Source organism: Trichoplusia ni, chromosome 14, assembly GCF_003590095.1.
Source record: "Trichoplusia ni isolate ovarian cell line Hi5 chromosome 14, tn1, whole genome shotgun sequence".
Taxonomy (NCBI): Eukaryota; Metazoa; Arthropoda; class Insecta; order Lepidoptera; family Noctuidae; genus Trichoplusia; species Trichoplusia ni.
The window spans coordinates 10700597-10844775 of NC_039491.1; the positions used below are offsets into that span (position 1 = coordinate 10700597).

Genomic DNA, 144179 nt, shown 5'->3' on the forward strand with positions numbered 1-144179 from the left:
CTACAGCTGCGTCTGATCTTTAGATTAAACGACTCCAAAACCATTACTTTAACTACTCCGCCAACATATAAATAATAATAAAATTTAATTACGAACTACACTCGACAGCGTTGATTATCAGCTTTCAACGCATTTATACTTAAATTTCACAATAATTAATAAATTATCTGAGAAATTCCCCGTTGTTTTGTAAAGAAAATGTCAACACTACGGCCTTGAGATATTATCTGTGTACATAAAGGTTCTACTTGAATTATTGACTGACGCCCAATATTACAGAGTTGGCAATTTTTGATAACGGAATAACTACAGTATTTATCAAGAGGAATTTTCTCACACATTTCTGCTTCAAGCAAACAATTTAAGACTCATTGAAAAAATTGTCTTATACCCACAAAAACTGTTCGTCCTAGCTTAAAAAAACACTCGTCCTTAACTTATTAATCCTGTAACACCTGTAACCTACTCACTCAATTAACACAATAAAGATAATTTGGCTACGATATGTCGAAAATCAATATTTTGGAATATTCTGTAAACGGTGATCTACATTACTGTAACTTGCATAATAGTGTTACTTTAAGACGTCGTAGCAGGCCTTCTGTAGGTACTCATAATAAACTCGATACTTGACAAATATATTATAGCAAACATAAAAAAAGTTGTTAAAACACAATTAAAATCTGTTATTTAAGAACACTTAAGTACTTAACTATTCAATCGTTGTCGGTTATTATCACTTACAACTATAAAATAATTGTATTTAATTATCTTCCTGAAAAATAGCTTCCTTAATAATACATATTGCAGAGATTTCGTGTAAAAAAAACATACCTAAATATAATTAAAATTACAAATAAGACGGATGAAAGCGCCAACATTTTTGGTAGAACTAGAGAGAGAAAACATTCATAGCCTAAAGACTAAAAGAAAAGATACCTACGTAATAAAGTAAAAAAAAAACACTTAAGTTAAAACTGTAATAGCCTCCGTATAAAGTTTAATCGATTCTCGCAATCGATTATAACAGTGCGAAATTATACAAAATGAGATAAATATTTACTTATGCAACATTCAAGACAATTAAGATTGAGATATTTTAATTTTATTGTCCGCAATGTTTTATGAACGCATGGAAACTGGATTTAATTAAGTATTGCAATGTAAGCTTACGTAGTACCTGCTAGCGGCGCTACTGACCTACCAAACCAACCAAGAGAGTAAACATGAATTGTTATTTGTATTGTAGACAATGTTTACAATCAATTTTAAAGTTAAAGCATTTTTTTACTCATGACATTGTCTCAATAGTAGAGATTATCAATTATTTCAGATGGGTACTATTTAATAACCTATAAAATGTGGTAATATCCTTAAGTAAGTAGATACATACTTTATTTAAAAAAAAAAATCATGAGTAACATTGCTTAAATAACAGTTTCTGCCGCGCAATGTGGATGACGAATCGTTTAAATCCTTAAACCGTAATTAGATTTGTGATTTCTCACCTCATTTAACTACGGTGAAATCAACAACGATAACGTAAATTCCAATAACTGAATAAAATACATAGTTTTTAGTTAGAAAGGTCTATCGTTTGAACGCGACTGTAAACCATGACGTTTCTGAGCGATACTGACATTGACGTGAATTGTCAAACAATTTGAAATGTTTTTGGATTTGTTTTCAATAAAAATGTAGCATTTGATTTCAGTTTGTTGCATTATTATAGGTTTATAATAATTGAAACAAAGATTAGTAACGGTTCTGATTTCAATTTAAATCAAGACAAGAATAAACAAGCAGTTATTATAATCTATGGTTGCATATTTCGTCATTCGACCCCTTATCAACGAATTTTAATCAAAGTAAAACTAATTACAATTGCAGATAACAAATGTTACCTAATTTATTAATCACATACAGTGGAGGACTGCGCACGTCGCCATAACGTTAAAATGGCTAGTTTAGTTACGAAAAACGGCGGGTTGTTTGCAAGACTGATTAAAAATGTGAATGACTCCGGTAAAAGGTTGTCTTCGCACTTTACATATTTCCCAGACGATGGGAAACCAGTGGAAGGTAAAAGTTATATTTTACTAGTTTAGGTTAGGTATAGTTCAGAGGTTTTTATGTAAATAATAAGGTCTAAAAAATCATTAAGTAATTTTCTGTACTTATGTCCTTTTCAAGAATAAATATGGGTTGACTTTAGAAACGGGCTGCACGAATTACTGGGTGTTTTTGGTTTTAATAGATCGGCAATGATGCCCCGAGTTTTAATATAAAGTGTTTTTATGCGGAAATGTGTAGTTTTTGAGAAATCTTAATTTAAAGTTTTGAGGTTAATTCTCAAAAATGAAACAGAAAATTTTATAATGTATGGCAAAAACTAGTGTTTTCTCACTCTAACCGTCATATTGAAGTGTCACTCAACTGTCAAAGAGTGTAATTACATTCCAATAGTTCATTTAGTTCATTCGCTTTTCGTTCGCGATTGTTTATGTTCCGTGTTTTCGTATTGTGATTTTTCTAAATTGTTATGATGATTATCATATAAATCGAAATTTATGTAAAATGTTGAAATGTATAAAACTAAATCTAGAACCATCATCATAGTAAAACCCCGACTCGGAGCACCCCGACACGGACAGGTTAGGTTAGAAGTGGTTGGCGGGGTCGTTGAGCGAGCGAAGCGAGCGAATAGACCCCGCCAACCACTTCGTGGTTATTTATTTTTAAACCACCCAGAAGTAGGAGCCCCGCGAAGCGGGGCTCCGTCGACCGAGCCGATAACACCGTTTTGACACTCCTAACCTCAAAACTAAATTTCAAAAAATCTCAAAAAATATACGTTTCCGCATCTTTTCCCTTTAGGGGGTATATCCTGGGCACCACCCCTCCCCCTTCCCCCCATCCCCACACTCCTATGAATGCAGCCGATTACTAAAGAATACCCTTGATAACAGTGATTTAAATCTGTATCAGTGACTTACTGAGCACTTTTATGACCAAATCAAAATGTAATTCAAAGAAATTTAAAAGAATTTGATTTGTTTATTTTAGATATCTATGTGTTTTTACTTCTTAACTGTTTTGATTTTAACCACTCCACCACCACTGAACTAACAAGCAATGTAATACTATGTATGTTTTTAACTCAGACTAGAAATAAATGAATGACAAATTAAGATTTAGAAGTTAATCACTAAAATCATTAGTCAAGTGTCTGTAAAATTTATGTAACTGCTAAATCTGTAGTCTTGTGATAGGTCCAAGCCCTGATGCTGTTCCTGCACTGATGCTAAATGCTTAGGTCTATTAAAAATAAACCACTATCTGCTAAACATCAAATTGTTATAATATATTTTCAGGAGAAACAACCAAAATGAACATGATGCAAGCCATTAACAATGCAATGGATCTGACACTCAAGACTGACCCCACGGCGGTGCTGTTCGGGGAGGATGTGGCCTTTGGTGGTGTGTTCCGGTGTGCACTTGGGTTACAGGTGATTATTACCAACTGCCAGAAGTGGTTTTTAGACTTTGTTGTTGGAAGGGTTCAGTAGATGTATGCTAATTGTATAGGATATTTTGGTTTCCAAGAGAGATAAATGTAATTAGTTATGTATGATAAAGCACATTAACATCTTTTTAATATGTAGCTAGAAAAAGAAAGAGATAAAAGTGCAATCTTGTTATTCAAAAGTTCATTCTGGTTAAATATGAGTTTTTAGCAAATTCTTCAGACTCTAAACATTTGGCATAAGCTGTGCCTTCATATTGTTTAAAAATCTATGTGACAGACTAATTTGATTTTTTTTAATAGAATACCCTATCACTGACCACATTCAGAAAACCTACCATTGTTTTTAACTGCAAGAAAAATTCAAATGCAAAACATCTAAATATAGAAATAAGCTTATAATATATAATCTATCATATATAATAATATTCTTTTAGGAGAAGTACGGCAAAGAACGGGTATTCAACACGCCGCTCTGCGAGCAAGGCATCGCGGGCTTCGGGATAGGCCTGGCCACCGCCGGCGCCACCGCCATCGCCGAGATACAGTTCGCTGATTACATATTTCCAGCCTTCGATCAGGTTTGATACCTCATAACTATTATTCAAGATTATAGTCAGCTACAGTAGTCGGTTTACACAGTACAATTTACTGAGAGTCAGCATATTTCAAATGCCTTACTCCATTTGGTTAGGTACTTACTTAAAAAAAAAAACAATCTTTGTAAGTAAACCACCGAAAACCAATGAAATAAATCCGTCGTTTATTTATTTAATGTGTTTGTGAGTTAAAAGACATCCTATTCATTACCTTGTTTAAAGTACCAAAACTGATTGCTTTACCTAACTTGACCGTACATGTGATAGATAACAATATTGTAATTAACATCAAATCTAATGTAAAAAGAACTCCCCGTAAACACTTATGGGAGATTTGGCATTGATCACCACGCTACCTCACTACAAATTGGTGATTCCAGTTTCCAATACTTAAAATTCAATTGTTACTCATGTTCCTTATAATAATTGTCTATATAACGTCATGACTTCGGTATTCACCTGGGGGTCGACCTGCTTACGAATCGGGTCATTCAACCGCTGCTGCGACATTTGAACATTAGATAATTCCAAACAACATTTACATTTACACTCTTATTATTGTCAATAACATCTTGCGTCAGTGCACTATGAAATGATTGTATCGACTATCGTGAACTACTTTTGGTGACGTCATTGGTTAGAGTAATTCGCAAACAATAATATTTGTATCGCTGAAGAGCATCACTGATATGTTAGTAGGTTCATTGATTTATATCCGCCATGAAAGTAAAGTTTTATTATTAATTAGGTACTACTTGTATTTCGAAAGGCAAGTTAAAATGTGGGTCCTCGTTGTCATTAATCTTTGTCAGTCGTTATGGGTAGTTAGAAGCTAAAAAGTTTGACAATAAGTCTTAGTGATGGGTAGGGGTAGGGGTATCGTGTTGTGGAGGTAACTGGGTTGGGGGTCAAAAAGGCAGTCGCTTCTTGTACACCAACTCTAGGATAGTTGGGAAAAGACCAGGCTGGTGATTGTGATGAATATTTACTGTAAAATTGCATACTGGAAGTAGCAAATTCATCACCAAGGAGGATGCATGAAGGATGAAATAATAGCTTTTGTCAGTTCTCAGATTCGAACCTTAGGTTAGTTTGGAGAAAAGTAAATTAAGTTTACTATTGACATTCAATGATACAAATGTACTTTAATTACAACTCTTGATTCTGCCAAAAACATGATGGGTGGTGTGTGTGTGCAGATAGTGAACGAGGCGGCGAAGGCCCGCTACCGCTCGGGCGCGCAGTTCTCGTGCGGCGCGCTGACGCTGCGCGCGCCCTGCAGCGCGGTGGGCCACGGCGCGCTCTACCACTCGCAGAGCCCCGAGGCCTTCTTCGCGCACGTGCCCGGCCTCAGGGTGAGGCCGCACGGGGGGACCACGCGGCGTGTCGCGGGCTCGCTCCCCGCGTACTACTCATTATTTGTGTGACCCACGAATGTTTGTTCTGAAGTTTTGTGCTTTTTGGGACTTTCTAAAACATTTAGATATGTAATCTAAACTTTTACTCAGAACAAGCCCCGCGACACAATAATTAATCTGGGATCGGTATTAATCCCTAATGCAAGCCAGATACATTAAAAAAAAGAATAAACTCTTATCAGATAAAACTATATTCTTCTTTAAATTCAAGATTCTAGAAGAGTACCAAATCCAAACTATAAAATTTTATAGGTGGTAGTCCCCCGCGGGCCAATCGCAGCCAAAGGACTTCTACTGTCCTGCATAAGGGAGAAGGACCCGTGCGTCTTCTTAGAGCCCAAAATCCTGTACCGCTCCGCCAGTGAAGAGGTCCCCGTCGGCGACTACACGCTGCCGCTGGGGAAGGCGCAGGTCCTAAGAGAAGGTATGTGTTTTTATACCATAATAGGTTTACAGTGACTTTACGGCAGCCCTTAAATATCATCAAACCCTACCCTTCGAAAACGCCTTCTTATTTTGCAGTATTTCCTTAAAAAACAATCTATAAATGTATTATATATGCTATTTTAAAGTTAAAATGGAAGCATACTATGCTGCGAAGTTTGTTGCGCCTTTTATTCTTCATTGTCAGAGCACTTAGGAAGCGGTGTTTTAATAATAACCTATGTACATTTGCATTCTGAAAGGCAGAATCTGGTAATACTATTTACTATTATTATAACATCTTTATGTATACCCATAATTTGCAAATAAAGAATTTGAATTTGGTGAGGGGTGGGCGATACGGGGAACTTTCTTTAAAATTCAAGAAGTGTTACTTGGTAGTTTATCTTGAATAGATGGATTTTGATTATTTTCTTTAATCGTAAGGCGACGCCGCCACACTGGTGGGCTGGGGCACGCAGGTGCACGTCCTGCTGGAGGTGGCGGAACTGGCGCGGGACCAGCTCGGGGTACAGTGTGACGTCATCGACCTGCAGTCCATACTGCCCTGGGACGAGGAGACTGTCTGCAATGTGAGTAGTACCTACTGACGCGGGGTGGTCATGTCTAATGATCGACCACGTTTTATGAACAGCACTGTAGCATTTGCATGATAAAAACAAAATGAAAATGAAAATGAAAACAAAATGTATGCGGAAAGCTGAAAGAACGCTTACGTCTCCAAACAAAATTGTTTATCGAAACACGAATGGAGCTGATAAGTTTGCGTAGTCCCTTATTTCAATCCTGCGTAATTTCTTTATCTTGTATGAAGCAAGTAGAGTAATTTTCTTATATCTTTATGTGTTTACATGCTAATTACATAAATGAAAAACACAAACATTTGTCTTAAAGTAAGATGTGAAGGTGAAGAAGACGGATCATGAAAACTTACCTGTAGACAAATTTTAGCTTTAAAAATTAAGTGTGATATATTTGTTTTAGTCTGTGAAGAAAACTGGTCGTTGTATTATTGCTCATGAAGCTCCCCTCACATCAGGATTTGGTGCTGAAATTGCCGCGACTATACAGGTAAAATACCTTATTTATCAGTATACATCATAAATTGAAGTCGTTCCCGCTGTCTGCATATCTCCATATATGCTTCAATGTTTTAAAATGCGATTTTTTGTATATATATGTATTCAAGAGAAGGTTGTTACGTATAAGCGTATAACAATACAATTAATTCATTTCATGTACATAATTTATATTTTTCAATCTCAGATTAAATTTTAGAATTATATCGTTTGAAAATAAAATAACACCTCATTCAAGGAGGGATTAATTAATTAATTATTCAATTTTTAGATGATCGTATTGATTAATTTTGATACTTGCAAATATAAGTGCAAACTTAATGCTTTTTGCGAATTCACGTCTATGTCATTGAATCTTGCTAAAAAAAAAACCAGCACAGCTAAGAATTTTTAGGCACATGTTAAGCCAAGTAAGTGTAAAGTATTAAGATTTTTTCGTATAACCTAGGTTAGGCTATACGAAAAGATCTTGATACTTTCACAGAACAGTGTGATGTAATAAGTCCTTGCCCCCTCCCCCCAGGAGCAGTGTTTCCTGCACCTGGAGGCCCCGGTGTCGCGCGTGTGCGGCTGGGACTCCCCCTTCCCGCACGTGTTCGAGCCGCTCTACCTGCCGGGGGTCACGCGCTGCTACGACGCGCTCAAGGAAACTCTTAAATACTAAACACACACACACGTGATCCTTCACCACAGCCTCACTCATTTCAATCAATGTGACTTGCCAATGTTTATCAGTTATCTAGTACTCATAATACAAGTTCGCTTAGTTTGAGACTAGATGGCGTTGTGTAAAAATCGTAGAATATTATAAAGCCAACTAAACGATGTGTTCATACTGTACTAGTTTGCGAGTACGTTGCTTTTAATTATGTACATGACTGTTTCTCGCGTGTTACTCACACCACGCTCGCTTAGTGCAAGGCAGGCATACTCGTAAGTAGTATCTATGGAAGCTGTACGCGAAATGCGCATGCGACAGGTCTGAACACGTCTTAAGGACTTTTGTACACTATCTCGTATTGGTAATTTACTATTACAAATTAGAAACGCAAAAATCGGACAAGTGAAGAATTGCCGACTAAAGAAAAGTACCTTATCTTTTGATATCACTTTGTTGCGTTTATCACTAATGAAAAACGAATAAAGATGAAAATTCTTTAGAGGGCGCAAACACCCCTAGTTTTTAAGATGGCCAAATCAAATCTAAAACGTATAAATAAGATACTTTAAAATACTGCACAGGGTTATTTATTATTAAGTCCACTTTGAATCAATTTGCTTTTTATAAATAAAATGTTTGTTAAACTTATTGCATTTCTTGCAGACTAGTGTATATGTCGTTATTATTTCATCAACTGCAACTTTTTTTATTGCATTTCACCTTGTTATAATTATGGCAGTTTTTTTGCAGAGAATAAAAGTGAAGTAATTAACAATTTTAAAGTTCTTTTGGTGATACTATAGGGAGCCATAGTATTTTTAAGTGAAAGTAATGTATTTTTGTAATGTTATAATGGAAAGGTTTGTTATTGGTGTCATGTACATTTTATACAATAAATATTTATTTTGTTTAGTTTCCTATTTATTAAATTTTCTATTACAACTTATGTTACCATATGATACCTTGTACTACCACTAGAGTAAAGTACCATTAGCTGCATGCTGCAGAAGCTTTGTACAAAATACATTTTGTAAATAGCTTCTTAGATGAATAATTCGTAAGAAAAAAAGAACAAAAAATTACTTAATCAATTTATTAAAAAATGAAAATCAATCCATAAAAATAACTAGACATTAAGAACAGTGAAGTTAGTAGAAATACTTAAGAACAAAATGTCAATTTTATACGAAATTAAACACACTTATGTATCTTTACGTTGTGCTGTCGCATCGATAACTTACAAATTATAAGAAAAAATAAATCAAATATATGTATGCGTCGGATATATCCTATGAAACTTACCCTACTTAAGACTACCATTTTAAAACAATTTGTTCCAAAACATCAGTAAATTCAGTAACAAATACAGCCCTTGCAACTTCTTTAACATAAAACAAACATTAGAAATTACATGAATCTTGTGATGTCAAATATTTACAACAATTCAACTGAGCGGGATTTAGAAATAACACTAATAAAAACAAATTCCTTTGAAAATTAAGGCATTATGACAAGACCAGCACCTTACTATAAGGAAAATAATCAGATCAGTGACTTTTACGTCTTAAAAAAATTTAATTGACAAGTACAAGGATTTTAGCTTACTTTACAGGACACAGTCCACATCTAGGATGCACTTTGATGATGATAACATATAACACAGGTACAATATATTATTACAATCCATGACATATCCAGGCAAGACTCAGTACAAAACAAGTTACTCATGACTAAATTTTAAAAATACCAATGTGTTACCAATTTATGATGATAATGAAAAAATACAAATGAACAAAATATATTATGCGGTACTTTATTTATTATGAGATGATAAGAAAGAAAATAAACTGTTATTAAGCATCGTTCCAATTAAATCCTACCTATACATTTGTCAATCTATCCATCAGTTTCTATACCCATAAGAAATGCAACAAAATCGACTCGAGCTGCAGACAACAATCCTTGAAGGTTACTACTCCCAATAAATAAACGAAGCTCACAGGTGTGGCACCCGACCTCCCGTAAGAGTGGCGTGCTACTGGTCGGGCCAGGCGCGGCGGGCGGGCCGCGAGGGCGTGAGGTAGGGCCCCGCGGCCGGCGACTGCGGGAAGCGCTGCATGTAGCGCTCCAGACGCAGGTACTTGACGGTGATGAGGCGGCCCTCGTACCACCAGCCGTGCAGGCTGCGGTACACCACGCCCGCGTCCGCCGGCGACGCGCACTTCACGTACACGCAGCACGTCGTGCGGTCCACGTCGATGTGCAGGATGTTGCAGTTCGAGTCGCATTTCTCCAAGATAGCATCCTGGATCTTCATTCTCAAAATGGTTGTGTCATCGTTTTTGTCGAACATGTGTCGGATCTTGAGGCAAGGTGTGGGAGAGACGACTAGATTGTTCACAGATCCTTCTTGAGTTTCGAAAGCCTGTCCTTGCCAAGAGGCGCTGCGCTTCGGACTGCTGTGGGCAGATATCCACCGCCACACGCGGCAGTCCTCACCATCAACGGATTGCACTTCCATGCGGACTCGGCTCTCATTCCTCTGTATGAACTTCACGGCAGCATCCCAAACTGACGCCATTTTTTCTCTGTTCTGTGGCGAGATAAGCGTGTCTCTTACATGGTCAACAGATATGTATGGTTCGCCACTATCTTCAGTTTCTTGAGATATTACATCAATAATTTGTTCAACCATAGAATAGATCTCTTCACTTTTCCTTTTCTGATAAGACATGTAGTATTTGTATGATCTCTGGATACCTAAGGCTAGCAATGTGAGAAGAGCAATAACAGCTAGAGTAGACCCAGCAGAATACAAGGTGTTGACAAATAAACATGAAAGGGGAGTGGAGGGGTCGGCTAGTGTGATAGCAACACTGTTTTTGGTCCTATGTTGAACTATTAAGTCTGTGGAAGATATAGTTGAGTATTCTGCATCTTTAGTGTAAAGATTTTTCAGTTGGACCACATTGAGTCCCCAGCGGGGATTGTTTATAAGAAGAACCTGCAAGTTATTTAGATCCGTACGACACTGGCTAATGTCTGTAGTTTCTGGTTTTGTACTAGCAATATCAATAATTTCTCTTTCGGTCAGATAAGGCAAGGCGCCCGGCTGACCACATTTGTATGCAGCTATCCTACTTGTTAATTCCGGGTGTATCAATTTTAATAAACTCTTAGCATAGCTGACTTGCTCTTTAGGTACGCAGTTGATCCCCGGTCTATTACCAGGTATGTTCAACTGGCAGATAGGTATGGCGCTGTTCTGATCATCCACTACTGATGTGATGTCGTTTTTCTTAACTATATACATGAAAAATAAGCAAAAAAAAAAAAGAGCAACTAACACAACCAGAGCAAGGGAAACAAGATTATTCTTCAAGAATTTCATGTCTGTTGCAGTTTTATAATCAACGACATCAGACCTGTTGACTCCCGTAATATAAGATCTGCGCGGTAACACTGTACTGCCATTGTTTGTGTCTCGGTCAAGATAAGATGGGGGTTTAGTGGGGTCTGATTTTAAGGCAGACAGTCGTCTAGTAAAGTTACTTAAGTATGGAGATTCTACTTCGTTTATGGTGGATGTGGAAGGCTGGTAAGTACTTGTTGAGTAGTTTGAAGAAAAGCCAGATGATGGTATAATAGATGGACGGTCAGCTAAATTGGATGTCAAACCTAAGCGGGATCGAATTGAGTTGAGATTATCTGATGATGTCATTGATGGAGAATATGTTGACGAGTAATTTGTAGGGATGATAGATGCTCGTGAGAATACCGAGCTCTTTGGGGGACTCGTGCTGACGTCAACAGACGGTAACGTGCTCGATATATAGTCACTAGATCTCGAATTGCTTCTAAAAGGACTAGATGTTTTCTTGTCAACGTCTACATCACTGTCAGAGCCAGTTTCGTAGTCGTCGGCGTCATTCGCGGCGTACGTACGTTTGATAGTACGTGTGGTCACCGTCTCCACTTCTTCACGTGTTCTCAAACCGGACTTTTCTTCTTCAGACTCTGATCCTTTATCAGAATCTCGTTTAGCGGGCGAACCCTTTTTCGAAGGCGGGCGACGTGTTTTGTTGACCGCCGGCGGTAGCATCGCCCCGCCGGTGGTCGCCCGCCGGCCACGTTTCTCCTTAGCATTCGTAGTTGTGTCCAAATCGGACTCCTCGCCGCTAGAGTATCGTGCGAGTGACCGCCTTGTGTCGGCTTTGTTATCGACGCTACTTCTAGGTTTACTCTTGTTATCTAGTACTAATTTTAACTTTTTCACCAACAACTTTCTTGTAGACGCCGTTATAGGCATAATTGGAAACCCATGCTCGGCTAGTTTGGTTCGCAGCTCCGCATCTGACATTGAGTCGACTTGATCGGCCATTGTGAAGTCTGCAAGCACAATATTACAGGTTATTCTCACATGCACTCACTAGAACACTGTTTATATAACGCTATTTATAATGCTTCACCTTATTTTCGAGATATGCACTGAAGAATTACGTCAAATTTATAATAAAATTCACCGGCGCGTCATGTCGCACGCACCGCGAAAGAACGTCGTTATTTAGTGTTGCCAGTAAATAATTACAATATTCCACTCTATTATGGTTGCAACGACAATTTTTCAAAATATTGTGCAACAAAAACACGTCATTCTCATTATGATGATACTTCTAAGTCCTTGATAATAAAAGGCTGATTATAAGCTGATCATAAGTGTCCGCTAAATAGCGCTATATTTTATAATTTTCTTCTTTTAAGTAGTTATGACATCTAGCAAAGATCGCGGTCTCACAGCTGCAGTTTGTTCAAAAATTTACCCAGAAGCAAACGGGACTATGAAAATCTTGTTGACTTTTAAAATAATTTTATTACAAATTATTCAGACATGAAAAATCGGTAAAGTAAGAGTAGGACTGGCGACACTAAAGGTGCGGCCTCATGCAGCCGTGAGCCGCTCGACACTCGTTTGTAATGACAAATCTGGTCACGTACCCAATTTTAAATTTTCCTTGACCTAAGAAGTTGTTTTTGTTGTTTGCAGCGATAGATCCGGTCTCGACACGACCCTGTGTTGCTGATTCTCTAACATCATTTGCACCCCGTCACAGTGATATAAGTGGAAGAAATAGGAGCTTTGCCTTGTTTGATTCCATTATATACAAAAATTAATTTATAAACCGTTGCAGCACCACACTTACGTCGACTTATTTCACCGCTCAATCTCGATCTTTTACCAGCGACAACGCTCAACATTTTCACTTTGTCACTAAATATCACGTGAAACATTTGTCGCTAGAAACGAGCGACGAGCGGCTGCCTGAGGCCGCTCCTTAGGGTTTCCTTGCGAATAGGCTAAATTTTCAGGTACTCACTTTTGGAAAGTTCAGACAGGCGAATAGCGGGGCTACAGTAATAAGGTCCCGATTTTTCGCTTTGAGCGCAGAAGCCCTAAGAATTTAAGTTCATCGTTCACTATCTAGGTTTTATAGAGATAAAGTTTGAGTAAAAAGATCTTCCGTGGATTTAATAATTATTGGAGAATTGTGGCTTTGTTGATCGAGATAAGGAAATTAATGTTTTAAACCGTCAGGGTTTGAAACATTTTCAACAAGTTCCCCATCAATTTGGATACTCTCCCAGTCGAAAACAACTTAAGGTATGTCAGGTTCAAAACTTATTTTAACGTGGAGAGCACACTTTTGACCCAACGATCAAAGATTGTGTGACCATTTCTAGGGAAAAAACATAAATAAACAATGGAATGTGTTGCACCACTTCATTTATTTGTCTCACTATATTAGCCAATTATGTTATAAACAGTGCATAAATTAGATGGACAACTTAAATCTACAAGAATTATGTTCCTAATATTTAGTTTGAAACTAAATATTACATTCACAGCACTTAAAAAGGAATCAAAAACTTAAAAAAGAAATAATTATTTTTATGGAAATATACGGAATTATGTAAAGCACCCATCACAAAAAAAAATGATATAAATCCATAACCTCGTTTATCATTGGTATAATGTAGACTTAACATCTATATTTAATTAAGCATACAATGCTTTAATTATCATGTAGGTAATAACATTACGTCACTAGATAATTTGAAGATATAACAATAGCTTGAAAAAGTGTTACATATAAATATTATAAAATAAAAGTGTACAGACATCTATTTCAGACATAAAAAATAACAAAATACACGTAAGGCAACATTTATTTTTCCAAAAATAATCATCAATGATTCCTAAAGCAATTGGGTGCTCGGCTATTTTTTATTAAGTAAATTCCCCGAAGTGTAAAAAATATTACATCGAAAATTTGAAAAGACCATATCCTTAATCTTATTATACACATATAGTCAAGATCCTATCGATTAGGAAAAGTACTTGTTGTTTTTAATCTGTGGCGATAAAGCCGCGCTCGCAATCAAACGTCACGCAGCAGTTTTTAATTTGACAGTTACAGTATTGCCAGCTCAATTTTTTCTTTTGTAAAATTGTCCTGCAGTTTTGTCGACTAAACAAGCATCAATTGTTGATTACTTAAGTATTTTTTACTGTTAAATAAATAGTGGCGTAGCTTAAATGTCATTAATCATCTTTTAAGTGTGCTGTATTAGTATTTATCGTACAAAACTGATATTTTGACGTCAGAATTTAGTTTAGCTACGTGTTTTCTGTATTGCGGACGCGACTTTACAATTCTTATATTTTTATGTATACATCGAAATACACACAACAATTTAAAAATAGTCAAGTACCCGATTGTTGATAATACGAGTAATTTACATCTATGACATACATACGTACAAAATAGAATAAAGTAATATGAAATTACGTTCCTATATTAAATTTGTGTAAAAAAGATAAACCACGCCATACATGTGGTTTGTTTAAGTTATTAGCGTATTTGGTATGTTTTCACTTAGGTTTATAGTTTATTGGGGCGGCTTCCATCCCCCGAAGCCGATCTCGAGCTGCTTGGCTACGGCTAAACACAGTCTGTCTTGATTTGGTGCAGCTATCACCTGTGAATCACAAGATTATCGGAAATAATTTATATTATGAAAAAAAATATAGGAACGAAGAGTGTTTAACGGTTTTTTTATCGTTCTAAAATTGAAGTTCAAGGGTTATCTTAACGGCATGTTTATGTGAGATAATTATTAGAATAGGTGTTATAAAAGGCAGTTACAGTTTAGAAGCGATATAAAACAAAACTATCGGATTCAAGTTAGTAGGTTAGGTACAAGCTAGATGTAAGGGCGGCGAGTGGGAGCACCTGCAGGGCGACGGGCAGGCCGTGGTGCGCGGGCAGCGGCACGGCGGTGGCGGGCGCGCCCACGATGTTGAACAGCATGGAGTACAGCGCGCCCGCCGCGCGCGTGAACACCGCGTGGTGCGCGTGCGCCGCGCCGCTGCACACCGGGTACAGCAGCACGCCCGAGCGCCCCAGCACGCGCTGCCGGCCAAGCTTACTTACACACCGCGGGACATTCACTTCATCTTTTCATTAAGTATAAGTCGACAACATTTTATGAACTAACTGAAACGGTATATAGCATCCTATACAGTTTTGAATATAAAAATGATATTTATTCACCTGCATCTGTTCACGTAATGCGTTAGCTTTCTCATTATAATAGCTTATCCGTGAATCGGGAATGAACAAGCGACTTCTGTTGATGAGAGAGAAACTCAGTCCTTGTAGTGACCGCGATCCGCCACCGAAGAAATATTTTATAAACTCCACAAATAGGCTTTTATCACGCTGTAAACAAATTAAAAACTATCGTAAATAATAAATATATTTTCCTCGAATTTTGGGATAATATTTAAATACTAGCAACATTAAAAAAAAACAAACGGACCAGGTCCGTGCCGTTTCGCGGCACTCACCTTCGGGTTGGCGGGATCTTGCAACAGATTCGGAATATCTTTCATCGAAAAAAATGCGGAGACTGATATTTCGACTGAGTCTTCTAAATCTTTGAATTTTTCCTGGAAATGAAAAGATTTCTTAGTTTAAATAAAGAACTGAAAGTTAAAGATTTAGGAAATAATACCCTAATTATTTTTTAAATATACAAACCTATCAGTTTTGCATAGATATTAAAATTTCTTCTTTATAAGTAAGTAGTACATACAAAATTGATTATGATTTAAAATTATTGGAGGGAAAAGATTTCTCATCGTTCTATTTAAATGTGTGAAAAGGATTTATGACGATTGACGCAGCAAATGAAATAGGTATATCGGTTTATGCATAAGCAACTGATAAGTACAAGTGTTTGGATGAAGTGTTTTATCACAAGTGCCCTCTTACCTCGCTGACTGTGCTTCCACATTCCGTCTCTAAGTATTTCACCGCTTTACGTATGGCCTCGGTTATACAGTTCTCGACTTTCAGAAGCGCAATAGAGTCCGCTGCTTTATACATGTAATGGACCTAAACAAAAGTTTTATGTTAATGTTATAAAGGTGAGAGTAATGTTGATTTTATTTACAAGTTTTGGTTCGAAATACCTATCTAGCATTTCAAAAACCAGTATTTTTTTTGGTACTTGATGAACTTTCGTTAATTATGTTAAAGAATTTCATTATATTAGCCCAGTTAGACGATGCGAAAAATATTGTGCGAGAATATAATATATTGAACAGACCTATATACACTATACCCCTAGACCTATATGCACATAGGTTTTTCGACTAAAAAAATCTAATTAGTCCATCCGACTGGTTTCCCAAAAATATGAATATGTATTTCTCATTTAATCACATCATTTAAAAAGTAAGAAAGATTTAAAGCACTGAACTGTATGGTATTAAGTAGTGCAGGGGCTTGTCACATGACTTTCTAGTAAAAGCGTACCTACTGGTAAGTTTCGTCATTCATTCATTTTTTGTTTAAGAGATGTAAAAAATTACCTACGTATCTATACACTAGCTGTTGCCCGCGACTTCGTCCGCGTGGTTAGAAGATATAAGTTATAATTTATACCTGCCTTCAATCTATCAATCTGCCTTCTATCTATCTTGTAGGATTCAGTCAGCGTTTGCAATGTAAGCGCAAAAAATGTGTTTTTTTACGACCTCACATTAGAAACCTCAAAAATTGTAGCCTATGTGTTATTCTGATGTATAAGCTATATTGTGGTAAAGTTTCATTCAAATCCATTCAGTAGTTTTTACGTGAAAGAGTAACAAACATCTATACTTACAAACTTTCGCCTTTATAATAGTAGTAGGACTGTAGGATATGTTTTTGAAAATCTGTCTGACGAATTACAATTTTTTTGTCAAATATTCTGATATCAAAAGCGATGAGTGATAGCCGGCAATGTATTGTAACTTGGACGATACTCTCTCTCTCTCCGCCTATCATAGCATTATTATCTACCTAATTCTCTCACCTTAATTTTCTTCAGATCAACGGGTTCATCAAGGTTCAGCAAGCCCTTATTGTCCCCGGCCATAATATTCATGAGCAGCGGCAAGTCTTCCGCCTTGCGCGTCATCGGGCCTACTGTGAGGAACTTGGGGAAATTCTCATCGCTCAGAGTCGGGATGTGACCTTCTATCGATATGATACCTGGATGAAATATATAATGTTAGTTAGAGGAAGAATTGTGATTAAGAATAATGTGTGTGTGAGTTCTTTATATGTTTGACATGGTCTTGTGGTAGGAGTAGGTATTTTAAAAGTGTATTTTCATTTTGGGTAGTTGATTTTTAGACATTGCTTGTGTGTGTAGACTTAGAAACGCGTTTGTAACGTGTTGTAAAATGGAAATAAAAAAAAATATGAATTACGACATACGTTATGATAGTATTTAAGGTTTAGCTATTCGGTAATCTAAATTAAGTCAATTGAGGATTGAGTTAACAGCCTTCTAGCAATTATGTAGTAAGAGCACCTGCGTGAAAATAAATAGTACTTGAATTTTGAACGAAAAAGGCGGAATACTTATTCATTACCCGACCGTCTTGCGTAGATTAGACATATAATTTAAATATAGAAAAAGCACACCTTGCTCGGTTTTTATATGTACTAAGGTTCGAGCAGAATGGGTTGAATAGAATATGTGTGTGTGAGTGTGTGTGTGTGTGTGTGTGTGTGTCAGTTGTCAAACGCAAGAGTGTGTTATGTGGTGTAAGCATGTGTGTCGGTATGGTATGTACCGGGCGTGGGCTTGTGTCCGAACACCCCGCAGAAGGCGGCGGGCAGGCGGATGGAGCCCGCGATGTCGGACGCCACGCTCAGCGCGGACGCCCCGCTCGCCAGCAGCGCCGCCTGTCACAACACACGAGAAGCATTCGCTATTACTGGCTACACATCAGAGCCTTCTATTTGAAGGCTTATACACATTTTGAAGCGGCAGGAGATTGAACATTTCTTAAAGCTTAAAAAATACCCATTGCAAAAATTGATTCAAAACATAAATACAACTGAAAAATAGAAAGAAACCCCGTACTATTGTATGGATTTCCATAAGTTTAGGAATGTTACTCTACACTAGGTTTAACAATAATTATGGAAGCTTAAATCGAAAAAAAAATGAAAGTTGGGTCATCTTTTCTAAAGTATTAAAGTCCTCATAATTTTGGTTAAATTTTGACTAAACCCAGTTTATGTATCATGTAATTATGATGTTATACCAACAAGTATGAACTGTTGTAATGTTGACTGTTGACAATCATAAGACACATACTTTTGTTACATCACTACTTAGCGAGGAAGTGTCAATATCCGTGACGTTACAAAGGGCGCGAATTATAGAATAAGGTTTTTTTTATGGATATAAATTATAAATATAAATATTTTTATATGGATGGTTTTGTGTTGAACCTTCAGTTTTTATTAAGGTTTTGTTGATTATAGCGTAGAAAATGGATTAGGTACATTTTTAGCTTTTGTGTTTAAAAGTATTGTGCATTTTCATCTTTACTTAATTCTGGCCATTTCGTGTCTATCCTTCCATATTCGAGACATCCGAAAGGCTTTTCTGTTAAACATAAACTGTCGATTTCCATTCTCCATTTGAAAAACGAAATCTTCCTTTCCAATTATTGCACAATTATTAACGTTTCTGTTTTAATTGTACTACTGTTTAGAAACAAAATGTTATTTTATAATGATACACGATAATCTAGCCGTCCGTTTTATGATTTGTGAGCGAACATATTTAAATACGAATCCGAGAAACAAGAATTGAGATTAAATCAAATAAGTCGCAGGTATTATAAACAAGTTTAAAAATAAGGCAAAGCTACAATTAAAAGTGTGAAGTCATCTATTTAAACATTGCCCAGTATTCAATCATTATAATCTTTTAAATAAAGAAGATGACAAGCCTTAATCTGTTCGGCAAATTATTCAATTTTGTTTGCACAATTCTCTTCATTAATATCGATGGTGTTTTTTTTAGGACAATAATAGATTATGCAAATTTTATTAAAATTATGTTATTTTTACTCCGTCATCGTCTTCAAATACGTCCATCAAATAAATATAGTTAGACACGACACGAGAAACTATTTATGCAGATGAAGTTTTCAAAAAAATTAGATATATATGATATACTAAACCGTCGCTATACATTATAATTGTGGAAATATTTGTTTAATACAATATAAGATTTAAGGGAGAATAAGTAAAAGAAATAAAAAGAGTACAATTTCTTTTAAAGAAACCGACCATCCCATTTTTCAATCATTATCAGTAGATAGGTCTGGAAGTGAATGGGGGAGGCCATTGCTCAGCAGTGTGATGTAAAACAGGCGATATGAAAAAAAACATCAACAGCCTTGTCGATCATTGCTGTGTTTTAACACAGGCTGCAATTCGCTTAAGATCTTTGCCAGATTACCAAAACTTACACCTACATAAAAACATTTATTGTGTATTTGAAATTGGTACAAGATTTTTTCCCACCACCACCTGAGAAGGAAATCATTTCGAAAGAAAACTCAGGGGCCATTATCTCAGATAGGATAGGTTTGTAGGAACCCTTTCCGCAACTTCACAAGGTACATACAATTTTTGCCCAGCAGTCATTGATTCCAGTAGAATATAATGATCACAACCTACCTCTCCTCCAGACGAGCCCCCGGGCGTCCTGCTCAAGCAGTAAGGGTTGTTGGTGCGCCCCCGCAGCATGTTGGTGGTCTCCCAGCCGAGGCACAGCTCCGGCGTGTTGGACACCAGCAGCGGGATGGCTCCTGCCTTCTTCACGAGGCTCACCACTTTGCCGTCCGCGGTGGCTCGCCGTCCAGCGTTTTCTAGACATCCCACTGAGTTCGATAGGCCTGGAATTAAAATTATTTTGGGTTTGTTGATCAGAAAGATATAGATTGTTAGACACCTTTGTCCTATAAGGCAAATTGGGAGTTTTTATCCAAGTAAACGCGAACAGAGAGACCCCTCAAAGAGAACCCGAAAATCAATCAGAAATAGGTCAAATAATTGGAAACTTCAGAGCATATATGTACGTTAAATTGTAAACAACACAGCAAAACGATATGCAATTCCATTCGTGAACACTTTCAAGAACAATGTATAGCTTTTAACAAACCGCAGGTGAAATGGAGCCCGTCAATCAATTGGTAGCCTAGACCTGTCGGGGTGCGGAGCGTGCGATCGAACCGAGTATTGTGTACTAACCCAACACACAGACCTATTTACATTGAGGCAGTGAGCAAATGTTCATGGAATCACGTGCCTTTAGATTTCCCAAAGAGGTTACATTTAAAGGTAATCATGAGATATTAACATTGTGCAAACGAGGGAATTCAAAAGGCAGAACGAAAACTATAACTCATTAAACTAGCCGTTAAGATACTCAACCGTTCTCGAGTATACTACAAGAGTTGATGCTATTCAATTAAGAAACCAATATACAATGTGAGATGTTCAGAGGCTGTATGAGGACTATTACCTAAGAATAACAGGATTTAGACCGCTATTCTAAAAGCTTCTTTAGTCGGTATCAGGATAGAGTGCAAAATGCCACAACGCTGAACGCATTAAACAATCCGATAACACCACCGCTGGCTGCCAAGAACATTATCTGTTTCACTTGAAATGAAGGCGTGAATAATGGACATTTCACTTTGCAACTGAGGTTTATATTCCTGCAGGCTAGGCGGTTACTATGACGCAGTCAATAGACCGTAGACGAGACTTGGTTTATTTGGAAAAAGCATCATTATTCAATGTGCGTGCCGGCCATTCAGTTGCGGCTTCGACTAATGCAGCAATACCAGTCAACCTTCAATCTATTTTTATCCAAGTTATTTTTATTTGATTCATCAAATTCCAAATTGATTAACTTCTTCGGTTTTGACTTCCTGAGAAAACCATTTTAGTGGGCTTTACAAAATTTCTATGCTTCTACAGGAATCGCCAATAAAATATAAACTCCGAGGTGAAACCAAGTAAACAAAGTTACCAAGTTCATAACTTTTTCGTCATATACCTTCTCGAAAGTGTTGGACGTTAGAAAGTATCGTTAAGTATGTCTATAGAAACTACATGGTCTGGCAATATGTATCTAATTCAAAAAGTTGCCTTTTGCTCTGGTAGCTTAATAGTTGAAGTCAACACGGCATATGTGTTCGTAACACACGTAGGACAAGCGTTGTGAATGCGACTTGAAAGTTTGTGAAACCCTCGCCACACAAGGAAGAAAATCCTTATTTATGGAAAGGCAAGAAGAAGTGCAGAAGTGCCTTGGAAGCACCTTTTTCAAAGTATTGAATACTTGGTCCAGATAATTTTCAGCAATTATGTGTTTACAACTAATAAACTGACTAGCTTGGTAATTACGAAACTTGCTCGTTATAAGGGCAAAGTTCCAACTAAGCATTATGCTTACTTTTAAAGTCAAGCTATACTTTCTACGGTGTTCATGTGGTTTAGTTTACCCTTGCTTCACTCGAATGGTACGCTTGCATATTCAATGTAAATATTAGATCATAAAACTTGCCGACGTCGAACAAACTGAGATATCTGTGAGCTTATAACAAGGTTGTTAAGAATGGATGGCATCGTAAAGGGATAGGAATAAAATATAAAGACTTAAAAGTTTTGTAGGTATCAGGTTCGATCGTGTAAAATATTGTACTATTTATTATTGAAAGAAGTTGTTAGAGAAGAGATGTTACCGAGATAGTATGCAAGAAAAACGGAAACCTTGCGAATCTAACGTTTGTTTAACACACATTAAGGAAATGAATCCTTATGTCGCGGGGAGTTTCACAAACATTCAAGTCTCAAGCACAAATACACCTCAGAACAGTATTCGTGGGTCACACAAATTAAAAAAAAGTAATCACATTCCATTTCATGTTTTCTTTTTCAAACATTGTAATAATTTGTGTTACTATTATCCCATTTTTCCGAACATCTACGAGTATACAACAGTTTAAGGACATTCGACTCTAAAACTTACCAATTAGTGAACAGCTCTCCTTGACGGTGAAGGGCACACCGAGCAGAGGCTTATCCTTGACCAGTTGGTCGAAGGTGTTATTCTTTTTAGCTTCCTCTATCTCCCTGTCAACCGCCCTGGCGTCGTCGAGGGCAGCCCTGTACCGTTCGTCCACCACAGCATTTAGATAAGGGTTAACTTCTTTGACGCGGTTGATGTATACCGTCACGAGCTCCTCACTTGTTATCTGAGGAAGGAGAAGATATCCATTGATTAATGATTTGATTATTGGTTGTGGGAGTTATATATAACATAACGGGTATATATTTGAAAAAAGTTTCTAGTGGGTGGCTTTTGAAAGCCAATTTCTTGAGTGCTACAACAGAAATTGAGATCTTGATGTCTTTGTTGCCATAACGATTGTTATAGGTATTTATATAAAAAGGAAACGGTTTTTTGCAGGAGTGATGTTTCCAACGCTAAATGCTTTTAAATGCGAACTAAATTAAACGTTAAATAAACAACTATGCGCTCAAAACGTAGAGCGATTGCAAGGTTCCGACCCAATGGGCTTCGACGAGATATCCATTATTCAATGAGTGACGTCATTTAATTCACAATTCAGGCTGTACACAAAAGATTAAATACAAAATAGGTAAACCATTGCAAGAGTGTCCCATATGATATTGTACAGAAATTGAAACCAGACAAAATGTTATAGGTGGCAAACACGAAGTAAATGAGACAAGGGTGACCTGAATAAGTCGCGATGAAAATGGAAATAATGGTTAACAGACATGCTCAACCACCTGAAAAGCATATTATGGACTATTGCGAATTACAAAATAGTTTACATTATCACACTAGTGTACACTAGCCTTAAACCTTTTTTTATAGGGGCCACAAGCACATTTTAATCAAGTCGGTGTTAAGTAATGAAATCATTATTCAGGGATGTTAACTAAAAAGCAATCGGCGCAAAATCTAAAAGTACCACGTAAGCACGAAAAATATTTTGAAGTGATAATAATCCTACATATTTGCATGGAGTAGTTGATATTTTATCATTTCCTAATCATATTAATACACATAAAGTGCCTACTATATTGCTGAATGTTAAACACATTCGAGAGAAAGATAAAAATGGGTATTGGGACACCGTAGTGCGTAATTTATATTGTCTTAACCAAGAAGTATTTAATGTGGGAAATAACGGCAAGGGACTATCGGACTATTCCTAACTTACTATTATAATAAACGGTATGGAATACCAATAGTATAAGGACAAAGTCTTAACACATATCTTTATGATCCACAGCAGCTTTGCTATTGAATGAAAGCATAAGAATCTGATATTACCGTAGTAAAGCATTCTCTTGTTTTTAATAAAGAGACCTCATATAACAGAAATGAGCCACCTTCCGTTGTTCTGCCTTATATTCGTCCATTACTTACATAGACCGTAAAAGATGGTATGAAGTGTGACGTCAAAAATTATTCTCGTGGAAGTGGAAACTTTTAGAGTAGGATAAATTGTTTGGTATTGGAAATACCATTCGAAATATCAATTAACTGTGCACTATCTATTTTCAGGACAATTCCAATCCGAGGTATCATATTCCCTGGATGTAAAACGCAGATATAATTGAACCCCAGCCTGATAGCAGTTATGGCAGCTTAACCCAAATCCGAATATGTGACCCGTTTGCATTTACTTTTTTTTTTCAATTTAAAAGCTCGCACGTCCAATTAGCGATTGAATATTTTTCCATACTAATTGGATTCGGACGTATTTAAAAAATAAAAGATAGTACATGTAGCTATTACTCACGAATCTCACGATCAGACAAAGTAGAATATTTCAAACTTTTCATTAGAATTTTCTCATGTATCTGTAAATTTTTTCATTAGTTTGTTTACAGTTAAACTTAAGGGGTTGTAAGCAAATGCCATATGCCTTGGTTTCTTAATGGTAATGCTAATGCTAGCTCTAAACGAGCGCTTGCAGAAACATGCATGGATCTCCGAATACACAATTGCATTTCCTTAAATGCATACTAACGTAACATCCCGTATTAAGTGACAACACGGTTCGTTGACTGCGCATATAACACAACTGATATCCCCAACTGCGACGGCAATTAATCAAAATTGCTGTAATAAGTTGCAATGTTGTCGCATCGGGCAGGATGTCGCTTGTGTGCTGTGCGATGTGTGTCAATTCGCATATTGCAATCGAGGGTTGGGAATTGACTGGTGACTGTGAACGGTTTAATGGGTGACATCATGCGTGCATAATTAAATATTGCCGGTACCTATAATGGATATAAGTATCGTACCTACTGGACCTAACTAATCTATAGTTTAATATGCGCAATGAGTCTGAAGTTCAAAAGTCGATTACGTATCCATTGAAGTCATATAATTTTAAAGGAAACATCCATCAAAACCACTTCATGAATTTGTCGTTGTGACAAGTTAGTTTATTTTGTACGAAACATAAACTTGTAACTAGTAATTTCCAAAAGTTGAAGGTCATTTTATTCTTTCTAAAATACATTTACCAATGCACAAGGCTTTGAAGAAACACACTCCACCATTGTAAACAGACACTGCTAACCTAAAAACCAATCTGATTCTCATCCTTTTGCGAATCGTGTTCTGCAAAGGAAGGTCCACCATGAATACATATTTGTACCGTCAAAGTACTCCCTATTTCCTTACCCAAAGCTTCACAGCCGTTCGATATACAAGGGACGCGTCATCGTGTATACCATGCAAACATACATAGTATACTTATATGTTGCCATGTACTATGTAGGTATACACAGTACTAAAGATCACGATTCTTAGAAAACCTAATGCCTTCTTTACTCGAATTGCTGTTATCAAATGCGACGTCTTTGCTAGTAATAGACGACGGTTTAATGTTTCATATTTTGAATTTCCATGAATTCACGCTACAGCGTCTACTTTCAAGGGAAAATCTGAGCTAAGTATTGTCAGAAGACGAGTCTTTCTTTACGCAAGATAAAGTAGCACTAAATTGGTGAATTACCGTCGTCTCTTTTTCACTTTTCTTTTTCTTCTTTCTCTGTCTTACTTTAAGAGGTAATATTGTAAGCCCATATTATATGTACTTCAATATCAGCCAGCAAGCAAATTGCTTCATGATATGTTAGCAGAAGATGTCTCAAACATTTGATTCGTATTCTTTAAATAATACCTTCTAGAATAAAACTTACTTCTCCATTCCTGACAGCGGCAGCTAGCTCACACGCGCTCTTCAGCAGTATGGGGTTGGTGACCGGCGGTACTCGTCGATTGCTGCGCCCGTAGAACCAGAATATGGGCCCCAGAAGGAAGTTGAGCAGACGAAGTATTATGCCCACCAGCTGGACTCCTACCTCCATCCTGGGAAAGAGGATATTATTGTTGTCACTTGAATATTAGAAGTCAAGACCGCCAATTTTTAATATAATATTGTAGAGGGGGAGGAATAGGGACAGTCTTATACACGGCGTAGAGTGGCGTCCAACTTCTATAAAATGAACTCCTTTTAATGTCGCTTTTTGGGCGTAAGCTCTTGTTGAGGAAGCGGTATCGTCCGTGGCACTAGCACACGAAGGGCAAAGGAAGGAACATAGGTAAATTTTATTCATTAGAAGTCTGACACTCCCTTCCGCTTAACCCAAAGCGGAAGGTGTCATTTGATGATCGGGAATAAAAGTGCATTTCTTTACTGACCTGAAAAAAATTACGAAAGCTCAACTCACACTGTCAGCCCTGTACTTATACGGTCAAGTTAAAACATTTCCTGAGATTGAACTCGTACATATGAAAATCTCGCGTCGAATGATCTTTAGTGACTGTAATAAACGCGTTTTGAATGTGGTTATATATTAATACGGGAGGGTGGAAGACAGATTGATATTATGAACAGGTGGCATTCAAATTTTCCATAAAAACTAGTGATCTTTGACAGCTTTAGCATTATACATTTGCATAATCATAAAAGCGTTGATATCTTCTTTTTGGGTTGAGATGACTATTCTCAAATACATATTTTTATTATATTAATTTTTTATTTCCTGGTTGTGAGATAATCCTAAATGCCTAACTACGAATTAGTTTTACATCAAATCAAATAAGTAAATTATTTTCAGAAAACTTCTTGTACCCACGTAATCCGAGGAAAAGGTAAATAAGGACATTATAAAATATAGTATATCAGGTAAATGGGAGACTAGCTGGATGCAGCGAACCGTATTTTAAAAGGTAGAGATCTCTCTGAAGGCGTTATCGTTAGTTATTTTCCCGTTTATACCAGGAGAAATTGTAGAAGATTTTCTAGCAGTAAATTAGAAATGTTTATGTAGAAATAAATATGGAAAACGACCTGATATTACGAATAATATGTAAGTTTTTGATAAAGGTTATACAGATAGAGCAAGTATCAAACTCTAATAACATCTAGAAAAAATATAATCGGAAACAGTTTTGTACCATCATTAATCGGTGTAAACCAGGGACCGGCCGGATACTCATTGAAAGGGTTTTTGAAGGGGTTTTTTTAAGCGCTTCAAGAAAAAACCCTGTGACATATGTTACACCTTCGAACGGATTACTGGAACCCTGTTCTGAACAGGTTACCCTTTACTACCCTGTAACACTGTAACAGGGTAACCCACTCCAACCTAAGACAATGCAATATGCACTCTTTATCATAGACATTAGTTTGAAAATAGTATAACCACGAGCGCACGTGACATCTTACCGCCCAGCGGCGCCATTGTTGCATTTACCGAGCGACTTGTAAACATGGAATAAAAATCATTGTGGATATGATCTTACAGTTTAATTTTGCTTGTCGCACTTTTCAAACGTTGTGATATATATTTTTCGTGTCTATACTTGTAGACCAGGGTCGATAATTTTTAAAACCAAATTAAAAAATAGTAGGATGAAACCCATTAGAAAAGGAAATAATTTAATATTATAAAAATGAAAGGAAAAATAATTTACGGGTGATCTGAGGTCGGGAAGGGGGTGGGAGTGACGTTTGAAGAGTAAAAAACGGTTTTTATCAATTTCCGGCAAAACTAAAATTCGTATCGAAAAAAGTCAAATGGCAAAGTTCTAAAAGAAAAAGATCTAAAACTTTTGTGTTTACATTTTTTTCACATAACCTCAAAAATTATTTGAAAAATCTTAAAAACCAAGATTGTGGTTTTTTATTTTTATCTTTTACAAAAATTTATTTTTGTAACGAAATTTGGTGAAAACTTACTTTTTTGTGTCCCAAATACGCTGTAATTTATTTGATTAAAAATATTTATTTTTTCACCTTATTTTGAATTAATATAAAAAAACACTCTAACTTTCAATCGAAAATTCACCCGTCAAATCTTCTCAGAAAATGCAAAAAGTGAAAAAAAACTTGTATTCGATTTTTTTTTAAATTATTATAAATAATATCATCTAAAAAATTTGATCTCATTTTGTGTTCAATAGACCAATAATCGAGGAAGGTTTTAGGCTAGGTATATAAAATTACGCTGCAACTAATAGAAGCGAAGATTTAATGGAAAATGTGGCAAATACGGGGAAAAATATTAATCTTCGAGGGCTTTCGTTCAAAAATTCCTAACTTATATCTTCTAACCACGCGGACGAAGTCGCGGGCAACAGCTAGTTACCTATATGACGTTTCGCGCGTAGGTAGTTTGTCCGAGAGGCACGACGCGTCGGCGATAGAAGAAAATCAGCTGTAGTCTTAGTAAAGCAATGAGGGGCCGCTAGGGTGCAAGTATGCAGCTCAAGTTTAGTGGGTAATTCAGGGTAACACGAATAAAAGCCTTTCGTGAAGGTAACCACTTCAAAGGGTTAAGTTATTGAAGGGGTTAACCCCTTCACGTGGTTACCATAATGAAGGTGTTAACCATTTCGCTGGGTTTCGAGGATGTAACTCGAACAAAAGGTAACACTGCGATATGAGTTACCCCGTGTACGGGTTACCCTGTCAAACGGCTTAACTCTAAAGTGGGGTTGTCCGGTCCCTGGTGTAAACCTTCAAAACAACAATTATTTTAGGGAAAACGCTTAAAATGGTATTTCCTTTTTGTTTTTTTAGTAGTTAGGTGTTTATTCTTCAGTTAATTGCAAACCAATGCAGGTATTAATTAAATAAACTTGTTAGGGAGCTATAAAATCAAGTTATTAGCACATAGCATTAAATGCAGGATAAATGTCAGTCAAATGTTGATAGACCAGTAGATATATGCATAAACGAATATAAAAAGGATTAGTCCAATCTATTTTAAAACGTCTTTTATATTAACCAATTATAATATTATTGTTAGTCGACCATAAACGAGAAGGTCGCCTTAGAATTAAATATTTATTCAATCAAAATATGAATTTGTTAAATTTTAGCGGTTATTTTTAGCAGATAGGTCAGGTTTCAAACGTACGACTTATTATCAACTTTATTGTGGTGCCCCAAACAAGCGTACCTATACATATTATACGGATATCGTGTACCTTCAGAAGGTCTTCTCCATGATTTCGAAAATAAATCCTTTCACTGTTTCATTTTGAGCCAAGAACGGCAATACCAAAAGAAAAATCCACAATTTAATAACACATCTAAATTTATAAAGCATAAAATGCAGCAATCCGATCTCGTTCAATTCATCTGTGATTGTGATTCAGGCAATGTTTACTAAAAGGCTGTTCTTGTACATTTTGCTTCGGTTGCTCTCATTGTTGTTGTGTTATGACATTCTGCAGTCCTGTCACGATTACAAATGACTTATTTGAGACCATGGAGTATTGTTGCGCTCGATTCGGTGCACCAATAAGGCGTGGAGAGTGGATGTCGATTTCAACTAGTTCGGTAGTGCATATTAATAGCTTTGAGTGTGTTTTGAAATTTAGACTACTTTACTTTTACAGTACTTTTGTCCTGTATCTTCAATACTTCTTTTACTGAAAAGCTAAGCTGACGAAGAATAGGAAGATTAGAAAATATGAATCGTTCATTATGAAAAAGTGCGATTAGTACTCTGTCTGTCGCGGAGGAATATCCACAAGTGGTTTTCTTTTTTTCTAGCACAATGTTACTTAGGTAAGTTTACAAAATAACTCAACAGGTTTTACATCGGGAACTAGCCTTAATGCGCCCATGTATAATTGTAATTGGATAAGTAACATCGGGAAAAGAACGTGTTGACCACGAAAATCTTTGATGACGAATTAATCCCTGCTAATATTATAAATTCGAAAGTAACTCTGTCTGTCTGTTACGCTTTCACGTCTAAACCACTGAACCGATTTTAATGAAATTTGGTACAGACATAGAGTTGACCTTGAGAAAGAACATAGGATAGTTTTTATACCGGACTTTTGTGGAGTTCTCTTGGAAACGCGATATAACCGACATCGATGCGGGCGAAGCCGCGGGTGAAAAGCTAGTCTAACATAATTTTTTGCATAAGGATAACAATTACGTTTCTTATAAATCACAGAAGTAAAGGAAAGATTTTTACCCGTTTATCTGTGTACACACTTAATCTATAATGTTGTGGATAGTAAAAGCCTTGCTCTTGAAAAGGCATAGTTAAAAAGGAGGTTAAAAGGTAAAGGTTTTAAGTAGGAGGATGACCATTAACCGAGACCCTACTCTAGTTGGGTCGTTAATGTACAACAAGGATTCGGAAACCTTACTGATAAAGTTGTTGCCAAGAATTCCAACCATTACCTCATACCCGCAAACTCACCAAGAGATCTTAAATTGAACCTTGTTGCCACTGTATAAGCGAGATGGCATTACGCGTGGACTAGATCTCTGTCTCGCATCCATAATCACAAGTCTTGGTTTAGAAGATCACAATACGAGCACAGAATCTTCTTTTTCATATAAAATTGTTGGATATAATGCACTACAACCTTGGGATTAGTAAATAGTCTAGAACAAGACGTCTATTTAGCTATTACGTCACAAGTAACGTTTATGAGCACAAGGCTTATTTATCTTACTTACAATAAGTATCGGCCATGCATCCTAAAACAGCAAACATTACTAATGGATATTAAGTATTGGTTCCGGTTTAAGTACCACTTGGCTTTTTGAAGAGACTTTGTTAATTATATAACAATAAAACTTGTAAGTGCGGCGAATCAATTATTAGGACAAATTTCTATAAATGATAAACAATCATGTTGCACAAAACATTATAAATAAAATAAAATAAAATAATCTTTATTTCGGATAAGCAGCATCCATATGGGTTAGTAAACAATAGAAAAAACTTATACCTATATTAGTACACTTACAAAGCTATCTATTTGGAAACCAAGTGGTTGTTCAAAAAGTATCTTTGAGCAACAACACCTAACAAGGGAGAATCATATCTCTCCGCTATGATCTTCAGGATGAAGTTGGAGCTATTCCGCACGCATTATAAGCTTGCGACGTATCTAATATTACATTTCAACGAATATTTTTAAAAGAAGCTAAACAAAAGCCCTTTAAAAAGCTATTAACGTTGTGCAAGCGAGATGCTGCTACGCAATGTGTAGTGCGCTATCTTGCTCCCACAATGGCATTAAATGGTCCTGCTTTATAAACGTATAGTGCGATCACTGTTCTATGGTACCCTTATAAGATTGATAAAGTCACCTAGCTACTTACTTGTTGTATTTTAAAAACAGTTAGGTACCTTATACCAGAGCTTTTCTTATAATACAGAGCAAAATTTATACCATACTAGCTGTCCCGGCCAAATACGTATCTCCTAACTTTAAACCTTCCCTGCACTCTCAAGAATATTTCAAGACTGAAATAAGCCAAATCGGTTCAGCCGTTCTCGAGTTTTAGCTTAGCGAGACTAACGAACAGCAATTCATTTTTATAAATAAAAAAAGACGATAAATGTATAGATTATTCTTTCTCGTAAAATACCTCGCTGGTCGATTTTGTTAGGTCTAGAGACCCTAACCACCACGTCTTCAAGTAATATGTATTATCATGGCTGTGGAAGCGTGACAGCGCCTTACACATTGTAGAGCGGCATCTCTCTTCCTCATCCGCCATAGTATTACTATGTACTACTGCGTGGCTGTTGGCACTCGGAGGTTTGGTTTTTTGAGTCAAAAGCATTGAAGCGTTGATTTGGATCTATCGTTTGTATTTGATGGTATTAAACGCAAATGATTGAATAACACAGTCAAGGACAGCTACTACACTTGTATAGTCGTACGTGACAACTATACCAAATGACGGTATTACCCCAGATTGAACAGAATTCAGATATTAGTAATTTAATGATCCGTCTATATTTACTTATGCATATGGATGAAAAAGTGATAGAAAAACTTTGAAAAATGCTGACGAATAATATAATAGCTACGCGCACGTACAGAGACATACAAGAAACAGCTTAACAATTAGTGTAAATGTCAAGTTCAATAGTTAGGTCGCAAATAAATATTTATAGCACAAGTATCGTTATTGTTAATTCTTTTACAAATAAGTTTTCATGAAAATGTGTGATTTAACGTATTGCAAAGAACTCATCATTTTAGTCTAGGTTGTTTAGTAAACGTTGTACCTATAAGAAACATTATAGCAAAAACTAGTTAAATCATAATGATCCCATTAATTTGGCAATTGCTGCAATTTCCGAGAGGAGATTGCTAGAAAAAAGCTAATTTTGCTAAGGTGACCTGGATGTTGTAAAGTCACATAGAACAAATATTTTTCAACTAATTAAGTCGTCTGTAACCCTACACCCAAAAAACTTCAAAACATAAAAAGGATAAACCAAACAAAGTGCCACAAACGGTTTCGTATTTTAAAAACAACCGCCACAAAACCCGCGCGTTTATTATCAAACATTGTCTCTGCCTAGACAGTGGCACAGATTAAAGCAACAAGTGTGATCGATACGATGTCGTCAACCTCCCATAGAGCAGACAGCCATGTTTACTTTGTAGGGCGTTCGCCTCGCTTTCAAAGCACTGGTGGAGGAACAGAATGTATAAGTGCCAAAGGCTAGGGTTTCTAGCAAGTTTGACAGCGATAAAAGGAGGTGAGACAAAAAAAAACATGGACGAAAAACTTTGTTACTGCGCATAAATTAGTTATAAAATCTAGTAACCAGGCAGCTTTCCGGATTAAAACTAAAACTCTATTCTATACTGAAGCAACAACTAAAGCCGCGGGATGCAGCTAGTCTTTACACTTTACGACATCTTCTTTAAAATCTTCGGAATGCTATAATTATACTAAAATATTACCATGACGTGACTCGTGAAACGATCTAGCTTTTAACTAGTTCAGTGGAAACTGGGCTTGGCTCGAATGTGAAATCTACAGGTCATTACATGAAGCGTGCTATCAGCAAAATAACTGCATTGGGAAACAGTACATCGACTGTTAGGTCCACCACGCGATTTTCACGTTTAAAGCAACGTCTGTAAGGTCTAGATTTTCGTAAAACATATATAGGAAAGGTAATTACGGGATAGGTGCTCTCAGTAGCGTTATCTTAAAAACCATAATGAGGTGTACGTTTTAAGCAGGGTTTTTATACACAAGCTGGATAGAAATTAAGAGGAAATCAGGAAACTATCTTGTCTATGTTTGGGACGATAACTGTGTTACTATCCGCAAAAATACAAAAATACTATTCTGATATTGCTCGCATCTTGAAAAAGGCCAATGGCCAGAAAATATCGACAGAACTCGCATAGGCCTTCGGATTTATTGATTGGAAAAAAGTATTACACATTGTTTTCCCCTTTTCGGATAATATATTTATAATCTTGTTTGAAATCTGAATCGGTTTCGGTTTCTTAAAGGGTAAAACTGGATCCCTATTACTAAGGTTCCGCTGCGAATCTATCTGTCCCTCTGTCATTAAGCTATATCTCATGAATTGTGATAGCAAGACCGTTGAAATTTACACAGATGATGTACTATCGCTGTTGCGGCTATAATTTATCTGTATTATAAGGTCATAAGTTCAATGGGTAATCTTTTTTTACAGCCGTTTTTACGTGAGACACTGATGGCTGTAAGTAATAATAACGTTAACAAGCTTCAATATTTTTTTTAAACTAGATACTTGTAATTTTAAGTCGACTCGCCCTTACCAGCTTAACTTCCGCAAAAAAGTACCTTTGAAGGTGTTCAGAAATTAGCACCTTTAACGTATGCCATGCCTAAACCTATGATTTTGTTTGTACAATCATTTTAGCAGAAGGACTTTGGACTTTGGACAACAGCATTTTTCAATGTATAATTTATTTGTGTAAAACTATACGCTCACGACTATTTTGCCCACCATGAAATAACTAGAATCTGAGTAACAATTCAGACATACTTATTCCAAATGGGTGAATAATGTGAATTGAAAAAGAATTGAATAGTTCTCGGCGCAGTACTTTATTTCAGTTTAAAAAATAATAATTTTAAAACACTACACTATTTCTAAAGACTTAACCGTGGTCGGAGAGTGTATTTATTCGTTTTCTTTTAATAAACGTGGTACAACGTTTCTTTCTCTCTTGTCGCTTTAATTTTTTCTTTTAAATTTTTTTCTAGGTAGGTACATATACTAATGTATTTAAAAAAGTAACATTTGAAAACTATTTTTGCATTTTTTTGCGAATGGCGATACAGTTATCGCCACAACCATTAACGAGAGACAGCTTCCTGATTTCTTCTTAATGTTTAGGTATCCAGCTTGTGCAAAGGCCCTAGTTAAAACGTTCTCCTCATTTATGATATTTAAGAAATATTCATGAGTTTTTGTTTATATCGCTTAAGTGAGGTTAACTTAGTTTACAAGCCACAATCACATGAAAGAGTAGAATATAGGTACCTATATATTTAATGGCAATACAGGAAGCTTCTTCGGACAATTTTACCTTAAGGGTAAAATCTCTACTAATGAGGCTCTGCTGTCCGTCCCTTTGTCTGTCCGTCCGTCCGTCTCCAGTCTCGTATGAATAATATAATCCTATGTAGAATAAATGGAACTTTCAAAAACAAGTGGTTAGCACGTTGGTACTTAAACTTATCCTAAGTAAACACAAAGATTAAGGTAAACATGCAAAGGCATCCCAACATTGTTTTGTACTTAGTTCAAAACAAATGTGCACCGATGGTCCAGGCGAAGGGGAAGTTTGTAAGCATCCGTCATAATCAATAATTCTCACGGCTGTTGTGTGACAGACTACGATACACAATTTTTAATGGCTATTGGTAACCTAAGTTTTTGAACTGTTTTAACACGGAAATATATGTTAGTAATATAATAGCAATGTGTAATAGCAATGTAGTTCATGCTCTAAACACTGAACAATATGAGGATATTGTTCAGTGTTTAGAGCATGAACTACACTTAATTAAAATAAGCATTGCCTTAATTAATTACCTACTTCTACAAGATAAACTATAGATAAAGTTTTGAAATAGTAAAAAAAATATGAACGATTATGTACTTTTTTGAAGTATCTAACTATCTGCTTGAATTACTTTGTGAATATTTAAGGAGATGGGATTTATTTAGGTAAGTAACAAAAAATTCGGTTTATATCTTTTAATGACAAGAAAATCGTGACGCAGTTGGTAATCGATTTCAGTGTCAGTTAGCTAATGAAGAAATCAGAAGTAAAAACAATTTTTCAAAAGTTAATCAGAATGACCAAAAAACGTAAAGTACATATATAAGTCATTTTACTGACAAGATGACAAAAACAAAAGAGGATCACCAAAGAATGAAATTTTGCCGAGCATCAACTGCAATATGGCTGAAGACTTTAAATCGCAAATACGAAGTAAATTCAATAATATACGAAGTAAGTAATATAAAATAGAGTAATTCCATCATTAAACTATCATCATTATATTCAATAGGACGTTATGTGCGTCTGACATTGAAGTCTGGACCACGTAGGCTTGCGTAGGTACCTACAGATCACATTAAGATTCGCATCTCAGTTAACGCTTATGTTAAATGTATTTCCAACCAGGTCATTGCTGCTCGTCTACCTGATATATTTATTTAATTACTTGTTTCGCCTTTTAACTGTTGGAACTTGTGAATTAATAACCAAAAAATAATTAATGGCCCAAAAATAATTTCGCTTAGTGATATTTAGCCAGACTCTGATAGTGCAAAAAGTTTTTTCTTGCAGATATGATTTAAATTTGGGCAAGTCCCACGGTTTACTCGCTCCCGTTCCACCTATAACCATGGGCCTGTGTATTTTTCCGGCAGCGATCGGCAATGTAATTGCCACCAATAACAAACACCCTTGGGGATACCGTCTATAATATTTAAAATACACCAGAAATATCCGCAATACAAATATTAACAGCTTTGATTAAGCAAACAGCAGGGGTCAAAACTGCTTCGACATAAGCTAATAAACGTTTGGGTAATTACCGCTTCTGAATGGTACGAGAACATTATGTAATGGTAAGTCGCATTGTTTTAGGAAGATATTCATTTTTATCGACGTTTTTATTACCTGGTTAGGGTTAAAAAGGTAACTGATGGATAACTTTACCTCAAGATATTACCCGAATGAAGATCAACCAATTTATAATAATGGAGGGAGATTATACGGAATATCTTTTCAGCTAGGTATATATTATATTAACCTTATTAAGTGGTAAAACTGCAATTTAAATTATATAGGTATTTTGAATACCGTTATTGATTTCAGAACTGCTTGATTCACAAATTATAACGAAACAGCAGCAGACATCTATCATCATTTGGGGAGTGGTCTGTTGTTGCATTCAAGTTACTGAATAGTAAAAGTACAGAGTCGGGTCTTTGCCCTGCAATGAGACACGGTTGCCTCTTAATAATTAATGTTCGTGCACGTGAAAATCGATATTAGTTATCTAGGACATGACTTACTTTGCTAGTGCTGTTTGTGTTTATTTTCATCTATATTAAGTAAGGAGGTGCACTAATGAGAATTTAATATGCAACGTTAGAAGCTATGGCACTCTTGAACACTAAGTATGTTTGCTGTATACCAAAGGAGTTTTAGTTTTGACTACTGTCGTCATATTGTTACTAGATTTTGCAATAAACAAGTGAATTATGAGTCTATTCATCCAAAAAAGGTAAGGTCATAACTAGAAGCGTTTGGACATACCCTACGTGCCCGAGCTTAGTTTAAAGTCCTGTTATCCAGGAAACAGTACACCTAACGTACAGTGCACCTAACGAAAAACGAATCGCGAATATAAACCGTATGCCTTGGAAATAAAGGCACTGTTAATGTGAGCATTGCTTCCACAGTTTCGTTTACTGTTAACGATCGTTTTTAACGATCGCCCTTTCTCCGGATTAGCATCTACGATACATTCAACCTTCGCTTCAGTTTAAATCCGAAAAAAAGGATTTAATAACTGGTACTTATATTAAGCCAGCTCAGATTAAATTGCTTTTATATAATAAAAAAAGTTAGGGTTTTCATTTTTCAACCCTTATTTGGTCAACTTCATCGGAATCTATATCCATAATAGATGTTTTAGATAAATTTTGAATACTTAAATTTGTATGAGGTATGTCTGTTCTAGATCTTTATGTCAAACTGTCGCTACTTTACCTATTACCTAGTCTATCTACTGGGCTAGCCTAACGAACTTATTTTAACTAAAACAGTTTATTTATTACAAAACTCCTGACCTAGCTTGTATCCTACTGTGCAGGTCTGTGCACATAAGTGAGCCAGAGATTTCCAACAGAAGGTAAACGCGTTCTGGAGCAATACATGGTACCTCGCGACAAGACTAATAGAATATTAATTCAACTATGTTCAAAATAAACATGCAATTAACTTACCGTTTACGTACCACAAACATAATTACATAGCTTAAGTACCAATAAAAATTACAAAAATTTCCCTTAAAATAGCAGCACGCCTCGGGATGGAATTCATACAGCATACCAAAATATGTGCTTGCTTGAATTTTAATTATAACAATTAAATATTGTTTGCATTCTGCGCATGAATTAAATTCGGTTTTGTTTTAGCGGCAGGGGACAGTAACTGGCTTATTTCTTTTAGGTAGGAAATAGAAAAAGAAATGAAATATATTTTTCATCGAGCCCCTTTTCATAATTTTTTATTTGTACTGAAAGCTTCAATTTGAATTTTCAACCACATATAAAGAAAAACAGGTCAATTTTGCGTCCCAAAGTTCGTTGCGACACCAAGGGACTAGTAATTATGAGAAGGGACCGACTCGTTCAAAACGGGCCACATTCGGTATAGTGCGTCTAATTTTATTATCAATTTAATAAAAAAGGCGAATCAAATCATGCTTTTGCTTCGCGTTTTTCAGACAGTGATTAGGTTAATTTTTTCATTCCAACATTCCATTCAATCACTGGTTTATCAAGAAGCTGACGCTGACCACTTTGGAACAGATTTTAACAATATATCGAAATTTATCCAGCCTTCTTCCCATCGTACATGTGGTTGCTGTACAACCTGGTGTTAGAATTCAGTAACCCGTTGATACGTATGCCCATACCCAGTTGTTATTTTGTACTTTACAATCGCAACATCCGGTTAATAAATACTCTTTATCGGACCGTTTCTGATCCGGAAGCATAGGTCATCATCACCAGTAATCACTACAAAACTTGAGGACGTGATTAAGTAATCAACTAATATAAGAAATTATGTAAAGTTTTAAGACATGATGATATGATAGGACATGATGTCGGTTACATTATGTCCGATTAAAAACAAAGAAAGGCCTTTGGTTTATCATATAGAGATAACATGTCAAGTCCAACTATTTCTTTAAAAACATACAGAAATATTTGTATATGCTGTTTGTGTATCGACATCATTGATTGTATCGAACCTTGTTAAACTTAATTAATGTAGTATTAAATGCTATTTCTAAAGCATTCAAATTGGAGGGCAGCATAGAAATGGAAATAATTAGGTAATTAGATTTCTATGGAGGGCAGCATAAGAATATTTCGTTATGACTATAAGCTTTTTTACTTACACAGATCTTTCCGATCTGCACTGAGTCTGAGTGTAGACTTGACAGCATTACCGGGTTCATGGGATGGATAATCAGCAGCAATCAGAATTAAAAATGTTTTTAATAGTACGTGGAGAGGTAGTCGAAAAATCCCTATGGCCACATGAGTAGACGCCAGACACAAAACATGGCTACGTACAAATGTCATTGTGAACAAAATGTTGGTTCGTTTATCCAATAAAAATAACAATGAATAATTAAATATGATTGATCATGATTCACACGCAGACCTGTTTGATATATGGCTGTGGGGACATGTTTCATTTTACGTATACCTAGATGTTGAATTAAGGTCGTATTTAATAAATTCCTGCCTAAAGCTGTGAAAATAAATAAGGTAATTATAAAAAGACCAAATTAGAGAAAGCCTGGATTCCTAAATATTGGAACCCGGAATCGCCATATTGCTGTAGGCAATGTGATTATCAATGAGCAATCATTTTATACATATATTATGGAAAGAGACTTTGCTCCACAATAGGACCTTCACAAGCTGATGTTATTATTAATGTTGCATGCATGTTTTTGATAAGGTCTGCGACCACGAGACACTACAGTTAGTTATCAACAGACTTTCTTATCAATGCCAGCTTTCAATGTGAACTTAATACGGCGACAGCTACAAAGCACGTTAATGTCAAGCTCCCAATTCAAGTGGCAGACAAAGTAAGCCACACGACACAAGTTCCATTTCCAAATGACAATGAACTGAAAACTCGGAAAAAGGTTGGAATAATAAAACTGTCTAGCTGCAGTCAAGCGTCAAAACTCTTATATCGCTTCGTTAATCATGTCGTGGCGAACGCTAGCAAAACTAGGTTAGCAATGTTAGCATCGCAGAAACAAACAAATAAGCTTAATGAGTAAGTTATCGTAGCCGGGGAAGATGTCTTGTGACTCTTGTGCAGTTGTCGTTTACTCTACCGCCGAACAAAAAGACATCATCGCCATTCTTGTAGCAGCAACAGCATTAATTTTCCTGTGCACAAATCGCTTTTTTTCAGAGTATTGCTTAAAAGTTATTGATAAGCGACAGTATAATTTGCTATTATTGAATAAAAACAAGAAAACGATTGAGTAATTGCTAAAATTATTACACTGTTCCCTTAAAGAAAAATCTCATCTAATTAATACTATCATTTATCGAAATTTATTAGCGTAAAAACCTAAATAATTACAACATGCAAATACTTACGTGTAAAATTAAAACAATAAATCAATACACCACGCACGAAAATGAACAAATTCTATCAACTTTCAATATTACAGAAGAGAAAATCCAATAAATAATTTTACGCGGTTATTTATGACGGAAAGCGCGGGAATGCGCGCGCAAGCGAACACGGGTCACCTACACGGTAGCTCGGTCAAGACTAACATGGACTAAAGCAACGTCCATTCAGCCTCTAAGCGGCGCAGGTAACAAATTGAAAGCGATTGGAAAACTCCGGGGAAATGCTCAATTGCTCACAACAACGTTGGAAACTATTTATTTTTCTTATTACACTTAAACAATTTTTATTTGTTGTTTGATTAGGTTTTGAAGTTTTTTTTTTCTTGTGATGCTTTTGATTTCGCTTTTACTTTCGCGATATTGAGGCGGATAGTTACATAAAAATATTTCTATTAGAACAGACGCCCGAATAACTTTTTACTGGAACAAGCCGTACCTGAACCATTTTATTGGAATTCACGTTTTACGAAAAATTGTGTGGTATTCGCAATAAGCTTGCTCCTTCAACAAAGAGTTGTTATCCTTTTGGCAGTTTGCCTAAACGTGAAGACACATAAAGACAACTCAAAGAAGTACAAATGCATTATACAAATCTACTAGTAGGTGCAGAACAATACGGGTTTGTTGTTCCCCGGATGAGTAGGCAAAGGCATTAAGTTTCAAACCTAAGGGCTAGATAAAGGCAGTGCAGGAAAGAGGAAGAATTTTTTCGGTATTTTAAATTTGTAGGAGATCCTACGTCACATTTTCGAGAAGAATGAGACTATTTATAAAAAGTCTACTCGTACTTTCCGATGGAAAAATGAGCAAAAACGTGATAAAGCTTTCGAAGAACAAAATTCTTAAATACTTTTTCAGAAAAAGGTGTGGAGCAGTGATATTTTCGTTATTTCCTAGAGCCGAAATATAAGAACTTCAATATACATCTAGCTATTAATAACATATTTTGTCTTCATTAAAGCGATTTATTTAAGCGTTTCTTATAAACTCACGAGTTGAACATTATGATTGACCTTGAGCAATCAACAAAGCTTCTTGAAATTCTTGTTTTATGTTTATTTGAACTTGAACGTATATTATGACATAGTAACTAATGGTTAAGTTGTATTTGTATTTGCTTTGTTGATATAGGCTTACAAGTTCAACATACCTGTAGGTAATATTCGTAGAAGACTTTAATCTTTAAAAAAATTGCTAAAATAAGACAAAAAATATACTGAGCGCAGCAGAAAAGTTTGTGTTGGAATTTTGAAGATTTGCTTTTACCAGAACGTTTTTTAACGAAGTTTCAAAAGGAAAGTTGTGCATCGGATAATCTAAAAACATAAAACTAAAAAGGTTTTCGCTTAACTATTTTACTACGGAACTCTAATGGCTGGGTAATGCTTCGAAAGGAGGATGTTTGTAAATCTATCACGTTTAGGTACGTCACTACGTTTTTTAGGTCATTGGAAGTTCATGCATCAGCGTTATATTGTAAGTTATAGATTTACTACAAACAAAAGAAGAATTCAGACTGTCCTTTTAATTTAATCATTTTACTTGCAAAATTCGTGCTCTAAGAGCGCATTGGTACTGTACAGCCGTTTAAAGATGGTACAGGTCTAAAAACCTCTAAAAGGGGACCTAACCATTACTGTAAACACCGAAGAGTGTGGTTGTATATACAGCGTTTAATTTATTCAACGCCAAAGTGTTGTTGAGACATCTATTGAAGATATTTAAGATATCTGTTGAAAACCTTGGGCGATTCTCAGGCAAACTGACTTTGCAGGGTGCCTAGGATTAGGTGTGCAATGAATTCATCATCATTCTAGCTTCTAACCGGGTGCAGCTTAGTGCTAGTGTTTTATAAGGAGCGAATGCCTATCTGACCTCCGCAACTTAGATACCTAGGTAACACGATGCCTGCTGGTGAGACTGGCTGTATGACTTTCTCGCTTCTAACTACCCGACTGTCAAAGATGAATAACAGCCGGGACCCACAATTTAGCGTTCCTTCCGAAACACTGAGGAAGTCATTGTGATATAGTTCTACATATATACTGAACGACCGTATAAAGCGTAACTTAACCTGTGATCGACCAATTTGTGCAGCTGTAACGTAGCCAAGAGTTCTCTTGTCATTAGACTAATAATGTTATTTGCTCAATTGTGTAACAGAGTGGAGTCTATGAGGCAACTGTGGGACGGTTTCCAAAGAAAATAATATATATAAACATTGTGTTTATAATAATTATAATCCACTTAAAATACACAAGAAAATGTAGAATTTATTGCGGTATTTAACTCGGTAAATATTCACATCCGACAATGAGCAATAAATTAATTCGAATTGTAAATTGACTATTTATTATTATTTATGAACATAGGTATGCTCTATTTAAATGATATAAGTTCAAGACTGATCAAAATGTTTCAGGAAAGTTATGACTTTGCATCGTAATTTATTATGACTGTCGCAATAAACAATTGTTATACCTACATTGATTTTAACGTGAGAAACTGAGAACGAGTGTGATCGGCATTATGACGGAAAGTTTCAAGATAACGCGTAAAGGACGTAAAACTATGACGTCAATCTGAGGATACTTACTTTTATTTTTGGACAAAAATCGCTTTATTTAATTATTCCTGCTATTTATAGAATACGGTAGTGATTGTAAGTACATAAAAATAGTTCTTAGGAATTTTCCTAAAGTAATATCGGTGACTTACTATGAACTTTCTGGATGTGTTACTGGCAATCGAAACGGAAGAAAACTCAAAAATGATTTTCAGGGGTTATAGAAAGAGGGAGTAAAGAAAACCATTGATAAAAACTCCTTTTTTGTTCGGATGGGAAACCATCAAGTGATTCTTTCCGTTTTGAGTTGAGTGGGAGTGTCAGACTTCTTCTGACTAGAACCCGCCCACATCCTTTGCTCTTCGCGTTTCGGGACGGTATCCCTTTCGAAAGATCCCGTTGCCCCGGCAGGAATACAACTACCTACCTAAGAAGTAAGAATTTCTTTCTGTATTGCAAAAAGTAAAAAAAGACATAGGGTAAAGTACCTTTAGTCGTACTAGCGCTTAAGTCGTACCACGTCGATATCTGCGCACCCGTCATGAAAAGATGGCATCTAACAGTGCAATATGGTTCTACTAAGTACCACGGGTAAACAGCAACACGCGGCGGCTTGCCGGAATTCGCGATCAAAAAATAATGAAAAAGTAAGTTTTTTGCACAGTTTTCACTAATTTTTTTACGTCATTCATAAGCAATTTCACAAAAGATTGTGTTGAAACGAATATTTTTTTGATTCATGTCTGTTTTTATAGTGTTTTCTGGTTGATATGGGCTAGGTTAAATGGTAAACGGTTTCTAGGTTATGTTTTTAATTTTGGTTTTTAACTTTGTACACCCCGCTGCCTAACTCGTACCTGCATAAACTTCCTAATTCGTACCGGTACGACTTAGGTGTTACAGAGATATTTTTTGCTATTTTTTTTTTCCTTTAGGTGATCAATATGGCAAAGAAAATTTTTAACTCTTGGAAGCAAGATGACATAGATGAACACAAAAAGGAACACAATTCACAAATAAAAAAAGAAAGATAGACAGAAAATCTAACAAAGATAAGAAACTAGATGCTAAAGAAAATTGGTTGTGCAAACTAACAACACTAAACAAGATCGCAAAGAAAATATGACCCTATGTATTAAATGCAAAGGATGGGTACATGATTTATGTGCAGATCTCGAAATTAAAACTAAAAATTACATTTGTGATATATGCATTTTAAAAATGATAGTTTTATTTCCCAAAGGTACTCATTATTACGAAACTACTACTAACGTTTTTTTATTGTTATATTTATAAGTAAGACTGAAACTGGTCTCGTAGCATATAAGTCTACGCAGTTTTTTAATTGTCCTTAGAATTCTAGTTGGAAAGATATATGTTTACTCTAAGTACGACTTAGGCTATGGGTGGTACGATTAAGGCAACCGGTTGCCTAAGTCGTACCGAAGGAAGGTTTTTGTAAAACCTATAAAAATCATTTTATTAAAAGATTTTTATATGTCTTATTAGTCTTTGTTGATTCGTTAATAAATGAAGTATTTATATATGCAAAGATTTTTCTTTTATTTATATTACAATAGAAATTATAGCTATTTTCCTTGAACTGGTACGACTAAGGCGACCTTACCCTAACAAATAAAAAAGAAATGTCTTTAAATATAAATAAACAGATGTCCTTAATATCCTCCCCTTCACCCATACAGTAATAAGATTTAGCACGTTACAGTCTAGTCTAGACTCAGGCATAAGGACAGTAACATCAAGAGTGCAATGTACAACGTCTAGTGGGGTGGCTTTCATTTTGCACCTGAGGGGCCTACCATCGCGTCTGAATGTAAGTCTGGGCTAGAATGCCGCTATTTACAATGACCGATGAATGAAAAATGTTTAAATTTTGCGTAGTCTTCGTATTCTCCTCATTTTGGCAAAAAAATAATTCGAAATTCATTGTATTGACAGTGAGTGTTTCGCCCCGTACTGAAATCTTAATTTTTTGTGTTGGTAAATTGCTTAGAAAAATACGAATGGTGCCTTTTTAATCCTATTTCCATTCATTCCATCTATTGGGTTCCTGTTGCCGTTGTGGAAGCGAAATGGTGCTCTACACAGCGTAGTGGCATCTCTCTTCCACAACTATTATAGCTTTCCTTTAAAATATCGTGGTAGTAATCCAGGTTGGTAGACAAAATATGAGTCACAATGGTTTGGTAGATAATATTTGGAAAGTGGTTTTTAAGAAACCGTTTTTCAGATTCACGTTCCTAAGTAAAACTTAAGTCTTGAATATTATTTCTTACGTTTTCTTTGTTAGGAAATGGGACGTCGTCAGTCTAGCTTTCTCTATGCTATGTTGGGATTAACTTCCAGGATACCGGATTTAGCTTGAAGATCCACAAAACATTTCGTATTTTCTATAAGTTCAAAATAGAAAATTTACCAGAAAGAACATGCAAAGAAGAAAAAAAAATTGTTGAAGAGCGTACTTTTACTAACTTAATGTTAATAATCTTTTGCAATCACTAAGGTTGAAAATCCCAAATCATTGCATGCCGTTCATACTGTACAGTAAGAGTTTTAGTACTGGTATTTCGAATCGAAGTCTAGCGAGAATTCCTATTCAGCATTTTGCCCTCGATTCAGTTCATACCTGGTGTATATGGACGCCAAAGTTTATAGTTTATATTGGAAATGACGTCAGGCGCAAAGCTGGGATGATGGATTTTGTTTTGTATACTTGTTTCAAAGGTATGATAGATCTGAAGTTTCGTAAACTGTTACATAAAGATTACGGTGAAGTTATTTTTTATATAGTTAGTATTACGCGCTAAAGTAGGAACTTAGTGACTTAAGAATGTGTGTTAAAGTTGCAGATCGAATTTACGACCGAGGTCGTGGTTTCGATTCCAGTCCAGAACAAATATATGAGATGAACATGGTCATTTTGTTCAGTGTCTGGGTGTTTCTATAAAACGTATGTATTCAGAAATGTATAAATATGGTTTTCAGTTGTCTACTACTCATAATATAAGCTCTGCTTAGTTTAAGACTTGATGGCGATGTGTGATAGTTGTGGAATTCACGCAACCCTTGTGAATATTGCTCTCTTTATCTCTTTTGCTTCGCTCCAAAGAGAATGCAACATAATATACCAAAAAAAAATTTCAACCCATTCCAACTCATATAGACTATTTCAGTTTTTTTTCAGATCATAAAGTATTCTAGGCCACCAACTAAATGCACTGTTTGCGAGACGAGGCTAAAATTAATAATTAACGTCATGTTACTGCGCGTGATGCACTCTCCATTACATAAATGCATTAGCTCCTAATCTATGTACCCCAGACCTAGAACTTCACTCACACACTGTTGTACCAATCTCAACTTTAATGCCTTGTGTTAAGAGTGATATTAGCTCATGTGAAGTACTTTATGTTAGAGTAAAATACTAATTTAACTTGCTTTTACCTGGAAAATGTGCTAAACATGTTTTGTATAACAGATTTTTGTCGTTGGATGAGTTTGTTCAGCATTGTAAATTATCTAAATAAATACAAAAAAAAAATCATGAAAGAAATTGTTAATTAAAACAATATTTATTTGCTTTCCACAATATTTCTCATGGTTGGTAGATACTGGTAGGCAACTTAAATACTGTGACAATTATTGACCTTAACAGAGTCAACCCACACCAAACATGCATTTACTAATTGAGTGGAAATTTACCATAAAATTACTAGTTTAAAAACACAGGCATGTAAAATTCTAACAAAACGGAATAGATATAAAGTTAGAAACTAAAAACTGCTCAACAATTCAACTTCAATGGAAAACTTTTAGTTTGTTGTGTTGGCAGCAACCATACCATGCAGGTTACATGACAAACTTTAACTTGGACCAGGTAGAGGCTAGAGAAAGATTTGAATATAGAACAGAAAAAAAAAACAAATAAAACATAAGAGAATCTTTATTATTTATCCAATATTTATCTCGGAGTTTGAAATCAAATTTTCTCTTTAAAAGTAGCAATCACTAGTTTCATTCCTTTTTTTGTGTAAGCTTCCATTGTATCTACAATTTATATAAACTCAGGTCTCTTTTTTTCTGTAAGTGTAAGTGTGTGAATCATTGAATGCGGTACTTCCTGGACTGGCCTCTCGAAGAGATTGTTTCATGATCCACTAGGTAATTATTTTTATATAATCTAATATTTGAATTATTAAATAGACACTCATGTTACAAGCTACTTACAAATTCTAATAATACTATTATTGAATAGAATGAATAGTTATGTTGTTTTATGTTTCCTATGAGCCTCTTATTCAATGTCAAATTTGTGTAACTATGTAAAACTTCTTCAAATGATGGTCACATACAAATATGGTGACTGCAAATGATATGTTGAATGTTATTTTTATTTATTTTTTAATAATTTAATTATACCTTGAATTATGTAAGAGGGGTGATCCATAGTAATCAATGCAATTTGTTAATTCGAATAATTAATAAATACTCGTACCATAATACCAAAGCTTGTTGGTATATTGGTAGTCAAAGTTAATCAATTGTATTAGTACATCCATTTGAGTACCTATATTACGAAAGAATTCCGGAAAACATCAAACAAAATCAAATTAAAAGAACTTACTAAAAACAAGCAATCTCTGTTTGCCATTATTGCTACGTCCAGGCTAATTCCTGTAGAAGAAAAAAAAGAAAAATAAACAAACATTGGAGGCAACTAAAAATAACAACAAATGTTATCAAACAATAACAACCAATACATAATAGGTATTCAAGTACTACTTACGTATCCAATTTATCCTGGACTATGCCTGATTATTGCACTTTTGATATCTGTAAATATCAAAATACGAACAATGAAAACACAACATAACACCCGATACGATTTCTGTTATTGCGCGTTTTGCTTACTCTCTCCGAAAACATTATTCTTTAGGAAGGCTACCGGACCACGCGAACTACGTTTTGCAACATTTTTAACACATATTTCAAACTTAAAATCATCTTTTTAGATACGCAATATTCCCGTAGATTTTATTGAGAACATCAATCAATCCTCGAACAATGTTCCGTTCTCAGTTTATTATCATCCTGTGACACGACAGTATTGACTTTTAGCGAAATTTGAAATGATGCTTGCGTAAATTGAAACGTATATGACAAGTGTTTGTACGTTCGGAAATAATGACAGGAACTAACGGTGTAAAGGAAAAAGTTATTTCGAGTATTCAACTGTTCACTCTTCATTAGACTTATAATTGAAATTCAGCATGGAGTAACATTGTGAGTCTCAATAATTCAAGTTATTCATGCAGTATGCAGTTTGGCCTTTTTTCGACTTTATACCGCACATTAAATATTTTCAGGACTTATAGGAAGTTCCTACTTACTATAATGCACGTATAAATTTCATGTGTTTGTGTTGTGTATGCAGGTCAAACGTATGTATCTATAAAGAAAGTCGCCAAAAGGGAAAGTCAAAGTGAAATAAAATTCAAACATTTTCGAAATATTTTATTTTCCACTTGTAAAAACTGTACAAGTCCTAACAAACTTATAAATTAACATTACATATGGACATTGCATGGCACTGACGATAAAGCCACAACTTTCAACATGTCGGGTTGTACTCCTACACAACATCGCAACATTTCAACACTTGTCTACAAAAACTTCAGTCGTTCGTAAAATTGATATTAAAATCTGATAAGGTCAATAGGTCTTTCAAAAATTGTATAAAATTTGATTGTTCTATGATCGACAAAAAGGCGGAGCTACATTATTTAAGCAGCTGTAAATGCTGGCAATACGTAAAGTGGCCCGTCACAATAACAACATTGCAAGTAAACTAATTTACAATAATAAATTTCACACAGAAGGGGCACGACTTATCAGAGGTTCCTTTCTCACAAAAGTTAAAATGATAAACGTTTTAATCGTCAGTGTTGCCTAACTATTTTTTTATAATGTTGGCAACAGGAAACATTCTGGGAAGTTGATTTTCAAAATGGAACACAATTCAAACCATCTTATTCTAAAAATATGGGATTAAAATGTAAAATACATAAATTATAAATTATGTACACTTTCAAAGCACCTCATTTGACACAGGCGTTAATATCAATGTTTGTTCTGGGTACAAATAGTCCGGTATCATTTCATTTCAACCTGAAGACATTTAGAAGAAATAAATAACAGCATCAAGTTGTAATTTTGACACACACTTTTATTACTTTTTACAAATTTGAGCGAATTAATAATAGTAATATAATGGCAGCATTCAAATTTGTTTTAATAAACATCTTCAGTTCGAAAACAATGTTTTGTTGTAACTCACAAGCTTACTGTTACATAGTTAGTATCTGCTTCTAATACAGTTAAATTTAACAAAAAATATAAATCTACTTAAACAAAAAGTAGTTTATTCAAAATCTATAATATTCGATTGATTTAGTCCCTATGTTATATTAACAATAAGATAATATGGGATCAACAAAAAAGGTAAAATCAATTTTATATACATTAAAACTTAACTTTTTAAAATGATTAAATGTTAAGACTTTGATTTGAAAATGCAATAACGAAATTAGAATGAAATGCGCATCGGAAATGTAATAATAATGACAGATTAATGAACAGTGAATGAAATAAAAGCTGCTTGAAAATGCTACAAATACTTAATAATATAATCTCAAATAATTTAATAGAAATTGTAATAATAATTTAATGCTTTTGAATAATTCGAAGTAGCATTAATTTAAAATTCAAAACAATTCAATATTTTTAATAATTAAATTTCAATGATCAAGAAGACATAATTATGCCAAATAAATATAAAGATAAATAATAAAATAATACTGAATACATATTTGATAATTGAAATACTAATCCGAATTGTTCGTCAATCATTTATAATTTATATACTCAATTTTAAGGTCACTTTAAATATAAAATATTTATTATATGAGCAATTTTGATTTTTATTTATTATTATACAATTTAATAATCATTTAGATTATTGTCATAAATATTGTTACAGAATTGTTGGTAAGGAAACACTTGAGGGTCGAGCCTCACATGCAATATTAATCTGATATTAATATATTATTATAATATCAAGACCATAACAACGTAACATATAACTTTATTGACGTTCTCAGTGTTTCCTTGCGACATGGAATATAAGACAAAGAAATGTTAACCCTATACCGAACAGTGACTAAATGATGATACGAAATTACTCATAAATTGTATATACAAACGCTGTTAAAGGGTTACGATTTATCAAAATTCGTTGTAATACAACACAAAATAATAAATAATATATAATCTATTAACATTCAACAACTATACTAAGTTATAAACATAGTTTTTGTATCGTTATCTAGATAAAACGAAATGTTGATTAATGATTATAATAAAATCAAAATCGTACTGTAGAAGAAAGTTCGTGGAGCCCGGTATATACCTACATTGATATGAGTTAGCACGTCATGACGTCACACTCTCGGCTGCCTCGGGTCGCCGGCGAGGGCTTCATATTGGCCGCGTGAAGTTCGCGGGGAACATTCCCTTCTCATTGGTCGATTCTTTTATGCCCATCAGCCAGCCTTCCTCCTGCACAAACAACCATATTTAGTAAAGAAACAGTAATTACACTCATTATTTTATTATTCATAAAGAAGAATTGGGTTGGATGTGTGGTTGTTGTGTCATCATACAAATTCAGAAAGAGCAAGATAATGTTGGCAATGCTGGTTATGAAGGTTACCATGGTAATTGCTTCATCTAAAACATGGATGTAAGTTCAGATTAAAAAATCGTTTACCTGCTCGTCGGGGTCGTCGTACTCGACGACGCGGATGAGCTCGCCCACGTCGAAGCTGAGCTCGTCCTCGTCCTCGCGCGTGTAGCGGTACGTGGCGCGCACGCGGTACAGCGCGCCCGCCGGCAGGTTGCTCAGCGTGGCCCCTGCGGGCGCGGACTGTTAGCGGGAGCAGCTCGGCAGGGACAACATTAGCAATAGGGTACTTGACAACGAACTGAACATCGGGATTTGGTATAACCAATAATAAGATGACGATTGCAAGTCAGTCTATCACAGATTTCATGATTGAGTAAACAAATATAATATACTTGATGTGTTAATATTTTCCACGTCGTAAATTAGGTGTAATATTTATGAGATAAACTTACAATTCCTTTAAATAATAAAAGCAAATGTCAATGGTAAAATTGTTAACACAAACAACTAACATCAAAACCATACACACTAACTAAAATGCAATACATACAATAAATGTAAAATACATACATACGTACACAGATGAGGCCATCCTACACTGACATAAATATATAACAAAAGATAGACATAATACGTGACAAGAGAAACAATTTATATCATAAAAAGTCGAAAAATAAATTACACATTTTAATTAAATAACAAAATAAAAAAAACAATGAAAGTAGGGAACAAAATATTTTTATTTTAATTATTTATTTCTCAACTTTTTATTTCCTTTCTACGTGTTACGCCATTACTTACAATATACAAGCGATGAGCTGTTATGACCCCCACCAATGAGCAATAATAAATAAGTTCACAAACATATTCTCACTTCAAAATTAAAATCCATTTTAAATAACAATAAAAATGAAATCAATAAATGTCAAAGAATAATATAAATATGTATACAAAAATATATAATGAATGACTATTCATATCTATATGATGTACTTAAAGAGTTCAATTCATCAAAGAAATCAAATCTGACTCAAATGATCTTTTTGGATTTTGGAGTGTGAACATGCTTTTTTAAATTGGTCTGATGATTTATATCTTGTGAACTATAAACGAAATATTTTTATTCTATAATAACGAATTTTTCATTAATTTTATTGTTGGCAACCCCAAACATTAGATACTTTGCAACTTTTGCATACCATAGATAAAAAATGTACTGAAAATATATACTTTCAAGAGTGCCACTTATTTTTAATCACACATATTAGCATTGATTTTTTATATCATGGATTAAAATTATTATGTTAATCAAAGCAAGTTCTTGATTTATTCGTTCATAGTTCTCAGACCGTGACTTACCGACGGGTATGTCGTACACTTCTTCGCTCTTGTTGTTCTCATTTCCTTTCTCGTCTTTCGCTCCATCAACTACATCTACTTGTCTCTTTTCCTCCGAGTTATTATTTGACTTCTCCGGCGGTACAGGCGATCCTGGGAGAATTTTTGGACTTTCTATTTTGCTACTAGTTATAGCCGAATAAAGTTTTACAAGAAGTGATGTCGAGGAATAAATTAAAGATGTATTTAGATATTCTCTGATAATTTGCGATTACTTTAATTTAATATGCAGTAGCGTTAAAGGTAAGTTATAGAAAAATATTAGTCGTCAGTAAATTAATTTATTACTTGAAAGTTTTTACAATATTTTACTTTTAGCTATACAATTTAATGCCATGCCTCTAACTACTACGACATAAAATGTAATTATGCTATTTGAAACTGAAACTGTCTCTTCATGAAATTTCCTTTAGCTATACTCACCATTATTAGGTTGAACGAGGGCGACACGAGTTTAAACAGGCAGTTTAGATTTTGTAATGTCTGTAAAATTGATTGTTCTTAAACTAGCCAGCGGCCGATCTTATTGTTTTTACAATATCCCTAGAATTGGGTTCGTGAGGTGGTGGGGGTAGTTACTAACTAGTGACTGTAGCGACCTACTACTACTACCATACTCACGTGTGCTGGTTCTAGCCGACAGTCGCAGTAAGTACTGGGGCGGCAGACTTACCGACGGGTATGTCGTAGAGCTCCTCGACCTTCTTGTCGGGCAGGTCCTTGTCGTCGGCGATGTTGTTGTTGTTGTTGGGTCTGGGCGCGGCGGGCTTGTCCTCGCGCTTGGCGGGCGCGGGCGGGGCGGGGTCGGGGGGCGGGGCCGAGTCGCGCTCGGGCGAGTCGCGCTCCTCGCCGAAGGGAGAGGGCGTGGCCGCGGGCGAGGGCGGGGCGCCGGGCGAGGGCGGGGAGGCGGCGCCGTTGACGGCGGGCAGGCCGGGCGGCGGCCCGCGCGCCGCGACCGGCGCTACACACACATGCTGGTTACACACGCTGGGAGATCACTCACTGACCACAAGTGCATTCAAACAAACTGACCAGGCTTTAGTCCTTGAAGGACATACCTTATGCATCAAAATTACATGCCAGCTTGTCCAAGTTCGTGATCTCTCATTTAGGAAGTTAATCTAACATCACATAAGTAAAGTTATGGGAAGCAATCACTTAAAATATTTCAATCAAATTATTAATTCGACACACAACACGAAAGCTGCTCAATGCGAAGTATAAAGCTGCTATTAATTTTCAACATTTATTGCAATTTTATTTTACTGTTCCTCATACTTCTACTTCACTTCATAGATTTTATTTATTATCTGTGGCACAGAGTACATCAAACAACAAAATGACAGTTGAACCACCGAAGACGCTTGTCATGTTAAACTACTGTAACCCTCACAAATAACAAAACCCATCATCACTAAAAAATGAGGACAAGCAGCAGAATAAAATTGCCAAGAGTATCGAATGCCGCAGCATGTGTGACTAACTCTGCACGGTGTCGCAGTGGTCCGCCTTCCCGTTGTGCGTGTTGGCGGCGGGCGCGGCGGCCGCCGCGATGTTGTTGCTGACGGGCTTCTTGCTGTACGAGCCGCGCTGGCACTCGTTGGCCAACTTGTCTGTGATCGCTTCCAGCTCGCCGTATACCTGCAATGGAAGAATATCAACACATTTTAGACTTTGTTGATCATTTATTAATTGTTACTTTCTAGAGAATGATTCATTATTAAATTGTAAAAAATATCGGTTATAATGTCTTTCAAAAGCGTTCGAGTTTCTCAATCACTGACCTTCGAAAGGGCTTACGCCTTCTTCATGCAATAAAGGCAGACAAAGAGTTTTACTATTAAAGAAGTATTAAGTCAGATATTTTATTCTTAAATTATATACGCAAGTAACGTAAAGCTCCCTTACATCTTCGAACTTCAATTGTTTTAGTATATTGGTGTACCCCAAGGTGCTTTGCTTGGTGCATTAAATTTTAGCACGGAAATATCGTCCTTACCTTGTGACTCTCAGAATGAAACAGTTGCTCAGCCGAAAACAGTGTTTGTAGATTATTGACGTAGAATAGCACTCGGGAGTCGTACAAAGCCGGTAGTTCGTCGTGGAGCTCAGAGTTTAGCACTTCGTATGTGCGTTTGGCTTCCTCTAGCTGTTCCCTGCCTTTAGTAACCTGAAAATAAAAATTGAATATTAATAAATTGATATACATATAGGATATGAAAAAGATTTTTTTGCCGTTGATTCGTTTTAGTGTTTTGGTGCGTGGCTTATTTCACTTTAATAGTCAGTGGTCACACGCTTTTTGTAAAAATAATATTCTTTGGAAGATCATCATTCGATTAATTAAAACATTTAAGTAATATAAATAATTTATCCTCAGCCTATTAATTCCCCAATGCTGTGCAAAGTTCTCAACTAGAGAAGGATTTATCACTTTATCACATCAAGCTTGTTCAATGCGAGTGGCCATGCCAGATATTTGGAATCATTACTGGTTTGTTTTTATTGAAACCAGGTCGGTATATTAAAAACGTTGTTTTACCTTAACGTCGTCCCTTCTCTTCGCCGCGTTCGATTGCAAATTTTGGAAGCTGTGCCTTTGACTGTCGTAGTCCACCAACTTGCGACCACGTTTCTCGATCTTTTTCTGTAAAAATAATCGAATAATGAGTATGTTGCTAAATCTATAAAATCTTAAGTTATTTGCGTTCGTTTTACTACTGTTATGTATTGAATAAACTTCAGCGGCTTAATTACATTAGCGCTTTGACTTCAGCCGTAATTGTGCCCAAAAAAGTGTGTCTAATTGAGCTTAATCAGCACCAATCAAAAGTTCACTAATTATATAAAATGATTTGATTCTGCCGAAACAATTAACTTGCGTTTTCATTAATGCGTCAAAACAACAGCTGTGTTTGATAATTCTGTTGATCGCTACATTGGCAACATCTGTAAAAAATACCTAGATTAGAATCATTAACTTATTTTCGTTGATAAGACAAAGTTACCATCCTACCGACAAGAAAGATTTAATTTCAATTAAATATTTTTTTGCTTTATTGGTGTAACAGAGAAAATTATCACATGCGCATAAAGGCGGATATACAGCCCAATTGATAACCTGATAAACACGATCTCTTAAAGTGAAAATAATGAGGTTGCGTAACAGGGTAACTGTACTTTATACGAAGTCAATGAAATATATGCAGCCTTACCCTGACTTCAGGGAACTGGTTGGTGTAGGTGTTGAGCGGTATGAGCACTTGATCGCCGAGCTTGTGCGAGAAGTCCTGCCACAGCATCTCCAAGTTCTGCGCCTGCACGTACAGCAGGTCGTGGCCGGACCACCCGCTCTCGTACACCTCCGTGATGGCTTCCATCAAGGTCTTGGAGGCTGTTTGCACCGCTGGAAATGGATATAATTTCATTTATAATTTTGGTACACTTTACAAACTTCTTGATATTCTCATAATAAATGAAGTTCCTGTAAAATTGGTCTATTTAAAAGGTATTGTCAAAAGCATAAAGATTTTTTTTAGTTCTGTACAAAGAAAAGAATCTGTTATAAGGAAGGTATTGTGCATCCAGATATCATAGAAAGTATCCTCAAAGAGATTTGGGTCGACACAACAAAGGTCTATGAACAGGGAAATAGCCAGACTATTTTGAGATCCAAATGCTTTTTGTGTTCACACAATGCTCAAAAGGAAGTTCAGATGAAATGATCATCTACGTCCTGCCTTGCAGGCACTGTTAACCACTATTAGGTCTAACTGACTCTTTTGTGCTGTTAAGCGAAATAACTGGGTTTTCGCATGAAAAAACACGCGTTCATTACGGCCGATCAACGCTATATTTTTTTTAAATTGAATTTGGCAAGTTTTTTTTTGTCAATCAATAAGTTGTGTTCAAGTTCAGTTTTAATATTCGCTAGTTTCTTAAAAATTTGGTTAGTTATTGCGATGAATTTACGTGACTATTTTCCTCAGATACTGGATCCTACTGGATGTCTATAGCCAATACTTTTGAAACCATGGTAATAGCAGTAGAATCTCACCTCGTATACATCTTATGTAGTTGTTGAACTCCTTTTGAAGCCTGGTGGCCTGCTGGTGCTGCCTGTTGAAGTTCTGGAGATGTTCTTCGAATATGTCGTCGAGGGTCCGATCTACCTTGCCCAGGTTTTGAAGGAGCTGGGGACAAAAGCAAAATACCGTTAGATTTGTTGGATCAAAAATAAAATTAAATGACAAGTAATTTGGACAAGAGTCAAACTATTAGAATTCGAGTAGAGGAGAAAGATTACAAATCACAAAAAACACGTGCTCCAAAGTAAGCCCATAATATTATGCCAGAAGAGATTCAAGTCATTAAAATCCACATCAAAATGAGTATGGGTATTTCGCTAGATTCGAATTCTGTTACCACACTCGCTGCGTTACAGGGACGTATGGTTTTACAACCCAGGAATGAGTGCAACAATTATTATTTAATCTATTGCCATTCCATCTTTATTGCTTTGTTCCTGTGCTGTTGTGCACTGTACGCTGTTCGGTACCGTTCATATGTGACGGTTATTTTCTGTAACTACACTTATAGGTACTTCCATTTCGCAGTGACCGAAAAATTTCAACTTCAAAATCCCTAATCTGAACAAAGAAGCATGATTCTAAAAGATTAAAAGATTAAATCTTAACATGGATGTTTATCCTTTCCTTTATAAGTAATAATCTTTATTGGTATTGAGCAAATGAGCATATCTTGGCTTCCGCGTCAAGGTAAATTTGCTTAGCCTACTTGAAATTTCTGAGATCAAGTGTTTGGAGATGTGAGAAGTGTAATTATTAACTGCATCCACGGTAATGGACCGACCTTACTAAGAGGGTAAAAAGCAGTTAGGCAAATAAAATGTAAACTTTTAGTAAATAGTCGAGGAAATTGAATATGTTGCCGTCATTTTGCTTGCTTTCTTCACTAACTTATTGCAATCCTATACTATGTACGTAGTACATAAAGTAACTATGGCAAACATTGCGACAAGCAACAGATTTAATTTAGTGTCTAAGGATATCTAACCGCAAACTTGGTCGCAGGCTCAGCGGGAATGAAATACGAGCCCATAGAATTGCTTAGTAAAATAAGTCTCATTGTAGAATATGCACCTAAAATATTGTCTGCGGTTTACAAATTCTATTAGGTCAAAGTGAATGGGTTTCTGCTCGTCGTAAATGTGCGAACAATATTCAAGAAGCATCGGTTGGTACAGTGCAAAGCCTATCTACTTTGAGTAAGAGATGGATTATGTTTATCTTGGGACGAAGATCTTTAAGGTTTTTTGGTCAGGATTTTCGTGAATTTCGCTTTGCTATCGATTTGGCACTGACGACTTTATTACCCGAAACAGAGCGTGAAGTATTCCAACTACTGGTCCCTAAGTAATTTGACAGGTGACATCATCATAATAAGATAAACTCAGCAATAACTATAAAACATAAAATTATTAACTCGGACAAATCTCAATAGTATAATAAAGATGACGAAATAGCATCGTTAACTGTAGCTCATAAATATCTAGTTATCGATAACTATTGTATTGCTAAGAGTATGACGAAAGCCTTCTCAACTAATTTAAGTATTACACTAACATGCAAATCAGGTGTGACATGCTGAGTTTGAGTGATACTCTATACACCCACCTTCACCTTCCTACCTATCTACATGTACTAATTATATACTTCAATTGCATCAACCAGTATTTGTAGCAACTACTGGTTTGGGCTACTCTTGGATCAAATTAGAATTGATTTTCAAAATACAGAGTTCGGATTAATTCAGCTAGATATCTTAAATCTACTAGGTTCCTATAAAGTCGATCTCGAGTCGAGTCGAAACAATCACTGTGATTGGACTTCGTAGTTAACAAGCGAATATAGTCTTTAATGAATGACTGTACAAGAACATAGATTACACGAATGAACATGGTTTTGTTTTACAATCATAAAAGGGTGAAGCTCTGACGTCGCGGCACGGAGCAAGTTGCAAACAATCGTCAGTTGTTGGCTTTTATTATATTTGCTAACGTGATGTCACGCGTGTGTCAATTGCGGGGAATTAGGTAACAATGCTTGGCTAGCGTGTGTTTACAGGTATAAATAATTGCCTCTCGTCGAACAGAATGTAAATTGGTCCCAAGGGACGTTTTGATGGTTGGATAGCATCCCTCGATGACGTTGCCTTTATTATTTTCATATTTCAAGCGTTTATTAATTAAACATGTACTATTACCGAAGTTATGTAAAAAAAAACCAAGAGCCAACCCCGGTTCTTCGTGCGCGTGATTTGAAAGTTTGAGAAACCCCCCACGAGTAACGATAAAATTTTGAAACGCGGGAGTCCTTTTCGACCGAACCAGTAGTTTGCTTACCAACAATCAGCATTTCGACGAAATTATAAATACTTTCATTAACGTGCTTTCATTTAGTACGAGTAACTCTTAGATTTTGAGACCACAGCCAAATAAGTTTACCGTTTGAGACAAATGAGTTCGTGTAATGTATGTAGTGTAGAGTCATCTTCATAGCCTCATATACTTGTTACATAAGCGCTCACATCCTATCAGTCACTCTGACCTTGTAGACAATATTCATTGTTTGCAAAACATGCAAACTTAGCACCTGTGAACATTGTGATTTGATCAGGGATGTTGCATATTGATGCAAGGTGAATATTGAAATGATTCTGCCGTTCATTTATGCAAAACAAAAAGTGATTCATTTACATGAAACAACAAATATGATTTTATGTTTAGGTATGTATAAAATACGTTGGTCGTCATGATCTGTGTTTATAAAAATAATAAAACAAGCTATCCAATTGTAGAACAGATATGCTGATTATTTTTCTACTCGAAAGAAGGAGTAAGGGAAGTAGGTTCAATAAAATTACGGAATCCAAGTAACAATATCAACCAACATCTAAACCACGACCAACCTCATAAAGCATTAATAGTGTAATACTACGTACGCACAGGAAAGTATAAACAGACTTATATCTACAGCAACACATAACTGATAATCCATTTGACATACCAACTAAGACCGCAGTGTCATCGACCGGCAGCCATTGTTCATCGTAATGCTGTGCAATACCATGGAAAGAGTGAATTAAATCTATACTTATATTATAAAGCAGAAGTTTGTTTGTTTTAACGCACTAATCACATAAACTACTGGTTCGATTAGAAACAATTTAGTTAGCTTATTTATTGAGGAAGGCTGTAGGCTATTATACCATCATGCTATGATTAAGAGGAGCAGAGCAATAATGAAATCTCTTACAAAAGCGGGGAAAAGATGAGTGGAATCTAAAACTACCATCAGATTAAAAAAATATATCTTAAGTATATCTTCATAACCACGCAGAAGAAAACGCACACAACAGCTTTTTTTTCGGGGTTTTATAAAAGTAACCTTATAAAAAAACATAAATGTCGATGGTCAAAGGCTTATGTTTCGATTTCACTTGTTTATGTCGGTCAAAAGCTTACGACAGGTCTAAATGTTCGGAATCGAAGCTGCTGGGATATTTTCGAAAGTTTTATGGTATATTATAAATAGGACATATTGTGATAAGATAGCATTTTTTATGTCCTTGTTGCGAATGTTAGCTACTATTTTGAACAAGATTACAGTTAAGTTTTAAGTGGACACCAAAAGAAACTCATAAGCGACTGCCTCTAGAAACAAGCTAATTTCGTACTCAAGTAACATTTTCGGAAGTAACAATCAGGTGTTAGTTACCTCGGTTACGTCCGTCGTTCATCGTTACGTCACATCCTTTGGCGGCTTCCTTTCGATTTCGATTGTCTTTGACCGCGGCCTCTAATTGCGAACGTTATGATGTGCATGCAGGCATTGTATTTTTTCCATCCTTATTAACGACCTTACTAGTATCACTATAAGAACGAATTTCTGTCACATTATGGGTTATTTCCGTGTTTGTATGAGCTCTCGTAAATGTGTAATAGTTACCAATTGATTTGCACTTTTTATTGCACCATTATCAGGACACGCCTATTGGAATGGTTTATGACTATTAATAGCGTTATCGTTTAATTGAAATTGATTACTTAATTCAATTATTATATCAGTGACATCTTTATTGATTCTATTAAGACCCAGGATGCCATCAGCTTCAGTTTTAGTTAAGATGTTATCGTCTTCATCGTATTTATTACTGACTCAGAAAAAATACATAACATTATAGAAGTAACGTTAGTAGTTTACCCGTTAGCCGACAATAAACCACGACACAGATCCATAATATATTTCCCTGAACTAAATGAGTAAAATCCAATAAGAAAAGCTACCTAAGGAAATTTTCCCGCATATTGAGACAATGTTATTAATAGTTCTCAATGTTCTCTATAAATTAATAAAGGTATTATTAAAAATAATAAATACACACATGACTAAGCATGTTTTTATATTGGAAGAATACGAAGAGACTAGGATACTATCACAGAAGTAAGTGGTAAGTCATCGACTAATTAAAGCTATTGTATTACTGAAACCGTTATTGAAGGGCGAAGTTATTTTTGTTAGGGATATAATGAGTTGCAGCTTTTTGGATGCGATACAGGTTTGTAAGAATCGAACGTTGGAAGATGTTTAAATGTTCCATTTATTGATAGAAAAAAATGACGGATGGAGTAGTTTCTAAAATGTATTTTCTAATTAAGGATTGGCAAGTAAGTTTCATAATGTATGCTCAATTATCGTAAAATATATATTACTATATTTTTTGTTTAATGTACTGCTATTATATTATTGCGTATGTAAGATTTAACAGCTTCCAGGAAACATACAATTTCAAGCTACGCATCATTAGACTTGAATTTTTTTATCATCCTTTCCATAATGTACCTAGTATTGTGTAAATGTTCTAACTGGTTCATTGGTTAAATGACGGCTAGTTAGTATGATTTACGACTTCTATTTTAAATCATTTACTCAAATCCACAGGTTGTTTTTAGTCATGCTGAATATTTTTACAATAATTGAGGTTTTTAATGACATTCTACTTCTGCTAATTCAAGTGTTTAGCATAAAAATACATCTATTTTGAAAAGTAGGACAGTCATATTTTCTTTGACACATAATACAGGTTAGACATGTTTAATAATGAGACCGTGACCAATATCTGTAGGTATACGATTCGAGTTCCGAGCTGACTAGTTTCGGATATAAACGGAGCTTTTATTTTGAGCTCATCACGCGGCGAGCTCGGGAACGGGATCCGAGTCGTTTCCGATCGTATCTCGACCTACTCGAACCGGGTACACTGCTGGCTTTACGTACAATCACACTATTAAAAAATACTTATAAACAATATGGGTAGGTAAAATTCCACCTTATGTATTATTATTAGTAAGCTGGTAATGAACGTTAGTCGATTTCACAAGTTTAACTAAAGTCTGGCGAATATCTACAGTTGCTTGTATATAATTATTTGCATGCATAATGCGTGAGCCAAATGCTTCGCTATTCATTACGTAATTACCATTCTTGAAATGCTTTATGAATTACAAGAATTTAGTAATACGATTACTTCAAAGATGACCGTTAAACGTGAATAAGAATTATGTTCTTTGATCGTTCGAAAAACATTAATGAAGTTAATAACGTAAACCGTGACTGCTTAGCAGTCTAGAGATCCCGTTACAACTAGTAGCATAAAACAGTTAATTTCGTGTCATGAAAATCGTATTTACAAGGCCTATAAACTCAGTTGAGATAACGATAATATTGCAACTATACAGCTTCTCAAATAATTTTCTATACAAGTTCTCATCTTATGCACATTGGTTGTTTCTTACGCAAAACAAGCGCTAAATAACGGTCTGCCGTCAAACTTGCTTTTCGACGGTAAATCAAATGTTAATTCGGATTTACTGAGAAATGTAACTTTTAAATCTGAATGATCTAAGGCAGCATATATTATGCTACTTTTAAATTATAGTTTGCTTTCGTTCGTAAATCATGTATTTCTCTCCGTGTAATCTTATCAGCTGATTTACATGTATTATGTTTGTAATGTTACGTTCCACATGTTAAAATTAGCTCGTGCGTTCGAAAATTATTTTCATTCAATATCTTACGATTTATTGCTTAAAATATGGAAAACAGTACAGTGCCATTACAATCACTTGTTATTTTTATAACGGCCAATTTATAATCAACGTCTCTCTCATTTCCGTTGCATTAATTTTGCCTCAGATTTTTACGGAATATTATTTTCATCGTCTCCTCATGGGAAAAGTTACGAACTTAAAGGTGAGTACAGAAAACCTAGCCCCAAAAGCAAGAATCCTATCACATTATTCCAAAATAGAGAATTTGTCACAAAACCCGGAGACTTACAGTATCAAGAAAAGGGGTCGCTACATTCAGCTGAATCATGTATCATTTCAGTTTTGAGAATAATGAGTTTAATAAACCTGTGAGTAATAATCTAAATGGGAGTGTGCTAGACGGGCGGACGACAGTATGAATATGTACGGTGCACTCGGGCGGCTACATGTGTTGCCTAAAAATAGACGTCGATAAGTCCGCTTTGTTTGTTTGCATAACTTATTTGTTTTAGCGTTTTTCACTGGAAACTATTTTGTTGATGTAGTAAACACACTAAACACCATTTCTTGTTTCGTAATGTTTTCCAATATTACTTTTATATGTGTATACTGAGGTTACTATGTGATTTTAGTTGGTTAGGAAATCCGGTGCCATTTGGGTGTTTGTTTTGGTTGAAATTGTTTCAAATTCTTTTAGATATTAGGTATAATTTTACTGGTTCTCGGGATCAAATATAAAGTTTGATACTACTGCTCTATGTAGTCTGCGTTTCTTCGAATTACATTATCAAGTTTATTTATCTAAGCTTGCTACAGAAGCATTGGAATGTTTTGTATTTTCAATGTACTATTATTATATCTTATCATTTGTGGTTTCTGCTTTCTCTCCTACGTTTTGTTGGACTTTAGACAAGCTCGTACTAGTTTCCATTTTAGCATCTAGTATCTAATCTCCATATTAAGTATTTGCTGTGTACCTATAGTAACAGGTATGTGTGGATTTCTGTATTTCTTTTAACATCTTTCACTCATACGAGACTTACAGAGCGAGGGGAAGAGAATAATATTTTTAAAAATGTTAAATCAGGTTAAAACTTTAGATTAAAACTATGACAGTAGATTAAAAAATTAACCAGAAATTTTGAATACATTTCTCCTAATATGCAAAAAAAAATATGGAAGCCCGTTTTACTAGTTCATCGACAAGTACAATAATGTTTTAGTAATGAATAATCAGGGGCTTCCTTTCAGCAATTTATCGGTTTTACGTGTGAAATCGAAAGATAACATAATTATGTAATCACACATAATCGGTGTTTCCTAGCAAATCGCTTCACACTTTCTATAAGTGGGTTTTGGGACCGAATAATTGATTCTATGTGGCATTTACGTGTTTGGAACCTATTCGTGAAGTAAAGTTCCATTCATGTTAAGGCCTAAAAACGCAATTAAAAAAGAAATTCTAAAATAACTCTCAGTTATGAAGTTATACAACTTCCAACTTCATCTTTAGGACAAAAGAATTTCATAAACATAAATCTATTGTACTCCTGAAATCAGGACCGATCAACTTTATTACCGCCTTTAGTAAAATCAAGCCATAAATCTTTCAGCTATCTAGGTGCATCCTGCATTCCTCGGATTACCTTGCAGAAATATTTGCAATAACGAGGATTAGTCGAGCAAAGGTTAACTGAATACGTCACGGTCGAAGCATCAGTGTAATTGGTGTTCCCAAGATGACAACCGGCAACAGTCGACAATCATGCAATAAAAACCTGAGATCAACCGAGCGGCCTACGAAGTACTCGCCTCGACGATCGACGTGAATGAAACTGTTTTACATTCTGAGTGATTTAGATACTTCGGAGAAATGAGAAATCATTCTTTGTCTTTGAAAGAACTTCAATACTTTCCAATTTAAAGTCTAAATATTTTAATATAATAGCAGTCTTTCTAACGCGTGCCTGTTTGGATGGACGGTATTTTTCGGGTTTATATACATATAGCCACGGACGCTTATAAATAACGTGGCTTTCTATTGGCGATCGAGTTTTGTAGATCCTGATACGACCCCTCACAATATCCAAACTGCTTATAATGGAGCAAATTATTAGTAAAATTCCGAGTGTTCAATATGGAACTCGCATAAAACAGATGTTGCTCACATGGCTTAAACCCTGAAGTAAGTGAAATATACATATTATGAATGGACGTCTAAGAATTACTGCTAAGTTAAAAAAACTACGCTGACACCATATTTATTTGGTTTTGAGTTCATTTCCGAATCGTTATTTTTGATATTTATGAATGCTCATGAATATTCTAAAATTATAACTGTCTATCGAAATCTGTTCAATGTTGCCTGGGCTTTAAAACAATATAAGGGACAAGATAAATCAACGCAGCTCGACTGGGCGTGCCATTTAAAAATTTCGCTATAAGTTCACACCATTCGATAATGTATACTTTTATAGTGTCGAATGATACAATCGTTAGGATCAAGTGCGGTCATCCTAACGACTCTTTAAGTGAGGCTAATTCACTGCCATCTCCAGCCTTTCTAGTGTTTCAAAGCGAGGAATCTATATCACCTAATGATTTCGTTACAATCGGTACAACGGTCAAACTATCACAAAGATCCTTCAAGTCTTGACTGATGGCTGTATTGTCAGGCTAACAATGGACAGGTCGTTCGTTCCACTGGCCGAGACATACGAAACATCATTGCTTTGTTCAATTCGCAAGCATGTTGTTGAAATAGTACTGCGAAACATGGGGAACCTTTTAGATGAATTTCTTTTTGTTTCAACTTTCACCAGGTTTTTAGTGTCATGCTCAAGCTAAAATTATCTCAGGATTAGACGAAATTAAATAATACAAATTCCAAAAACGTTTAAGCCTGGGGATTATTATATTAGTAATTACGTTCACTTACAAAATGACTGAAGGTATAAATTCTAGAATCTAAAGTAATTAGAACGTAAACTAATTTCATTAAAAGACTTTAATCGGTCTCTGAGTCAGACTTTCGCTACCAAAGAGGTTAGTGAATTTAAAATGAACAGCGTTCAATTATGCAAAGCTGTGTTTACTTCATTATAATATCTCTTAATATTCGAGTGTATTCAAACATTCCAATACTTTTAGAAATTGTGGGAAATCAGGTTTAGAGAACGCGATTCCCACCATTTGGCAGTCAATATTACTATGGATTGATTACAGTTTATCAATAATTACATTAATAAAAAACTATGATTCAGAAATGGTCAATGGCTAATAGCTTCATTACTTTATTAGAATATGGGCCTATCCCCAAACGGCAGTACATTAACTAGTTTCTATACAAGTTTTTAGAGGTATCTTCAATGTGCTTTCAACATCAAGGTTGCAATGTGGAACTGTTTGCGGTTTACCGTTTGCATACACTTGTATCCTATGATCTAGAAATATCTAACCCTTGTTATGAAACCTAGCCGGCCGTTGGTCACGTTTGCTGCAAGCTATTTATTTTAGACCGTTGTTTGTGTAACGGGTTTGCATACGACTCGGTGAAGTCATTACATCGGAAATCTTTGTACACACGTGTAACTTACAATTTTGCTGTCGTACATTAATAATGCAGTTTCTGTATGAATGGTTTTTCTCGTCATTGTGTATGTGTATTCATAAATATCCTGTATATCAATGATGTGATACCTGGTGTCGGTGTAACGTAAGACGGACTTGATAATTTCGTGTCGGCAGGTTGTAAATAGTTTCGAGAGAGAAAGTTGTTGCGTGTCGATTGGATTTAGATCAATAAGTTTAGATCAATCCTAGACGTGACTGACCGCTGACGAAATGCAGATACGTTAGAGACTTTAGTTTTATGTAAATAACGATGAAAACGATTATTTACTTCTTCGAGAGGGATTAGAGGTTTGGAACTGTATAAAAGCATTAGCAGCAAATTATATAATATCTAAACCTACGTATACTTATATAAATCTTATTAATAAAATATTTTCACGAATCTCATTTGATCAGGATTTTTTTCCGGAAAAAATGTTTCACGAATAATTAAATACCACAGTTATCCTCTAAGAATGACAAATGAATGTAAATTAGGGGAAACTCAAATGTACTGATTTAAAACAGTACTTACCGTTGTTTAACACTTGATTCAAAAGGTTCACTAGATCAAAGATTCAATTACCTACTACAAGTTTAATAATAGATCGTAACATTGTGTTGTGAATAGGCGAAAGTTTTGCTTCGTCGCCAAATTGTCAACAACACATTTATAGCGTAGTATAAATAAAGTAGTAAATAACAACGTGTCAATAGGAGAACAAACAATTCTAACTAACGCGTTTACCGAGAGATAAATACCGACCTAAGCTATGATGTATGACCACATGATCGGGACAAAGTCAATTAGAATCCAACAAATTTTAAGTATCTTTGGAATTTAACAGTTGAAAATGATAACATTCATAATGATTTGCAAATATCTCTAAAGGTAGAAGCAAATGAGTTACTCATTCTTATAACAGATGAACTAAAGAAATCGAAGACATCACAAAAAATGTAACGTTGGCAATGTTCCGAGTTTGTGGCACACGTAACGCTAGATTGGCTGTCAAGTGTTCCCGTTTGATGGATTAAACATTTTATAGGCGCACAGAGGCCGAGATTTAAGAGTTTGGGTGAAACGGAATATCTGTGAACGATTTCGTTTTCGTATTAAATTCGATTGAGTTAAAGATTCGTTCTCATAAATCATTTTCAGGATGGCTACATAAATCTACACCAAAAAACACGGCTCTATGTATCCCGTAGATATTTGATAATAAGGGCCTGATAAAAATCGGAACCGACTTGAAGATTGACTTTTGCATCTATAGGAACAGGTCAACCGAAATCGGCTTTAGCTGGCTGGATGGCATTCAACGAAAGGTCAGACCAGGCGTTGTTCTACATCCGAGTCTCATTTAGTTGGTGTTGAAATCGAATAGTGTTTTGATATCGTCTCTGCCTGTTTCTTAGGTGCAGCTGTTTCACATGTTTCATGAAGCGAATTTAAAGGAACTTCATCGACATCTTTACTCTATATAAATTTATTTTTATAGATTCATCAATAAGTTTAGTCTCTAACCCAGTTTTCAGAAGTTAGATCAGCACTGTAACGAATCTGATATTCCCAAAATATTCGCAACTAGTAGTGGTACATTAATGCATCTAACACACTAACACATAAACACGTAACGATGTCATTGGCTAACACGCACGGGGAGATATAACATTACGTTGCGTAGCAACAAACAATTGGGTCGGTGGTGCACACACTGATGCAAGATTGTTATGTATGAGTTAATGTAGTAAGTGCAGCTGATTTGCTTGTTTGATCTCTGCAATGTTAAGCTGAGATGAATTGCAAATGAATCAGCAGATATTATTGTGTGAGGCTTACATTGCGTAAGTTTGACTCACAAACTCTATCTCAGGTGTGAAAGATAACTTAATCTTATCTTTTCCTTTTGAAGGTTACTTAAGGCAAATCGACATTACATTCATTTTCCTCAGTTTTAGTCAATCACTGAACTTCTCACTCTTTATATTCATCAGACTCTTGAAATATACTTTAATATTTAGCTTAAAGACTTTGCCATCTTTGACTAACTGCATTCGATTTATAAAGGATTCCCTTTGAATTTGCAACTATCTCACACATTCATACATATATGTTAGCCATCTTAATTTGATGTACAACGATTCTCAGAGATTTAGTATAAGCGGCGTCACGTGCACTCATATCTAACCGTGTGATGCATGGACCGGTCGACCTTGCGAGCTGGCTGTGTTAATAGTATGTCATTTAGTATACTTTGTATACAATACTGGGCCAGCCCAAATGACCTTTTAATAGTGCCTTATCACTTAAATATCAAGTTGCATTTTATTGTTTTGTTTATCACGTCAAAGTGACATCGGGAATACGAATAAAGCAAAGACTGAACGTTTACATAATAATATGTACATAGCAAATTCGTAAGCATTTGGAATAATTCTTAGTTGACATAATCGCTGAGATGAGTTCAAAGTATCTTATACTTCATTAACACTCAGTATTTTGGTATATTGGACATTTACTTATGTGCAACGAGCCTTATCGTGTCAAGAATACTCACAAACGTCCGTCTCCTTGACGTTTTATGGGTAATAACGTTCTACAACAGGATGCATATACTTTGTTACTTCATGTACAGTGAAATTCAATTCATTCATATGGATATTATCAGGTTCAGAATCTCTAACGGGTCAGGATACTCAGGAACATGTTTCGAATGATTAAACAGGTAAATGCAATTACATTTTCAGATCCTAATAATGCTGACCTTCAAAGAGATCTGGTCCCTTTGTCCCCAAAACAATCACTAGATCAATAGATAGTTTAATCTTTATTAACCCGTCTAAACAGATGTTATTCCCTAACAAGTTACTTTCAAATAACAGTCTACCGAAGACTAAATAAATCGTCAAACTTTGTAACAGGATTAAGACAACAACATGGTCCTGTTGAGAGCCGGCCATTCACCTGCAGTAGGATGCCGTAAGCTCGGCTGGCGACCTTCATTCCGATGTAATTTCATTCAAATTCTTATTGAATCTTGTACTCAAGACGCATATTGAGCCGGCTTCGCTAAAGTGAACAGGATTATAAAACCATTTTTAGTTTATAGTTACTGCTAAATATTTATCTTGTAAATTGAAATCGATTAGTAACTTAACAAATTAATTTGATTATGATTAAAGCCATAAGCTGCAGAATCCTTAAAGATGAAAATCTACGAACCATTTACTACTATTACAGAAATTCTGAACCAGATTTTAATTTTGAATTACATCAGAGTCATTACTAGAAATGTTCAAACTGACAGCTTTCAATCTCATCGCCTGGATGGTACAGACAAACACACATTAGTTAAAGCTATATTTTCAATTTCTGAAACGTGTAATCACTATTTGTGTACACTATAATTGTGATTGTAAACGCCAGTGTGAAATAACAAAAGCAAATCAGTTTCTAGAGGCTGTCTCAAGGACACGACACACGGTTACTCTGTTCAATATTGTATAAGTAGAGGAAACAGATGCAATAAAACAAACAAAACAGTAAGTAGTAGATGCAATTCTTGGAACAACGAAACAAATTATTTCAGTTTTAAGCATAATCAGAAACTAAATTGCATCATCATAAAAACCGTCACGTGCTCCCAAACTTAACATATTATTTGCTAAAATTTTAATCAAGGAAGTCAATGATATTCGTAAGTAGTTTTATAAAATAAAATAATCAGCTAAGTAAAATACAAATAATAGTTAAATAAAGATATGAAACTAACGGGTGTTAACATATATGGCTTTAAGATAGGGAATGATAAAATATCCTTAGTCATTGCATCAAAAATGAAGGTGCCATAGTCCATTGAAATAAGAAACAAATTAGGTTCAATATCGGAGCTGTTTAACTTACTACAACTATTTAATATCACAGTGAACAGAGGCAAACAATCAAAGCAATTACTGAAGCAGCCAGCGATGACAATATGACATTAAACTAAACGGCCTATTAGATAACAGAATACGAACCTTGCATAGCCTACGTAACGTCATGCAGTGTTTCCACATGAAACACTGATTTAAAAGCATAGGTGGAAGTTAATACAAAACAAACCCAATTCGATGATGAAGCTACAGATTTTACAGGTGTTGTAAAGCTTAGGTTTCCAAACGTTTAATTGAATTAGGTGACATGACCGTGACACATTTAATGATGCATGTCCGCCGAAAATTTTAATTTATAATATAAAGTCCCCAGATTTAAGAATAAATGCCACACTTTTGGTAAGCTTTACCTATGCATCTAAAAGGTTCGAGTAGTATGATTAACTAGATGTATTAAATTATTGACTATCATTAGATCGCTACCTACATCACCACGTTCGCAGACCCAATTGAATTAACGGTAACATTATTAGTTTAGCGATTATATCTGCCGTACTTCATAGCACTTAAAAGGGTTATTTTGGATCCTCTTCTACTTGAGCTTTCAAGGCACTTACGTACCCAATCATTCTCTTTTAAGAACTGAGCTGAAATCAATGGTTTCCTTTTTGATTCAGATTGTATTAATCATAAAGACTTCGCATCCTATAATTAACGACAAATTGTTAATTGTTCCTTGTAGTTAACTTTTAGATCCGTATGGTCTCAACTATTTATTTCATAACAGCATTAACGATGAGCCATAGGAAGAGGAATGCATAAGTATACATAACGTTGTATTGCAGCAGAAACAAGGTGCAATGAGCCTAGTACTAGACGGCTCATGTTTGCATCAGGTTAAAGCATCCCTACAAATGCAATATCCACTACACGATATAACAAAGAACAAGCTGACTTGGTTACTACTCTAAACTCAACAATGGGGATAAACGTATAAAAAAATACTTTTTTATTCAAGATACGAGTACGATAAGAAATCGTAATTAATTTCAACATAGCCCAAAAAACACGAACAGTTTCCTCATTGATAAGCCATTTTGGAAAATAAGCTAATTGGAGTATTTTTAATGTTCATATTCCTTGTTCTCTTTTTTTTTTGAGAGAAATCATGCACAACCTAGTAACATTTACCTACTCATTTTCATATCGTAACCATATCACGAGAATGCTCTAGTTGGGCCGCAGCGAGTTGTGAATTTCGTAATTTTAGTGAAACCATCCACATGCCACAGAAGAAGGCCACTTTCAACAACGGACGTTAAAGGGCTAATATTAAACTACTGTATCGGCCATTATTTCACGAAACACGAAAGCATTTTGCCGATACACGACCTAAAAACCGAACACTTAGAAAGGATAAGTGGCACTTACATTTACATGTTACTTTGTGAAATACGCCGAAGCCTCAATACAATATCGCAGGGAACTTAGGTGATGCAAAATCACGTGACCCTGATTCGAATGCTGATCAGCCGATGCACTTATTGCGATCTTGACTTTCACAGTCAAGTTCAACCCGTTCATTAAAAATCGTTGACCAGAAAACCTGTCAGTAAGTTATGCAATATTTTATGATTGGAATTTTTTTATAAATATTCAGCGATTTCTCTGCTTTGTGAGCATGATGCAGATCGACACACTTGCAATAGATATAACTCTACATAGTTTCTTCGTTTTATTTATTAAAATAAATATTAAAGAAAACCAATAAGTTCACATCGTAAATTTTTAGAACGCTGCCTTTGTCATGTCTATCTCTGTTTTGTAAGTTTTCATAACGTCTTAGTTTAAGTTTCAATACCGAAGACGTGAATGATTACAAAAAGGAATATGTTTTAAATGCTCGTGTTTCAACTAAACAAGCTGAAAACTTCGTATTCCTTGTCATACGCCGCAAACTAGATCGAGATGTACACGACACTCGTCTATTTACAGCTCATTGTTTAAGCACAAGCATTCAGGACTGACGGATCACGACTCGTGAGTTTACAAATGTTTGGAATATATTTTCTAATTGTCGTCGTTATGGCAAAATATGGGCTAAATGCTTCCTGGTGACCGATATTCCATCCAAAGTAATGTTTGTGAGTTCTTAATTATGTTGAAATTTGGGGCACATGGCGCAATACATGCAGTTTGGAGTAGATTCATGAATTTAATTTACATTAATATTAAAGCTTCCTGGAAAGAGAAAATATGTATCTACCAATTAATAAATTACATGAAAACATAATCATAAAGTAGAAAATTATAACAACTAAATATGTGAGTGGGGTAATCGAGCAATGTCGGTGTAAATAAAAAAGATTATTCAGTAGTTTAATTTAGCGACAGCAAATGAATACTTTATGGTTTCTTCAGAAATAGAGCTACACCGGGTTTAATTACAACGCGAAGGGCATCTGGGGAATACAGAGAACAGTTTCATGAATGGAATGCGGCACCAGTAAGCAGATTTTATTCTATTCAGAATTTCAGTGCAGACATTTCAAGCAAATAAAATAGGACTGACTTTTAACTTGCGGTAGATGTTTTAAATGATGATTAAAAGGGTATTAGAAAATGTAATAATGAAAGCAGTAATAGAATAAATTGCCAAGACGAAAGTAGAAGCGGTGATGACTGATCCAATTTTGTTTTTCTGCAGTGTGACAGTTACAGGCCGGTTAAATTATCGTATTATAGTTTTAACCTGTAAATGATACTGGGGAGTTATCAAGGAAACCGTTACATTTATAAGGAACAGTTATAGCAAACCGTTGCCATAATCACAAATTCATGGTAAAACATTGCTGATATCGTTAAGAGGTTATTAGCTAACTTAGATGTCATAGAAGATTAACAAGACGTACTGACCTACAAAAAGATATAAATAAAGCCTTGAGTATACCAATATATTTAGAGGATATAATGCTGTAGAATAATGATGCGACATCTATTGGCTGATAGCACAATATTCTAAAACATTATGTCTGTATATGAATGTCTCTTTAAAATGAACAAACTCCAGACATTCTAAGACTACATCAATAAGCATTAACTATAATTTCTTCGATTATAGTTTTAGATGAACAGCCGTTTACTAATCGATTTCTTTCCATTACTTTTACGACATCGTTGCTCTAATAGACTACTAACACATCCTGTCTTTCACCTAATCAGCTTAGATACGAACCTACTACCTATTAGTACCAGTTACTTTACCAATCAATAAACGAGATAGAAAAAACGCAATTCTTCAGGAACCTAAAGCCTAATTTTTTCAAACTTTATTTATGTTGCTACGTAAGACGAAACAGGAATATAAATATAACTGTTCTGTCATACCTAGCTAACATAGGAATTACAGAGCGTAATATACTTACACTGCGCTGAACGTAGCCACCGCTCAGGCTTTATTTGAAAAGGGCAGAATGATTTATACGCATTACTTCACAAACTAAAATACTACAATTTCAAGGAAATATGAATATTAATGTACTACCCGCAACGAGTTCCAGGAAATGGAGAAATCTCGTGCATTTCCCAACACAATGCAACTGAGTTGTACGAAACACTATAAAACATATGTTATTGTGGCACTTACCTATTGCATACTATAAACAAATACGTAGTAACTTTAAATTACTTATAGTTCTCGTAAATACAATCAGGAATAATAGTTTAAAATAATGAAGATTCTTGAAATACGGAAGCTTCAAGTACAATAACATAACCTCTAGTCAAAGCAATAAAATAGTTAACAGTAGTAACAGTAAAGTACAGAGGTAACAGCATTACAAATAAAAACAGAAATGACGAAACTGACTTGACTCTGTCAAAATACGAGGAACCCATTAGAATACTAAAAGTAAACAAACATCTAACTGAATCGGACATTCACATGGACTGCGGTCTAATAAGCATTTCGCAAGAGACCCTTCGAATGGACGGCCCACATGACTATTCACCTGTAAAGTACACACAAAGTTTGTCAATATGTGCCCGGTATGACAATGCTCTCAAATTAATTCAGAAGCAAGTTCCATTGCTGCAGGCCGATGAATGAAAAGCGAGACCATCCATTGTTGGCACGGACAAATTGTAATATCGAAAGTGATATAAAAGGTTATTGTGGTCGTACCTGTTATGCAGGTAAGTCTGTTGGGTCGCAAAATATCTCTAAATTTGTTTCTTTAGAGAATTAAGTTATCTTGGCTGTAGTTCGCTTGATGGCATGGTTCATGGATGAGTAACGAATACTGACTGTGTGCCCATATCTCAAATACTTTCGCGATAGTCAATCTCCGATTAGCATCAACAAAACATTCGTGATAACAACTGCAACCTCGATAAGCTACTTAGCCATGCTATAAACAAGATTAATATTGATATCTTTATTATAATAACAAAACCAATTCATTAATCGCGGGATAAACCTTACAACAGATACTACCATAACGTAACTCATTCAAATTAAAAAAGAGCACAACAACGCACGTTAACAAAGTTCTAGCAATTAAAAATAATCTCATAGGTATAAGATTCACATACACTAAAAACAAATTGAGTGCGACAGGCGAAAATAGAAAGCAATGGACGGAAGATGTGTGTCGCGACTCCGGCGCAGGTGGACGCGAGGGTGGGGGCACGCTAGACAGAGAGCGCGTTATACACGGAACTAATTTTACGCAAAAAGAAAAGGGACAGGGCGGACCGGCCAGTTTAACAACATCCACACATAGCAACATCTGGCTTTCGAAGCAACTAGAGAAATGTAATATTGATGGTCCAAGCAATTAGGAACACGATCACTTTAGACTAAGACTTGAAAGAAATTCTTAGAAACAATGTGAAAATGAAATAGAAAAACAATTGTAGACAGTTTAAATATCACGAAGCATACGGGCCATGTGTGATAGCAGCTAAATACATAAAACAAGGACGCGACATTGATTATAAAATAAAGCTAATAGCTTACACGCTTCAAATATTATCTCAGCTGACGTTCATTTAAATTAAACAATTGAAATGTACGCACGATGTGTGAAAACTGTATTAGTAACGCAGTTTCGTTATCTTCGGAGGCGGGGATCACGCTTTTGCCTCCATGACATTTGGCGCATAGCTGAGCGAGGCACAGGCAACCTCCGGGGATGCCTCGGGCCTGGCTCGTTGGACGTTCACTCGCCGCATTCCAACAAAACAGACATCGCGTTGCGAAAATTTGAAACGCTCTTGAGTAAACAAAGTTGTTTTCATATATTAGAATGAAAGTAGAAATGGAATAATGGCCTATCAAAACGCAAGATAACAGCATAAAAATTGTACGAATAAAGACTATTGACATTAAAGAGTTCGATAATAATGAAGGACTGATACATAATGCAAAACAAAACGATGCAGATCAAAGTCAGTGACACGACTGATGAAGTGAAATGTGCGAGGAATTCATCATAACCTAGAAAAAGTAACCCAGTAATGCACAGTATACTTGAGACCATTAAAAACAGCACAGTATAATCTTGACCTCATTTTTCTTTTAAAACTACGAGCGAATACGTCAACCGAAATGTTCTATAAAAAAATCTGTTAGGAACCCGCATTGAGTTTTACGAGTGTGGATATAGAGCGTGCTAGCGAATGGATTTTGATTCAACCGATGCATTTGATAGTCTCAAAAAAAACCTTGACAAAAAAAGGAAACCAAAGAGGCAGAAGAGAGAACATTATTAAAGTGGTTTTGATAAATCGGTTTAGCTACGCTAATGCTGTCGTGTGATCTGTTCGAGACCACACAGTAACTAACGCTATTCCTAATCGAAAAGGGAAACGAACGTCAAGAAACACACGTTCAGACGTCGCTTTAAATAATTTTATGTGTCTAGCCCGTAGTTGAGAAACAACACAGATTAATTTCTCTAGACAACTCTCACAAGTTGCGCATATAAATAAAGCTGATACGTTATATCAGAAAATGTATGAGATTTACAATTCGGGGACAAATGTTGTTAGTTTAAATAAAGTGAAGATAGCCCAAATAAGCAGTGTCTGTGACGACCTTGTTTTCATTTTCATTTACCATTGAACTAAATCGTCATGCTTATTGGACGATACTGGTATAAATGACATAAGAACTACTTAAAATACGCACGCGAACGGAAAATATTTTACGGGTCATCGGATTCTGAAGTGGTATCGACAGAGTGTATGAACCAAATACGTAAGTATGGTATTCAAAATATTAATGTTATTAACATCGGCACGATATTCATAATTTCCAACTCTACTCTTGGTTAACGAAATAACGTGATGAAAGTAGAACGCGGTTTTAAATGTTATATTGCAATGCAGACGCTGTTTCAATCTTACTGTGCATCAGATAAGTCGTAAAACCCTGGGGATTAGACATTTAGACTACCGAGTGAAAGATTTTGAAGATTAAACAACGAAATATCTAAATAAATTTAATTGAGCGTGTAATTCATAAGGCGTGTAGCTATCGAGACCGGATTCCACCGATCGGATCGTATAGAATGCATTGGAAAACGCATTATGTATGTAAGTGTACACAAATGGTACAAAACTTGTTCGGGTAGAGCAAGCGCCGTGTTGACTTTAACATAGACAGGTTCCTCGACGCTTTTTGTTCAACAGGCTAAAGCAATATCAATAAACTCGTTTATCTTGTGAAAGATAGCTCTCCTTTAATGGTTTGAGAACCATTAGAAAGGTATAATGAATAGATTTGAGTGCGTATACCATTAAGTCACAGCAAGGACGAAGGCACTTGACGTAAGACAAAAAATATAAGTAATATGATGTCATCGGTCATCAGTATTTGTAAGACATAATATATTAGTCGACGAATACAGAACCCGTCGCCAAATATGCGCGTACCCAACTCCATACAAATCGCGACTACATATTAATGGGCCGCGCTTTAGCGCCAAAACACAATTCAATTAATGACGCATAACGATCGTGTTACACTTGTTGCGCCGTCTAAACATTACAATGAGTTACTAATTACTGCACTGCATGACAGTCAAGGCACGTGCAAACCACGTCGACACGGTGAGCTAACCTGAACAAATAAATATTGTAAAAAGGTTTACGATGACTTTTAAAGGTCCAGCGACATCGGCAGACAATAAAACGGCGCCAGAATTGAATGACACGTGCCAAAACGAAGTTCGCATGCCATCAGACACAGAATCCAGCTTACTAGACGGGAATAGTCACACCACGGCCTGGCCTGGCGGCCGTCCATACGCGACCCCGTTCTGAAATGTCCTAACTCAATCGTCGCCTTATCGCAATTCTCAATCTTACACGTTTGTATTTAGGTGTCTTTTACTCTGAACCGTTCGTGGATATAGGTCGGGATGCCGATCATGGGACGGATATAAGTTGCGTCTGCGCCGGTCCTTACGTAATTTTTAGTTGACGATGAACTCAATACGTCACCGCGGTGCTTCCGGAAGACGGATGGACGATATTGTAAGTCCCTATTGTAAATCGAATGTACAAAAGGTGCGGCTGCAACGACCTTGCGAGAACGAATCGTGGTGTTTATATTTAGACAAAGCCATTAGATGGACTCCATTAGGGTGATGTATCGCTGTTTCGACGGCACTTGAACTTCACGTGAAGCGTTTGATTAAAGAAGCCGGGCGGTGGTTTTGAATCAGTCCAGAAAATGTTAAAGATAAACATTGTGCAGAAATGAAATTATAAAAACATATAAAAGACTATCTTTGAAATAGGCTGGCGGATATTTTATTTTCTTTGTAAACACAGCTAGTTTTTATATTGCCTGCCAACGATATTATAGTATAGTCATATTTTCATAGTGATCGCTAGGCGCGGTTCGGTTGGTTGGTAACTAAAATAAAACTCAGTCAATAGTAACATGTTACGTATCTTTTATACTAATGAGTACAGACAACTTACGATACTTTGTAATAAATTGGTTCATAAGTTTGTTCTATAACGACGCAAACCAATTAGAAAAAGACTTATAGAGGAAGACACAAACAAAGAAGTCTATAACGTGAAGGACAGATATAGATAGTTGCATACTTTAAAATGTACAGTAAATTTAACTTGTAAGAGACAAGGTTTCGTAACAAATTAGCACATGCTAGCTAAGAGTTACTTGATGCTGTGGCCTTTTTCGTCAGTGGAACTATCGTGAAGGCTCTATTAGGAAGTGGAGACATACGTACAACTAACAGTCACGAGTAAATGGCAGCTTTTTTAAATAAATAACTCTATTTAAATATTCACTTAGGGATTATAAATAACGTCCTATTTTATATGGCCACTACTTAAATGATAATAATACTAATCTTTCGTAATATATTCAACCCTTTCCATAATTATATGCAATAAAAATTTATTCTTTAGCAAAATTTTACAAGTATAATTGCTGTATGAGTTTCTAGTTTTAAAGTAAATATTATTCTGTGAACTTCTCATGATTCTTGGAGCAGACAAATGTGGCTGTCATTTTCTTAATGTTATACACATTACATTACAAAATTAAGTCGTAAACTTACACATATAATCATAAATCAAAATAAACAGCCTCCTGACGTCATAACATTATGTTCATACAACGACAAAAAAAAAAGATTCAAGCCAATAAAGCACTAAACAAAAAGAGACGGAACATGCTAGAATATGCTACACATGTCGCGATAATATTATTTACATGAAGCGTTTACACATTGATGGGAGTACGACATAAAAAGTAGAAAATGTTGATGCGGACTCAGAACCAAGTCACGTAGGTATATCGACACGCGAGGACCTTGATCCTGGACGAGTATTAGTAATAATGCCCATAAATGAAAAGGACGGGGGAAGGGATCACAGACGCCATTTAAGTTGGTGTTTAGTGCCGTTTTGGCAGCGCGTGGGAATTGAGGCCGTTCACCTGCGGACCCTGACTAACAACAAGCGTTTTTGGACCTTCTCCAAAAACAGTAACTTGGTCATACGCGGTACGAGGATATATCAACATTATGACAGAAGTATTAATTATGAATTCGTTAATTTTAAAATATCTCGAATTTTTGCGGCTGAATTCCATGCAAATTTTGATATTGAAGGCTCAGATAATCCCAATTTGAAGGAAATGTTGAAAATGAAAACGTACAGAAAACCGACCTTGTGTAAGAGAATAAAATAAAGTAACAGGAATACAGATACATAACAATATAGAAAAAAGTAAAACAGACGCAGATCAACAAATAGTTTGATAAGAACAGATAGTGGTATCGGCAATGAACGGCAATGTGCAAATACATGATGTTTGTAAATATTTAACAGAACCCACACGTAAATCCCAGACATTTTTTATGTGAGCTACTTCTAACCACTCGTGTAATTCACTATTGAAAGATGAAATGAAAAGTACAAACGAAACGGTCGTATTGTTCTTACAGTGCGCAGCGTTGACAAATTTCAGCCAAGACAAATTTATTTATAGCGATACGTATTTTGCCTTATCTACAAATTTATCTGCGCTTATTACGTAGGTATTTAGGATTAGATGACGACTTGAATTCTTTAGTGTACGTAATGACTTCTTCAGTTTTTCGTCTTAGTTCTTATACGTTATGTAGCTAAGTTTAAACTGTAATCTAGGTTATCGTAATTTAGCTTGACGCGGAGCATATTATTTAATCAAGATAAATGTAATGGACAATTAGGATTATAAATTTCTAACAGTGAAAGTATAAAACTAGCTCCTCGAATTTTGGTTTGGATAAAAGACGACAAAAACGATAAAAAACTCACAAAATTTTCACTTTTATTATAATCAATGACGATTTAGTCTACGTCTGATCATTTTACAACAAACCGGTTATCAAGGATTAGACCTACACGTGACTTAAAACAGTAAATACGACTATCTATATCATGAATATTTATTTCCACTCCATAAATGCCACACAAGACGAATTCATGACTAGTATTTTACTACTTTACAAACACTTTGTATAAGAGAAATAATGCAGTAACTAAGTAAAAAACTAATCCCCTCTTCCTGTTGGATACCATTACAACGTTTTGATTATTTTAATACGACCAGTATTAGTTATAAGTGTTCGAAGTGTACAAATGTAATAATTTTCCTTTTATCCAACTAGCATGATCTTGGTCTAGTCAAGCAATTTGTCCGCAAGTCGGTTCAGATTCGAGATTGGTCGGTTACCGCTAATCTTCCGTCTTGGGCTAGAGGTCACATTATTATGAGCTGTCATGTTTAGTAATCTAACTCGCAGACGTGCAATGTCTAGATGCATTAGATAGTTTTACTATTTGATTTGAAATAAATATTATGCTAGAAGTGGCATAATACTTCAGGCGTAGAAAATTTGAGAAAAAACATGAATGAAAATGGTAGTCACATAGAGCATTACTACTGCGGTAAACAGTAAATTAAATGAAAAACATGTTTGTCCGGAAGAGATCATAAGTACAATATTTTTTTTGATTATCAAAAATCAAATGAATCATCTTTGGATCCATTTTGAAGGGAACATGTAAACAATACTGATAAAACAGTACTTGAATAGTAATCTATACTAATATATAAAGCTGAAGAGTTTGTTTGTTTGTTTGAACGCGCTAATCTCAGGAACTACTGGACCGAATTGAAAAATTCTTTTTTTGTTGAATAGACCATTCATCGAGAAAGGTTTTAGGCTATAAATCATCACGCTGCGACTAATAGAAGCGAAGATACAATGGAAAATGTAAATCATAACTTATATCTTCTACCCACGGGTACGAAGTCGCGAGCAACAGCTAGTAAAGTTATAATATATTGCAATGAAGAAGAAAAAAAGAAATGGTTACATAAGAGACATTAATCGTGTAACTCTTATGTAAGATCAAAAAATAAGCGTGTTAATTGTTGTCTGCACGAAGATTAGCGTCGAAAATAAATGTAATATTATGCCTCATAGTCACACAATTCAATTTCCAGTATAATATATGGCCATTATAACATCGACGTAGGTGTTAGCAATATTGCAAAACGCGTAGGAATCGCTAAAACCCACCTCACATTTTTAGCCATAATTATATGTATTACAGATGTTGATTCAATAATTGTCTTGTTTGTATCGACAAGGAAATCTAGTCACGAAAGGGGGAAACATAATTAAAAGTGATTGCCGTCTTAATTGGTGACTTACGTACAACCTTGCAATGGAAAAGAACGTCTCATTGAGATGTCACTGTTATCTGATAAAATCGTAAGGAAAATGTATGTGCGAGAAGATACGACACGTCACGAGTCAGTAGGTAAACATCTAGTTAGATATTGAAACTTGAATTTCGTTAGTATTCTCGTAGTTTTAGACGGTCATGTGTCTATTAGAAGATCATGACTAACAGATGCTTGAAGAATCACATTGTAAATACTGCAGCTATTCGATGATGCTGGTCATATAAAAACAGAATTGTCTACGATTCTAGAAAACCAATCAGAATCGTCTAACGTCGATGAGGATTCTTTTAGAAATTGGGTTCAAGAGGTCAGACGGAAATCCAATGCCATTTACCGGAATTTAGGAATCTCACTTTCATTCTACGCCCAGGTCAAAACAGAACATTTTAGAAATGATTTTATGAGACCAAACCTTCCGAAAACACTATTTGCTGAATTTTGAGACTTTACTCACGCTTATCTACGAAGATTATTTTGAAGACGTACCTGATAACAAAAAGATTAAGGTTAGAACAAAAGGTACATAAAATAGTTGTTAAATGTGAATGGTTCAAGTTAACAATCTTTTAGATTTAAATAATATTACAGTTGCGAACAGTCTTGCCATTCACCAATTATTTATTCATAGCAGACCAACCAGAAGATCATAAATTATTATCATTACTGAATAATACTATAAGTATATTTTAAGATCGCATTGACGAACAAAAATGTATTAACTGAGAGAACCGTGAACAGTTTATGCTGTGATTATTGAATTATTTAAATTCCCGTAAAGAGCAGGCAAATGTCAAAGTCATCAACAAGAATGCTAAGAGGTCAATAACATCAATCATCTAAGTTCTCATATTAGTGAAACAATCAACAACACACCCGGTGAACCTGAGTAGGTCGTCGCAAGTCGCAACAGTTGTAAACGTTTGCATAGACACCGCGATGCGGATTCAGTGCTGCCACAAACACGCACCTGAGGCTACGTGCCGGCACGAGAAAGTACAAGTAAGAGAAGAAAGTGCGTAAAGGCAAAAACAAGCGGCCGACGGGTGGATCGGAATTCAGCACAGACCGCTGAGAACAAAATATTGGCTTTTGTGAGAATTAAATGGGGGAAACATGAGATTATATTGTATTGTACGTTAATATGTGCTTTTACTTTGACATGGCCCATTGAAAATCCCACACGTTGTAAATGTAGGTCAGACAAATAGTTATGTAAACTTATTATAATATTTTTATAAACGTCAAGGTTTATCAACTTAGGCCCAAAATCCTCAACATTAAAAATTCAGTTTAGCGTAAGGTCCAAAATTAATTTTTTTATTGACCATTTTAGGATGTAACATCTATGGTAATAAATTGCGAATGGACACACAAATGCAACATGGCTGACAAGAATCAGAACAAAAAATGTATGTCATTGTCTCGTAAATACCTTTGAAATAGTAATCAATCAGTTGAACATAAACAATATTGTCCACTTGTTTATCATCACCAACATTCTCCAGTATAATCAAATAAAAATGTAAGAAAACATAATGAGGGCAAATTGAACTGAAATTCTTGAAGACAATAGTAAAAAGTTATAAAATCTAACGATAGTACGCCAAGTAGCGGCAAGAATGAATGTGGAAAGAATGCAGTTTGCTAAACAGCAAGGTGTCACGATCAATTGAAAGGAATGTGCCACTGAAGGTAAGCCAGATGTCTCCTAGAGAGGCATGCATGCGTGCAGCACATTGAGGAAATATTAAACATTTGACAGACGATCACGCACGGAAGCTGCCAAACTCATTATAACGTAAAGATAGTAATGAGAAAAGAGAGAATCACAACTACAGTCCCAAAGCATCATGCAATGTTCCTAAAGCAGTTTCAATATTCGATGCTGGTAGCGGTACAAAAAATGAGGATACATAAAACTAAGAAGAAATCGAAAATTATTTCCGAATGCAATAAAACATTTTCTACTTCAATGTCGTATTTTATTAATGGAATAAATGTGTATAATCTAAAATAGTTTAATGGCGTATCATAAAATGTTCTGACATGGGCTATGGTATCTGTAGGAGCGATAATTCCATCATCTCTTTGACCTCTTTATCCCAAATATTCTTCGAACTACTTTAGTAGCAAAATGAGGTGACAATTCCGAAATACTTTCTGTTGCAGCATATCCAGGAAGATATAACTAACACGCATTTGACAATTACTTTTCAAGGTTCATATTTTTTATTTTTCTTTTACTAGATTAGAGTATACCACTTGAACAGTGATCCAACATAGTGTCTCCACTGCCTACAACAAACCTTTTAGAGCGCCATAGCCTTGAGCCGTTGAGCATTAATTTGATTATGCAAACTGATCTTCTAGTGCCCCAGTTTCAGTATAAACTAGAGTTCAGCTGTTAGAAGTAACACTTTCAACTTCAGCTATAATTCTTATATAACAAACGTTTGTTTCACTTCAGCATTGTTTTGGTTCTGTCTTTGTTCTATTATGGAGTTAGGCTGCTGAGTCACTGGTACAAATGGAATTACTACAAAAATATTCATTAAAACACATGTTCTTGGTAACAAGGTATCTGGCGTCAAAACTACTTTACGGTAACGGTTTAAAATATGTGGTAAAATCACGAAAGAATCTCTAACTCCATATAATTTAATAATAGCTCAAACCACGTTCATTTCTATATCGATACAAGTGTAACAATTGGCAACAGCCATAGGAAGTGGGCGACCGTGGTGAAATATGTGCCATAGCTTTTTAACACGATATTTTGTGCTCAATAAAAGCCGATTGCGGCATTTTAATGTTTCGTAATATTGGGAACATCGAGTTTGATTACATTATTTTATTAGAGATCGTAATGAGACACAATAAAACCTAATTTTGTTTTAAGAAAAATAATTTTAGTGACTTGAAATGAGTACTTTGGCATGAAGTGGACGAATAAGTGGTAGAGAACCTAGTTTTGGTCAGGCCAAAAAATTGTTTATAAGCACTTTATGTTAATTGAGCTACTGCAGAAAATACTCTAAAGAGGTTGACGCAGACGAATAAACGGTTTGGGTTTTTAATTGATTAGTTATTTGGACGTTATATTCTTGGCAGAGATTACTAAGTTAATCCTTCTCATATGTCTCCATAACAATTAACAAACTCAATTTTTCGATGGACGCCAAACTATAAAAAGTGGTGACTCATAGACGATTAGTCAGGCACGGAGTACATTTAAATGTGAGAGATAGAGAAGTTAAGGGCTATCGTAAACACTAGACAGAACACGCGATGTTTTCTCTCAAGCAACTGGACTATACCTACTTATACTGAAGAAGATTTGAAACTAGTATGTTACGTAGTACAAGATTTAATTAAATCGTTAAGTTAACGTCCGAGGTATAGATATAATATCGGAGTGAGCAATGTACTGAGATCATGGAAAAGGAAAATTTATAAATGTCTTCTTCAGTACTACGTTTAGAGTTTCGAAAAATGCATTATGAACTTTGAGAAGTTACCCGTTTTCCCAATATCAATAGAAATGTTAAGCAATATGATTAAACGAAAGTGGTTGCTGGTGGTAGGCGTAGCGTGGGACAGGCGCAGTTTCGTGGGTGCAGTGATATCAAGGAGAACACCTACAGTTTGGTGGCGAACTATTATGCTAATGTTAAAACAGCGAAATCGGATTTATAGTGATGTCACCGCGGGCACTTGGAATGCCGTCTGCAAAGATACTCTCCGGATTGGATTTTGAATAATGAATACCAGTAGTACTGCACCACGTTTAATAAGACAAGGCCGATTATATAATCAAATCACGCTTTTAGAACAAAAGTTGTAAAGAGTGAATAGACGTGACTCACAATTAAGACTTAAAATAACTAATACTAATACCTCGTCATGTATTTATGTTGAGTATGAAGGTCGACCTGATATCCAAAATAGCTTCGAAACTCAAAAGTAACTGCATCTATTTCATTCTTCAAAGTAGAATATAGATCTTCTCTAAAGTGGGTCATCTAAATATACTCATTTACTTATTGTTTTCCAAACATCGGTACATAACGTAACGGCATGGTAATATAACATTGTTTGGCCTTGATTTACTGCTCACAATCCGAGCATAATGAGTGTCGACAAGTTTGTTGATCAAACAAGAGATTCGACCAATGGCACTAATGAATTGCAAAATGCAAGACAAAAGACACAACATAGATTAGAAAATTGTTTCCTTCTTATGAATTGCAAGCTGAAGCGTAGAATTAACATATGTGAAGTATTTGTTAAACGATTGACAGTCGCGTCTCGTCTACATCGGGGCCATAGAAAGTTCTTCATCTTCACAAAGCTAAAATTGTCCATACTCACAGTTTAGGTGTGGATTTGCATTACAAATATTAGAATACCGCCATTAGAATAGTCACTTTCGACAATATTACTTGGTAGACGTCCAAACGTATCAAAAGTTATTTGGCTGCGGTTGAAAACGAAATCGAATGTTTGAAATGTTTGTGACAAGATACCTGTGGTTTGGAGGATAATTTTAACTGTATTACGAAAATAATTGCTGTAGGAAAATTGTTTGCTGTTTTACACACAATGGCTATGGTAAAATTAAATATTGAATTAACTACATTTAATATTATACCTCAATAAGTAATGAGGGAAGAAGCTAAAGAGAAAATTAGTAATAAAACTATCTTTTTACTTGGGACATAAAAGATTTTATCTCTAAACTCTCACTCATTTAAATTCCAACAAACATAGAGAAATGTCTCTAGCAGATAATAAACGATGAGTTGTGGGCGTCGGCCGGCGTTCCCATGACGACTGCACAGTTCACAGTTAACCCAACTGTTAGCATTAAGCATTGTCACGTATCGACCTTTGCACAACGTGGATGTGGCGACGCACTCTCGAATTTGGGCTTTATATCATACAGGATAGAGAATATGATTCCAGGAAAGTTTCACATTGCTTGATACGTTCCAAGTTATTGGAATAGTAAAGGGCTTGCGACTTCCTCATGATGTTTGCAAGCGGAATGTATGAATAGATGATGATTCTAGAAACTTTCTCATGACTTGATTGGCTTTGTATTAGATGTCTGTGGGGACTCAACGCTGGCTCCCGTACTTAAGTTCACACATCGAGTAATAAAATTAAGTATTATAAATCCCTGACCTAGTATAATAACAAACGGTTCAGAGATGCTTCTTTACTCTTAGTTTCTCCGTTGTATATTTATGGTACATAAATCCGAATATTTGAAATTCACCGATGCTTTCTGAATAGCTAGATTTACAGCCTTGGATTCTGTGCCAGCTATCATAACTACATCCTGTCAATTTATTATCAGATTCCAAACAATCTTGGTTTTAATAGATGCAGAATAATGGAAATGAGATTTAGTCTAAAAAATATCAAGTAGTTTCTGAAGCATTTATTTTAAGTACGTTACTTTTCAATGATGACCACATATTATAGGTGTATTTACCTTAAATCAATCTTATGCTAGCTAGCACACCGACAAACAATAACTAAGATGGAATTTCAAGTCAGCTCGGCCCACACTGGGGTCAAGGATGTGAAGTTCATGTTATCAATTTATTATTTCAAGCGGCATATCGGAATTTCCGGAATGGGGACGGAACATGTTAGCCAATTTCTCTTATATCTAACTAAAAATATTTTATTACTGCCGTAGAGATTGGCAATTTCGCGGCCATTGTGTGTCCATGACAATGTCTAGTTTCCTTTTTGCTTCCTCCGTTGCCAGACGACAAAAAAGCTTATAGACTGTCGTGTATGGGTGGATAATAGACTGCGTGGTCAGCTCAATATACCTACATCTAGTTTTTTCAGGTATCGGACCATGACACATTTTCCAATTTTAAGTTCTGAATGAAGGTCGCTAATGTTTATTATAACTTCAATTTGTTTCGATTGTTTTTAGGTCTTTTTATCCACATTTTACTAAATCTTCAAGTATAATCAAATGTAATCGGGATCGATTTAATTTGACATTTACTGTCTTCTCATTGTCAATCCAATGGAATCGACTTGAATTGCTATTGAAATTATATAATTACAGCATGACAGCGGGCAGTGGTTATTTAGCTGACATTTAATACCACAATGGGCCCTGCCTACACCGCATATAGACTGAACATCGCTATTCACGAGTGATCAACTAAGAGCTGCTAAAGTAAGCCTAAAATCTGCCAAGTACCGGAAAATCCCGTCAGATTACATAAATCTGACATAACAGAGCAGTTATCTCAGTAGCGTAGCGTGATAGATAGGTTTTAATTACTCTAGATTACATGTGCTGAAGTGGGAAGACAAATAGCTTTTTATCATGAACGGTTTGCCTCACGACTGATAAATGTACGATTTTTGGAAACGAATCCGGTCAGATTTTTGGCCGAAAAGAGAAAGCTGGGGAAATCAATGTCAGGTCTGATTACTGGTTGATGAAATTAAAGGGGTTTTGAAGCATTTGGCGATCTGTGCTTAAAGTAGGTCATATTAAAATAAATATTATGTTATGTTTATGAATATTAATAACAAGTAGTACATAATATTAGCATCTGATAGGGTAAACTATTAATATTTTTTCGTTATTCATATCTTTAATTATGATTAGCTGATACTATTATTAATTGATTGTTTTGAAGCGGGTAATATAAGAAAACCGATAGCAGATAAAAAAGAAAAACAATAAATGCACAATGTTCTCTCGTGTTTGATCTTATGTTATTTAGTTTTACGAATGTCGAAGATTCACCAAATTTGCTTACACTTATTTTTTTTTTAATCACTTTTCTAAGTTTTACTGTAGGTAAACACTAAATTTTGACACAAATCGGTTCGTATTACGAAATTTAATAAGAAAATTACTTCTTTTCCTAATATTTTTATTTCGGCGTTCAATATAAACTGGCGCAAAATTTCATCGGTCCTAATACAGTTCTTTGTAAAATCGTAACGAATATGCATTTATAATATTAGTATGGAAACTAACGTGGGTTGTTCGGTTCTCTCATAACATGCGTTGCTGTGTAAACTAAAGGGCAGAACAAAAACCGGTTCATAGTAAAATGTATAAAATGTCCAGATTGCCGAATACCTTCGGGCACGTTTTACGCGTTTTATGACGCGGTCGGCGTTTCGTCGTTAATTTGGAAATTACAGGTTATTTAACAGGATCATTATGCTGGATTAGCTCGTAACGCGGATAAAAGGGTAAGGGCATGCAAGCGAGGTTTTAGTATTTTCTTCTAAATGTATTTTGGAATAAAACTTGATAGTTTAATTTGGAGCCGAGAGAAAAATACTTGTAAAACACACGTACATCCTTTTTATATTACTAAACCTGTGCTATTGCTGGATTAAGGTGTCACCCATTTCACCTGGCAAGATTATGATGGCTGATTGTTTTGACTTTTTACGAATTGCTAAAGAAGACATAGACATCAACCGGCCATCTCCTCGGCCTACCTCGTTTGTGAATTCTTTAGAAGTTCAAAAAGCGATTGTACTCTATTTGCTTTTACAAAAAATGCTATCAAATAAAGCGATAACATGAACAAGTGTTTTACGTTTATAATTATATCCTCGTTATATTCAGAATGTTCGCGGTACTTCCCAATAATACTCTTGCATGATTTTCCACCGTTTTTCGTAGAACATCGGATGATCGGCACTAAATGCACTAATGCGTTAATTAAGCAATGATCCTACTGATAAATTATAACGTAAAGAAAGTGTGAAACATTTCGTGTCCAAGTATTTTCTTTATTGCAACACGATCAACGCCATCTACTCGATCTATTAAGCGCTGAAATACAATTCTCGGAATAGTTTTTATTAAAAAAAATATACGGTCTTCTTGTTTAAGGTACTATTATTCTATTCCATTTATGACTGATTTTTGCCATGAAGAAGACGACAAAAATGAATAAATAAAACTAAATATCAAGTACCTGTACTTTATACATTGACCCCGTAAATGTTTTGTTTACCTATAAAAGTAATGTACACTGACGTCACCAGGTTAATTCGTTTATTGATGAGCACCTCCAAATACGAAGTGATTTGTTTATCGATCGGCGACCTAGACGTTCGGAAGTACGAGTGTAATGAACTTACAACATTCCATGACTAATTACTGTACCTAACCGGCCTAACTCTTGATAAGAGGTTGTTTATGGTCAATTGTAATTAATATTACATTAATAAAATAGTTATCTATTATGACTGGCTGTTAGCAGAGTCCCTGGCCCATATATTATGTTATATTATATCAGTCTGAATTATGTGATATAATAATGTTACATTAGGTGGTTATATGATACAATGTAGGTACCTGGTTTTTTTAACAACAAAAATATGTATGTAACTTCAAATAAATACCAAAGGTCCTAATAACAGCTTTTTCACCTAAATAAAAAAAGCCTACAAAATCAGTTCCTCCTAGTCCAAAGTTATGAGGTAACAAACATAAAAAGAAATACAGACATATTGAAAAGCTCCTTCTTTTTAAAGAATGTAATGAGAAAATAGCATTAAGTATGTAGAATAATGCTGCCACTGCAGCAAAATTAAACATTTGTGATACAATAAAATGCTATCAAAATAATGCTTAGTTAACAAGTATTTTATTTCTCACTAATGTAATACAACACTTGATTACTCACCCCTTGGTTCAGGTCAATGTATTCAATTATACCTACCTACCTGTTGTACATCATTACTGAATTTTTGATTACATAAAAACTTTTTTAAAAGAAGTGTTTAATCAATTAAACTTTTTTTAAAAGGTTAAAGCTAATGTCGTTTTTTCTAACCTATGTAGTTTTGTAAGATTTATTAAAAAACTTTTTGAGTAATGAGTTAAATATGTTTTAAAATCACACTTATATTAGTTAAAGAGTGAGGCAAGTGAATGTCTAATTGTTGGCAATTATATATTAGTAGTGGTGACGCTGGTGGGCCCATTGCCAGAGTGGGTCAATAGCCGACTGGCTGTACTATCTATGTATAAAATAATATCTGCATATTTGAGGTAATTAGGTTATGTTAATGGAATGGGAAGAATATAGATATAAATAAAAATCTCGAAAAATACATTTAATAGATATTATTTACTTTCTACTAAGATATTAAAACTATTTTTTTAGTAAATAAAATTCATTACTACAGCAATTCATAAACTCATATTAGAAAGAAATCACAGCTCTTTCTACAATAAATATAATTCATAGAACTAGAGGCACAGAGCGACAGTCCACATAAAAATAGATGAGTTGAAATATCCACATCGTTTTTGCGAAACCAGCCGGACAGATCGGCTGTCTCCGTTCGTTCCCAAGCCAGAGTGTTATTTTTATAACAGTCCCAATTCCCCAGAACTGTCTTGTGTAATGAATGGGTTTATTAAATTAATGTGACAACCTAACAGTTAGTGGTATAGAGAACCGAACCTCTTGTATTGTATTCTACTTACAGGTCAATCCAAATTTATCACATCTGCTCAGAACTAAAAATAGAATATTAAATACCCTGGAAATGATAAAGCTGCAGCTTTGCGACGACACTGCCTCTTACATTACGGTACTCAGGTGTACGTACGTAAACAATATTAAGGAAAAACACAGGTGTTTCACGTAGCATTATCTACGACGAGCAACAGGTGAAATTCGATGCACAAGGAAACCGGCTAACAGCCTAGCCACAAGAAACCTGCCCCGAGTGCCACCGATCGACTCAAAAACATACTTTCACAATACATCAGTAGTTAAATACATAAAAAATCACCATCACCTACTAACATCACTCTCAATGTGTAAAATGAATAAAACAATAAATACCTTTTCCTTTGCCCGTCCGGCATGTTTTTGCACTGTTTTCGCGATCAACGCACCTTTACTTTCAGCCATTTCAATCACTGTTTCATTACAAAACGTCTATATTTCAATACACTATCAATCTGCAACCGAATTTGGCCGCAGCTGTTTGCTGTCACACGTCAAAATCCAAATGCGTGCTATCGCCGTATTGTACTGCCGCGAATGAGAGAAAATTGTCACCCTAGCGCCTCGGTGTCGAAGATTTGCATTGCAAATAGTTACTTGTAGTAGAGATAGATGGCGTTAAAACAGGAAAGATTCAAATCATCTGAAAGTTAATTTTTGCTGTTTAGGTCGTTTTTATTTATAAACTATTAGCAAAATGAGATTTTTGTCGTTTATATTATAGTAAGGACGATAAGTTTATGTATTTTCATTTCAGTTACAAAGTTATTGTAACCGAAATGTGTGGAGGTTTCTGCCATCTAGCGATCATGCTGTGAAGTATTTATTTGTGCAGACTAACCGGGTTGAAGTAATATAACCTGTAGTAATAGATGGATTTTAAAGTTATTTTTTACAACATTTTCGTAGCATATTATTACAAGCTATTTTTACGTTTGATTTTGTCATCACAGATAACGCTTTTATGAAACGAAAATAACTGACTGAAACTGCAGCTCTGACAGTTTCATGACAGATGTTATTGTTTCGAAATTTGAAATCTGTCTTTGTTTTGAGATCGTTGATGTTAGCAGATTTTGTTGCTTCATAATTTATTTAATATTTTTATCGGTATTATTTATACGAAATCATGGTATGTTGTATTTCAAACGACACGATATAGTTTTATCGCGATAAAGATACAGCATACAGCAACTTAAACTTTATTTCAGGAGCCGAAAACTGAATTACAGAAGAATGCTACTATTGCAGCTCGTCGTCAAGAGTTGGATGTATATCAGCGTGCCTTAGACATACAATGGCTAAACAGTCGTATGGAGGATGGCAGAATGGGCCGCTGCCTTGCCCTCATCCAGCGAGAGGCAGAAATGGAAAAAGATTTTCAAGAGGTAATGTTCACTAGCGTCTGCGACTATCGACGCAAACAGTACCCCATAGGCTTCGGTTAGGGTGTCAGCTACTCTCCTAATACATTTGATGGAGATGTGATTTTCGTCATTTGTGAACAAAGAAGTATCATACATTATAGACTCTTTCTTAAATTGTAATATTTACGTGCTTTCTATGTTAAAACCAAGTAGTTGTAAAACTCATTGAAAAATATACCATAAGAACTAATATTAGTTCAATAAACAGAAACTTTATGTAAATAAATTGTTATGTTATAGAGAACAGATCATGCAGCTATAGTGAATGCAAGAGCCAACAGGGAGACTGCCCTTGGTATAGAAATAGCTAAAGTGAGGCGTGAAGAGGTCTGTCAACTGCTCCGCAGGCATTACCTGAGAGAGCGAGACCCAAGTCTGAGGGAACTAGCTCGGAAGCTGCAAGCTGGCTATGTCTGCAGAGACTTGCAGCAACAAATCCTGCATAATGAATACAAGAGGTGGGAGGAAAGGGTAAGAAATAAAAAGACATTGTGGTAAAAAATTTAATATCTTATATTAAAATCAATTTACACCTCTTTGCTGAAATAACAAACTGACTGAATAGCTAGTATATCAGCTCATCTTGTATGTATTAAATCCTGGATCAGTAAATTTCTTGGCTAATAGTTGCTTTAACTTTAAAAATATGTATCAGTATCACTTGGCATTATGGTTTTGATGACACAATATTATTCTTTAGTCCATATAACCTGCCTTTACCTATTACCAAATGTTACAAATTAGTTGTGGATCAAAGTAGTTATACTCTCAGTACTTTGCTATTTTCTAAGTAATTTCATGACTATTGTATTTTATTTTATTTCAGGCAGAAGAAAAACGCGCCAATGATATACTCCTGAATGCTCTATATGGTGACAAAGATGCTAAAATACGAGAAGAGAGGGAGAAGATGGAACGCAACAGTCAGTACTGCAAGGAGTTGCAGCAACAGCTGGTGAACCGGCAGCTACAGAAGCAGTGCGAGTATGAAGACACCCTCATTGAGAAGAAAATGCTTGAAGAAATTATTAAGACCATGTCTGATGAGGATATGAGGTAAATGTCATTATGTATTCATGTTTAGTACTGCTTAAAGTAATAGTTTAATTATATGCAATTGCCGATGTCTTCACTTAAAAAAGGGGAAAAGTGCGAGTTGAACTCGCATGAAGAGGGTTCCATACGATGTTACCTATCATGTTTTTGGAGTTAAAAAATATGTTCTCCCACACATTCTACCTGCAAATGTAAGTTGGTACGCACAATATTGAGTGATTTACCATGTTATTTTAATATCATGGACTTCTTATAGGTTTTCCTATAATCTATTAGGAGAAAACTAATTTCTGTATTTTTTTCAAAATTTTAGGTTCAGTAGTTTCGGAGATAAGGGGGGGAATGGTCAATTTTCGTCTATTTTCTTGAATAAATTACAAAAAAATACATTTAAGATCTTCTCAACAAGACCTTTCATTTGATATGCCACACGATGCAGTATTCAGATTTTTTTTTTAAATTTTCCCCTTCCCCCCCAAAAATGACCCCCATAAACAGATTTCATCTGCTCACGTCACACCACTGTGTTTGGGTCACAGGAATTGATATGTGTACCAAAGGTCTAATAGATTCGGAGATAATTGACTGTAAGCGACGGACGGACCGACACACGAGTGATCCTATAAGGGTTCCGTTTTTGTATTCAGACGTACGGAACCCTAAAAAGAACCTGTTTTAAAGTTCCTGGGTTACAAACAATAGACTTCAGAATTTGCTGAAGTCTGAAGTCTTTATTTAATTCCTATTAATCCATTGCATAAATTTCTGTTGTCCTACTATATGACCACTATTACTAATATCTCATCCCTTATTGTGAATGTCAACATCTTAATCAAAGCCTTACAAATCACATGTATCTTTTCAGAGAACTCCAACAAAAGCGCGAACAGACTGAGAAGATGCGTAACGAGATGAAAACGTTCCAACAAGCGCGAGACTCCTGGCGGGAGAAACAGAAGGAACTGGTCATCATCGAGGAGCGGAAGATTGAGGAGCAGAACAAGATGGTGGCTGACAGGAGCTTGGCTATGTTAGTCAATTATTATTTATTTAAACAGCATTTTTATGCACAGACTATTTGCCTGTTAGATCAAATATTAATAATAATAACATTGACATGTGGTGAGGAAGGTGTTGAGTATGGATGAGGATGGATTTTGTAATAGACCAGCAAAGAGTGTTTCTTGTGAGGTGACGCCAGATAGAAAGGAATGTAAGAAGAAGACGTGTTTTGTTGACCTCAAATAATAATAAGGGCAGGGGAATGATGGAACATTGACTAAATATTACTTCACTATACTATAGTATTATTTCATTTCAGCATTGCAGAGAGAGAGCGTCGAATCAAGGTTAAAGAGGAGTTCAACAAAAGAATTGCAGCTCAAATTTTAGCTGATGAGGTATTCAATTTTCTCATTTTATACAATTAAAACTTGTAGAATCTAGCGCGTTATTTCAATAAATTACTCATATTTCAGGCCGCTCGTCAAGAACGAACCAACATCATCAAGTTGTTGCAAGAGCAAGAGTACTTGGAGAAGAACGTGCAGGACGACATCGCAGAGAGAGAGAAGCTGGAGCGGGTGCGTCGCGACACCAAGGAGGCCCTCACCGCGCAGATGAGGGAGAGGAGGGACGCGCAGCGGGAGAGGACCGAAAAGGAGGCCGCCTTCCGGAGAGAGGTGGGCCGCTAACCATACGTTCCATAGGTTTCAAACAACGCCATCTAGTGTCAAACTGAGCAAAGCTTGTATCATGACTAGACAACTGATAAAATACCTGTTTCTAAATACGTACATATAGATAAATGACACCCAGACATATCCTGCTCGGCTCAGAGCGCGGTGTCGCTAATAGGGAGGACGACACGAACGCTCCTCAAATACGCAGTCGTCTGAGGAGGCGGCGCAGGGCATGGGTTAGGCAGGGGTCCTCTTCCCCGGGACCGGAGCTCGGTGTAGCGGTTGGAAAGGTCCGCTAACACATGTGTCCAGACAGAACCGCCCGATTTTTGGCCGTCAGTGCTTCAGACCAAATGGGTATGCCGTATAGCGCCATCGATCGAATGACCGAGGCGTATAGGCCACGACACCCGATATCAGGCCCGGCAGCTGCGCCGAAATCAAATTTGACTGCACGGATAGCGGAGTGGTTGAGGTCATCACACCCAAACCCACTGTGTGCGACGTGTCGCGCGATCGATCGCCGCGTAGGACAAGTATTTGTGTGATTCACGAATGCTTGTTCTAAGTCTGGGTATCTTTGTGCATGTGAATTGTATTTATATATATTGTGAAACACCTCGCGACACGAGGATTAAATTCCTTAGTGCGGGAACCGTTTTTTTTATAGCCTTTACGGCTTTAAGATTAAAAAAAAATACATTTGATACAGAATTAACGAAAGCAATCATGAATTTCGTAACAGACTGAAGCAAAAATGGCGGATGATGAAGCCAAGGCTCGTGAGAAGCTGCGTCAGAAGCGGGAGCAAGGCAAGCTGTACTCGCAGGAGCTGCTGCGGCAGATACAGGAGAACGCGCGCCGGAAGGCAGAGGAACAGAAGATGGAGGAGCAGCGGGCCGTGTACGTGTGGGAGTGCGACAAGAAGTGGTGAGTTTAGACATTAAGTTAATGGCAATGTAATTGTAGCAAGTTATTTGGAGTATGTTACGTATTCAATCCTAAATGAGTAGCGCTTGATTATATGGGAATGTAGGACAAGGAGAGATAATTAAAATCATTTTTTTTATCACTAAATTCATCTGCAATCATAATGCATTTCTCAGATTTAAAATGTTGAGTCTCTGTTAAAAAATACGCAATTACTTTTTCGTCACTTGTATTTTTTTTTCCTACAAAATATCTCCACCAATAACTTCCATCCACTCTATTCCGCGGACTTAGAAAAAACGCACTCTCTTAGTTGCAACGCAGATGACAGCCTATCTGTGACGCACATTTTGGTCTGTGAAAATAGAACCCATGCAATTATATGGAGTAATGCACACAACGCGTAAAAAGTCCGGCGCACATAAAAATCCGTGCAAGGCCGCGGCCCCATGTGCGCGGCGTACCGTGTGCGGCGTCGCATCGGTGCATCGCTCAGTTTGTATTTTGCTGTTGCAATATGCGTACGCGATCTTCAAAAATGACTGATACAGATATCGACTGTTTAATATCTTTGGTGGAAGCAAACCTTTCTTACCTTATAGTTAAACATAGATTTTCCATTGGGTCAACAGGTTTTCTGAACACATACTGCTTCTGTATACGAGTGGCTATCTTCGACAGCAGTTCTTCAAAACTTGATATGGACATTCTAAATAATTTGTAAAATTTGTCATCACCACATATTTTCAATGCTTCATATTTCGTCTTAAAATGTCCTCCGTCATGGTTCATTATGGAAAGATATGGATTTATCCAATATTTTCTTCTATTTTGTTTCTTCTTCATTATTCGTTTCAACAATAACAGGAGCAGAATACGTTCGCGGTCCATATTAAGATTAAACTGTTTTGAAACGATGGTTGCTACCGTATGCCGATTTTTAAAGATCGCGTGCGCATGCAGCGATGCACCGATGCGACGCCGCACACGGTACGCCGCTGAAGGAACACTTGGCCACGGCCTTACATCGACAGAGTGATTTAACATGTGCGTCGTGTGCGTTGAGTTTGTGAAAAATGCAGTCAATGCGTGGCGCATGCCATGGAGACTCTTTAGCGATGCAGACCCGATCGCACAAAAACTGTGCAGTCTGCGTTGCACCTTTTACTTCTCGTAAAATTAGCGCAATAATTATTGCGTTAATATTTTGATGTACCGCCACTTGATCGATCTATCGCCTCTGTAAACGGTAATTTTATCGCGTTAAGTTGTGGCTGCACCTACGGATAACGTTCATTATTAATGGTATTTTTTGTTATTGTGGCCCCGGCATTCTTCATCATTCCCATGTCCTTATCCCAATTATGTTTTTTTGGGGTCGGCGCAACATGTCATCTTCTTCCATACCTTTCTATCGGCCGTCGTCTCACAAGAAACACTCTTTACAGCCATATCGTTTTTCACACAATCCATGCTTAACACCTTCCTCACATGATTTTCATTCCTCCGCATAACATGGCCATATCATGACATGTGGCACCAGCATTAAAGCAATAAACTGCGATGCAGGCAAGAGGAGGTGTCGAAGGAGCGCGAGAAGATGATAGAGGAGCACGTGCCGCCGCTGCTGGGCTACCTGCAGGCGGGCGTGGTGCAGCGCGCGGACCTGGCGGCCGTGGCGGCGGGAGCCCGCGCGCGCTCCGGCCAGCCCGCGCTGCCCGCGCCCGCGCTGGCCGCCGCGCCCGCCGCGCGCCGCCCCAAGTGCAACGCGCAGTGCCGCGCGCTCCGGGACTACTAGCGACCACAGGTGACAGACCCAATGTCTATCATGGCCAAAGCAACGGACCAGTTACGAACAAAATCAATCGCAAAAAGATTTCTCTTACCGTATGAGCAACCTCTTACGTGACTACAAATCCTTGATAATTCCTTAAAATATTTTTCTGTACCGTTTCAAGTACATATAACAGACAAAACACTTTTTACTCGTGGTCCTTTAAGCATCTCAGATCTCGTTTTACTTGCGTTGAACTACAATGCTTTTGCCTTCTACAATCCACTAGTTTACATAATGATAGACATGAGACGTTTGACTATGACTTTAAGAAGAAAAGACAGTGACATGATAATATTATGTTCACCCCTGAGGGCCTCCCATCACATTGCAAAATAATGTTACTCGTATTGCATATACAATACAAGTATGAAAATAGCTACACTCTTCGTCGTATAGCATTCAATCAGACATCACAGATAATTTCAAAGTTTCTCTGACAGATTTCTACGCTTTTAAGGTTAAACCACTTCAACTGTTTTGATAAAATATGCAACAAGGGTAACTTATAGTAAAAAGAAATAGTTTTCCACCGATAACCGACATAAACGCGGATGACACCGCTGGCGAAAGCTACCGTTATGTACAATCTGTTAAATAATATACCTTAAGTATATTATAAGCTCTCATACCATTTACAAATAAATGGTACATACAACTTAGTTAAGTATTTAAAAAGGATATTTAAATTTAACTTCTCTACTGAAGTTTAATGAAATTCCGTATAATATTACATGACTTTTTAGACAAAAATGCAAACTTGCTATTATACCTCTGCACTCAAACATAACTGTGACAAATAAATATAAACTTTGTCGCGTAATATATAAGTGCTGATATAAAATGCAAGTAAAATATTTGTTTCATATTAAAGTGGTGCAATGTTATATTTTGAAAAGTTTTGTAGAGTAAGTTTTCGTAAGAAAAAATAGATTGATATCATATTAAAAATAATAGCTTTAACAGTTTTTCCACTTAGTGGCTTCCGCGTGGAGGTTGATTATCAGGGCAAAACGAGGCTTATGATATTGTCTTAGAATTCAAGTTATCCTTATAACGAATGTTATTGTACTAGTGTTTTTAAAAATGACACTCAGTAAAGTTCCCCTTATCCTTGTCATTGTCTACTGGAATGTAGACACCGAGAGATACTGGAGACCAGTCGTTTATCCGGAGATCAAAGATTTAATAATGAAACTGGATCTAAATGAAAAACGTATTAATATAATATATTTTTGACGGGTCCTCTTAAAAAATTTCGGAATTATCACAGTTTATGGATTAAATTTTTAGTTAATACATTGTAGTAAATTTATTTATTAAATTCTTCAATTCAATGTTTTTTCAAATTAATTTAACGTCAGTTTTAAGGGATGATAGGAAGAATTAAAAACGGTTGCACTGCTCAATCATTTAATATTGAATATTCAATTCATTTAATTTCTCAATCATTGAATAATCATTGAATAACTATTTGCATTTACCGGGTTTTTTTTCTAACAAAAACATGTTAGATTTAGGTTGCCTTCGATAATAATAACCCCTTGCGACCAGTTATTATCTCTCCATGGGAATAACGCAAGACTAGAGGGCACATTAGTTTGTTTTTTAAACCTTGAGATATAAATAAAAAAAAATGTATCTGAAGGGCTACGTAGGAGCACACATCCGCAGGGCAGCTTGTGGCGACCTGTTTGTGAGTAGCGACACAACGGAACCTGAATGCCCCAGGGGGGTCACTCTTTACGGGGATTCCCAGCTCTTTCTTGCTTTAACTGGCTGGCTAGAGAGGGGTCGCTAGAGCTATATGCTCGGGGATGGAAGTGTCTAATGGCGTAATAACGAGGAAACCCGCTCCGGGTCTGTGCGGCGATGGTGAAATCGGTGTCGCACCTCTCTACACCCTTAGCCTATCTCACTGATGTTGCCCCTCGCTGCCTATCGTGGCGGTATAATGAGGGGCCCATTTTTGAGCCGGCGAGTCACCACTTGCCAATTTCATTGCATTTCCATGTTTTGATCGGCAGGTGCCTTAGTTTTTTATAGTATACAAAAGGAACTATAATACCAATTACCCTTCTTACTTAATCACACTACAATTTAACTACACGCGTCTCTTCCCATGAAGTTATCCTGTTAATGAAAAGAGATAGAGTAATGTATTACTAATAATTATTGTTAAAACTAATTAATAATGAAATAATGTATTTACAATTAAAATAAAAATCAAAACTATTTAGTAGATAAACCTGTTAAGTGCAGATAGTCAACAATACCTGCTCACATTTGTCCACCCAGTAGCGTATGTTTTAAAACCATTTTTATTAGCATTTCTCCTATCATGTTCTTTAAAGTGCCGTTTTTTAGCATTTTTGGAAATGTAATTAATTTACCATAATTACAGTTAAGTGTTGTAGCCACCGGAAAATAATGTATCAATCATTCATTTGTATTCAGTTTCATTAAATGAAGATGATGAGGGCAAATCCCTTAAATTTTTTTTAGGGATTTGCCCTCATTATCAGGCCCATTATAGTGTCTACATAGTTCTTGATTACATCTGGAAATTGCTATATACCTGAAAGCTTAACAGTAAGCTGACAGTTTCATTCGAATTAAAAATATTAGCAACAATTATAGTTGTACCTAATTAACTGTTTTTTTTCACGACTAAACGTGTAAGGTCCAGATTATCCAAGCTTCTTGCATTAATATTGTTACAATTTTGCATGCTTGATAGTGCACTACACGACGCAGAGCAGCGTCTCTTCTCCAATACCACAAAAGTATTTACATTAAGGGGTGTTCGTGGGCCCTCAGACGGGTGGACGATAATTCTAAAATAACTGACAGAAAGACTAATAGAGGTGTATATGTCTCAAATAATGCGCTTAAATAAGAAGACTGATCAATAAATATATTGTTAACGTGCGACCAATAACGAAGACTGATAAATTTGCTTTGTAATGACTTTCTTTTCTTAGTAATTTGAATAAATTTTGTAATTGATAATATTTGTTTTGATTTATCAACCTTCCTAATATCCTATTGTTAAACTTTATTAAAAGAAAGTAGTAATTCTCCTAGCACGATAAGCACTATCTAGGTATAGTCATCATTGGCCTAGCCTTTTCCCAACTGTGTTGGGGTCGGCTACCAGTCTAACCGGTTTCAGGTAAGTACCAGTGTTTTACAAACACTATCTAGGTACAGTATGTGTAGGAATCTAGTGATATCCCCGTAAATGGGTGATGTCTCCACTTGAAGAGACAGGTACATGGCAATTCCACGCATTTCTTTAAGTGTAAGTATTATCTACTATTCGTAAATAGAAGCCAATTGATGAATTGTAGGAATGTTGATCTATCGTGTTTTAAGTTAGTTGCATAGCCTGCGATAGGTGGAAATCATACGAAATGCTAAAGGAAATATTGTATTCACAATCTATAAACAATTGTGTACCCAAGCACACCTCCAATTTGCATTGAAACGATTTTTACACCCGATTTGACCCAAAATATATTTTTACCACATTGATCGCATCATGTATTTTTAGAGGAGAGTTAATTAATATAAAAAAACCTATTATCAAATATAAAAAAGTTTGCAAAAATCCAAATGTAAACATCAGCTAACTAGAAGTGATATTCAAACAATAATTACGGGCACTGCGGTCGCCCCAGAAAATATTTAAACGACTGAAATTAATTCCAAATACACCGCTTGAATATTAAAAGGGTAGATGTAGGGTGACTGTGATATTTTTGGGACTTGCACTTGAAGTTTTTTTAAACCATTACAGTATACTTTAAGAAATTATTCGAGTTTAAACAACGGGAAGTAAAGATACTTAAAAAAATATTAGGCCTATTCAGTATGACCGTGGAACGATCTTATTATTTAATTTAGCTGAGGCCACTGAGGGTCATATGAACCAAAAATCCCTTGGTGCGATACTCCAAAAGCTACACCAACGACAGACTTTGAAAACATTAACAGGGAGAAATAAAGCGGGGAAAGTTTTGGTCAGGTTGGCTAGTTTGACATTATCATAAACTTATAAAGGAGGAGGTTGGCGTAATGCAAGCATAAAAAAAAGGCTTTTCATTATTTCTAGCTACATAATCCCACAAAAAATATCTTATGCTACTTGCATCACAAGAGATAAAGGGGGGGAGGTCTTTGCCCAACAGTGGGATCTGAAACATGCTATATAAAAAACGTCTGCACGTTATTCATAAATCCAAAGCCCAAAAAATATACCCCAGAAAAAGCCTACACCGTATCCACCCCACTCTTACAGTGAAAGTTAGCATTTTTGTGCAATAAAGAAATAAAATCCGCCGCATCAGCGTTCGCCCGGACACGTTATGTTCAGATAAACATCGGGACCGTTATATCGACACCGCGACCCTTTATTTGCCCTTTCGTCCTTATCTTTGCAACGCAGAATAAAAATCGTGTTTATTTTACGCCAAATTGCCAGCTTACTGATGTTTTTAATTTAGCGTTATGAATGTTATGTGTTGGTTTTTCTATTTTATGTTGATTTGAAAACATATTTGGTTGTGCGGAATGGGAATTTAGATTATTACGTAGCTGTGATGTGGTGTTATTTTAGACAGATTTCATTTCCAAAACTATCCATAGGTTTATTTTTATCTACATATCGCTTTCAGAAAGTGATACAGATGTACTTACTTAATCTTGTTTAGTTTTTTGTTCATGAAAATCAGATGTGACTTACCTATCAACCTTGGAGGTTTAAATAAAAGGCATAAGAACATTTTCCCTGTTTACTATAACCCTGTATGACTGGGAGTGGCACTGCTTGCCCCAGACTTTGGTTTCTTCTTCTTCGAATACTTCTCGACAGCCGCCATGAAATCTTTCTGATCTTGCATGTGCTGAGCTTCTTTTATACCCCAAGGTGTCTTTTCTGTATACCAGTTAAGGAACTTCTCGTATTCCTGCAAAAATATTGATTATCCAAATTGTACTGTAATGCGTTGCGATTAGCTTGAAAATTGATGGATGCTAAAAATACTTACTGCTTTTGTTTCATTGGTGTTTTCTAATATAAAGTTATACACATCCATTGGAGATACTCCGAATGCTGCTATCCTAAGGTAAATTAAAAGATTATTTTCAAATACCTAAACTAGAGACTGATAATAGCCCGATGGATGTCGCTCTTGTGTTAGCAAGGTAACGAAATCACTTTCACAACGAAATAGTCTTCAAGACACTATCATCAGTCCTCAGGACTTGTCAAAATAAGGTTTAATTATCGAGATTGAAGAAAGAAGAATCAATAGAGTAAGACCTACTTGGCAATCCTTTCTGCTGACATAAAGTCCTCTAAAGCTTGGTTTAGATAGCCATACGAGTATCCTTGCACAACGTAAGCCAGGTTACTCACGTTAAAGTCGGATGGCAGGACCTTATGTCTGTACGAAAATAAGTTTCATGTAGATAAAGTTAAACTTTTCTTCTTTTCTTCTTAAAAACGACGCCCGCCGTAAGGAATTTAATCCTTGTGTCGCGGGGGGTTTTACTAACATTCAAATCACATGCATAAGACACCCAGACTCAGAACAAACATTCGTGGATCACACAAATGCTTGTCCTACACGGGTATCGAAACCGCGACACGTCGCGCACAGAGGGCTTGGTGACCTCAACCACTCGACTATCCGTGCATTGATGATGCTGAAATAGGTAGTATAGTAGATAGGTTCTTAGAAGTTATCATTAAAAATGATGTCTCAAATGAATCTTACCTGATGATCCAATCCTTGACAATCTGGACAACCAGGGAGTAATTACTGTTAGGTAATAGAAGGACTATGGGAAACTGTTTTAGAAGTGCGCTACTTTTTGCTAACCATGGGTCTGTGCAGGTACCTATGGGAACATAATAACTCTTGATCTTAAAATCTCAGGAAGAAAATATCTAAATATCTGATTTTAATTGATTTACCACTTACCAATTATAGTTATTTTGTCAGTTTTTTTAATCTTCTTCATTAATTTAATTATAAAATACGTCTTTAATAGTCCGAGATTCATTTCGGCTTCCTCTGGTGGTGTCTGTTTAAAATATAAATTTTTTAGCTTCACTGCTTAGGTAAGCGAAAAATGTAGGGTAGAAAAACCATTACTCTTATTTACTTTAGTATAAAATAGTTTCTCAACATGTTTGATATGTATGACAGAAGGCTGCAACGCTTTCGCACACGCTACTACGTCATCTATTAGATGTTTTAGGAAGGATGCTGTAGCCATTTCTCCTTGTACTTTCCGCGGGTTTAATTCGAATAGTACTGCATCTAAAAACAAGTTGTAATAGTAATAATAGTTGAAGATTCTAGTACTTAGTAGAAATATTTTTTTGGGCATAGGCCCGACGCAATACGTGTTCTTGAAAAGGTGACTTAAATCGTGGATCTTAATGTAATCATGTGAACAAACATTTAAACCTGAAACCATTTCCAATTGCCAAAAGAATCACCGATTTCCAAATTCCTTTTGCGAAATTATCAAATGTTTTCTCAACAAATTTTACCCGTAAAATAAAGAGGTCTTACCATTCAAAGATGCCAGAGCCCTCACCAATACAGATCTCCCACTGTATTTAGGTCCTACTAGCAGAATTCTTCGGTAGCCGAAAGTGACTTCACGACAACGTTCCCACCAAAATGATTTTATTTCGAAATTGAATGGTAATGCTGGTCTGTAAAGAGAAACACGATTTCTGTATGCCCTACAGCTAATCAAAACAATAGAATTTTTAGAACATTATATATGCGTAAAGTACCTACTTCGGTAAACCGGGAACTTTCTACGAATCCGCGAAACATAGCTGCGCGGGCGCAGCAGCCTGGAACTTTTTATATTTTTCTTTTCGACCTTTCTACTGGAAAAAAAGCGCCACAAATAAAATATTTAATTATACTGACCTAATTTGGCTACGCAGATCTTCTCCACCAAAATTGGGATCACCAATAAAATCTTCGAACTTTACCTTTGGACATTCAATTATAAAATCTTGCAGCACCAATTTCTGTTGGGTTAAGTATGTTATGTGGTTATAATCTTCACTTTTTACGTACGACCATTGGCCAGCTATATCTCAGAAAAAGTAAGATTAACAAATTGCTTAAAATTCTCAGTGACCTCTACGATAATGAGTTTCAAATAAATTACATGTTTAGTCATTTTCTTCCCTAAAATTTATTTCTTAAACCAAGTTTGTTGTTGTATTTTACAGCACGTATGCTTACCTTTAGAATCAGAATACGCAGGAATGCAAATCACGAAAACAGACAAACGCGTCCTATACACGTATAGTTGTTACAGTGGTATGTGTAGTGTACCTCTATTATTTCGACGACCTTCTTTGTTAACACTTGCTTAATTGGCTTCGGTTTCTTTTCACCTTTGATGGGCTTTGTAACGTTAACTGGCATTTCTTCTTCATTGGCTATGTAGTCCTCTTTCAACGCTTTCTTTAGTATATCTAGTTCTTTCCTATAAGTTATTATTAGACTCCAATTGTTTAAGGAACTTATTGATCATTATCTCTAAAAACTCTGTTTAAAATTAAATGCCGATAAAAACCAATGTATAGTAACAACACAAATTACCAAATCAAATATAGCAATAAAATATATCAGACCTTTATTGATTGAATATGTGTTTATATAAAAAGACACAGCAAGATTATTTACCATTTTACATAAGCCAATGGAATATGTTTTTAATTGTTTGTAGCAGAATTTCTTAAGCTTTGTATCATCATAAATCGAATTGTATTACCTCATGTATTCATCTACCTCAGGCAAAACTTCAATCTTTGCATCCTTGATTGCGTCTTCCACGTCAATTCTATGCACATACTTTTCTTTCACATCTAAAGTCTCTTTCTCATCATAATAATCCCATGATTTGTGATAAGTATCCAATGCCTGTTACATTTAAGTCATTTGAGGTTGTCTCTTTAAATTAATATGAATGGTGGCAGTAGGCTCCGTCTTATAACTTTGCTACTATCTGCTATTTTTTACCTCTAATAGTAAACTAATTTTTTTAGACTTCGAATAATAGTATCCAGGGTGCATTGTGGGGTTTTTCATCATCTTTTTCATAAGCAAAGCTTCTGCTTTTATCCTCATCTGTTCCTCTTTTTTCAGCGCTTGCTGTTGCCTTTTTGCTTCCATCTTTTGGAATTTCAGCTGTAAATAAAGGCACTTTACTTTTTGAAGTTCCTTTTACCTAAGCAAGACATATAAATAGAATAAAAATTGATTTGTTTTTATAGTGATTTATATTGAACTGTTATATTAGTTAGTAATTTACTTACATCTTGAGGACTTTTCTTTTTGTCAGCTTCAATTCGTAATAACTGCGTTTTATTTTCTTCCACCCATTCATGAGGGCTCAAAACGTAACCTTTAAATATTGCATCAGCACCATCTTTTGGTATGTCGTAGAAAAACTGAACTTCTGTAAACCTACCAGGCAACAATTCAATTGTTTGCATGTATTAAGATTGACCTTCGGGGACAGTTGTCATCATGTTTTCGAAGATCCCCATCAAAACTTATATTAATTCAGTTACGATATAATTTCAGCATAAACTTATCTGCCTCTTACCACTTAAGAAACCATTCTCTAATTTGATCACGGGTTTCGTCTATCAGTTGATCTTTTTTCCTTGAAAGGTATTCGACTTTCAGTCTCTCGCGTCGAGCAATCCATTCCTTTTCATAGGTAGTAAGTATTTTGGAGCGATTGTAAAGCATCTGATTAAAAATTACAAAGCTTATCATCAAATTACATACAAAATCGTTGAAAAGTATGGAAATCATATTTTTGAATTGAATTTTAAGGTAATTTATCCTGAGACAATGTATATTCTCCATAGTTACTGGTAAATAAGTAATGTGATAATCTAACGAATGAAATGAGTTAGAACCAACCTCTTCGGCAGCTCTTCTCTGTATATCCGTATTGGGCGTATCACAAACATTTATCCCTAACAGTTCATTACGTTTGCAATCTTTAATGCGTTCCCTTTTTAGTTTGAAGTATACTCTAAAACAGTATTCTATGTGAAGATGTGTTTTCATGTAAAAAAACCTCAATTTTTTATATAAGGTGTAATGTTATGTACAGTTCCTTTTGCAATACCGCGTTTGCCGATAGCTTTTAACACAAAAAAATATGTAGGATGCCTCATAATTTTAATGAGATGATAACAATGGTTTTATACTATTCAGCCAAATTAATTTATTTGGACTTAGTATGATTTCCCCAAAGCAAATTATCAGTGTCCATGAATAGAAGCGCTACGCTACGTAAAGCTTGGCTACGAGAATGGTATTGTCTGTAGCGGTGATGATATCATATTATTTAGCATAGATGTAAGAGTATTTTTGCTACATTCTGTAGATAGTTCTGATGTATAGAAATAGGTTAATCTTAAGCTACATGTAATAGTTACCTAAATACTTTCTGTATGAGTTCGGCACTGTAATCCCTGAGTTGCAAGCTGGGTGGAGGTTTCAAAGTACCCGTCAGTTCCTTAAACCACATTTCATGTCTAAGTTTCCCAACTTTTATTAATCTTGTGACTTGTCTGAAACATTATGTTTTAAAGTCAATTTTCTCGACCATAAGAATATTTATTACTGCTAAATTTATACTACTTATAATTTCTGCAAGCGTGAGAGTATGAAACAATGTTGCTAATAAAATTTTACTTTTCTTACAACAATATAAATAATAACTTAGAATTGTTACATAGTGTGCATACATAAATCTTACTTTAATCCAGTGCGGGTATGAATAATCTATAGATGTAATTAGAAATATATTTGAATAGGGTAGACCGAGGCGAATCGGATCAAGGGGTGAATCGGATCAAAATAAGAAATTCGTTAATATTTTGAACATCGCGTGGCACGGAACAACAAACGACTAGCGTCTCGCGAGCTCCTCTTACCCCGCGCCCCCCGCCATCGCCAGTTTTTTGTTGCGAGTAGGCAGTGAGCGCCAGCGCGTCGGGAGAGCGAGCCGGGTGTATGTGTACGTTACAATTTTGGCGCTGATCTAAGGTAGGTACTTACGATTTATTTGATTTATTCTAAGGATTTATGTTGCAATATTTAATTATATAGCTTATTCTAATGGGGTAGGGGTCTAGTTTACTAAACGCTTTAATTTTTGAAGTAAATATTATTGGTTACTGACTAAAATATTTATTTCGTAAGTCTTTAATATGGGGCTATTCGGATCACGTTATCGGGGGCGAATCGGATCGCCTTTTTAACTATTTATTTTGGTCTTTAATTGTAGTTGGTGTTAATAAAGCATTTATATTTCTTTGTAGATGGTTCGCACGTATATAAAAAAAACACAAGCGGGAGAGTGGCCGGAAGAAAAAATGGTAGAAGCCGCGAATAAAGTTCTGTGTAAAGAATTAACTTTACGTCGGGCTGCTGAAATATATAAATTACCATACACAACTTTACAAAGAAGAGTCTCCTTTTCTAGAGGTGTCATTAAGACACGTGGTGGTCAGCCAGCTTTTGATGAAAATGCTGAAAAAGTTCTAGTAAACCGTTTATTAGACTTAGCGAGTCGTGGCTTCGGAATCACGCCTAAGGCAGTTCGAAAATATGCTTTTGAATTTGCAGAACGTCAAAATATTGAACACAAATTCAACAAAAATCTAGGAATGGCTGGTCAGGACTGGTTTCATCGGTTTATGAAAAGAAATAAGGAATTAACTATTCGAAAACCAGAAGGATTATCAAGAGCCAGGATTGATGGCATGAAAAGGGAAAAAGTGACAGAATTCTACAAGATTTTGGAGACAGTAATAGATAAAAATAATTTAAGAGGAAGACCTGAATGCGTGTACAATGTGGACGAAACAGGGATTCCACTTAATAATCGACCACCAAACATTATAGCTCAAAAAGGTGCAAAAGATGTTGTCAGTGTCACAAATGTTGAACGTGGCGAAAATGTAACCGTCTTAGCTTGTATGAATGCAACAGGTCAGTACATACCGCCATTTGTTCTGTTTAAGGGTGTGCGCAAACGCGATGATTTTCTTGTGGGTATGCCGCCCGGTACTGAAATTGTTATGACAGAAAAGGGATGGATAAATGAAGAAGCTTTTCGTGTATGGTTGCAACATTTTAATCGCTACCGTACCCAAGGAAAAGTTATACTCATCTTGGATGGACATGCGTCTCACACGACCTACTCAGTGGTAGACTTATGTGAAACTTTAGATATTGAGCTTGTTCTCCTCCCACCACACACATCGCATGCTCTCCAACCTCTCGATGTATCATTTTTCAAACCGCTCAAATCATACTACCATCAACAAGCTACATCATGGCAACATGCACATCCAAATCAAGGGATCACAAAGGTTGTTTTTGGAGGGATTTTTAAACAGGCTTGGAACCAGGCTGCCACCGTTGGAAATGCTGTAAAGGGGTTTGAAAAGACTGGAATATTTCCACTAAATGCTAATGCAATCCCTGACCACAAGTTTATTGGTGAGCAAGTGTTAGATATTGTGGAGAACCAATTAAAATCTCCTAGTATACAAGAAGTGCAATCTAGTACCGAACCAGTACAGCCAGAACTAGCTACAAATATAGAACCGTTGCCATCTACCAGTTCTCAACAGCCTACTACAGCACAATCACCCGGCACTTCTGAAATTATTAAAGAAATTCTTCCCTCACCCTTTAAGACACCACCAGCCCCAGTTAAGAAACGTAAAACTACAAAACCAATTTTGCATTTGACATCATTGCAAAGTAAGATCAATCTTCAGCAAAAAGAAAGACTGAAAAGACTTAAGACTGACAAAGAAGCTGTGGAAGATAAGGAAAATACTTCGGATTATAGAGAAAATATTAAGAAAAAGAAAAATAAAAGTACACCGAAGACCAAAGTTAAGGGTTCATCTGCAAGACAGAGAAATTGGCATTGCATTTACTGCTCAGAAGTATTCATTCATCCACCGTCAGAGGATTGGATTCAGTGCCATGCATGCGAAGAATGGTGCCATGAGAAATGTGCTGATACGGGAGGGAAAAAAGGCCCGTACATATGTGATTTATGTGTTCAAAATTAATATTGATCTCATTATTGATTATTTAATTATTTTTTCGTATTTTCAATGCATATAGTCTTTAGAATGTTTTTTTTTGTTATATTTTATTCATGATCCCATTCGCCCCGAGAATTGGGGCGAATCGGATATTTCTCTCTTTGAAGTTTTTATTAAATATTTAAAAGAATTTATCATAAATTTAAGTTTTAAAATGTTTATTTAGTAGCTGAATTGTTACTTATGACTATTTTCTTAATAAAAGTTGCATATATTTAATTTTAGTATGATTTTCATATTCCCATATATTTATTGATCCGATTCGCCTCGGTCTACCCTAATGTTTTCTTTTGCATTCACGTACCTAGTTTTTTCTTGAGCTGCTATCATGCATATATTCTTTATTTTCAGACGTGTCTCTATTGGTATTGCTTCAATCTCTTTCTTCTTTCGTTCTTCTTCCTCTCGTTTTTGTATTTCTTTTTCTGTTTCCCATCCCGAGAGTTCTACTTGTTCTGGTTCTTCAGGTAAATTAGCTAATGATGCAAAAATGAAAGATTATTATTTATTGTAATAAACTACTATGGTATACCACTTTATTTTGGTACTATAATAGGGTTTCGTAATGTTATTATCTTGTATTGATATTAAATGTATATCTATGGGATAAAAAGCTACTGAGTAAAGTTAGATGTGGAAGTCACTCGTAGGTAAACAGTTGCATTACCTATTGACAAAATGTTATTCAGAAATATCTGTTTAGATTTGAACCTGACTCTGACACAACTTGGAAAAAGGTAAGACAGTAAAACACATAGTATTATAACCAAGTCTCTCTAACTCCGCTTTTTTTTCTCTTGCTCTAGCTATTGTTTCTTCCATCACAATTTGTATCTGCTCCGGTCTTTTGGATTCCATTGGGATCCTTTTCATTTCAACATCAAATATAGTATGATGTACTTCTGGAGTTCCATGACCCAAGAACACTATGTTACTACCTTCAAGTTTCTCTAATTCACGTTTCAGTTCCAATATTCTGGAATTAAAAAGAAAACATTTATTCTGCAAGTAGCATCACTTTTACATGTGTTTACAAGTTTTTATGGAAATATATTTTTCAGAAATACCAACAAATGTAAAGGAAAACCCAAAGAAATCCATATACGGTGTGGAGGGGGGGGGGGGAACTGCTATAACCTCTGAAAGAAAATCTGTTGTCGTAAATAAGAGGTCCGCGACGAAGGTGGTGTGACGATCTAGTCAAATACGCGGGGCGCACGTGGCCGGAACTTGCACAAAATAGAGAAGTGTGGAAGAGTAAGGGGGAGGCCTTTGCCCAGCAGTGGGATCTAAAGCAGGCTAAATAAAAAAAAAATAAGAGGTTTATTGTTGGTTAGAGGTCAGTTGCAAGACATGAACGGCTATAATCTTATTCCATCTGGAATATTCTAGAAGAAAATGACAGTACCTTGAAACAATAGCTTTGATAATACTATCCATGTATACAGTCTTTTGAACTTGCAGGTTCTGGTACAAGCATTCAGAGGCTGAATTATACAGTAGAATGTACTGATCTGCTATCATAGTTAGTCGATGCCTTGCATCCTTCAGGCTGCGGTCGTGTGTCTTCAATACCTGTAATATGCGCAACAGGGGAAGTTTTGTTTTCAAATGCTAAAATTACTTTATATTGCAGAAATTATTTATAACGGAAATTGAAAATGTAAGTTAAAAATTGGTAGTCTACAATGTAAAGTTTGGTCGAAAAGAAGTTTAGTTTACCTGAAATTCCAGATCAAGATCCGTTAATTTATCTAGACTTAGGAGAGTTTCTCTCCATTTATTAAAATAGAAGTCCCGCGACATAATGAATTTAGGCGAAAAATATAAAATAAATATTTCAATCAGCTTAAATCGAATTACAACTATCGTAAATATAACCTATCATTTACCATTAAAACTTTCCAGTTGGTCATGATAACACTTTGATGGGGCTGTGACTGTGATTCAAATTCTGTTATGGACCTAGTTCTGTTTAAAATCTGCTATTCAGACAGAGTTCATCATTTGTCCAGTAAAATTCATCTAGAAGTTTTTGCCATGTGAATTGCATTTCAAACACATTTTATTTGAATGGATGCACATTCTTCGATTAAAATAAAATGATTTCGAGAAATGAATGTTCACACTTTCCGCGTCCAAATAATCTAACATAACGTTTACATAACACCATTTTGTTTGAACAGTAACCACGTCACAATGCCTACAGCCCTATGAAAGGGCGGACGATACCATTACACCTTATCGCCACTCCGGAAAACTTACATCATATTCAATGCGGGAAATAAGCGATCGCACTTGCCGGCAACGTGCTTACTTATTGCTTTCCTTTTGTGTACCTGAAGAACATAACTGGAATACTTCGTCAATGAAAATTGGGCTTAGTTCTAGCAGTATTTGGGTTGGGTTTCCAGAGTCGGTTGCATGGAGGTTTGGTCGTTTTGCTGTGACAGTTTTATCGTGTTTTTGGGCTCTCTCGCCGCAGTTTCCGGCTGCTCTGAACGCTCGGCCATCTTGTCACCGGAAGTAGTAAAGTCTTCCGCAGTGCCGTCTGTCGGCGGGTGGAAACGTTTTTTTTTGTTGGAACACTTTTTTTTGTTGTGCAAAGGTATTGTGCTTGTATTCACCCTTTAATGTTGTTAATGATCGTTTGGGATTTTACGGGGAGCTGTAGGTTGTGGAGACGGTGAGGGGAGTGTGAAGCTATAAAAGTGTTTATTTGAAAACGTCTGTACGATTCATTATAGCAATTCTCTTTTAGTTTTTGTCTTATCTCTTTTCATCTTAGCTGTTTTTTTACCATTCTACAAGTTTTACTTCTCCGGCTTTTCAATCCAATGGTCCAACAGTTAAAAACAAGCTTAGCTTTACTCCTCTAACAAAACTGCTTCAAATTATTTGCCCAAACTAAAGACAAATACTTTCGCCATGTAACTCGTAAACTGCACTGAAGTACGGGACTCTAAAGTTATTTAAACACAAAAACTTGAACCTACACTCATCTCACCAGTCACAAAATATTCCCAGTACGGTTTGCGCGTTCGATGCTGTCATCATATTTTTCGGCAATATCGCGTTATTAGCACTCTAGGGACGGCACCGGCATTCGATACTTCGACGCTCGGCTCTTAACGTGTCATGCTCCGCCTATAAAAACTTATATGGCTTATTATGTTCATGTAAAAAGGTTTTCTTCAAAAACATGCAAGAATAGGTAAGGCAGAAAGATGTCTCCTTGTATAATGTAGGAAACATGGTATAAACTCATTTGGGTTTGTGTGATCATGTGGGAATGGATTTCTGGAAATTGCAGAAACGCAAGTTAACAATACCAACGGCAAAAAAAAAACGACCAAAGAGTCAGGAAGCCAAGTCAAAGAACTTTTCCATATTTTTATTTTTTAATCACAATTCCATTTCATTTCTATTTCTACCTAAATATAAGCCTCAAACTATTCCACGTAACCGATACATCGACGTCGCCTCTCCAGTTTGCGTCTGACACATTTGTCAATTTAACTCTTCAATAAATATGTAACAGTATTCCGTTATCGGCGACATCAAAGCCAATCCACTTTCAGGCATCGTACCCTATCCATAGGATGAACCGTGACACACTGAATATTACTGCAAACGTGTCAAAGGAGGTAATGTATTCAAATCAAATTCAATCATAAATCATCTCCAATATTCTTTTTGACACGAAAATATCACTTACATTTTCTGTTGCACCTTATTACTTACGTTCATAAATCAATGGCACTAGAGTTCATATTCGTTTAATATTTGATCTGAAAATGACGTTCGGAAGTCTGTTTTTGTTGTGCAAACATCTCATTCATCACGTGTCAATTCTTTTAGAATGTTTGATGTATAAAATAGTTCATTTTTTAGAACAGCCCCTTTGAGAGGTATCACATTTTATATGAAGTTGTAAGGGGCGGGTCGAGGGTGCCATTACAGTGTCAGTTACTGGAGTCTAGCGGGAATACTACATGAGGTTAGTATTTTTCAAGAATTCTTAAGTGTTTGGATAGAAAATTGTTAGATAACTCATGTTTTTCGTGTCATAGTTTTGCCATTCTATTAATACTGGCAGCTAACATATACCAACGACATTATGCGTCATACGTTAACCTCCAAAAACACTAAAACAAAAGAGAGAAATAATCATATCACCGTAATGATAATATACGCACACTTTTAGGTGTAATATGTCACGGAATAACAACGTAATTTAGGAAATGTAGGCGACAATTTATCGGGGACGCAAACAAGTTGCAAATTGGTCCGCTGGAACGACGTTTTCGCTAAATACCTATAAAAATGTCCGTTTGCCGTGAAATATTGTAACTAGCTGAGTGGTGCGAGGTGTGAGAGACGGCGGTCCAGGAATTCATGCTTCATTTGATATGAGGACAATATTTTGGTACTGTTTGACTTAAATGTTCGTTGGCTTTTTGTTAAGAGTGGGAGTTGTTTTGTCTGAGTCTGTATAAACACCTTTGTGTCTCTGTGATTCGTTACAGACATCTTTATATGTAGGGAAAATTTTAACAAGATGGAAATAAATAAGTGCACGCACCAATATAATTTTCCGTACTTTTACTTAGGCTTTTAGATTCTTAGTTATTTCCTATTTAACGTAACTCGTTTGTATAGAGCATAATATACTGATCAACTTAATAAACTCTGCCAAATATTCTGGTCAAGATATTCTAAGATAGTATTAGGAAAGAAGATTTCCAACTACCTAATGACCTATAAAGGTTTCACATGTAGCTCTTTGCTTATTCCAGCAATTCTTTCACAGTACTATGAATCCAAAGGTATGCTAAGTAAAAGCTCCAGGAAACTCAGTCACTCATGCATTGGACCACTCAAAAAGAACTCTAAATTGTACTACTCACAGCGTTGGGATGTCTCATTTCGGCTGGTTGTACGGCAAAGATACTTTATCGCTGAAATGTAAATTATCTGGCTGTTATCTATTTTATTAGCTGCGAACGACTGCTGCGTTTTGCCTTCTGGAAGTTATATTTGTTTATCGCGGGATCAGAGGAACTGGTGAGAAGGAGCGTGGGTTAAGCTCTTGGTATTACTTTGTGGATTTGGATGCAGAAAACTTAATTTTGGATGTTATTAAAACTTTGAATGAGTTCATTTCAAAGGTTGATGGAGAACTGCCAAAGGTATAGTTATATCCTAAGAGTGGGATGGCACCCGATAACCATGAGGATATTTCAGGCGTTGGATGCAGGGAAAGACATTCGTTAGATAAATTTTGTGCCGGGTTTAGAGAGAGGGAGGAGAGAGAGGAGACCACACATCACCACGACAACCTCCCTTCAAAATAAAACCCGCGAATGATCAACTTAATACGCCACCCACCAGACCTCGGAAACCGTATCAATCATCGTACATCACTTGCAGAGTCCACAAACGGTCGCCTAATCTCCTCTCCTGCTCAGCAGCCATATATCAGAGCAGGACGACGTTTTTACGATCTCTTAATCAAGAAATATACGATTGCGCGCGATTAAGAGCGTTGGCTTAGCGTTGGTAATGCAGTATGCGATGATGTATTGGCGAGGACTATGATTAGGGTCAGTAGGCGCGGATTTTTTTTATAGTTATTTTTAAAAGCAATGTTATATCTGTACTATAACTTCGTAAATTATTAATTTGTTTAAATGATAATGAAAAATAATAGACACTAGTTTTAGCTATATTTCGAAAGGGAAGCCGGTAGGAATCGAGTTGTATGGAGCCTTCGCCACTGTTAGGGTGCTTTCGGTTGATATTTGCAGGTTTTAAGTGCTTTTGATAATGAATACAGTAGTGAACGTTAAGAACAAAGGCTGATGGAGGTGTATTACTGGTTATGAAACTTGTGGGGCATAAACTAAAGAATATAGATATATTGAATAGAAATATATTGAATATTGAGAAGAAATAGTTAGGAAAAATCCTGGCTATTGTAACGCTCATGTAAAATATTTCATCTATTTAAAGGCATAGAGCATGAATAAAAGTATGTAATGAATATGAAGCGAAATCAAACTACCTTGACAAATGACTAGATTGTGTACTAAACAAGTATCTAGGTACACATTATCCCGATCATATTACCGATTGGCGTTGATGTAGTAATGTAAGTAATTAAATTAGCTAAGGTAATAAAAATAAGTGCTTAAAGCACTGACATCAAAAACGAAGCACGTCTCCGACTAACACGTATTTGTCGTGAAGGTGATTCCGTAGTGACGGATCGGTCGGCCCGCCCAACATATTTCAACCCCGCGCCGCGCCGGCCCAACCTTTCCACCGCTGTCTACAAGATTTACGACTCCCGTGACGAAAAAAATGTGGACTCTCTAAAGATTTCACTGGTTTTTATTCGTACCATATATTTTGTGAGAAATGACGCGTTGTGAACTCGATGACTCCCAATTTATCCGGTTGATTTCCTGATAGTTTTTGTTAAAGTGTTCGCTTCGAATTTTTAAGATGGTTTTCTGGATTTGAAATGTGGACTACCGGATTTGATGCAGCAGCTTTGGCATGACCCTTGACCGTGTCCAGTTACTCACCGGGTTCGGTAAACTTTGTTAGTTATTTTTCTCACTTTAAACTAAAAGCAGTCTTCATGCTGTGGAATTTGTTTTGTCGTTTCTTGTTCCACCTAGAAGCACTCAGGAAGGCGGTGAAGGGTGGGCGAAACAGAATGTCTCATCTTCGAAAACAGCTAGTAAAAAGTCTTTACCTAGATAGACCCACAGCTACTTGACCATAACCGTTTGTCTTACAAACCACAAGATAGGTAAATAAGAAAAAGTAATTAACGTACTTTTTATTGCGTTTAACTTTGCTGTTACCTTTTTATTATGATAAATGACTACATTTCGTGCTTAACTTTAGTAAAATATTATGTAGATAATATGAATGATGCGTTTTGACTTTTAAATATAAGAAGTAAGAATTACGAAGGCTATGACTAGAATTAAAATTATTTTCCACATGTATAAAGTTAATAAAGGATCTAGTGCGAGCTAAACTACACCTAAGGGCATTGGAAATAATGAAAAACCCTTTGTTTGAAAATAAAATAGATTCTGTAAGAGAAAAACCTAGTATTATATACGATACGAGATACAAATACATAAGACGACAAAACTGTTGACATCCCGTGTATTACCACTAGAAGGGATGTCAACCAAAATTGCGTGTATAAATAAAAATAAGTTTTCCAGTATAAAAACAGGGATGTGCGCGAAGTGTCAACGGGCTGGCCGTATTTTATGAAGGAAGTTGTTCATCGCACTATAAATCAGGCGGACGCCTTCGTGCAGGCTGGTACACGAATTGGGGAGACCAGGAGAACTGTTGGACGTCAATTGTGGGATGCTGACTAAGGAGGTAAGTTAATAGTTTGAGTTTTTTGTTTGAAGATTTTGTCAAATAGATTGTTAAGTATAAAAATTTGATAAACTTCTTGATGAAAACTTAAAATTCGACCCATGGCTGATTGTAAAATAAACTTGTTATTAGCTGATTAGCTGTTTAGCTGTTTGTTATTATTGAACACACTTATGTATCTCGCTTTAAGATTTCAATTTTCAATATTCTATTGCACCTGTCAGAAAAAAATCTCACAATAAAGGTTGTGTATATAAAAAGCTGTAGCTTACATCCTAACTCCGTTCCAATATATCAATTGGCCACTAAACCTTGGCATCCAAAACCCTCTAGAATATTCCACAAACCACATATCAAAACGCGCAATACAAAAAAAATCTTCCTAAATATGCACGTCATACATTATTAAGGGTGCTCGCACATTGTGCCGGATTGTTCACCCGAGTGATGTATAGCCGGGAGGGTCTCTAGGAATCACACGCTGACAAATTCATTCTCTACTTGACACCTTACACTGTATATTTCCACCCCCACAAGTGGGGGGATCGCGCTAATCTTTGTGACAGCATGAATTTTTCATGCGTAATGCGTCTCGCCTTGTGACGTATTGCGCTGCTTTTGTTTTATAACTGGATTAATTTCTTTTGTAATATTTCTTTTTTGATACGCAATATGTAGTACATAGCAGTCTTGATCATATTCATAGAAATCGTTATTGTTAACGCTGTTTGTTTACTCTTTTTTAACTTGATTGGAAATTAAACATTTGTTGTTCCACTGAAACCGTTAGAAATAAACCTTTCCAGTTTTTCAAGTTAAGCAATTATGAAAAGTAAGTAACAGCATATGCTATATATTATTTGCCTTATTTCTTGAGTGAATTTGCTGCGAAAAACATTAGTCGTGTAGGTAGGAGTATATTAGGTTCAGTAGGTAGGCATGTACCAACTACAATCAATTTTTTTTTCAGTAAATATATAAAACGATCTTTCTAGACAAAAAAAACTTAGAAACAATATCAGTCTCTGAAGGGTTTAAATAAAAAAGCAGGCCAGTATTTCAGCAAAACAACATTCTTTATCAAAGAGTCTCGGCTTTTATGATCGCATAAATTCACTTTTATCTTTCTGAATATTCAGTCCGGGCTGTTAACTATGGGACCATTCTTTCTTGTATTCCTTTTGTTAAGTTATCTGTAGAATATGCTCGTTTTGGGGTGAGCAGGTTATGAGGTTCTCGTCTTTGAATATTTTTTTTTCATGTTTCAGTTTTCATGAAGAATTGATTTGTGGCAAGCTTTTGTTTTTGGGACGTCGCTTGATTTTGCTCAGCAAAAGAAAATCTTAAATTTTTTGATTAAAAAAAAATCTACACTTACCACTCAGCAGAATTCGTGTCTAAAAGCTACTTCAATCAACTAATTCAAGTACTAAAAACCCAAAGCAAATCTCAAAGAGCAGTCCTCTAAAAATCACGCAAAGAAAAACTTAGCGGGCATTAACAAGCCAAAGTCTATGTAAGAGTAATCCTTGTTCCTCGGCTTGATGTATGGCCGACCCTCGCCTCTGCCCGCCGACCTAACCCCATAACTCACCCGGAAAAGTAACCTCCAACAGTGTTTTATTACCTGATGAAATGGCCCGTCTTTGAGAACTCTTTGCTTGTTCTTACTGCAGCCTGTGGACTGGACTGGACTTTGGTTAAATAAGAGAAGGAAAAAAGTTCTAAATCTTGAATTGATAGCCTAAAGTATTGATAAAGTAGGCAACCAATTTTCTTCTCTGATTACGATGGTCTGTTCTTGTCTTGTCCGTGGTTCGTGCTGTATTTCGGGATAGAACCAGTCTAGGTCGAGAACATTTTTATTATTATCACGATGATCACACTTGTAATGTGTATGAACGTATATCTTACTCCGCTAATCGCTATACAGCAGAGTAACTAGCGCCTGTAGTAAGTAACGCCTGATACAATTTGTTTAGCAATTTGAAACGCCTACTTAAATACGTGTAGCAATGTATTAACGTTTAGCTAACAAAAATGGCTATTGTAATGATCACGTTACTTTCAACCGTAATTTTAATAAATTTTAACAAGGTAGCTGAAAATATTGTAAGTTTTATTTTTTATCTTCTCTCATTATTATGTTATTAATATGGTCTATAAAAGTACTAACAAAGGATAGATGATTGCTACTAATTCTATGCCTTTCAATATCACAAGGCATAATTAAGGTCTACACAGTGTGAATTAAAACATGAATAAATAATAAGGCGTTCATAGTGACCTATCCTTACCAGTGATTAAAGTTAATTAAGACATAATGGCAAGAATATTATCGTTAACTATTGACGTGGTGAAATTGTACATTTCAGACGGCGGCGGCCATATTGGCTCGTATTATCTGTGCATTATGTATGATACTTGGAATTACTCACTTTGTATAAATGACTGCATTATAGGGGTTGGAATAGCTGGTTGATCTTAAGTTTTAAGATTTATCTTAGGATGACCCTCGCCATGGCATCGTCAAGTCTCACTAATTTTAAATTCATCATTATTTTCTAATCTCATTTTTATCTGTAAATCACATCTTGAAAATAGTCATTTTGAATACATTTGCTTTATTATTTAAATCTATTTTTTGTGCAGTTCATGCTACAGATCAGAAAGATCAAAATTAATACAGATTTTAGTCAAATAATCATCGGTCATAAACTAAAGCACATTTTACTTTATGAAATAACAATAAAATTCCATCAAATTATTAATCTAATTATAAATTATCGTCAGAAATATCTCCGTCACTTCATCTCCTGTATAGCCGTTTAAAAATCGATTCTAATTGAAAGTGATAATTCGTTGATAGTTAGTGACAAAAGGAATAGCTACTTGAGTAATTACGGTTGTATCAAGTATTGACGGCTGTGTCACGTACGTAATTGGCCTCAAATAGGTGGCCTGGCGCGTGTAATTATGGTTTCAGTTCAATACACGTAAATACGTTAGTAGGCAGCTCTAATTTCTTTGATAGATTTCACTAGTACTAAGAAACTGGTTTGATTGAATGTTTACATTGCGTGTAAGTGTTGTATTTTTTTAATGCTAGGCAAAAGTGTACGATTGTTTGATGGAGCTAGTTAACGAATAATAAAGACACACGTTGTCGTGTATGATAATTTCAACAAGTAATTTCATAATTCATTTTTGTGCACAAGTCACCCCTCAAACGCATAAAAAAACATTCGAATTGGTCCAGCCGTTTAGGAAGAGTCAAGAACACAAGTAGACCAATACACTAGTAAGATTTTTTTAGTACCAGAATAACATTACCCTTACCTAATGAAAATGAGAATGCCATTTAAAAGAAAGTTGTTTTCAAATACTAACAGCCGTTAGCGTTTTATTGTAACAAATATACCATTGTTAAAAAATAAAAAATCTTATTTTATTATTCTCGTTAGAACGGTTAAATCTATTATTATATCGAACAAACGAAGCCCGCATAACAACGTCAAACAATGTTAATTATACATTATTTATAGCTAATATATACCATCAGTCTGCGCGTCTGTCTGCCCGAGATTGATGTGGTCTTCCAACTTCTATTACCATGTATTTGCAGTACTTTGCATGCAGGACTGTCTCTAATTGGTTGTTGATGGTATTTTCGCAAGGTTTTTGTGGCACACATAGAATCACGCTCGTCTCATGGCTCAGAGCTTCGATGAATGCCGAAGCACCAATTATAGTCATGTTGTATTGGGCAATACTTTATGCTTAATTTATTCTTTGAGATACATTGTTTATGCCTGGCTTGCATGTTTAAATGTTGATTGTTTTCAATTTATCTGTGTTGGTACAGGATTTTGAAAAAGTTTTCGGCTTGAGATATTTGTAAATGAACTGTACCGCGATTTAATCTTTTTAAATCATAGATAGAGATAGATTCGAAAAAAAAAGGTATTATAAAATGGCATACTAAGTAGTCACAAAATAAATAATAGTATTATTTTGCATAACTTTTTTAAATATGAGCGATACACATTATAGTCCCTTGATACTTTGTCAAAAAATAATTTCACGCTTCGCCTGTCAGATTTGAACAATTGATAACAAATTAGATTATCACATTAAATTCAGAGTAACGACACAATAGTGTACGCGGGTTCAAGTGTCGTGTGGGGCTCGAATAGCAGCGGGGATAATAGCGGAGCGATTAGCGTTTTGTATAACGTGCAATAATGTTTGTTATTAATTATAGAAGAGCAAACATATATTTTTGTTGTCATCTAATTTTAGTGTATTCTGATAACTTCAGCTAATTTTTGTTTGCTCTAATAACTCTACAATACGTCAAAGAAATATTGATAATATTGCCAAGAACTAAACTGAAAAACATCTTAAAACCATAGAGATAGAAATCTTCTAAAGAAAAGTTTTTCTTTTCTCTAGCCCACTGTGTCCCACTGCTGGGCAACCGGCAAAGGTCTCCTCCAAATCCATCAACAAAGTTGTCTTTACAAAATCTGAGCCAAGACTAAATACGATCATAAAAACACTTACCAAAGCTCAAAAGACATCGACCGAAACTCGCAACTAGCATGTAATCACCAATGGTAATCAGATTACTAGTAGGTCTACAGTTCCCGCTAATCCTATGGCCTCCTAATCTCTGCATTGTCCGCTGTCAGTAAGTGGAAACCTTGTGGCATTGTAGATAACATCTCGGTACAAACACGTTACAATGAAAGGGCAGGAAACGCCGTATTACTGATTGTTTGCTCTTGTCGTTCTGGGTTTTGGCGTACTCACTCATGATGCTCAAAATGTGTGCGAATTGGTATTGTAGAGCGTTGGGCTTAATGTTGTATAGGCTTTATGTGAAATAGTTGACTGCAAGTAGGTACTTGATATACGGTGAGGTAATCCAGTCTTCTCTTGTCAAGCCTGTGGTAAAATATGTCGCTCTCGTGTCGGTCTGTTACGTCATGAAAGGCGTTGTATCACAGACACCACCACCTAAATCGTCTGCAAAAGACGAAAAGGCCGTTGAATCCAGTCAATTAAAAGTACACTGAATTGGGATGATACCTTAAATCAATAGAGAACTAAATCCTATCTAAAAAAAATGTTGGTGTCGTTTCATCATTGACTGACTGCCAACCATTTCTTATTGAATATGGTATAGATCCTATTCTGGACCTGGATTCCTTCCCTTTAAGAACACTGACATTTTCCTTCCTTATTCTCATCTATCATATATCAAAAATTACTAATACAGGTATTGTAATCAACTAATACATAAGGTAGAGAGAGAGACGGTGGTATATTTGAAAAACCTACGCTTTCTAGTATATTGAGTTCGCAAAGAGGCCAACCATTTAGAGGGTTACTAGGTAAAAGGGTTCGACATGCACTCCTCACACTTCAGGTTACATTTAGCACTTTACTCTAGTTTTGTAATGGTCCCTGCCCTTACCATCCTCAGCTTATGAGTTTCTTTGTTTTTTCCTATAGGTAAAGGGTTTCTTCAGGCCATTTGACTTGAGAGATACCTGACCTAGTATGACTCAGTGCTTGCGGTTCTCGATTGATACACCTTTAAGTGCAATATTTGAACAGATGGCCAAGGCAGAAGGTATTGAGTGTCAATCAGGTCGCAAGATTTTCATATGGAATTCTCTTATTGAGCCTAAATCAAAGAGGAAAAATGTGCATGTTTTTTTCAAGGTGCACATACTCTTAAATACACATGAACAGCTGCTGAATTCTCCGAGTTCAGTTTAATAGGCCTTATAACTACTTAAAAAGCAGTTACTTCCAACCCAGTTAACACAATCAGAAACTACGTGATAACATCAAAAACGCAATTAAATACAATATTGTACAACAAAATTCTTCTGTACTCGAAAATCAAAATGGAGAACCGCTGTATCAACACAACACCCCTTCAAAACCCAGATTAGGGTTGTCTCACAATGACATGTATTGTCAAAGAAATCTTTTCGCAGTTGACGAGTGATAATTACGCGGCTGAATGCCGCTTGACAAGCCGGTGACGTGAACGAGACTTTGTTATTGTTACGCAGTTGCCAACCTTGATTTTGCTACCCGAAAATAATTTAGCAGCCTTGGGGAAATGGCATAAGGTTCATAATGGCTTGGAGTGCTTAATAGAATATCAAATTAGGGTTGTACGGAGTAAAATACGCTTGTTTAGTTATCGGTTCCGATCTGCCCGCAACTGATTTAATCGCACTAATTTATAAACGTGATATATTTTTTTCTTCACGCATTTTTGTTTTTCTTTTCATATTAATATTTGATGACTTAGGTAAGTGATGTGAAGCTATAAGCTGACATCCTTAGAACTTTCAAAGAAATAGATTAAAATGGCTTTGTGAACACAATAGACTATCTGGTTTACCAATGAAAATATAGGTTTTCCTAGGCTTTGTGAAACTGGCAAACAAAACAGAATGAGAAAACCGAATCGGCTTTTCTGTATGAATTTATGCGTCTATTGAAAAGGGATTTTTCGTTTCTCATCCATATAGCTGTTTCAGGCTTTAACAGTGCAGTATATTCATATGGACAGAAATACTATTTTCTATTCCTCGTGATATGCCATCCTTTCTCCTACATTATAGGTATTTAAATGGTGTTAAAGTAAATTGAACCTTGAGAACTAAACACGTCAGCACTTGGTTCTTAAAACAGAATAACAAATGGGGTATTAAGTCGGCGTTGAGTGTAATCACGTACGTAGTTTGATCCATTTTATGAAACTATAAAATTCCACTGTAAAATTTCACAGGTAACTAGGTGCCCTAGGTATTTGCTTTTCGGTTTTTCATTTGAAGCGAGCCTAGATTTATGTGGTAATAGTCTGTTTACTTTTAACTTTAATATATTCGCAAGGTTATTAAATTTACTTTACATTATGTTTACTTACATTAATTTTTTTTTTTTTACTGCAATTAATAAATTCAGTATGCGATAAAATTGAGTTTTCCTTGTGACAAATAAAAAATGGATAGCTTAAAATTATCAATTATTATTGTAACCCTTTCTTAAGTAAGTTCTTAACAAAATTTTACTATTAAAAAATAAACCAACATTTTGACTCTACTGCTCTACAAAAGCTCGCATGCCTCAACTACAGCATTATAACTGGCAATAACGGAATATAAATGTTGTAATTAATATACCAACATAACTTACGTACATAATACAATAACACTGCTGTATTTTATGGTATTTTCAAGAACAAAAATCCTTCATAACTTAATTGTGTATTTTTCAGAAAGTTTTAACACGAAACGCTATGGATTTTTAAGTAAAACTTGATGCTTTAGGTAATTTCTTATGGAAATGGTCACAGTACTTACTTCTTATGAAACTATTATTTGTTTAATATGGGTTATATGAATATACGTTACTCATATATATGTATATTTAACTCGAAATTATAAATTTCATGCCAGAAAAGTGCATCTAGAAGTAGTACTATTCTATATTCTGTGCTAGTGCTAAAAAAACTCAATGACAGCAAAAAAAACTTGTAATGCCATCTATCAAAGACAGATAATTCAACTTCACACTACAATAACATTCTAAAGATAACATACATACAAATACAAATCCATCTTCCTTGAAAATACCGGCTGAAATTACAAAAATTGCACAAACGGGAGCGAGAAACCAGAAAAAAACATCCCTATTATGCCCGGGGCTTATTATAAGCAGGAATATCCTATTTGTAAACACGTAATCTGAGCGGATTGGCTCAAATGACCATCACTGGTTGTCCACAAGGCTTATAAATAACCAACGAAATTACTCGTCACGAAAAACCTCACGCTTTTGACTGTACCACTTAAGGTTCAATTTCGCGTGGCGGGATATATGGAGAGTGTAAAGTTAAATTTGTTTTGAGAGAATAAATGCCATGTCAAGTAATCTGTGATGGGTGACAATGTGAGAGTCGTATGACGTCATATTGTATTGATACGGGGAGATCGCATAATATGGTGTTTAGTAGCCAATATGGAGTATTCTTTGTGCAATAGGGATGTCGGTTTTGTCACATTTTCGGTACAACAGGAATGGCAAAAATATGACCCTAGTTTTTCCATATGAATCTCGTATTATTGGAAATTAGTGGTTGTTTGATTTTGAGTTTTTATGTGAGGGAAATATAAAGAAAAGATTAATTAATTTGATTGAAAGTTTTATAATGATCTATGAATATTGCCAGGAGTGATTTTGATACCATTTATAATTGTATTAGTAGTATTATTTATAAATGTTAAACGTTCTGATCGTTAAACACTTGAAATCATATCATTGTGTTTTTATTCTTTGAAGTCTTTACAAATACATTTGTAGCAGGAAAAAAACAGCAACAGGATAAAAAATGTATTAATACCTACAGACTGTGGTTTGTTTTCGTCACGACTTATGTTCTACCATTCTATAAAAGAGGCCAAGTTTGATTCGGACTCGCCGATGAAAGGTTCCATAGCAGCAAGTAACTATTTATTATTACATATATAATAGTTTATGCTTAATTAAAGACGTAATTGCGTTTTCTGAAAGAACAAAAAACAACATTTATAGCCTTTACTTCTAAGAAATGATAATATTATATTATAATGTATATTCTTTATATTATATAAGAAATATTTTACTAAAAAGACAAACTGACTCTTCTTCTTAAAATTCAAAAATGACATCGACAAAAAAAACAAATAAATAAAAGAGGTGGAATAACACTGTCGTGGCCAGTGATATTCCTTACACATATACATGCACATACTACTTCAAATTCAAACCAATTTTCGGCAGAGGTATATACAGAGTAGTTTACATCATGTGTAATTTACACATAGGTACCTATTCCTAAAGGTAAAACACTCTTGAGGTGTCCTCTTCCCTTGTAACTTCCTAACATTGGTTATTATACCGTTACAGTTAGACTTTATACAAAGCCTAAGAATCGTGCCATCTCTATCCCTCTATATTTAAATTAGCAGTAAAATTAACCAATTTTATTATCATCATGATACCCGTATTCGTAGTTAAAGCTTGTCTTTTGATAATTTTCTGTCAAATTATACAATTTTCTGGCGTTGTTACATTAAAAAGGTAGCAATAATTATATATATTAGGAGTACGCGATGTGTAAATCAACATAAATGAATGACCTTCCGTCGGCGCTTCGATAATTTATATTTCGAAATTAACTTATTAACATTCGTATTTTATGTTGATAATAAGGCGTGGGTTTTGTATACCTAAATGAATTCAATAAAAAAGATGTGCTCTTGACCGGTGAGATACGAATACCGGTTTTCTAACACTTGACAAGAGCTCAGTTTGTTTCGCGATACCGTCGTCGTTGTGTCAGTGTTATTAAGGACTCTTCTTTGCCCTGAAATTAGTCAGGCAATCCCGGGAACAAACGTAAGTAAACCATTATTACCCTACCTGCCTCATACCCTTCCTTTACAAAACTTATTTAAGTATCATCTATATGCCATCATCAGCCTCGTATATCCCACAGTTGGGCACAGGCCTCTTGGTTGTACCACTCTCCTTTGTCACTTGTCGTTTGCATCCTTCCCATTCATATCGTCTGCACATCTCATCTTCCATGAAAGTTATTCAACGAATATCTAAAACTCTTTCACCCAACATCCGACAGTTGATAATAATTTGTATGTTTATTTGAAGTCATCTCTCTCCTAATACAGATTTACGCGTGATATTTTCCGCTCCATTGTCAGAACGTCAGATGAACCTTTGTGCACAATGCAACAGTAACTTGAGTTTATTATTGGCAGCATAATAACTTGAAATACAACACTTGTTTAAGGGCGTTGTTCGGGAATTTAGAGTTTTTGTTGTATAGAAATGTGGGTGTCAATTGACGTGGGCTTTGCATTGTGAGCTACGGCAGATGTTTGTGGCTGGCTATTGTTTGGTGACAAAGAAGGTAGCCTTAGCTTATAAGTAGCGGTGACAGCTACCGGAATGATTCTTCTAGTTTACAACTATACTTCTCTTTTAAAGGTACTTTAAATGTCGGTAGTTACTTTAACAAAAAAGAGAAGAAATATTACTCATTAGCTTCAGCCCACCGCTACATTTCATACATAAATATTTGTTTAATCTTGGACTACGAGGGTATAAATCTAACACTGAGTTTCATCAAAATCTGAGTTCATTTTTTATCTGTCTTGATGCGATGGCGTTTTTGCTCAATTGAATAACTTCAACAACTGTTTTTTACTCCTTATATAAACTACTTTACACATTTATATTTACCTTGATGTTAAAAAAAGTATCAGATGAACTATTATTATAAGGAATCGTATTATTATCCAACGTAACGTATATTTCATTTTTATGCTCATCCATAGTCATAATAATAACCCTTTATTCACCGCTCAGATAGTTATTACTACTATTCAATCCTCAATTATATTTATAAAAATATATAAAGCATAAAGATACGAAACCGCATGATGGATAGTTACAGCCACTGATTGGCCTCAATCACTCAAAACCGACAAAAAATCATAAAGAAATCGATCAAAAATTATTTATAACAAGCCGTTTTATCGTTCTAGGCACAAATTGGAAGCATAACCTACGTTTAGCGGTCACTGGCGTGTTATTTAGACCCATTTTAATTATGCTTAATGTATACCGTTTACAAATAGCAGTGGGTAGTTAACCGACGGGAAAAAATAAGGTAATTGTTAGTTGTGACGTTTGTAGGCTAAAGGGGAACGGGCAACTGTTGTGGATGCGAATTATAAAGTTATGATTTGAACGTTTGGTATTATTATAGTGTTGTATTATTCGACAGAAGTCTCAAACAAGTTTGTTATTAAATGATAGGTTAACATGCCTAACTTCTAAGAATAATTTACTAAAAAAACATAAGACCGTCTACCCTTAGGTAGTGCGAAACATTTTCGCACGAAAGATAGCCAGAAAAGACTACTTGAATACGTCGAATAAATAGTATCTAAAATTGTCAATAAATTTTGCTTGTAAAATAAACTGTCTCATTTAATTCATATCATTTCCGAACACCAAGCATTCCTTCTTTTACGTACACCAGAAGATTTTTGTTGCTTTTTCGAAAGCGCACTAAATATTTTATGCAATTCAAATATCACTTAACTTTAATTATTTTCACATCTCTATCAGACATTCTTTTTGAAACCTTGACATTATGGAGACGGCATAAACATAGTCTGAATTATCAAAACCATTTATATAATTACTTTCATTAACTCTTGAATTAATAGTTTTTAAAATTGTGATATGAAATTAAAAGGTCAAACGCTTTCTTTAAAAGCCTGTCGGCATATCGGGGTAATGAATATTTCAGGCAAATATTTTTGTAGGCTCTTTTAAGTAAAACTTACGTAGGAATATTTTAATAATGTGTAGGTATAGATCAAAGACCGCGATGTTCAACCATATTTGGATGCCGGCCGGTTTAAATTCGTTCGTATTATTTTACGTGTATTCCACAGCATGTTCAAGCCATTTCTGTTCCACTTCAGGGTAAAGTCCTGCCTTCCATTATTCCACTCTGCTTATTCTATAGATTTGATTTTGGGGTTGTCTTCGTAGCCGCTTTAATAAAACAGTAATTCTTGAGGCATTATTAAAACTCTACAACTAGTTGATTAAAAAACAGAATATCTATACATAAAAGTAGCTTATGTTGGTCTCCCATTAGTTATGTTCCTTTATTTAAGACATGTTTACAAGGCAATCCCATGTAAGTTTGGAAGTCGCGCTGTTCTATTTACGATGGGCCTTAAGGTGATCATTAAAACTAAATCAAATCAACTCCAGATAACAAAACCAAGAAGCTATAAACTTATAATGTTTGTTTCACGACATTGCTGGCAGTCAGCAATTTACACAATTGCAAGTAATTTGCAATGAAAACCAATCGATGTGCTGGGGGCGATTTTTTGCAAGTCAAATAGGATGGCGGTTAGAGGCGACCCTGTCGAGTGATTTTATGCTAATATCTCACGTTTATTATGCAAAACCGGGATGGTGTTTAGTGATGGGGTGTAGGAATATCGATAGTATGGAATTTTATTAATGGGGGAAACTAAAAGAATTTCTTGTAAGTACAAGGCTGAAGCAGGTAATAGAAAACGTTTCCTGATTATTGGAAAATCAAGGATTTTTTTTTTGCATTCGTGAACATACATATTATGTTGTCAATAATAGTAAATAAATCAATTTGCGTAAAGACTGAAATTGCACGTTAACAATTCTACTGTTTTGTTAGGAACGATTTTGATGTGACCAAACAAAGACAAATGATTTGTACGCAGGCAATATACCTATGTCACTCTTTCAAAGTTATTTGTACTTTCATAATTATTCTAAGAGACCTCTAACAAACTGAGAAGGAAAAAGTCGTGAGGAAATGGATTCCAAGCATTGGCATCTGAAACCCGCAGTGAGCTAGCGTGGTGATCAATGCTCAACCTTTCGCTATTTGGGAGAAGGCTTTTACCCAGCACTGTCACCTATAAAGGCCGGTATTATAAACAGAGAGACCAATTTTATTCCATGAACAATTCAGATCAAATCCGCAATCCGCTGACCGCTGACAATATGGTTAACCGAACGATATTTACGAACAAACAATTGACATTCGGACATCATCGATACCCTGTTTCCCACCCCTAAGTTTTGGAGTCAGGGCAGGCCTGCGGTCGCCAATTTGCGTTTTAATTAAGTGTTCACATAACAGCTATGTTTTTGTTACAAATTGTTTTCTCTACCGAATCTACGGTCGGTACTGTGTTCAACGTAATGGATAATTATTGTCCTCGTTGTTCCATTTAATCTGGATAGGTAAGTCGAGTTTTAGGGGTGAATATAAATGGGCTTTGATATAAACTTTCCTACTTCATTAACAAAAGCAAATTATAGGATCTGTATCATATTATTAAAGACCTAATTTATTTACTAGGAGCATCAAGACTGATGATGAAGTCAAAGCTAAAAAAAGATGGCAAAATTTATGTCGTTTTTTTTTGTTAAGGCATATTTTCTCTGCACTGAAAACATAGCTAACATTGCCTACTTAAGCTAGAATGTTAGCCTGGTAAGGCTACCAATCAACTTAGCGTTTATGAAAAAAAATGTTGTCACAAAATACTAACATTTCATCTTATGCAAGTTATTGATTTCAACTCATTGTTTTCTCATGCAAAGAAATTCAAGGTCTCTCTGTACGTAATTTCAGACAGTGACAGAGAGACAAAGCGAACCGAAAACAGTTGGGATGCGACACAGATGATTCTTTGTATTTATTATAAACATGTCAATTTCACCTTGAATACTAATTATTTTTATAAATACAATTTTAAAAGAAAATAATGTCATAGTGTAGATTAGTGTTTAAGAGAACAGGCGGTGTAACCAGTTTGAGGCATCGGGAAATATAAAGGTATATTTTTTTTTGGTTTCGTCTCTATCGATAGGTCTAATGGTTTGTGGTTAAACTACGATGGTTTGCATGGTTGACGTGTCGCGGGTTCGATCCCCATGTAGAACAAGCGTTTGTGTGATCGAGAAATGCTTTTTCTGTGGTTGGTCATTGAGTGTCTTTGTGCATGTAATTTGAATGTAAAGCAAGGATGCAAGGATACATGCTTTAGTGACAATGGAGAACGAAGTTCAACTTATTCGCTTGATGTCTTTCTAATTTTTGGTAAATGATTTATTTTAATTACATACTTATTGCTTACTTACAAGCATTGTAAACGACCTTGTAAAATAAAGATTGTAAATTACTATTCCATATTACGAAAGAGTAAATAAAACTCGTTCATTATGAGCAAATAAAAAAAAACCTTAAACCGATTAAGAACACCTAAAAAAACGTAACTCAAAATAAAACTCAATGTTGCCCTAATTATCGACAGTCAATAAAATTCAATAGGACACAAATACAAAATGGATACAAGTTCGCAATTTACATAAAATTTCATGGACTTACTTTGTTTTACAAACACTATCTTTCAACACCCATATGAAACTGGCAATTTAGTGTTTTGTTGGGTTTTGTGGTGACTAGTTCATTATAAATGGTAAGTCAGTAAATAAACTTATTTTGTGACCAAAAAATCCATATTAAAATATATGTCTATTAAATGTCATTTTATCTAACTTTATTGAATCACTAACTTGTCACCTATCTTAAGAATTAGATAAAAATTAGAACGAAACATCACTCAACTCAACTTTCAAGACACGAGATTGTGACTAGAATTTCCTAAATGACAGTTCCAAGGCTGCAACACCGCTGTCTGACTGTTGTCATCCAATATGGGTCTTCTGAAAGAGGGTCGCGATAGTAATGATTGCCAATCTAGTGTTTTAATTGTAGAATACAGTGGAGAAATTACGTTTAATCGATAATATACAAAAACTGGTAAAGTGATATCATGTCGTAAATAATATATATGTAAACATATCACCAATGTGTTCTTATCGTAAAGTATTAAAAGCAGTAAAAATATACATTCAAATTACCATTCAATACAAAACGTTTTTATTTTACAAATTGTTGCAAAAATAACTAGAAATTAGGGTTACCCATTGTAGTAATGATAATTCGTTTCAGGATGTAGACCAAAATTATTTCTGCGTTCGCTCACACAGCCGCTGGCGCTACACTCAAGTTACTAACAAAGATACCGATAGACAATAGTGAATACGAACATTCGTTTATTGTTAGAATACACAAGATACTTTACATTTACGTCGAGAACATTTTAGATACAAAGTAGTTTTAAAACCTACCATTACAACTGGGTATATTTCAGACGCTTAATTGCTAAATTGTATGAACAGGGGTTAGGTTTCATTAAAATGAAAAGCTGTTTCACCTTGCAACCATTCTGATAATTACAACCTTTGGGCCATTAGACACGGCGAAAGCCTGGCAGGGCGCCAGGGCCCTCCAAATCTGGAACTAGCAGGTCGGTTCATGTTGTAGCAACACTTTGCCCGCAATAAGTTACAAGTTAACGACAAAAAGCTGCCCCATTTAACGTGATATACCGCCGTGGAGCGGCTTTTCATAAAAGTTAGGGCTTCAGTGATACATTGCTGTGTACACAGATTAGAAAATAATGGAGTGCTTACAAGAGGGGTCTGTGCAATTGTGAATGTTGCTGATTTTTTAAGTTAGCTATAACTTAGGTGCGTTGAATCCCTTTATCAGTTTTGATTAGAAAAATACATGTCGAATGTTATAGACCCCAAAACTTGAATTAAATTTGGGTATGGTTTACACACCCGTGTTCTATTTCGGGCGTAGTTAAAACCTCGTTTTGTAAAATTAAATAAATGTCTACGTGCTCTACACATTTCCATTTATCTAATATCTTTACAGATTAAGCGTCCTCGTAATTTCTATGACGTTTATGTCTATTACGAGTTTGTAGAATGATACCTATTTAAGACCTCTTCTGATAGTGCTTTCATAATCTGTGTCCACGTTACAGAGCTGCGGTTATGTTTTGGTTTTTGAAAGTAATATTTTAGACTGTGGACTAGTTTTGACATTGTTGTTATTACTTCGCTGTGGTTCTATTATTTTTGGTGAGACTTGGTGCAGCGGTGGATCTTCCGGAGTTAGTTTTGATGTCAACGTTGTGTTTGCTGGCCTTAAGTGTGTTTGTGTTTCATTGTGGAAATAATTAATAAAAGGTTTTGCGTGTCTTTCTTTCACTTTGTTCTGGTTTGTTTAGTAGAATTATAGTCCGCTTTGAAACTTGACTTCTGGACTTCTGACATAATTTTATCTCTCTCTCTCTCTCTCTGTTTTATCGTACGTCGTGGGTTTTACTTTTTTTTGTGAATATATGATGGCTGGGAATGAAGTCATATTTTTAATCAATTCTCTGTCCAGTAAAACTTGATTTAAATTAACGGCCGTCTGCTAGCCTACGAAGTTAGATACCCAAAACACTCGAAGGTCCTACAAACATTAGATCACGGTCACACGTCAAAACTTTCCTATCAGATGGGAAGCGGACAAGCGAACCAAGTTCTAGGATATCATTAGTAATAAAACATCTGAAATCACAGTTGGCCGAGTATTTTTATGAAATCTGTCGCCGAGGCTCGTAACTCAAGTTAAATGGAGCAGTCTTTGGACGATATTACTGAGTTATGGTCGCCAAATAAACTCGATGAATGCGGGTGAATTTATTTTATGCTTTTTTTCCTGGGGTTGTCTTTAACGATTTTGGGAGAAAAAGTAACGAGTTTGTTTTACCTTAGAGAAGAGGTTGTTCAAGAGTTTTTGTTTTTTTAGTCTAGATTTTAGGAAGAAAATTTAAAAAAATATATTTATAAAATAAACTTATTCTGAGTTTCAGTTTTAATTAGTCGATTAAATTATTTTTTATCAAATAAATTAAAAATAAGGTAATTAAATGACTAAAGAAAACATACTAACTTGTCACACCATTTAATCAATTAATTACCATGATCAGAAAACCCATTCACGAACCAATTCCCGACGAAAACCTTTCAATAAGCACGCATTTCGACCACACATACACATTTGTACCAGAGTATATAATTTCAGCACATGTAATCATACATACGCAGTGAAATGACAAGGTGATGGCAGGATATCACCATACAAGATATGTTTACGAGAAGTCAACTTATGAATGGTTTTGGGCATTACTGTGCAAGGCAGCGTGACGGTGAATGGGTGCCTTTATATTTGTTTTAAAGGGATTTTGAAACTGGTTTATATAGAACGTTGTTCAAAATCTTTTTGATTCGATAATTGTTTTTTTCTGTGTATTTTGGCGAGATTAAATTATTCCTATCGACATAATGTTCTAAAGGATTCACACTGTTGCAGTTTCTAAGGTGTTGTCCACCTACTTATTACGATACTAAACTTCACGATTACTAAGCTTTATTTTTTAACTTTATTTTCCGTAGGCTTTATTTAGGTATGAAAATGCCTCATTCCACATCAATTTGCCGTCTCAATTGACATGATACCTTTCATCAGAATAACTTTCCTAAGTTGTTGATCAGACATGTTGAGCCACGCATGCGCAATAGGAACCATCATGACCGAAATACAAGTGAAACAATTTCACAACAGCTTCCTATTCATAAATCAAGTGTAGTTTTTATCAATATTGTCTATGTAATAAATCACATATTTATCATCGGAACAACGACAGTGTGTGAATGGTTGCGCTATCATCGCTCTATGATTTATGGTGCCGAATACTACCATAAAGTAGCATTTTTGTCCCCTATCTGTTTATAACTAAATTATTTGTTTGACGTGAAACAAATGTAGGTTAAAGATAACGGATGTGTTTTTTTTAGATTTTAGGAAAAAATCGTTAAATTGATAATTTTATATTTATGTTTAGTGGTCGTAGGATGTGGTTTTTCTTTGAAGTATATTTATAGAATTTGCTTTCAAGAAACCTACATTAAGACAAAACACGACTACTTGAGTAATGTAGTTCTAGCTAAAAATATAGTTTTCCTTACCTTATGAAAGTGTAAATGCGACACTCATTTGACTCATCAGTTAAGAAAAGTAAAAGTATACATTTTGGCTATTTGGAAGAGGATAAAGGCGAAAAATATAATACTACATTATAGTATAACATATTTATACCTACATAAGTACCTAATATAATGTTATAAAAATATAGTAGATATATTTTTTGATCAACGTCCCCTTTCGCATCGAGTGACAGAGACAGCCCACCATAATTTTCTAATAATAACTTCAGATCTCAAGTATAGGCAACAGCTGTTATTCGACGCTAAAAAATAACCGTTAAAAATAACAGTTATTAATAACTGGTGTTATTAATCACGTTATATTTGCATTAAGAGACGGCGCTTGTTAATTTGTTGGGGAGATGAAAAGTTAAGCTATTAGAATGGATATCTCCCCGGCGTTTTTTCCCCGAATGTATTTAATCTTCGAGAGAAACAAATTGCGCCCTTTAAGAATTAATTTTGGAGAAACAAGTGACGGTGGAGCTGCGGTTTGAAATGTGTGGGATTTGCTTTGATGTTCGTTTGTTTTTGTGTTGATGTTTACATTGTACTTTTTCGACGGTTTGTTACGGTTTGATTATGAAGGAAATATTACAAAGGAAAAATATTTTCGTGGTCTGCAAATTATTGTGCTGAGACTGGGTGTCTCTGTGCAACAGTCTGCATATGTGCAGTGAGCAACGTATTATATCCTGTATATAATTATTTGGACCAGACGAAAATTCAAATAATTTAAATTACTTTGGTCAGCTATTTACAGCTATGCACAGTAAGTTGTAACTGTTTTTCAGCTATGACCGCCATCCAAGCGATACCGCAAGCAACAGCTAGTCCTCACTAAACGGACCATGATACATACATTGACTGCACATGAAGCCACACCTACGAACACATTTGATGAACGCAACACAATTATGATTATTCATTGTCATAACTCCGCGGCATCGTCCCAATTAGTCTTTGATGTCCGCTCGCCTCGTTTGTATCCCTTTATATTTTTGATGGGCTATTTTAATTCTGATTTGTTTTCAAGATCATTTGTTGTGACGTTGAATTAATATCGCTAGTTTTGTTTTTGAAATGTTTTGATATAGAAAAATGTGCTCGGTTGATAGATTGGTAGTTGCGCTTAGAGTTTGTAGAGATATTTGATTTCAGTTGTAATTCTGATTAAAAGGGATAGAAATTTAAAGACCTACAAAAATGATTAAGATACTAGCAGTTATAAAAGCTGCTCTATGCCGTGTAGCACTCCGTTTTGCTTCTACAGCTGTTACGGTCTTGACTAGACATTCAGAACTAGACCCCTGTATATAGTTCGAATCATACTCAAATTGCACATTGTAAATTCGATGGATATCATTCATATTTGTACGTCTTAATAAACGTAGCGTAAAACATAGCGCTCTGTACATTTACTTTCATGACCTGTATTTTATGTGTACTTAATTATGTTTTAGAATTACCTGATTCTGATGCATAAACTGAGTCACTTACATCCTAAAACAGAGCCTTTGCTTCCTAGTAAAAAACTATTTTCTCAAAACTCTACTTTTTGCCTTCTATAATCAAAAAGCTGATAGAAAACACATTTCAATTTCATACAAGCCATACAAATTGATTGTGAAGCGTCCACCGAGCTCCCAGCTCAAGATTTACATGCGACCACGTTATCTGCGCTATAGACACCTTGAGAGACCGTTTAATAGTTATAACGTAATAAATATTAACGTTATTGTAGCGACTGTTAGAATTAACGATAATTGTGCTCGATAGGCACGGACTGATAGCTGGGAGAGCTAGGAAACAACTGGATGCGGTAGTTTTGTGGAATTATTTGCGAATTGAATTTTGGACATTTGAGTGTATGGTTGATGAAATGAACGACCGGCGTTCTCACTCCCGTAGATGTTAGAGGCCACTGATGATGACGATGATGAAAATGCACCCTGTCCAATTTGGATTTTTTTCGTGGCGCAAACTTGTGCGCCAAAAACAAGTTTGCGCGACGTTTGTGCAATTGTGTTTTCAGGTCTTCACATCCAGTGGTTTTGATCTTTGTTATGCGTTATTAGCCAGTACAAATAATTTGTCTGGATTTTTAGTAACGTCTTTAAAGAGGCCTATATCCAGAAGTTCTTTTGCCAGATACCATCCCATGCTGAAATTTCAGAGACCTTTTTCTCTTAATTTTTGACCGTGTTCCATTTCACTTATAAATGTATTACAACACTCCCAAATAAAAATAATGAGTGAAATACTTTTTTTCTTCAGAGAAATGAACAGAATTGAACACATCTATTCTCGTATGTTTAATTATAAACCAATCACTTTCTACTTTCAACATTCTCTTGAGATTTATGAGCGGTGTGTAGGAAGATTTCAAAGAGCGTGTGATACGCAAGAGTTATGACACAATCAATTGAGATACCGATGGCAAATGGGTTTGTTTACAAGTCGCTAATGGGTATACTGTGTGAGACTATGTTGGCGTTGTTTTGACCCGTGCCTGTATTATGAGCTTTTAAAATAGGACTGCTGCGGGCGTGGAAGCGAGACGGTTCACGGTCACCTATAGCGGCATCTCGCTTTCTTAATGAAATGAGTATTACGTTAAGAGGGAATAGGCCTTTTGTGCCTGTAGTATTAAGCTCTAATATCAAACAATTGGCTTTGAGGTAGTGGGAGTAGTAAACGAAAAACAAACGAAGCAATCACTTGCTCTTAAAAGAAAGTTTATTTCAAAATTGTATTCTTTCATCTACCTTTTATTCCGAAATAATGATTTTGGAAGATGTAACAAAATAAGAAAGCCCTTAGATATTTTATTTTTATAATTTATATTTTTCCAATTATGAAATGAACAAAATTAAATGATGAATTACATGTCATTGCGTGATTGTAAAAAAAATTAAGAATAGGAATTATGTTCACAAGTTATGATACAGGTGGTTGCACTCGATAAGCTGGTTGAGTGGGTAATGTTTGTATGAATTCTTTTACTACGTACGTACGTAGCAGTTCTTAATGAAAGGTGTTGAATACTTGTTGGGAAAGTTCCTGATACGGAAAAGGCTGATAAACTAATTTTAAACATATTTAACAATTTAAATGAAAAATGAAAAACAATAAATGTTATCGCAAAAAGGATTTTAACCAAATCTCACAGGGGACGATCAAACAAAAAATAACCATACATATTAAAAAAAAACCAAAAGAGAATTACATCAAAATCTAAAAACGAAAAAAAAAACAAAGCACTTCTAAATTCAAAATCAAACACGCCAGTGTTCAGGGTCGCGCGACACGTCACGTGACTATTTATGACAGTCACGTCGACGCCAGGCGACGCCATTTATAAAACTCAATTACCGCCGTCTCCGTTGCTTCGCTCCCTAATAATGATAATTGATGACGAAATTTGCGAGCTTTTTGCGGGGATCCTCCGCCAGCGATATTTCTTATTTCGCGCATGTATCCGCTGTCGTACGCGGCACGATTTTCTATATTGTTAGACGTTTTCTCTCTTCTGATAGGAATTTACGAATTCGCGGGCTACATCGTTTTGGATTGAATTTATAATAGTATCAGTATGTCTGCCATTTCATCATGTACAATGATAATACTTACAAAGAAACTTTAAAGTGGAGTAAATAACGACATGGTTAGATGTAGAGAACGAAGTGTGTCGTTTGAAAATAATTTAATTGCTAGATGTAACATTTAATGACACATCTAGTTTCCTTACTAAACTAAGACAACTATAAATTTGCGTTATCTACTTAAATTAAATGTATGTACTATCAGGTATATTGTAGAACAGCGAATTACTATTGAAATTAATAAATCTCATCCTATGCGTTCAATGTTACTATTTTGTTTAAAAGCTTATTCTACTGGACGCAACGGAAACGCGCCCAGCTTGCGATATTTCTTCATAACACGGCCCCTGTTTAATTTGTAAATCGCTTGACGACTGATTAAAAACTCTTCTCTGAAATATTTACGACGGACGGGACGAAAGAATTCTCGCCGTTGCCGCAATGCCTCGCCACTTCAACGGAAAATTAAAAAAATAATTCACAGAGATAAATGTGAATGCGTCTATTCAATTGCGGATTCGATTTTTAAACGGAAATGTAAATTAGGGATGTTTTATTGATTGTGATATTGCATTTAATTTTGTATTTATTTTTCGCGTGGAACTGAGGTGATTTATATCGTTCGCTTTGATGGATTATTGTACAAAAGAAATGTTTCTCCTTAGTGTAAATTTAACTTTATAAATTACAGTTCTTAAAAATTCAGGAACAATTGGATTTCTCCTGACAGTATCAACTAAGTCTAACATTTAACCATTATCTTTGATAAGACAATCCCAAATTAGCAAAGTTCTTCAATCACCTTCATAAACCTGCTACCATACAATCTTCAAAGATCCCACCAGATACAAACCATGTACTTAACCTCCCAATAAGGTCTTCATATCTAAACGAAACTGTACGAAAATCATCGAACAAAATTAGTGTTGTAAGATAACGAGCGGTTTGCCCGCAAACAGTCCACTTTAGAGGCAAAGCAAATCGGAGGCATCCCCATCAATTTGCCGCGGACTGATATTACGTTGTGACGTGCCGGCGCGTCGGATCACCGTAATGGCCGCCGTGGCTCCGGGTGCCTATAAATCTGAGGCCCTAAGTGGCTCCCACCTAGAGGTGGGCTGTCTGATCATCGATCTGTTTTGCCAGATCGATTTATTGATCAAGTTTTGTGTGAAGGTAATATTAAAATAATGTCAATAATGTCGATGCGGTGCTGCTTGTGGTAGTTCATATTGTACTTTTAAGTCCAAAAGTACAAAAAATGTAAAAGGAATGGAAGTTGCAGGTGGATCAAAAGAGACAGTCTAAGGTGTCAAAGTTAAAAATAACAAACAAAGTATTTGATTACCTTGTTGAAATTGGCTAATAAGAAAGCTAAAACAAAATATTGACACATACATTTTCTGACGAACCCAAAATATCGATTAATATCAATACAATATCGATGGCAACTGTATAAACATTAAGCGCGACTCTACCAAGATACTCGCGATTAGACGTGAAACGTTCAGGACTGCGGTTAGGGGCTCAAAATTATACGCGATAACCATTAGTTAGGCAGAAACGTTTGGCAGGATTGCAACTCAGTGCCCCTACTATCACTCCACTCGAAGCATGACAGTTGCTGATGTGGAAGGAAGATGGCGATATACAAGGTGCATAGTGTCGTCTCTCTCCATCAATAGTAACGGTCCTGCTTCAAGAGCTGGTGGTAAGGACGTTGATGATGTAGGAGGCCAACAGTTTGTGTGGCCAGTGAGTTTCGTAACACGGAAAGAGCTTGACGAGTTATGTGAGAAGTCTCGTACCCTTGTTATGTCTATAACACGCCCGCGGCTTGCACTTCGTAGTATTAGACAAATAGCCGTCTGGATCAATTGATATTCCTGTAATTGAGTTCCATTTACGACTCATGTGTTTTCTTCTGCTAATGCAATAGGAAGACTTTTTTGTATCTTCAGAACAACAATGTTTAAAACTCCTGTTGCCAACAAAGGTATTTTTGTCTTGCCAGTAACAAAGGACCACAAAGACCACAAAAAGGAATTACCAAAGCATCACCCTTCAATTTCACATTCATTAAACTTCAAATAATCACCTAGTACGTTTGTAGAATTCAATAACCCATGCGGCGTGCCCATAAAATTACAAACCGCATTTCGTCACAATACACTTTTGTTTTCAAAAAGTTTTCGACACAATTACATGGAATTATGTTACGTTTCGAGTGGCAGCCTGTAAGTAACCACTTCGGCCGGCGTTTACTTGATTGAGTGACTCGAAAGTGCCTCAAATTACAGGCTTGTGGGCTCCGATGTGTTATTATATGCCTCCAACATGTTAAGTTAACGAGGAACGTTTTAAGCCTCGTATGTATTCTGAAGACTTATTTTTAGGGCTAAAGGGTTTCCGATGTCGGTGAGAGGGAAGGTGAATGTGCTTTTACTGGTTGTTTTACGAAAGTTAAGCATGCTGAGCAATTTATGTCATGAATCAAAATAATTTCCTCAGTAAAATGATTTAACCTTTGATACTAAATGTGCTCATCAAGACTAGGAATAAAAGACACAAGTATAATAAGAATAGTGACCGTAAATCGTCTTAATTATAGTGGTTGAAGGCAAAACTGTCCGCCACATTAAATCCTACAACAATATAATGCCAAGACATATTAATTTTTATGACAGAACATTATATGACAAACAGTCTAGTCGTGATCATAATAATAAAGTGCGAGAACCTAATTATATACAATGTCAAAATATTTTTACGATCTAACAAACAATATTTCACTGTTTCTTTCAGTGCCAAGACGTTTGTTGACAGAATGAAGTACAAAATAAATTATGGAATATATATTGTACAAGATAAGTTTACTAAGAAAGAGAAAGAAAAGAAGGCGGAAACTTTTGAAGATGATTATTTGGTGAAGTGTATCGGTGCGTTCGGACGATGGCAGGCGATAGCTTGTGCCATTGCAGCTATCAGCAGACTAGTCGCCATGTGGAATATACACTCCATCTTATTCCTGACGCCATCTACAGATTTTGTTTGTCATACTAAGCAGGATGACAATACAGCTGCATCTGAGAATTCGACATGTTACGATAGTTGTGCGCGGTATGAGTATAAGGAAGAAGTATTTGAAAAGACTTTGATATCACAGTTTGATTTAATCTGTGATAAAGCCTGGTTGGCGAGCTTCACGCAAACTGTCCTCATGTTCGGAGTGGTGATCGGTCTCTCTGTGTTTGGATGGATTTCTGACAGGTTGGATAGAAACATAATATTACTTTAGTTTAGTAATACATAATTCTATTTCTATATTTCGTTTAATAAAATTTGCCTTTCATTTCAGATTTGGACGTAGGATAGCATTAATGATATCACCGACCTTAGCCGTCATATTCATGATCAGTACATCATTTGCGACAAGTTTTTGGATATTTACTGCGTTACGATTCTGCGTTGGTATAGCCAGTGGAGGAATAATGTCCATTACTTCAGTTTATGTTTTGGAACTAGTGGGACCGCAGCACAGAGAGTTAGCTGGTACATTGATTTTGATGCCCGATGCTCTTGCCGAGGCAACCTTATCGGTGTTTGCCTATTTCTCCCCAACATGGAATATATACATATTGTCTTTAGCGGTTGCATCTTTGTTTATAACATTTACTCAATTTTTCTTACCGGAGACACCAAGATGGTTAGTGGCGACGAGGATGGCTGATAAAGCTGTTGTTGTGATGACGAAGGCTGCTAAATTGTGAGTTTTTCTAAGCCTCTACGCAATATACTCTGTACCTTTATTTAAATTTAACCTAATATTTATTTTCGTTTCCAGTAATAGCCGTAGTACAACCGACATACAAGACAATGTCACGAAGGCCCAACAAGAACTCCAATTAAAAGAAAACGTATCGAAAACCGTTAATTACTTGGACTTGTTTAAAACGAAGCGGTTGTCTATCATTACGTTGTCATCGTTCACCTCGTGGTTTATGACGGGCGTGTGTTATTTTGGTATCAATCAATACATCACAGTACTTGGACCAAACATATTCATCGTTGTTGCCGCTATGGGAATTGTACAGGTCAGTAATAATTTATTCATTTCAACGTAATTTCATTATACTGATGATTTGGTTCTTTATTTGAAACAAATTCTGTTGTTTTGTCCTCAGATACCAATGGCACCGATAGCAGGAGTAATTACTAAATTCTTCAGAAGGAAAACGTCTGTAATTGGCTCCTACTTAAGCGTTGGAGTGACTATGATCATTCTACTCTGTGTACCAAAAGGGTCTTGGATTGCATCTATGTTCGGGGTCATTGGAGTTTGTTTCGCATTTGTAAACTTTGCAATTATGTACTTGTATGTGACCGAATTGTATCCAACACCTATAAGAAACATGGGCTTTTCATTAAGTTCCTCAGGTTCAAAAATAGGTGCAATGGTAGCCCCGTTTGTGGCTAATTTAAACTCTACTTGGATAGCGTCACTAATTTTTGCAGTTTTACCATTCGTTGCTGTGGCAATATGTATTTTGCTGCCAGAGACGAAAGGAAGTAAATTGCGTGATACTGTGGACGAATGATGAAGCTCAGAAAATAATCGAAGATAGATAATTTATTTATTGAGTGGAAATGAAAATGGTTAATAAAAAGAGTTTTTAAGAAACGCTCTTAAGTAAGGTGGTAATTTTTGTGGTGGGAAATCGCATAAATCAGATTTATTCAAGAAAAAACTTTTAAGTATCGAATGCCAATTTTGTGAATGAGTTATAAATTATGCGAATAATTTATGAAATATATATAATATATAAATAATTTAGAAATATATATAATATGTAAATAATTTAGAAATATGGATAAAACATATATCCCCATAAAACCTGCAAGAAACCATAATTGTATGACCAGTTTTAGATTACAGTAATTCACTTTTATCGAGTAAAAGAGTGACAGAGAAACTCTTGTTATAGTAATAAAAATTAATCATTGGAACCGAAATTACGTAAATAATAACGTGTTTTTCACAGTGAAAATGTTAAGTATACCGAAAAATATATCGTTCGTGTACATGATTACATAATTGACCGAACCCAAATCGGCCCAAATTACACGTTACACTACAGAAAAGATATTATATCGGTCGTCATCTTTAAGATATTCTCTGTAATTTTGTTCCTGAGTCATCGTTAACTTAAGTATCGAGATTAAGAATTCCGAAATGATAGGTTTTATATTACGAATTATTTAAAAATATAGATTTTAAATGTAATCTTCTTGCTGTTTCTGATCGAACTTTTATTGGTCCTTCGGTACATTTTAGCATCGTTTACTTAACCCAATCCATAAAAAAATCCTAGTTCAGATATTTACAAATACAATAGAAGTTCGTTAGTAATCCATCGTTGCAACAGCACGTAAACATTTAATGAAGAAGAATGAGCTATTTCCATCTGTTCCTAGAACCGAAGTATTTCTAGCTAAACGACTATTGATCGATTACTATTAGCTGCGACACAATTTTACTTTAATCGGAGAGCAATGAACGATGATGTATTACTTTCTTTGTCTGTGATTTATGGTAGTTCTTATAAGCGTCAGTTTGATGAGAAAGTAGCTTTGTAACATTGTAATTAATTTCTGTGTTGTATATTATTTATTCTTTGTTAGTAGGTACAGAAGAACACCGATTAACTAATTCGCCAATTATCCCGATCGGTCCTAAGCGTAATGATATACAGAAAAAAGAATTAACTTTTACTTTGTATTTTGTAACTGCCTGATGGGATTGGAACGTCATGTGATTGTGATGTTCAAGTGAGCGTTATTGTTGGACTTAATTTATTTAATTCCATGTCTGCAGTTGGTTTTTCGTTATTATCAATCGACCGTGGTCCCATTTATTTCCTATCAGTGGCGTGCTACTCTAAGTACTTCATTTTCACAGTAAATAAAATCCAAAAATTGAGTTGTGATTAAAATAAATACTAGGTTTCACTCCAAAATTAAATATTAGCCAAACCGTGGAACCTTACAGCAAAATTTTGATTTCATTGAATTTCAATAGAAAGAAGATCTTTTTTTCGTAATCCAATACCAATACCATTTTTTTTTTGTATCAATTAATTTTACACCCGAGGTGTTAGAATATATTTTGAGTAATAAATTATGAAATGACAAGTTTATGGTAGCTTCCATAAACTTGTCATCCCTCGTGTCGAGACGATACAAGATAATATTATCGGAAACAATGGAACACGTCTATAAATCAAAGGACGATAAAACGTGGTTAAACCCATGGGCCCGATAAGACTAAAGTGTTTGAATGACCCAACAATCTTTAGGTCATCGGTTGGGGTATGGTTCACTTAGGTCAATGGGGTCACAAGGCGAAGAAGGACCAACCAAAAAAATAATAAAATAAAATGTTAGCAAGTGTGATCTCCTATTTTCCCTGTGATCAATTAGATAATGTTTGAAGTTGTATTACTAAAAAAATAAAATTAATAAAATTATCTTGATCAAGAAATTAACAAATCCTTGTTTTATTCAACATATTTTCCTATTTAAATAATAACCTAAAAAAAAAAAAATTCGGTAGGTAAAAATCCTAATTGATACCAACAATTTCCCATATTAAATCGAACAACAACTTCAGATACGCAAATATTAAAGCGACATCCGCAA

At 35.6% G+C, this 144179-nt stretch overlaps 7 protein-coding genes and 1 long non-coding RNA gene across 17 annotated transcripts; 4 read left to right on the plus strand and 4 right to left on the minus strand.

Moving 5' to 3' along the window:
• The first annotated feature begins 1686 nt into the window (after positions 1-1686).
• On the plus strand, positions 1687-8651 carry LOC113500866 (2-oxoisovalerate dehydrogenase subunit beta, mitochondrial). The gene is made up of 8 exons (XM_026881771.1): positions 1687-2082; positions 3375-3511; positions 3966-4109; positions 5327-5482; positions 5798-5969; positions 6416-6561; positions 6974-7060; positions 7592-8651. The coding sequence occupies exons 1-8, from the start codon at positions 1959-1961 to the stop codon at positions 7730-7732; spliced, it is 1107 nt and encodes a 368-aa protein (XP_026737572.1). The 5' UTR covers positions 1687-1958; the 3' UTR covers positions 7733-8651.
• Positions 8652-8807: 156 nt separating this feature from the next.
• On the minus strand, positions 8808-12308 carry LOC113500863 (inner nuclear membrane protein Man1-like). The gene is made up of 2 exons (XM_026881762.1): positions 12199-12308; positions 8808-12118 (listed from the first exon to the last, which is right to left on the minus strand). The coding sequence occupies exon 2, from the start codon at positions 12108-12110 to the stop codon at positions 9765-9767; it is 2346 nt and encodes a 781-aa protein (XP_026737563.1). The 5' UTR covers positions 12111-12118; positions 12199-12308; the 3' UTR covers positions 8808-9764.
• A 1186-nt stretch (positions 12309-13494) lies between these two features.
• On the minus strand, positions 13495-47218 carry LOC113500865 (fatty-acid amide hydrolase 2-A-like). Of its 8 annotated transcripts, XM_026881764.1 has the most exons (13): positions 47006-47217; positions 46881-46927; positions 46719-46768; positions 25417-25585; positions 22193-22418; positions 19831-20048; positions 17922-18033; positions 17153-17331; positions 16066-16188; positions 15639-15740; positions 15343-15510; positions 15022-15201; positions 13495-14767 (listed from the first exon to the last, which is right to left on the minus strand). In XM_026881764.1, the coding sequence occupies exons 4-13, from the start codon at positions 25582-25584 to the stop codon at positions 14678-14680; spliced, it is 1566 nt and encodes a 521-aa protein (XP_026737565.1). In that variant the 5' UTR covers position 25585; positions 46719-46768; positions 46881-46927; positions 47006-47217; the 3' UTR covers positions 13495-14677. The 8 variants fall into 8 exon arrangements, with proteins under 8 accessions (XP_026737565.1, XP_026737569.1, XP_026737564.1 ...); XM_026881768.1 differs by lacking the exon at positions 46719-46768 and having other exon boundaries at positions 47006-47218; XM_026881763.1 differs by having other exon boundaries at positions 46881-47217.
• On the plus strand, positions 42615-43289 carry LOC113500868. The gene is made up of 2 exons (XR_003401237.1): positions 42615-42720; positions 43009-43289. It is a non-coding gene; the product is annotated as an uncharacterized LOC113500868 (long non-coding RNA).
• Positions 47219-47595: 377 nt separating the features above from the next.
• Positions 47596-90238, minus strand: LOC113500413 (myc box-dependent-interacting protein 1). 3 transcript variants are annotated; one of them, XM_026881171.1, is made up of 10 exons: positions 90028-90238; positions 55294-55429; positions 54452-54642; positions 53779-53883; positions 53236-53406; positions 52721-52877; positions 51910-52197; positions 51198-51329; positions 49923-50065; positions 47596-49711 (listed from the first exon to the last, which is right to left on the minus strand). In XM_026881171.1, the coding sequence occupies exons 1-10, from the start codon at positions 90094-90096 to the stop codon at positions 49631-49633; spliced, it is 1473 nt and encodes a 490-aa protein (XP_026736972.1). In that variant the 5' UTR covers positions 90097-90238; the 3' UTR covers positions 47596-49630. The 3 variants fall into 3 exon arrangements, with proteins under 3 accessions (XP_026736972.1, XP_026736973.1, XP_026736974.1); XM_026881172.1 differs by lacking the exon at positions 51198-51329; XM_026881173.1 differs by lacking the exons at positions 51198-51329; positions 51910-52197 and having other exon boundaries at positions 90028-90235.
• Positions 90239-90724: 486 nt separating this feature from the next.
• Positions 90725-98240, plus strand: LOC113500657 (meiosis-specific nuclear structural protein 1-like). Its single transcript, XM_026881519.1, has 10 exons — positions 90725-90823; positions 90903-91079; positions 91359-91589; positions 91945-92174; positions 93040-93204; positions 93496-93574; positions 93653-93856; positions 94602-94786; positions 96356-96456; positions 96529-98240. The coding sequence occupies exons 1-10, from the start codon at positions 90821-90823 to the stop codon at positions 96582-96584; spliced, it is 1431 nt and encodes a 476-aa protein (XP_026737320.1). The 5' UTR covers positions 90725-90820; the 3' UTR covers positions 96585-98240.
• A 3164-nt stretch (positions 98241-101404) lies between these two features.
• On the minus strand, positions 101405-110730 carry LOC113500558 (IQ and AAA domain-containing protein 1-like). Its single transcript, XM_026881396.1, has 19 exons — positions 110548-110730; positions 110234-110400; positions 109593-109801; positions 109130-109301; positions 106129-106263; positions 105605-105719; positions 105279-105427; positions 104986-105136; positions 104690-104857; positions 104442-104590; positions 104000-104153; positions 103583-103686; positions 103211-103356; positions 102795-102952; positions 102611-102713; positions 102404-102527; positions 101951-102070; positions 101672-101744; positions 101405-101590 (listed from the first exon to the last, which is right to left on the minus strand). The coding sequence occupies exons 1-19, from the start codon at positions 110629-110631 to the stop codon at positions 101420-101422; spliced, it is 2652 nt and encodes an 883-aa protein (XP_026737197.1). The 5' UTR covers positions 110632-110730; the 3' UTR covers positions 101405-101419.
• Positions 110731-130384: 19654 nt separating this feature from the next.
• LOC113500644 (solute carrier family 22 member 3-like) lies at positions 130385-142761 on the plus strand. The gene is made up of 5 exons (XM_026881503.1): positions 130385-130400; positions 140286-140750; positions 140839-141246; positions 141325-141574; positions 141665-142761. The coding sequence occupies exons 2-5, from the start codon at positions 140308-140310 to the stop codon at positions 142076-142078; spliced, it is 1515 nt and encodes a 504-aa protein (XP_026737304.1). The 5' UTR covers positions 130385-130400; positions 140286-140307; the 3' UTR covers positions 142079-142761.
• Positions 142762-144179: the final 1418 nt, after the last annotated feature.

Bases quoted from the DNA above. Each gene is read 5' to 3' on its own strand.
- LOC113500866 (XM_026881771.1), top strand. From the start codon at position 1,959: ATGGCTAGTTTAGTTACGAAAAACGGCGGGTTGTTTGCAAGACTGATT. The intron at 3,512-3,965 runs GTGATTATTACC...ATATTCTTTTAG, and splicing joins GGTGTGCACTTGGGTTACAG to GAGAAGTACGGCAAAGAACG. The intron at 5,483-5,797 runs GTGAGGCCGCAC...AAAATTTTATAG, and splicing joins CGCACGTGCCCGGCCTCAGG to GTGGTAGTCCCCCGCGGGCC.
- LOC113500863 (XM_026881762.1), bottom strand. From the start codon at position 12,110: ATGGCCGATCAAGTCGACTCAATGTCAGATGCGGAGCTGCGAACCAAA.
- LOC113500865 (XM_026881768.1), bottom strand. From the start codon at position 25,584: ATGGAGGTAGGAGTCCAGCTGGTGGGCATAATACTTCGTCTGCTCAAC. The intron at 15,741-16,065 runs GTAAGAGGGCAC...TTTCATTTCCAG, and splicing joins GTGGAAGCACAGTCAGCGAG to GAAAAATTCAAAGATTTAGA. The intron at 14,768-15,021 runs GTGCTCCCACTC...TGTGATTCACAG, and splicing joins GCCTGCCCGTCGCCCTGCAG to GTGATAGCTGCACCAAATCA.
- LOC113500644 (XM_026881503.1), top strand. From the start codon at position 140,308: ATGAAGTACAAAATAAATTATGGAATATATATTGTACAAGATAAGTTT. The intron at 140,751-140,838 runs GTTGGATAGAAA...CTTTCATTTCAG, and splicing joins TTTGGATGGATTTCTGACAG to ATTTGGACGTAGGATAGCAT. The intron at 141,247-141,324 runs GTGAGTTTTTCT...TTTCGTTTCCAG, and splicing joins ATGACGAAGGCTGCTAAATT to TAATAGCCGTAGTACAACCG.
- LOC113500558 (XM_026881396.1), bottom strand. From the start codon at position 110,631: ATGTCGCGGGACTTCTATTTTAATAAATGGAGAGAAACTCTCCTAAGT. The intron at 109,302-109,592 runs GTTATAATACTA...TTGCATCATTAG, and splicing joins AGCGGAGTTAGAGAGACTTG to CTAATTTACCTGAAGAACCA. The intron at 101,591-101,671 runs GTAAGTATTTTT...ATATTTTTGCAG, and splicing joins ACACCAATGAAACAAAAGCA to GAATACGAGAAGTTCCTTAA.
- LOC113500413 (XM_026881171.1), bottom strand. From the start codon at position 90,096: ATGGCTGAAAGTAAAGGTGCGTTGATCGCGAAAACAGTGCAAAAACAT. The intron at 52,198-52,720 runs GTTAGTCACACA...ATGTGTGTGTAG, and splicing joins CCACTGCGACACCGTGCAGA to CGCCGGTCGCGGCGCGCGGG. The intron at 49,712-49,922 runs GTAAACGATTTT...TTGTTTGTGCAG, and splicing joins ACGACGACCCCGACGAGCAG to GAGGAAGGCTGGCTGATGGG.
- LOC113500657 (XM_026881519.1), top strand. The intron at 93,205-93,495 runs GTTAGTCAATTA...ATTTCATTTCAG, and splicing joins GCTGACAGGAGCTTGGCTAT to CATTGCAGAGAGAGAGCGTC. The intron at 93,857-94,601 runs GTGGGCCGCTAA...ATTTCGTAACAG, and splicing joins AGGCCGCCTTCCGGAGAGAG to ACTGAAGCAAAAATGGCGGA.